A 144179-nucleotide genomic window follows, 5' to 3' on the forward strand; every position below is an offset into this window, starting at 1 on the left:
CCTTCCCTGGTGCAATCCCAGTTACCTTGGATGAGTTTGGTCTCAGTCAAGTTGCTGCCTGGGTCGTTAGGCTGCTGTTCTGGTTTCTGGAGCTGGGCACTGGCTTTTCCTGTGGGGCAAACCAAGCCTGGCAAGTGTGGCCCTGCAGATCAGCACGCCTGCTCCTTGAACTGCTGCTGCTAAAGCTGCCACTGCTGGGTCTGTAGCCGCTGCTGCTGAAGCTGCTGCTACTGGGCCCACCGCTGCTGCTGCCTCTGCTGCTGCTGCTGTAGCTGCCACTGCTGGAGCCACCACTGCTGCTGAAGCTGCTGCTGCTGGGCCCACCACTGCTGCTGCCACTGAAGTTGCTGCTGCGGGATCTGCCGCTGCTGCCTCTCCTGGGTCTGCTGCTGCTGGGCTGCTGTTACCGGTGAACTCTGCTCCTGCTTGGGTCCCGTTGTCAGCCCAAGTTGGCGTGGCCGGGTCCCGGGCCGCTGCTCTGTTCGCTGGAGCTGGGCTCAGGCATTGGGGGAGGGGAGGGACCCGCGGCTGCTCTGGTTGTCTCGCTGCTCCACGTGTTCTTCTACCTCGCGGTCTGCTCCTCCGCTGCTCGCTGCCGCTCTCCCCTCACGTTTCCTGAGTTGCGGAGAGCGCGGTGTGAGGGGAAAATCCCGCACCTGGCTTTTCCTGCGGCTCAAGCTGAGCCTGGCAGCTTTCTGGTGTGCTGCTGCCACTGCGGTTGGTGGAGCTGCCGGAGCCGCTTTTGCCGGCCCGTGTGGGCTCTGGATGCTCTGGATCTCTCCTACTTCTCTGCTGCCACTTCAATTTCCTATACACCTCACTTTTTAGTAAAAGTGTGTATTTTGCTGAGTTTTTTTGGTCTCTTTTCCCCCGTAGGCTGCTTTGGCATGGTACCTACGCCGCCATCTTAACCAGAAGTCCTTAAAGTCATTTAAAAATATTTTTGATATTTTATATATTTATTTGAGTGATAAGAGAACATATATATGTATACACACACACACACACACACACACACACACACACACACACACATATATATTTATAGAGAGAGAGAGAGAAAATAGGCATACCAGGGCCTTTAGCCACTACAAACTCCAGATATATGCACTGCCTTTTGTATCTGGTTTTATGTGGGTACTAGGGAATTGAACCTGGGTCCTTTGGCTTTGCTGGCAAGCACCTTAACCCCTAAGTCATCTCTCCAGCCCTTATAAACATTGTTTACTGAGATTTTTTTTCAAGGCAGGATCTTACTTTAGCCCAGGCTGACCTGAAACTAGCTCTGTAAGTCTAGACTGACCTTGACCTCACCATAGTCCTCCTACCCAGCCTCCCAAGTACTGGAATTAAAGGCATGTGCCACTATGTCTGACCTACTGAGAATTTTAATACATGAACATGCTGTAATTTGATTGTCTTCCCTTCATATTAACCTCTTTTTATCTGCCTCTCCATCCCTCCTCCTCCTCCTTCTTTTTTGTTTTAAATATTAGCTGGGCATGGTGGCACAGGCCTCTTTTTTTGTTTATTTTTATTTATTTATTTGAGAATGACAGACAGACAGAGAAACAGGCAGATAGATAGAGAGAGAATGGGTGCTCCAGGGCCTCCAGTCACTGCAAACAAACTCTAGATACATGTGCCACCCTATACATCTGGCTTACGTGGGTCCTGGGGAATCAAGCCTTGAGCCAGGGTCCTTAGGTTTCACAGGTAAGTGCTTTACCGCTAAGCCATCTCTCCAGCCTCTTTCTTCTGTTTTGATGTCTCATTCCTTTTGTCCTTCTCCATTCTCTCTGTCAAAATGCTGATTGGCTTAGGATTGCTCAGGTCCTGTGGGGGTAATGACAACCACTGTGAAGTCATGTACGCACTACCCATCAGTTCATATTGGGAGGACAGTGCCCCAAAATACTCCTTCCCACCCCATGATTCTTACATTCTTTTTCCCTCTATTTTGCAAGGCATGATAGAAACGTCTTACTTAGTGTTAAGCTCTCAGCAGCCTCTTATTTTCAGCCTTGATGAGTTCTGCGTCTCCTCAATGGCTACTGCCAACTCCATAGAGAAGCTTCCTTGGCTAGCAGTGGGAAAATCACTAATATTTTTTCTGCCACCACCACTGCAATGATATGATAGAGATGTCTCACCCAGTGATAAGCACTGGAGCTTTCTCTTCTTCTTGTCACTTTGATGAGTTTTAGGACCTCCAGTATTTACCACCATCTGTAAAAAATACTTCACAGCTGGGCATGGTGGTGCACGCCTTTAATCCCAGCACTTGGGAGGCAGAGGCAGGAGGATCGCCATATTTCAAGGTCACCCTGAGAATACAGAGTGAATTCCAGGTCAGCCTGGGCTAGAGTGAAACCCTATCTTGAAAAACCAAAACCAAAACCAACAAAAAAACCCTTCACAAACCAAATCAATGGGCAAAATATATTCATTTAGAAGGCAATTTGATGAGCTCAACATATCTAGTTAGCCAAAGGACAGTGGTAGCTTGCCTCTAGGGTCTATGGCTTTCCAAATGATAGGCTCAGTCTTCAGTACCAGGAATGCACTCCCTCCCAATGATGGGGCTCAAATCTCAGCAGAGAGCAGTTGGTTGCACCTATAACTTATGTGCCACTATTGCATAAGTGGGCACATTTTGTATAGCTTGGAGGATCTCTGCTTGAGACTATTCATGATATCATGTCTGGAAGACAGGGTTCCACGGCACTCTGCTCCATCTTCTGGCTCTTACATTCTTTCTGCTCCTTCTTCCACAATGTTCCCTGAGCCTTGGAGAGTGGGACAGAGATGTCTCATTTGGTGCTGAGAACTTGACTGTTACCTTTTCTCTGCACTTTGGTGAGTCTTTAGTCTTCCCCAGTAGTCATTATCAACTGCCAACAGAGAAGTTTCTTTGACCAAATGTGAAAATGTCACTAATCTTTGGACACAAATATACATATTTAGAGGGCAACATATCAATTAGCCAAACAGCAGTAGTAGCTTCCCTCCTAAGAGTCATGACCTGGACCTCAAATTCAATCAGTAAGTGATTTGCTACATCCACAACAGCCATGCTACTACAGCACCAGTGGGCACATATTGCCAGGCTGGTTGGTTGTGTAGATCACAGGGTCCACTGCTGGGCAAAACTGTTGACTTTTCTCCCTTAGCAGCCTGCATAGTGTTTTCTAGCACTGTGGCAGCTAGCTAGTGGGGAAGAAGCCTCCAGCTCAGCTCCAGCTTGATTTCTCAGTGTCCTGAAGCTGAAGCATTGATGTCCTCAGCAGTAGCATCTTACCATCTAATTCTGGTGGCAACCAAATGCCAAATTTTAGAACTTACTGGCATTGTAGCCTGAGTACCACATCCTTCCTTAGGTGTTTAAGTCACCAATTCTGCCAGGCCCTTTGTGAATATGATGTGATCAGAGCTTTCCCATGAGGTCTGCACAGCATCACTGTTACACATGGGGACACCAGAGAGGTTAAGTAATGGGTTCTAATAGCAGAGCTGGTATTCACCCATTTCTTTTTTGGGGGGGGGTGTTATTGAGGTAGGGCCTCACTCTAGCCCAGGCTTACTTGAAACTCACTTTATAGTCCCAGGTAGACCCTGAACATACAACAATCCTTCTTTCTCATTCTTCTGAGTGCTGGGGTTAAAAGCATGTGCCACCATGTGTAGCCTGGTGTTCTTTGATCAAAGCTTGGACAAAGCTGTCTTCTAATACTGCCCTGCCTCCACCCAGGCTGTTCTGATGCATTTACTTACCTTCATCTCTGACGTCTTGAGGCATGAACTGTCTTTCTATGGGAGCCAAATATAGGCTGCTGGGAAGAGTTGGTGGGGGAATCACCCTGTGGCAAAGGATGAGTCATCACAGTGTCCTGACTGAACCTCCTCCTTATCTTCCAGCTCTCTGGTTGCTCCCCGTTGCTTCTCTAGCTCTCCAGCTGGTTCCACCACACCTAATATAAAGGACATGTTGTTCCTTTTTTTGAGCCAACTCCTTTATTCGTCAGACAAACTCTTTCATTCACCAGAAATAGAGATAGAATTTTTCAAACAATAAAAGGATATTTACCACAAAAGTAAGGCAAAACCAAATTACACCCAAAAAAGATAAAAGTGTCAGAAGAGATATTCCAACAGTGAGTGGGACTCATTTAACTGCCTTGGCCCCTGTATGGGCAGGGGGAAGCTAAATTGTCACTCCTCCTTTCTTCCCTGGCCCCCAGCAGGTCTGAGGGCTTGGCCAGCCCATTCCCCTCTGAGGGTAGCCTTCATATTTCTCCAGGATTAAATTAACATGACTGGCCAGGCATGGTGGCACACGCCTTTAATCCCAGTACTCAGAAAGCAGAGGTAGGGGGATCACCATGAGTTTGAGGCTACCCTGAGACTACATAGTGAATTCCAGGTCAGCCTGAGCTACAGTGAGACCTTACTTCAAAAAACAACAGTGACAACAACAAGAACAAAAATATCATGACTTATTTCCATAGCTGGAACTTAGAGTCCCTCCTTCCCATAGAAGAGTTGAAGAAAACAATTTGAGCTCTTAGTGAGATAGAAAAACTTGACAGAGGTCTAATCCTCAAGGCTGTCCCCACAAACAGTATAGAGAAGAGTTAAGCCTGTGTGTTCAAATTCCAGCACTGTACATCACTAGCTGTGTAAATTATTCAGTGTCTCCAAGTCCTGTTTCTCTCCTCTGTAGATCTGGGAAGACAGAAGGTCGGTGTACACAACACTTCATAAGCATTTAAAGTGTTCTCTGTTGTAAATGCTCTCAGAACATCGCAGCAATATTCCCATGTTACCCACTGGGCAGGCTTTGAACCTGTGCCTGCCGAGGTCAAGGTCTATGCTCTTTCCACTGCCCCCCCACCCCCGCTGCAGTCCTTACCTGCGTATTTGCGTCCTACTCTGTCTTTCAGCTTTACCAGGCTATGCTTTTGGGAACATCTTTATACTATTATATAAACAACTGTCTGAGTTGAATGCATGGATGCCTATGTTAGTAAAAGGAAAGGAAATGATTTGAATTTGAGAGACAGCAAAAGTATTATACCAGAGGCTAATAAGATCAATTCATTTAGTCAGTTAGCTAATATTTACTGAGTAGTCTCAAAATACCCAACCCTATTCATACAGGTGCCACCATTTTGGATGCCTAGAGGGAGAGAGAAAGGCAGGAAGGGGCCACCAGAGGAATGAGGAATGAAGTTTAACTTCTTTAAAGTTAGGATTATATATTTTTTTTGAGGCCAACAGACAGGTCTTTTTAATGTGTGTAAGAAAGAGAGGCAGAGAGGGAGGGAGGGAGGGAGAAAGAGAGAGAGAGAGAGAGAGAGAGGATTTGTGCACTAGGGACTCCAGCCACTGCAACTGAACTTCAGACATGTGTCCCCCCTTGTGTGCATGTGTGGTCCTGCAGTGCTTGTGCCTCTGTGCGTCTGTCCTACGTGGGACCTGGAGTGTTGAACATGAGTCCTTAGGCTTTGCAGGTAAGTGCCTTGACCACTGAACCTCTCTCCAGCCCTAGAATTATAATTTTTAATATTTTCCAGTAATTAAAATCCTCAAGCTGAGATAAAAGTATTAATATTGTTAGAAGAGTAAAATTGATCATGTCATATGATTTTTAAAAATATTTTTATTTATGTATTTGAGAGAGAGAGAGCCAGATAGAGAGATAGACAGAGAGAGGGAGCGAGAATGGGCATGCCAGGAACTCTAGCCCCTGCAAATGAACTCCAGATGCATGTGCCACCTGGTGCATCTGGCTTACATGGGTCCTGGGGAATTGAACTTGGGTCCTTTGGCTTTGCAGGTAAGAGCCATAACTGCTAAGCTATCTCCCTAGCCAATGTCACATGAGTTTTTAAATAATCTTTATGTTATATGAAAAAGTTCTATCCTCTTTTCTCTCTAAATCCTGGTTATAAAATATTTTCACAATCTCTCAAAGCTAATAACTTTGAATTCTAAGTTAGTGAAAAGACCAAATGAAGATTTATATTGGAGTTTTTCTATGGGAAGAAAGTAGGTCAAAAGAAGACACTGTGCCTAGGACTGGAGGGCAAGATTCCAGAGAGAGGGACTTCAGATCTTGAAGACGGTCTCTGTGTGTGGCCTCAGTCATTTATTTGAATTTAGACATGACAAGAAGCACAGGCAGAAATCCCAACTGTCAGGCATATGCCATCGGCTGGAGGTGACACCACACTGCTGGGAAGGTCTGATGCACTGAGGGCTGGAAGTAGATCAGTGGAAGAGGGTGGGAAGAAAGGGAGGATCCCAGGGAAAGGATTCCTCAGTGTTTGCAGGTCTTGACAAGCAAGAGAACAGACAGTTTAAAGCAGGCGAGATCACAGATGACATGGTGAGAGGGTTCATGGAGCAGCTCCTGAAACGCATCCTCAAAGCGTGTGGTACAGCAGAAGTGAGGTGCATCTGAGGACCTCACTTCTTAAAAATTATTATTTGAGATAGAGATAGATAGATAGATAGATAGAGAGAGAGAGAGAGAGAGAGAGAGAGAGAGAGAAAGAGATGGAGAGAGAGAACGAGTCCTCCAGAGCCTCCTGCTATTGCAAACGAACTCCAGATGCACATGTCATTTTGTGCATCTGGCTTTATGTGAGTACTGGAGAATTGAACCTTGGCTGTCATGCTTTGCAAGCAAGCACCTTTAACAGCAAAGCCATCTTCTCTAGCCCAGGATCTTGCTCTTCACAAACATCCTTGTCATTAAGTGGATTCTAGTTGATGTTAAGAAGAGCCCTATGAAGGAAGCCTAGTAAGGTGCTTTAAAGCATATTTGAATCCTAGTCTGTCACAAGCTGAGCGATCTTGGTGAAGTAAGATGCTTGACTGCCTCTATCTCATCTGTAAAGTGCAGATGACAATGGCGCCTGCCTGCCTCACTGGGGTGTTATGAGGATTCAGTAACTTGGTGGCACATGCTACACATCCAGCCACGAGAAGGTGCTCAACAGCACATGGAGAATCTAGAGCCGCCATGTTTGGCATGCGAGCTCAAGGCTGGTTTCTGTGGCTTTGTCTCTAAGTACTCACTAAGTGACTTGGTCTATCATCATTCACTGCTGTTAATAAGATAATGTTTTGCTATGTTGAAATAGGACTTCTGCTTCCAAGAGTGACTAATACTTGATGCCAAGCAACCTCTTTGAGGATCTGGAATCAACTTTTCAAGGCTTTTTCCACCAGTGAAAGATAGCTCAGCCATTAAGCTATCAGATGAGTCGACCCTGTGCTAACTACATGAGGATACTCATTTATGAACCTTAAATCCCAATAAAGGAAACAGCAAGGAAAACAAAGGGGAAAGGGTTATAAAAGGCGAAGTAGAGAACTGTTGACTGAGAGGGTTTGTGAGAGGTTCTCCAGGCATCCACTCCACAGGAACAGTCATACCAGTAAGAGCAAGGTCAAGGGACATGAAGGGAAGGAAAGGAGGAGAGAGGGATGCAACCCTCCAAGAAAGGGTGGGTGCCATGGTCCTAAGGTGGCTCAACAACAGCTTTGCTTCTGATGACAATGCTGTGAGCTGTTCTTTAATTTGGATGGTTGAGCCTCCTGGGGAATAGGAAATCTCTTCACTCGATACTGAGGTCTCTGGCTAAGGCTGTTTTGGCAAAGAGGCAGCTGTGATCTCCTGTGAGTATTCTTATGAGATAACTAGTTTAGTAATAATAACAACACATGTAAATATAATAATTATAATAGTTTCCCCCTCATCTTTTTTGTATATTTCATAGTACTCCATGTGTGTTACTACCTTTCTTTCTTGCAATCCCCTCCCTTTGTTTAATGTTAAGTCTGTCTACAACTCTCCTGCAGTTGGAATCTAGACTCTCTTTAGGCCATTTACTTATTTTCTTTTCCATTCCTCTCTAACATCCCTTCTGCCCTTTTCCCTTCTGTTCTTTTTATTTATTTATTTATTTATTTATTTATTTATTTATTTATTTATGAGTGATAGACAGAGAAAGAGGCAGATAAAGATAGATAGAGAATGGGTGCACCAGGGCCTCCAGCCACTGCAAATGAACTCCAGACATGTGCCCCCTTGTGCATCTGGCTAATGTGGGTCCTGGGGAGTTGAGCCGCGAACCAGGGTTCTTAGGCTTCACAGGCAAGTGCTTAACTAGTAAGATATCTCTCCATCCCCCTTCTGTTCTTTTTGCTTTTTGGAATGTGTATGTATGCATGTATGTGTGTCTGTGTGTTTTCAGGTATGTGTATGGTGTGTGTGTGTGTTTAGGTGGGTGTGTGGTGTGTATATATTTATGTGTGTTTGTGTGTGGTGTGTGTGTGAATTTTCTGGTGTGTGTACATGTATGTATTTGTGGTGTGTGTGTGCATTTCAGGTGTATGTGGTGTGTGTATATGTGTGTGTTCGTGTGTGGTGTGTTTGTATTCAGGTGTGTGTATATGTATGTGTTTGTGTGTGGGGTGTGTACATTTTCAGGTGTGTGTATATGTATGTGTTTGTGTGGGTTGTGTGTGCATTTTCAGGTGTGTGTATATGTGTGTGTTTGTGCGGTGTGTGTGCATTTTCAGGTGTGTGTATATATGTGTGTGTGTGGGTTGTGTGTGCATTTTCAGGTGTGTGTATATGTATGTGTTTGTGGGATGTGTGTGTGCATTTTCAGGTGTGTGTATATGTGTGTGTTTGTGTGGGGTGTGTGTTTTCAGGTGTGCATATATGTGTGCGTTTGTGTGGGGTGTGTGCGTTTTCAGGTGTGTGTATATGTGTGTGTTTGTTTGGGGTGTGCACATTTTCAGGTATATGTGGATGCCCGGAGTTGAAGCTGGATGCTTCTTCACTTGTTGCTCTCCACCTTACTCCCTGAGGCAAGGTTTCTTGCTTGAGTGCACAGCTTGCTGCTGTTTAGTTCAGTTTAAGTAGCCAGGTTGCTCCAGTGATGCCCTGTCCCCATCTCCTGAGTGCTGAAATCACAGGTGGGCCACCATACCTGCCCAGCATCTACATAGGTACTGGGGATCTGGATTTAGGTAGTAACTCTTGTATGGTAAGTGTTTTATTTATTTTTTTAATTTATTTATTTGAGAGTGACAGACACAGAGAGAAAGACAGATAGAGGGAGAGAGAGAGAATGGGTGCGCCAGGGCTTCCAGCCTCTGCAAACGAACTCCAGACGCGTGCGCCCCCTTGTGCATCTGGCTAACGTGGGACCTGGGGAACCGAGCCTCGAACCAGGGTCCTTAGGCTTCACAGACAAGCGCTGAACCGCTAAGCCATCACTCCAGCCCGGTAAGTGTTTTATTGATGGAGCCATCTTCCCATTTTTAATTTATTGATTTGCAAGGGGAGAGAGAGACAGAGAGAGAATGGGTGTGCCAGGGCCTCTAGCTGCTGCAAACAAACTCCAGACTCATGCATCACTTTGTGCAGCTAGCTTCACATGGGTCCTGGGAAATTGAACCTAGGTTATTAGGCTTTGCAGGTAAGTTCCTTAACTGCCGAGCCATCTTTCCAGCCCCTGTTTGCTTGCTTTTGAGGCAAGATCTCACTATGTGGGCCAGACTGGTCTCAAACTGCTTGACATCAAGCAATTCTGCTTTAGACTCCCGAAAAGCTGAGGACACAGGCATGTACCCCAATGCCTGGCTCCCAGGCTCTTAAACCTTTGTAATGCAGCAGAGCAAATGTTTCTGCAAGTTGGGGCCAGACTTCTTGATTGGTAATAAGATAATCATTCGAACGTCTCTGCCATTGACTGTCTTGTCTAATGGACTGACAAGCATGGCTTGGTTGATGTGTTCAGGTTTTGCTTCTTGTGTGGTCTGTGGTGAGTTATGTAAGCGCCAGAAGTAAGGGGACCCAGGGACAATGAGGGATACATATTGCTTCTTAGCATACCTGTAGGTGGAACAGAACACCTCTCCAGCACACAGAAGAGCTGCCAAATGCTATTGACTTCTATAGAAATCCATTGATTCTGCTTATGAGATAGTTCTTGAGTGTCATATGGAAACTGCCCAGTTCTGACTTTAAACATTTCTTCTCAAGAACCTTCATGTTCTACTTATGTTTGTAACTAGGTCTGGCAGCTCAAGAGGAGAAAAAAAGTCCCTCAAAACATGTGACAGTTGCAGCTTTTTAAAAAGGCTTTTTGTGAATCAGTGCATGGACTACATAGACTATTTGAAAAATCATATTTGCTTCTATCAGTGACAGATTTATAAACAGCATGGACATAGGCAAATGAGTCAAATTTATTTAAAACTAAGGCTAACCAAATAGCAAAAGTATTTTGTTGTATATAATATTATTCATAAGTTGTTTATTGCATTTGAGCTCTTTTAAATTTTACAGAGAAATCATTATAGTTATATTTGTTGGGAAAAATACCAAGTGAGATTGATTGGTTTTTAATTTAGCTTTGGACAAAAGTTGCTTGAACTTTTCTCCATGTTAGTAGCTAGAAAGATGGGATTGTATAGGTTTTAGGATCATTCACATATACACAGAAGGTCAATCTTCATTCTATCACTTATAATTATGGGAACTTGTTTATGCCACTTAACTCTCTGAGTCTCAGCTTCCTTACATATGATAGCACTTATGTCACAAGTCACGGTGGGCTTCTAATAAGATTTTGCACATGGAGTAGGTTTGTGTAGGGCAGGTATCTAGACAGTGCATGTTAGTTTCTGTGTGTGTGTGTGTGTGTGTGCGTGTGCATGTGCGTGTGTGTGTGATGGACAGGAGGGATTAAGTATGAACTAGAAGACTGCTCCAGACAAAAAACGTCTTTGTAGACAATCATACTAAGAACCAAAGGCAAAACAGAAAGGAGGTGGGTGTGATGGCCTCAGCTATAGTCCTAGTACTCAGGAGGCTGAAGGAGGAGGGGTCATGACTTAGAAGCTAGGCTGGGCTACAGAATAAGATCCTGCCTGACATCCACCCTTATCAAAGAAAAACCCACAAGAAATTCTAGCAACGAACAGAGGTTTAAAAAAAAAAACAAAACTGCTACCACCAAAATAAGCTTATTAAGTTTTTTTTTTTTTTTTTTATGGATTGGGGTTCTCTGCCAGGTCACCAGTGTGCAGGACTCAAAGATTGTCCTCAAGGAGCTTATAGGATACCCGAGGAAATAATACCTATTCATTTGTAAATCAGGTAATTAAAATGTACAGGCATTGGTGCTCTTGTAGCTGGGAGAAGAGAGCAATCTGTATTTGTATCTTTGGAGAACAGAAATGGTAGGTAGGAGGAAAGGGCAGCTGAGAATATCTTGAAATGGAAAAGTCCAGCCATCTGAGTTTGATGACAAACTCTTGTGGATGTCTATACAAATTGACTTTGTTAAAATGGCAGTGGTGAAAAATTATATTAACATTCTCAGAAAATCCCCAAACAGCTCTAAATGCAATCGCCTTGCTGTGCCCTATGTGTATGCTTAGAGGGAGGCGTGGTGAACGAGGGTGGGGGATGGGGTGGAAGCTGCTGGTTTCCTCTGTTAGGCTGGAGAGACACCCGCACCCTTTGTGGAATTAACAGATCCTCCTTAAAGCCCATTTCTTTCTTTCCCCAGCAGATCTCTAGAGAGATGACCTTTTACCCTTCCATCTCTGCTGAATGTCTCTTGGATCCCAGCAGCAGTGTCCACAGGACTGCTGGATTTACTCAGGATTGACTATAGGAAGGCCTGATGGGATTGGAAGAAAGAATTTTCATCAAATCTTCCAGGCTGAAAGAGAGGACAGTTATTCCCAGAGGTATTTCCAAGACAAAGCGCAGAGACCATCCTACACAGGGTTAATATTCTTCCCCACTCTGCCCCACAACTTGCTGCCAGAGATCAGCTAATCTGATAATTACGGCAACAAACAGAGTTTAGACAAACAAGACCTGACCCTGAGGGTTTGGAATGAAAACATTTACTCTCTCCCTCTCCAGAGGGACAGCGCCTGGAGCATACACACGGAGAGCCACTGGGAAAATACCCTTGTGCGGGAGCAACAGGGTGAAAACATCTGTGTTCTGTGCTGAGAAGGAAGACAACGGGCTGGGGGTGTCTGGAGGAGACGGGAAGGGTATAATCCAAGGGTGTGCGTATGTTTAGAGCAGATGGAAATTGTGCCCAGTGCTGGAGATATAAGTGGATTGTAATTGATTTGGCAACAGAGATGATACCAAAGAGATTGATGCAGGATTCTAATGAGAACCCTGGGCAGTGGATAACAGAGAAGAACCGACGTAAAACACCAACGTAGGACTTATTCCTGAGAACTGAGAATTCTCAGAGAATTTAATATCTGATTGCTTAACAAGGACCTAAGCTTTAGCAGTCTAAGTTTTCTGCTCATCTTTTCCTACTCTCAGCTTTGCTTATAAACCAAAACTATGCCTTTTCTCTTCCCTGTCTGCCTCAACATTTTTCAAAGTATTTTCCCCACCTTTACTTCTCAAATGTGGCTTTCCTGATAAACCTTTCTTGGTGTTTATATAGGAGTTTCTGACTTTGGCCTCCCTCAACCTATAATTCTAGCAGTCCTTTTATTCCCAACTAGACCTTTAAGTTTTTTTTAAATATTTTATTTATTTGTTTGACAGAGAAAGAGAGTCCTGGGGAATACGAACCTGGGTCCTTTGGCTCTGCAGGCAAATGCCTTAACTGCTAAGCCATCCCTCCTGCCCTAGACCTTTAAATTTTGCCCTACGTATCTAAGTCTTAATTTCAAACAGTCTTTCCCTTTTACACATAGCTGGTGGTGTATCAGCTGGTAGATACTTCTTCTCTATTAGAACTCACCAAGTTTCCTTAGGGAACCAGATCCTTGGGGGATTTGGAGATCCTCAATCTGCAGAGACGTCCGGCCTGAGTGAAGAGGTGTCAATACTGTGATGGATGATAGGTTCAGGGTTCTAAATGAACTGCATAAACTGAAAGGTGATCTCAAATCAATGAAGGTTGAACCAGAATTAAGGCAAAGCATTAATAACCAATAACCAACCACACAAATATAGGATGGAAAGCCAACAAAATAAGTTTATGTGAAAACAGAACAATTTGGGGTTGACCATTGATTCAACAAGACAGCAATGGATGTATCTGTTTAAGTAGTGAATCCAATCATAGTAAGCAATAAAAGTGACATGATAATGCTAATGCTCCATTTTCTTAACAAGGGAAGGGCAGAACAAATATCTCTCTCTCTCTCCTTCTATCTCTTTCTCCTGTTCACCAACAAGGCATATAGTTCAGAAGTCTATGCAAGTTTTATTTGTTTGGGTTTTAGCTTAATTTCAGCTTAAAGTTCTTGATTGTAATTCTCTTTTGTCTTTTTGAGCAATTCTTTTTTGTTTTGTTTTGTTTTGTTTTTCCAGATAGGTCTCACTCCAGCCCAGGCTGACCTGGAATTCACTATGTAGTCTCAGGCTAGCCTTGAACTCATGGCAGTCCTCCTACCTCTGCCTCCCAGGTGCTAGGATTAAAGGCGTGTGCTACCTCACCCAGCTTTGATTGCATTTCTTTTTTTTTAAAATATTTTTTTGTTCATTTATTTATTTATTTATTTATTTGAGAGCGACAGACACAGAGAGAAAGACAGATAGAGGGAGAGTGAGAGAATGGGCGCGCCAGGGCTTCCAGCCTCTGCAAACGAACTCCAGACGCGTGCGCCCCCTTGTGCATCTGGCTAACGTGGGACCTGGGGAACCGAGCCTCGAACCGGGGTCCTTAGGCTTCCCTGGCAAGCGCTTAACCACTAAGCCATCTCTCCAGCCCTGATTGCAATTCTTAAAGGACCAGCCTTGCAGTAGTTCAGCTGGCCTCCTGTGCTTTGACTCGCCTCTGGACTGCACCGCCATTTGCCTGGTGGAGAGTAAGCCAGAAGCAAAAGAGAGACACAGGCTCGTCTCCACACCGCTCTTCACACCAGCATGACCATTTATCTACTCATCCATCTGCCCCCCTTCAATCCACCATGTACAAGGCATTGTTGAACTGGGCATCCAGCAGTGAACAATGAGTAAGGTAAGAATCTATGCCCTCAAGTTTACCTTCCCATAGATGTAACCAGAAGCTTAAAATATGTCAGATAATAAGCAGGCATGAGAATCTCACCCTAGTTACCAGTACTTGGAAAGCGCCCCCCCCCTTCAGTCTCAGAATAGTGGCTCTCGCTCAAGTTCCACTTTCGTCTTGGAGGCAGAGCACCCCTGAGCCCTGAGCCCTGTCTTCCTCTCACTATTGCCCAGGGACTTGAAGCTCATAATTGAGTGCTCATCTGCTCTCTAATTGCTTCCCCAATGCTAATTTTGTCTCCCTAGCAGATTTTGGGAGACTGCCAGCACTTTGAGGGTATAAGCTATGCCTTTGGTTGAAATACGTTCAGTCAGTATATAGCTAAAACGTACTTTCAAAGGAAATGAAAAGAACAATTCAAATTTGACTAGAAGTTTTTAGGCTGATTCTTAGATAACAAGAGACCTTCTGCCAGTGCCTCCTAAATCCTCTAGAATGACTGTAAAGTTAGAACAATCATTTGGTTATTTGTTGAACTTACATCCTTAGAGTCCTAGTTTCTGTAAGGAGAGTTTTTATTTTATTTTATTTTATTTATTTATTTGAGAGCGACAGACAAAGAGGCAGAGAGAGAGAGAGAGAGAGAGAGAGGGAGAGAATGGGCGTGCCAGGGCCTCCAGCCACTGCAAACGAACTCCAGGCACGTGTGTCCTCTTGTGTATCTGGCTAACGTGGGTCCTGGGGAGTCGAGCCTTGAACCGGGATCCTTAGGCTTCACAGGCGAGCGCTTAACCGCTAAGCCCTCTCTCCAGCCCTGTAAGGAGAGTTTTAAAACAACAAACATACCTTATGCTGAGTAGCAGCAAGTGTAGAGGGGCAGCCGAGGGGACAGCGACAAAGCTCACAAGAAGGTAGGGACAAATGGCAAAGTCACACTCCAAAATTCAGCACCAACAACATTCTTCTGGGCTCCTTATCCACAAACAGGCCCAAGTATCTCAGAAACAATACAAAGGGACACAACAGAGGATTGGTTAAAGCAGTGAGGGGTTCTCCAGACTGTGGACAGAGTGTGTTCGGTAAAGTTATGTAGCCTGACATGAGAAGCTTGGCCACCCCACAGATTAAGAAAAATGTCTCAGGCTAGGAGCGTGACTCGGTGGCAGAGTGTTTGGAAGGTGCAAGGTTCTGGGTTCAGACCCCAGCACCCACCAAGGCAAAATTAAGAATAAAATATAAGGACACATATGTATGAAAAGGTCATCAAGAAACCCATTACTTTGTATGCTAACTGAAAAAAAAATAATTAAACTAGCTTATCGGCTAAGAAAATCTCAAAATATAGAAAATATGATTCTTTTTACTTAGAAATGCATTTAGATATTTATATGTGTGTAGAAAAGTGCACTTAAGGTTGTATACCAAGTTGCTGACAATGGGTAGTGCTGGAAATGTTAATAAGGTTATAGGTAATGAGTAGGGTGTGGAGACAGGTAGAAGGGAAATTTAATAACTTAATTTTTATATCGTACTTCTGAGATGCTTTACATCTTGCATATAGTTATACATACTTAGAGTGGTAATTTCTTTTCAAATATAAACAATAAACAACAGATGCTGCAGTGTTCCTTAATCTGTCTTGTGAAAAAGACAGACATGTTAATATGATACGGAGCAAAATCATGACTAACGTTTAGTCTGCTCCTTAGGAAATTGTGGTTACCCTGGATTGGCTTAGATCCCCTTGTGCCATACAAGAGGACTTCTGGTTCATTTTTATTTATTTATTTGAGAGTGACAGAGAGAGAGAGAGAGAGAGAATGGGCACACCAGGGCCTCCAGTCACTGCAAATGAACTCCAGATGCATGTGCCCCCTTGTGCATCTGGCTAACATGGGTCCTGGGGAATTGAGCCTCGAACCCGGGTCCTTAGGCTTCACAGGCAAACCCTTAACCACTAAGCCATTTCTCCAGCCCACAAGAGGACTTTTGAAGGGAAGTGTCAAGCACTTGTTAATGGACAATATTCCCTAGGGGACACTCTCAGCCAAACAAAAGACATGGCAGGGCACACAGAAGACAGATAAGGAGACAGCCAGAAGCGTTTCACTTTGCTCTGTCAGTGCAACTAAAGGATGCATTAAACAAATTCCTTAACAGATTTCTGTTACAGATATAGAAATGAACTCCTGGAGAAATAGGTATTTTCCTATCAGCTAGAATTTTAGCTACTAAGGGAAAACTATATCCAAGAGATATTGAGGTCGAGTGTGGCTTTCAAATAGCAGAGAGTTCAAACTCTGCGGTTGTCACTTACTAGTTATGTAATCTCGGGATGTTCGTTATCTCATCATCGCTTTACTCGGTCTTCTTCTGGTCTCCTTTGGGAGCTCCTCCTTCGCTTTCCATCTTCAAAATGCTGCTGTTCCCCAGATTGCTGTCTCAGGATCTCTCCTCTCTTCCCATGGCCCAGTCACCATGGAATGACCATGACATACGGGTCTGTGGATCAGGCCAAATCTCTCTCCCACCTACTGGCTTTGCCCTCCACCTTCATGACTTCCTGTTGTCCTCAGGGTAAAACCCTTACATGCTAAGGCCCTTCAAGCCTTGTCCTAGAGTGTCTTTCTAGTTTCACTGCTCACACCTTCTCTCTTTCCTCTGCTTCTGGAAGTGAATGCCAGATACTTGTAACACGTGTGTCTGTGTGTGTGTGTGTCCATGTGTGCACGCGTGCGTGAGAGCCTGGCTTACATAGATGGCTGGGGAACTGAACCCAAACCTGCAGGCTTTACAAGTGTCTTTAACTGCTGAGCCATCTTCCCAGTGCCCCTCTCTTTTGCCTTTTCTCCTGTTCTTTTAGCTAACTCAAACACATCTTTAGATCTCACCTTAGACCTGAGTTTCCCTGAGAGTCCTCCCCCCCCCCCCCGTGGTCCTCCTTGCCTCGGATGGTGTGTTAGCACCTGCAACTTCATGTCCTCATGTTGCAGCTAATTGCCTGTTTACATGACTGGAAGATTGTACACTACATTACGGGACACATAAAGGCACGGAGAGTGCTATCTTGTTTCTGTCCATTTAGAGCACAATCCCTAATACAGATAGGCCCAACATCTCATAATGGACATCTGTTAGTATTAATATGAGCAACGTAACAATGGCTTAGAGTTGGGTTTTGGGTTCAGGTCTTAACTCCACTATTTAACAGTTATGTAAAGCTTGGTGAGTTAATTTCTCTGTGCTTCAGTTTTCTCCTCTGTGAGCCCATTGAAAGTGATGATAATAGGGCTGGAGAGGTGGCTTAGCGGTTAAGCGCTTGCCTGTGAAGCCTAAGGACCCCTGTTCGAGGCTCTATTCACCAGGACCCACGTTACCAGATGCACAAGGGGGCGCACGCGTCTGGAGTTCGTTTGCAGTGGCTGGAAGCCCTGGCGCGCCCATTCTCTCTCTTTCTCTCTATCTGCCTCTTTGTCTCTCTGTCACTTTCAAATAAATGAAAATAAACAAACAAAAAAAAAAAGAAAGTGATGATAATAGCATCTAGCACCCAGTAAAAGCCTAATAAGTATTCATTATTGTTACCATTCTAATCTTTAAAATGGTAAAAAGGAAACTAATTAGTTTTAAAAGCTTCGATTTTTGTCAGTCATGGTGGCTTAAACCTGTAATTCTAGCACTGAGGGCGAAATAGGGGAATTGTGTTGAGTTTGAGGCCAGGTGGGCTATGATTTGACACCCTATTTCTAAACAATGGCAACAGTTTAGAATTTTGAGTGCAGAATTTTACTTGGAAAGTCAGATATTCTTGTAGCTTTCCCCTCTAGAACCTATTTGAATGCTTGGGCAAAATTATTGGGTATATTAAGAGAATAAGCAATCATATTTTCATATTTTATATTAATAAAGTTTAAGGGTTCAGTTTTTGCAATATAAGATTTTAAAGATAATATTATTGCTCTGATTTTGGGGGTTTTTAAGGTGGAGTTCTTAAACTTTGGCTTGCAAGAGCAGTCTCTGGTAGCTTAGTGAACTGCTTCTGTCCCAGAGGTGGTCTGGGATGGGGCCAGAGTCTATGGAATTTTACCACACCACTGATAATTCCGATGCAAACTAAGGTCTGGGAGCTAATAAAATATGTGGTTAAAGGAGCCAGGAGGGTGGCCGAGCAGGTAAGAGTGCTTGCTGTGCATGCATGACGTTCTAACTTCCATCTCTAACACCCACATGAAATGCTAGGCATGGCTGCACATGTCTGGAATTCCAGCACCGAGGGAAGCAGAAACAGGAGGATCTCGGGGTCTCACTGATCAGCCAGTCTAACAGCAAACAAAACAGCTGAGCTCCAGGTTCAGTGAGAGATGCTGTCTCAAGGAAATTAAGATGAGAGCATGATAGAGAATGATCCCTGCTGTCCTCCTCTGGCCTCTGTACCTGTGTGCACAGGGTATGTAACATCTGCACATGCACATGCACATGCATACACTGCACGCGTGCGCGCGCGCGCACACACACACACACACACACACACACACTACTAAAAAATTGGTTAAGGTCGTTAATCATCTGACACTAAATAGAGACTCCATCATAGACTCTCTAGATCATGTTAAGCCCAACAGTTCTTAAAGTGTATGAGAGACACAGACTGGTCTGAGTGATGAGGTATAGGAAGGCCTGGCTTGGTGTTGCTGGCCAGGAAGATGGAGAAAGGATCCATGAGCCCAAGAATTCAGGGGCCTCCCCAACCTAGATAAAGGAGGGAAGAACTCGCCCTAGAAGCTCCAGGAAGAATAGCAACCACGCTGCCATGGACTCTATTTACTGGTAACCCACACCCCACTGCAGAAACATAAGAAAACACACCTCTGCCATTTATGCCTAAATTCCAAGCCTTTTGGACTTGGATAGTTTCAGCAACAACTTTCACAAGCTCTGAAGGTGCTACTGGACTCACAAAGTTTGAAAGTCTGTGCTTCAGGCCCTAGCATTTGCCAAGAGTGCGTTGTCCAAACCACACTAGTAGGGTGCTGGGTCTCAGAATATGGAAGAAATTAGGCAAAAATTTGGTTAAAATCAGCAAACACCATGACAAAACTATATGGCAGCAGGGACTTCATTGGGAATTGCCTTCTAGAGAGAACTCTAGGAAACTTGCACCAGAAGTCTCTGGGAGATACCTCTGCTGCTGGGAGGGGTCTCTGGAGACTGTTGTTACCTTCAGGGGAAGGACCTTGCTACAGGTGCTACCTTTGGGTACCAGCAGGCAAAGGTGGTACATCTAACAGGGTTCAGGATCACCTGCATCCAAAATCAGTTGGAGAGTTTGTTAGATTTCTGATTCCTTGGCCCCGTCACCTTTTTTTTTAAATTTTTTTGTTCATTTTTATTTATTTATTTGGTGTGACAGAGAGAGAAAGAGACAGAGAGAGAGAGTGAGAGAGAATGGGCGCGCCAGGGCTTCCAGCCACTGCTAACGAACTCCAGACGCGTGCGCCCCCTTGTGCATCTGGCTAACGTGGGTCCTGGGGAATCGAGCCTCGAACCGGGGTCCTTAGGCTTCACAGGCAAGCACTTAACCGCTAAGCCATCTCTCCAGCCCCCTCCCCCCCCCCCCCCGTCACCTTCTTAATCAGGATCTGCATTTTAAACAGGCTTCTCCAATCTTTCCAGGGCTTGTTAAAATTGAAGAACAAGGAGGGAAGGCTGAGTTGGGAAGACATGAAGATACCCGTGCCCCAGCTGCGCTGTCTGGCATGGGACAGGGGTTTGCGTTTTCTTATATTCCACTACTGGTCAAGTGGCAAAGTTAAAGGCCCAGATTTGCATGACTGACTTCTTAGAACTTAAATGGCCACCAGCCCTCAAAGGCCAGCTGAAAAGTATGATTTACAGAGAATTCTGGAAGTCAAGCCTCCCTTTGATTGAGTTATTTGGCATTTTTGAGGACAACTAAAATGGACACTTGGTTTTCAGGGGCCGTCTTTTGCAAGAAATCTCAACTGTGGCAGATTTCTGGTTTGGTTTCTTCCCATTGGATCCTTTGAGGGTGACAGGGCTGTCCTGGCATACTTGGCTCAGGTGAGTGATGTGTTTTGTAGGTGACATCTACTCTCCTTAACTGTCCAACAAAGATAAACGAGCAGGACTCCGCTGCCCTGGGGGATGTCACCACCTTAGTTTTCCTGTCAAGCTCCGTCAAGCACTGAAACTTGAAGAAATAAAAGGGAAGCTGGAGAGGGAGAGGGACAGTTTCTAATGAGCTGCTGGTGGGGCCCCTGCAGGGGCGGGAAGCCTCCCTCCCTTCAGGTCTGCCTCAGTTCTGACTTTGTTCCAATGCTATTAGGGTGAAATACTTTTTTTTTTTTTCTCAGAGAAAAATAAGTGGATTGGGGCTGAGAGGTGCAGACTCCTAAATAACTTTTCTCTTCTGCACTGCCAGTGCTTACTCATGCCTCCACAGGGGAAGAGCTATCAGCCAGTGCAGCCAACGAGTGGAATCTTGCTCTAGACAGGATACAGATCCTTCCCATGGCAGCTTAATCCACCTACTTTCCTCATCTTCCTAAATGGGGGAGAACCACTCAGCCAGGCTGGGTTGTAGGTGGCCTTATGTTCCTGGAAAGATTTGAAAGTACAGTTGTAGAGATCCTTCTAGAAGCTGAGTCAGCTCAAATGAGTGAGTGGTAGGAGGGAGCAGGGAAACGGTCAAAGTCAGTGCAGGCATAATGTTGACCATGACGGCATCTAGAGAGGCCAGAGAATTGCAATAACCCATGGTCCAGAGCAATAAGGTTGATGATAAAACTTAGGGATGCTTTGGCAGCTTTCGTTTTCTTTTAAATTTATTTTTATTTGAGACAGATGGCAGGTGGGGGGGGGGACAGAATGGGCACACCAGGGCTTCCGTCCACTGACACAAATTCTAGATGCATGTACCACCTTGTACATCTGGCTTAGGTAGGGACCTGGAGAGTTGAGGCTGGGTCCTTAGGCTTCACAGGCAAGCGCCTTAACTGCTAAACCATCTCTCCAGTTCCTTTTATTTTAAATAGATACATATTTGTCCTTTTCTTTTTGAAACAGGGCCTCATGTAGCCCAAGTTGACCTGGAACTCATTCTATTGCCCAGGCTGGCCCTCAAACTCACTGTGATTCTTCTACCTCAACCTTCTGCTGGGATTAAAGGTATGAGCCACCACACCTGGCTTGATTTGCCTTATTTTTGTAAGCTGACCATATATTTGCTGCATTTGGTATTATATTAAACTAAAAATTACTTTAAATAGTCTTTTATTCATGATTACAGATGGTATGGCAGCAAACAACTCTGGAGTGTGTTTTCAATTGTTATACTAGTACATGGACATCTTCTTGTAAAATACTGAGAAGTCTGTACGGCAGAATGAGCCTTTCCCTCCCATTCCAATTCCCAGGGATAACCATTGTCAACAGTTTGCTGCATATCCTTCAGTGATCTTTCTAAACATTTACATACTCATGCATGTATATATATACACACTTCTGTTTTCCAAAAATGAAAGAGATCATATATCACATTTGTTAAATAATTGTGTTTTGTTTGTTTAATCATATGTATGTTGGAGATATTTCCATGCATTTCACATGAGCACAATGTTGCATTATATGAAGGAGCCCTTCTGGTAGGCCCACTCATTAATTGGTAGACAGTAAAATTGACTCCAATATGTTTTCCATTGCAAACAGTGTTGTAATGAGCCTCTAGCACATTTATGTTGTATACATATTTTGGCAGGATAGATTTCTAGAGGTAGAATTACATGGTCTGTGGCAAGGCTCAACTTCATTATCATTACTACAGTTGTTTACATGGTGTCTCCTCTGCTTATCTTTTTGTTCTGCTCTTGACTGTCCTCAATCCTGGAAGTATGTTAGATTCACTTTAAAGAACATTAAAAAATTACATATGCTTAATCTGCACCTTGACCCACTGAATCAGAACATTTGGGAGTAGGTTGGATTGTCTGAAAAATTCCAAGAAGGAATCATGTGGAAAACAGCCTGACACAAGAGTGTGGGGGATACTGGAACCGGATTGTCTGGGTTCATATCCCTGTTATTTTGACTAGCTGGTCAATGTGGATGAATTTCTTAATTGCTTTTTGCCTTAACTTAAGCCTCATCCGTTAAATGAGATACTAAGACCTCTGACTTCAGTTGTTACACAGTTCCAACGAGCTAGTGTTTGTAAAGCCCTTAGCTGCACCTGGAGGGGAGTAAGCACCACATAAATGTTCCCAACTAAATAAAGCCCTGTAATGTCTGCAGCAGTCACCAAGAACTAACAGGCTCCAGGGAAGAAGTGATTGGCCGTGTGGCTGGGTGGTAAGCACTAATCACTGGGCAGATTTGCATCAGTTCATGAGGAATTTTGATGGTACTCTCATCCTTATTTATGCTCTCAGCCCACATTTCTTAATGATGGCAGGAGCTATTCTAGGTCCTGAGATAAAGCACCTTGCGATTTATGTTTTTAAATATCTCTTTCTTAGAAAGCAATTTTAATAGCTGCCTCATTTTCAGATCAGCTCTAAATTATACCATGCAACATTAACTTTGTTAAAAAATAGTTTCTGAGATTTTTATTACTCTATGTATAGTGCTTGGGAGAACTATTATATTAAGTTCTCTGCTCTACCTAATTATCATGGTCAGAAAACTATTTTAATTTTGTATTCTTAGGAAGTCTTTTTCAAGCCTGTTAGTTTTCAATGAAAACTTGATCTGATCATGTCTTTAACTTACTTGTCACTACAGCGAAGCTCTGAGTGTGGAGCGTGACTGAGTAGCTTGGGGCACGTACCCTTTCACACCACTGCCTTTTTATTATGATGTCTGTCGCCACCATTGTTTATTGTATTAATGGTTTCTAAGATTAAGTGGTGACTAGGAAAGTGTACTACACTTTAATTGTGTTTCAAAAACTGTTAGGCTCCGTATTTTGGAAGGCAGCTGTACTCACCACTGTACCACTATTCTCCATATTTTCTTTGTGGTGTAAGATATTCAAATTTGGGGCTGGAGAGATTGCTTAGTGGTTAAGATGCTTGCCTGCTAAGCCAAAGGACCCAGGTTTGATTCCCTAGGACCCACATAAACCAGATGCACTAGGTGGCACATATGTTTGGAGTTCATTTTCAGTGGCTGAAGGCCCTGTCACACCCATTCTTTCTCTCAACTAAATAAAATTTAAAAATTAAGATATTCAAATCTTTAAAAATTGTATTTACTTATGTGTGTGTGCATGCATGTATATGTATGGGTGCACATGTGAAGGTCAGGGGAGTTATCTGTGAGCTACCCTCTTTTGAGACATAGTCTCTTGCCACTGAAAATGAATCTGGCCTGCAAATGGCTCATGTCAGTGCTGGAGAATTGAACTTGGGCTGTACCAGGGCCAGCAAGCTTTGTAAGCAAGTATCGTTAGCCTCTGAGCCATCTCTCCATACTTAAAATATTTAAATCTTGTATCAATCTTGGTATTATGTGTGTGCTTACAGAAAGAAGAAACCATTATTTTAGAATCCCAAATGAAATTGATATGATCATTGGTAGTCACACTATTAGGTGAAGCTCTGTGCTTGCAGAGGAGCCTTGTTTCTCAAAGCATGCTCTGAGAGTTAAATGCAGTTATGCAATTCTGAGACAGCTCCAGGAGCATGTCTGTCTATGGCTCTTTTCTAGAATAATTTTCTTATTTGATCCAGTCCTCAAAATACTAGCTAAATAAAACGAAATAAAGACACAATGATATATAAAAATAAAACCATTACTGCGACAGCAATAATGTACACACACACACACACACATACATATTATATACATATGTGTGTGTGTATGTATGTGTGTGTGTGTATGTATGTATGTATGTGTATATATATATATATATATATATATACATATATATATATATATATAAAATTTCCATGTTTTCAATAAATAAAAAAATTTAGGTATACTGAAAAATCAAATAATTACCAAGTGAATTTATGTTTTCAACCTGATGGTTCTCTTCACATAACTGTTCCCTTATATGCTAGACGTACATGATTCATGAAAGCACTTTCCAGAAGTACCTCATTATCTGGCACTTCTTCCAGGTTTATAAAAAATGGCTGATCTACAGGCCAGATGGAGCACAGGACAGACTCTCTAGTAGGGAAGGCTAGATTTAAAGCAGAGGGGAAGTCTTCTGTTGACCTGCTTCCACACCTCCATCACCACACAGTGAAACCCCTATGTGTTCTTCTTATTTTGCTCAATTTCTAAAGATTCTCCTTGGGGACCAGGTACTGATGATGTGAAAGAGTTATTAAAAGTTAATTCTGGATGAATAGATTCTAGAGAACTATCCATAACAATGTGCACATGACTGATACAACTGAGAGAATACTTAAAATGATTAAGATGGAAAATATTGTATTACGTTGTTAACCACAGCAAGGTAATTTTGCATTGTAGATTGTTTTTAATCAATCAAAAATACTTGTGTTTCAATTATGTATAAATATTTTGCTGTTGTGGAAGAGTTTAGAACAGGTAGGAATCTATTTAGGCTATAGAACAGAACTATTAGAAATATTTGTTGGTTCTTAAATAGATTTCAAAGCTGTTTAATATTTATTTCTAAATTTGTCCTCTTAGTAAGTCCAGGAGGTCATTCTACTTAACAAATGAGCAAAGACTCTGAGGTTACAATTCACCCAAATTTACAAGGCAGAGTTAGGAACCAGACTCAGTTCTTTCCAGATTTTATTTCTTGAGGCTGGCATTGAAGAACCACTGTCAGAAATGCCTTCAGGGTTAAATAGAACCCAAATGTGCTAGGAATATTTTGGTTATGTTTGCTAAAATTAGGATTATTCTCTTCTCTGTCCTCCTGTCAAAGAATATTAAGTAACTTTTATTCAAACTCACAGATTTTCTTTCTTGCTACTTAATGGTTAGGGAAATTCAAATCATAGTGTGATAGAATGAATAGACTAGCAACAAGGCTTCAATTTCACTGCTCTTTCCATACAGCCATTTAGTCAACCACAGCTCCAGAGAAGACGTTCTGTACCAGCTCTAACATCATCCCTTGAGGTCATAGTAAATGTGCTGCACTTGGGATTGCTCTGATCTGACCCAGGATTGACGGAAAGGAACTAAGGATGGCAGAACAAAGGCTGTGAATGAGAATACAGAGGTCATCAGAGCTACAACTGTGTGACTTACGTTTAAAAAACCACATGAGACTACTTCATAGGCAGACTTCCGTGCAGCACGGCCGATCACCTTAGGGTCAAGCTAATGATTACCTTTGCCACACAGAACCAGTGTCCTGAAAGGAGCACCTAAAACTTTTGTGTTTTTCACCAATTATTGGGTCTACTACTAATACAAGGTGATATAACACTCTGACATTCTTCCTATAAAATCACATAAACAATAAGAAAAATAAATTTTAAAGGAACAAATATGCTAAAGATCAATGCGGTGCAGGTCAGGAGTTTCACAGTTACCTTCCTTCTTGAACACTTAACATTTTTAAAAACTTTATTGAAAACTTCCACAAGTACAGACAGTATGTCATGATCATAACTCCACTCAATATTTTGCAAAAGGTCAGTGCTGCCCTCTACTGTTGGATGTTGGAATGTCAGAAATAAATCCCCTCTAGCTCTGAGCAGCAGGGCAGGGCAACCTATTTCATTGCAGTAAACTATTCCTTTAGGAGTTACTTAAAAGACACTGTGTCCTTGGCAAACTCATTGACTTTGCTCTGTTATTTATCTTTTTATTTGCATTCACCTTGAATCAAAGTGTAGAATTTGGGGGTGGGGGAGCTGGGGAAATGGCTTAGTGGTTAAGGCACTTGCCTGCAAAGCCAAAGAACCTAGGTTCGATTCCCCAGGACCCATGTAAGCCAGATGCACAAGGAGGCATATGTGTCTGGAGTTTGTTTGCAGCAGCTGGAGGCCCTAGTGTGCCCATTCTCTCTATATATCTCTGCTTCTCTCTCTCTCAAATAAATAAAAATAACATCTCTATCTATCTATCTATCTATCTATCTATCTATCTATCTATCTATCTATCTATCTATCTATCTATCTATCTATGTGTCTGTCTGTCCGTCCATCCATCCATCCATCCATCCATCCATCCATCCATCCATCAATCAATCATCTTAAGGGCAGAGCATGGTGCCACATGCCTTTAATCTCAGCACTTGGATGATTGAGGTAGGAGGATAGTTGTGAGTGAAGGTCAATCTGAGACTAAATTTTGAATTCCAGGTCAGCCTGGGCTAGGGTGAGAGTCTACCTCATGCGGGGGGGGGGGAGGACTTACATGGAAAGAAGGGATTCAGTGGAGGAGGATCTAGGGGAGGAGGGAAAATGGAGGGCAGTGGGAAGGGATTATGGTATCTATGAAAGTTTGTATGGTGGTTTGATTCAGGTGTCCCCCATACACTTAGGTGTTCTGAATTCTAGGTCCTCAGCTGATTTGGGAATTAAAGCCTCCTGGAGGCAGCCTATTGCTGGGGATGGGCTCGTGGGTGTTATAGCCAGCTTCCTCTTGCCAATGTTTGGCACACTCTCTTGTTGCTGTGGTCCATCTGATGTTGGCCAAAAGGTGATGTCCACCCTCTGCTCATGCCATCATTTTCTCCTGCCATCATAGAGCTTCCCTGTGAGTTTATAAGCCAAAATAAACCCCTTTTCCCACAAGCTGCTCTTGGTTCAGTGTTTTCTGCCAGCAATGTGAACCTGACTGCAACAGTTGGCAGTGGAAATTATTTTAAAAGGGCATCACGGCTGGGTGTGGTGGTGCATGCCTTTAATCCCAGCACTCGGGAGGCAGAGGTAGGAGGACTGCTGTGAGTTCAAGGCCAACCTGAGACTACATAGTGAATTCCAGGTCAGCCTGGGCCAAAGTGAGACCCTACCTTAAAAAACCAAAAACAACAACAACAACAACAAAAAACACATAAAAGGACATCACAACTTGGGTAGAGGTGTGGGGTGAAACTTAAAACATTACTTCAGCAATAAGATATTATCTATAATGTATTTAGGAAGAAACAGGGCAAAGTGACAAACATTTCTTCTAAGATCTGTAGTCTTCTCATTCTTCAGTTATTTGGAGTACTTTTTTGAAACTCTTTTTTTTTTTTTTTTTTTTTTTTTTTTGAGGCAAGCCCAACAGACTGGCCTTTTTATGAGAGAGGGGCAGAGGGGGTGGGGTGGAGAATTGACACACTAGGGTCTCCAGTCACTGCAATCAAAATCCAGACACGTGCACCCCCTTGTGTGCATGTACGACATTGCATGCTTGCATCACTGTGTGTCTGACTTACCTGGGACCTGGAGAGTTGAACATGAGTCCTTAGGCTTCACAGGCAAGTGCCTTAACTCCTAAGCCATCTCTCCAGCCCTTTATGCTTTTTTGAGAGAAGATGACAGTTGCTCCCAAATGTTGAGAGAATAGTGGAAAGGCATTTCTAAAACACTCTCTATCCTGCAGAGCACAATAATGTAAAAATCAAAAGGCAGTCTGGGATGTAGTTCAGTTGGTAAAAGGCTAACCTAGCATGCATGAATCTATGGGTTTGATCCCCAGTACCACATAAAACCAGGTATGGTGGTACACAGCATTAATCCCAGCATTCAAGAGGTATAGGAAAGAGGATCAGAAGTTCAGGGTCATCTGAGGCCAACTTAGGTTGAGACCCTGTCTAAAAAAATGAAAGAGAAAAAGAAAAGAAAAAAACACAAAAGAAATAGACTAATTTTGGAATATTTGCATTTCAGTTGTTTAATATGTTGTTTTGTTTCCTTTAAATTTCTTTGATATTTACAGATCTCTAGAAAGGCTTTTGGACTCATTTGTATAGCTCAGGCTGACCTCAAACTCTGCTCTAGCCTCCTGAGAACTGGGATTATAGACATGCACCATCACACCTGGTCTCTTTTCCACTTAAAAAATATCTCAGAGTGCATGTCTGCAAGAGGCCAGATCAAACAGACTTCAAAGAGATCCCAACCATTACCTTACAGCTGCCTAGGGACTAAAGTGTAATCTGTATGACAATAATAATAACTTCTACGGCTGTGTTAAATGCGTGCATCGCTATCTATTACAATTCAAAGATAAGAGCAGTAAAAACTCAGGCATATTAAGTAACTTGCTCAAGCTTCAGAACTAGTGAGGGCCAAAGGCAGAATTAGATTCTTATATTATTCTACTTTGCTGATCATTATTCAGTGAAAAAGCTAATGAATCTCAAAGCAAAGTGTTTGCAAACAATGTCTGCGATGTTGATGAACCTCATTAACACTGACTGGTGGAGTACTTCCTGAGAGATACAACTCAAGAAGTTTTTACATGAAATCATTTAATTACACTAAGTAATCTAATCTTCACAGCAACCCCACGAGGCAGAACTATTATTATCTTCATATTACAGGCAAGGAAAGTGAGACATACAGAGGAAATCCAGTTCCAGAGGTCAGGCTTTTAACTGTTATACTATATTGCTTCTTAAGTACAAAAATTATATAGCACAACAGTTTCTAAATGGTGCTGTGGAACTTAATTATAGTCAACAAGTAGATGATACCATTCACAGCACTAGTACTCAGTCTTGTTGATGTCTTTGGTATACAAAAGTTTTAGGAGCTTAAAATAATATCAGCACATGTGGGTGCCCAATTCAAAGAGCTAACCTTAGACCTTGTCTGCTCCAGGACTCACTGGGAATGCGCTTCTATGAGATAAGAAACAGCAAGACACCCTTGTTTGGTGGAAACTCTGAGGTAGTGGAGGGTAAGAGTGTGCTGGGGGAGGAGTTACATATAAAGGAGAGAGACAGAGAGGATTTAGGGGAAATAAAACAAAAAGCTAGGATTCCACCAAGGCAAACTCGAACATAAGCTAGTTAATTTGAGGGAGGAGAACTTGTAAAATGGTCACACTCCTAACAAAATAACCCATTACAGTTGGAGAACAGCACCCCTTTAGGGGGCTTGGTGCTTATCTAACCCACCATTCTGCTCGCAGTGCTCCTTGAACACATCTCCTCTTACAGTTTTGGCTTATGGAGAAATATTTGTTCATCACACAACTCAGCGTGTAAATAATATCTTACCTTTAGTGACAGCATATATCCAGATATAACCATGCCAAGCATTTTGTGTTTGAGTGCAAAGGGTGATAAACTCCTAAGTTTAGATCTCTTGGGTCCTCAAAGGCAAGAATGAGTAAAATAAGCAGGTGTGGCTTTGTTTAGAGGACCAGGCAGTTGTGCTCTGCCAGATACTGAACGTTTCAGGTTTCCAAGAGAGAACCTTCTAAACAATCCATTCCAGATATGACTGTTGCTTCAGCTTACCAGTTTCTCCCCTCCAGTTCTTTTGAAGAAAAGAGAAAAAGTCAGAAGGGGGTGGTAGGAAGAATCTTTGAACAGAGTCAAGCCGGGAGGCAGGGAGAATACCAGTGCCTTTCTCTGGACACTCACTTTGCTGGCTGCTACCTGCCTGCAGTGTTCAGTTCCCAACTAAGCTTTGTGCGAAGGATCTCTTCAGCAAGGGGGCAGGGTTGAGTCAATTCTAAGTCAAAGTGTTAAAATTAGCAATGACCTGTAAGGTATTTTGTTTATTCCAAGATTAGCTTTTACTTAGGAGACAGCCTGCAGGGTTCAAGACAGAACAGTACTGAACTTAACCTCCCAGAACCTCATATTCCTGAAGAAAAAACAAATTGGAGACATGGATCCCATGTAACATATAAGTCTTCCTCCCCATACTTTTCAGTCCTCTAAAATTTTTTTTTGGCAACATGTGAAAAACTGTAGGACACTTTCTTCTTTGTCCCTATCAACATTGGCCTTATCATGGATCTGTTTAGGCTGTCAATAAATATTTATTTGGTCTTTGTCAAGTTGACAGTGTTTAGGTAACCTAGAGCTGTTTTTCTCCCGGGAATGACGCAGGGAATGACCATGATATTGTGGACCAATGATGTGAAGCTCATACTTCTAAATCGAATTATTGGAAGGCTAGGTTGCAGAGCACCCCTCTCCACAGTTACCCTCAGGCTCTGACTTCTGAAGAACTGCAAGTTCATTGTCATTTGACCTTTGGTGTTAACTTGCCATTATTGGAGGAACATGCTAGTGGAACATCTTAGATGGTTACCTTGAAAACCAGAGGCAATGTTTCTGAAAAGAAGTAGACACTCGGGCTGGAGAGATGGCTCCGCTGTTTAGGCAAGTGCCTGCAAAGTCTAACTACTCAGGTTTGATTCCCCTCTGCTCATGTAAAACTGAATGCACAAAGTAGCACATGCATCTGGAGTTCATTGCAAGTAAATAAGTAAATTAAAAATTATTTTTATTTTTATTTATTTGAGAGAGAGAATGGGGGCGTCAGGGCCTCCAGCCACTGCAGTCAAACTCCAGACACATGTGCCACCTTGTGCATCTGGCTTATGTGGGTCCTGGAGAATGGAACCTGGGTCCTTTGGCTTTGTAGGTAAGCACCTTAACTGCTAAGCCATCTCTCCAGCCCAAAAATATTTTTTTTAAAAAGAAATTTAAAAAGTAAGTAGATGATATAAAAGGTCAACAGGTGTTACCCAAAGTTCTTTGGTTTGTGTTTATTACTTGGAATGGAAAATTCATTTTAAGATTTATCGTATTATCAATGGAGGCTACGGCACTGTTTTCTCATGAAACACTAAATGAACTTACTCCAACATTTGTGGAATACTTAGTAAGAGCAAGACACAGAGGACGATTTATAAAAGGTCAGATCCCCAGCCAAAAGAACCCTATCATCTACGAAGGGTGTGGCAGATGTGCAGTGATAACAAAGCTAACATTTACGGAGCACTTACCACAAGCAACTAAACACTTTAAGTGTATTAACACATATAATCCCCACAACAACCCCGAGGAAAATACTATTCTCTCCACTTTGCAGAGCAGGAATAGACGTGCCCAAGTTAGTAAGCGGCAGTCAGAATCTAAACCTAGGTTGTCTGGCTCCAGAGCTAGGTTCCTAATTACCAGAACATTTTCTAAAACTGTAACGTGGACAACAAAGTACGTACGCACTGGAAAGAGATTTTCAGGGAAGCTTTTCCAAAGGTTTGATATTTGCTTTGGGTCCTCAAGGACAACAGGTGGAGCAGGGGGTCTTGGGTAAAAGAGTTTCTTAGGGAAGCTGACAAAATTAAGAGGCAATTTGGACACCAGCCAGCTGATGACAGCAAGATCTTGCATGCTTGCGGGGGAGGGAAGCTGCAGAGAGGCGTCTTGCCAGATCCCGAAGGTCCCTGAGGATTGTCTAGGAAGCAAGACTCTCAAACTAGAGATTCAGCAGAAAGCAGTCTGTGGTTATTCCGTACTTTCGGCAGCATCTCCCAGCAAACGACCAAGGCAAGGCTTCTTTCTGGGAACACACCCAGGGGCCATGGTCAAGGTCGTCCGCGCGGTCTCCGGTGCACGTCCTGGCGGAGCACTCGCGTCCTGCGCACACGCCGGGGATCTGGCTGCCAGCCCGGCCTGGCGGCGACAGTCACCTGCTCAGCGGGTACAAGAAGACCTGTCCTGAAAGCCCGCCGGTAACCTCCCAAGGTTGGTCTCCAGGCCCTGGAAGGTCAAGGAGGAAGGCGCCAGCGGACTCCTGCCGCAAAGAATAAAAGTCTTGGTTATTGGAACACGCCCTGCCAATCATCCCGGCCCCGCCCACGCCTCCGCCGGTGTGAATCGCATTGGTTGCATCATCACCAGCCTCCGATCAGATTCTCTTCCTGGATTGGCCACTAGCGCCTCTTCCCACCCATCTCTTCTTCGTCAGCAGCTCGTGATTGGTTGACCGCGTTGCCAAGCTCTGGACGCGGCTCGGCCATTGGAAGCCGCGGGCCTGCCCCCGCCCGGTAGCTGAAGGTGAGAGTCTCCTCCAGCCCTAGTGCCCCGACCGGACCGAGCAGCTCCCCACACCCGCAGAGTGGCTTTGGCGGATTCCTGCTCTGTCGCGATGGCGCCTCCGTCTTTCTTTGCCGAGGTTCCGCAGGCCCAGCCGGTTCTGGTCTTTAAGCTCACTGCCGACTTCCGGGAGGACCCAGATCCCCGCAAGGTCAACCTGGGAGTGGGAGGTAAGGATGCTGAGCCGTGAAATGTGAGCCGCGTGGGATGGACCCAGCCCTGGTGGTGGTGGTGGGACCTGCGGAGGGGGGGGGTGGGTGGGCTGAAGCTTAGCTCGGCTGTGCCTGGAGATGGAGACCCTGGAGACGAGGCAGGATCTACGAGGGCTTCGACCTACGTGCCCATTTTACGGATGGGCATATGGAGTCTCTGAAAAGGTAGGATGTGTTCAAGGTCACGAAGAACACGTGTAGCATCCAGGACACAAACGCAGTCTTTTTGATTTCCTCATCTTGTGTTCTGTGTACTGCATGCTCTAAAATAATGGGGTCGGCCAGGCTAGGAGAGGGAGGAAGGTAGGGAAGCCTGATAAGATTGGGGTTCAAGTAGCAGGGAAGTGGGAATAAGAGAAGTGTTAGCCTTAGGGAACTGTGGTCTGGGTTGGTAAATATTTGAGTGACCACCAGGTACCAATTAGGAATCTTGTTAAACCGCGTAAGGAAGATTGAGGCTTGGTTTTTGTCCTCAAGGGTTTGAAAATCAGCAAGCGTTACTCCAGTCGAGATCTGACGCTTTGAGATGAGCCAAAGCTGCCTGCAGGGATCAGGGGAGATGGTTCTGGCCCTCAGAGATAGATAGGTAATGTGGAAATGAGTGCGGACCATGCGCCACTCACTTGGGTTTTCATTTTTGATTGTTTTTCTTGGGCCTTGGAAGCTCAGAGCATGATCCCCAATTTACTCATCTGCTGAGGACATCTGTATTGAGGAGTCTCTGAAATTCCTTTTAACTCTAGCCTCTGGTGACTTAGTTATGTCTGTAACTGTCACTAGGGTGTTTGAAGTCCCACAGACACTTTTGTGATTTGTGTGTTGCCACACACAAAGCCAGCAGGCTGATGTGCTGTGCTAGGGAACAGGCCTAGAAAGGACTAGACATTTGGAAAGAAGAAGTGGAATTATTTTGTAGCAAGGAGTGACATGAAAGGGATTCAGAGTCAGGATTTTCACAGAGAATGTATTTGTGCATAGTGCTTGTTAACACACACACACACACACACACACACACACACACACACACAGTTTCATCAAGGGACATGGGGAACAAGGGAAAAAATCATTGAAAAGTGATGACTTATTGAATTTGGGTATCAGATGCATGGGCAAGAATGATATTCTCTCAACTTTTGTATATGTTTGAAATTTTTCATAGTGAAGTATTAAAAAGATAAATCAGTGCTGGGTTGTCTTACAATGGAGGGAATGTGATATTTTTAGCAGGAGCAGAATGGGAGAAATACTGAAAGATTATCTCAAATTTAATTGGAATGGGCATCTTTTAAGCTCTTAATCCATTCCAAAAATCTCTAAGTCTTTTATTTCTGGACAGATTTTTCATTACCTTTGATTTTATTGGGTCAGTACCTTTGAGTTATCATGCAGGGTTTTTGTGAAGATTACATGCATTTACAGTACTTTGAACAATGTCTGGAATGTAAGTAGCATTTATATAAGTGTTAGCCATTGGTTCTCCTTGAGTGGGTCTCATAGTAACTGAAAAGTGAAATACTTTATGACATTGGATCAAGAATTAACATGCTCAGTTTATGCCAGAGTCCAGATGGCCCTGAATCATGGTCTTCATCTTAGATTCCTATCTCAACTGGGAAGTGCCTTTGTTGTGCTTTCCAGGAACCTAAGAACATGAGCCATTGAGTTACTTGTGCATTCTCACCTCATGCCTACAGCAACTCCGGGTGGTGGTTCCATCTTTTTTTTTTGTCTAGCAGTAGGGAACAAGAAGGAAGATGCAGTTTGCCCCGTGTCATATGACCACTTGGTTCCAGCCAGGTCTCAGGTCCCAAGGTCTCTGCTCACTCTGTTTTGGATGTGTTCAGATTATCTAGGAGCAACCAGTGGCCTGCAAAGGGAAGAGGCAGGAGACCCGGAAGCAGGCCAAACACTGCAGTCTAGTGAGGTATCCTTGGGGTGTTTATTTGACATCTTTGAGACTCTGTAAAGTGAGGTATCAGGACTGAATTATTTCTCTCTGATTTCATTCTACTGGAAGTCTACCCCCAGATTCCCTAGTACATTCCATGACTAGTGTAGGGCAATTTTATTGGCCATCAGTTGACTGGGGATAAAACAACTGTGTATGAAATATGATATGTGAGTGCCATCTCCCCCGCTCCATGACACGCAACTAAAAGCTGCTGTCGCCTATCTTGTGGATGGCAGGTGCTCAGATGACGGTGTGATCAAATGTAATAAAAGATGACCTTTTGCTTTTAAATACTCTTATTTATTTATTTACTATGAGAGAGAGAGAAACAAAGAGAATGGGTGTGTGCTTGGCTTTACGTGGGTCCTGGGGAATCTAATCCAGTCCTCTCTAACCACTGAGTCATCTCTCTGTCCCCCTCGTGGTGCTTTCATATGTTTCATCTTTATTTCCACACATTCCCGAGTTTATTCTCTGTGAAGGAAATCCAGATTAAGGTCAAACTCAGCGGCAGTTCTCCCTCAGGTTCTACTGACAGCGGACAGTTTTAGAACGAAGGGCAACTATGATCTCATTAGCTAGTTCCTGCGTGCACATGGTTTCCTCAGAGATTTTCTTCTTGCTGTGCCTGTTTCAATAGTTTCCTTGTGGCTAAGCAGAGTAGGGATCACATTTTCCCTTGCTTGGCACCACGCTTGCTCAGTCAGTGCTCTCGGTGCTTCTCAAAGCCTCACACTGATGTGTCTGTGAGGGCAGGGAGATACAGGTGCAACAGACTATTTCATCAGACTCCAGTCCATTTTTTCCCCAAATGTGTAAATTTAATGTTCTTTTGGCCTACATAACTGTGCTTGCTATTGTTATTTTCAATATAGTTTCTTGAATCTTCAAATAAAAACAATGGAAAAATATGCTGCATCTAGTGTTTTTGAGTCCTGTTGGTTTTCTCCCAATATCCTAGGTGGAGAAGAAACTTGGGTGTATTTGCATGGACTCTTGGAAGGGGATGGTGCAGGCAGTGCAGATCTGAGGAGAAGGAGGAGGAGGATCAAGGTGATGGAGCATTTCATTGCCTTTGTTCTTCCTTTCCTTTTGGTCTACCTGTAACCCATGTGACTGACCCAGGTAGAAAGGCAGTGATGCGTGGAGCTGGATATGCTGATAAAAAGGCCCCTGATGCAGTCTGGCCACTTGCTTCATGTTTTTTTAGACATTTCTTGTTTTTGTTTTTTTTTTTTAAAAGAGTTATTTTACATTTACTTTACTTTTTGTTTTGTTTTGTTTTTGTTTTTCGAGGTAGGGTCTCACTGTAGCTCAAGCTGACCTGGAATTCGCTCTGTAGTCTCAGGGTGGTCTCAAACTCACGACGATCCTCCTACCACTGCCTCCCAAGTGCTGGGATTAAAGTTGTGTGCCACCACGCTTGGCTTACTTTACTTTTAATTTTAATAAAAGTTAAAAAGCTGCTGTGGATTATTGAACTCAGTAGTATCATAGCCTAACTTTTGTCATCTTAGGCACATTACTTAGCTTTCCTGGACTCAGTTTCCAGGTCTCTAAAACATACGTTTTTTTCTTTTGTGGTTTGTTACAGGGCTTGAATGAGAATGAAGTAATAGGAAAGATTTAGCACAGTGCCTTATGTGTACATTTAGTAAATCCCTGTGGCTTCATTTACCATCAGGATCTACACTTACGAGATATTTCCATCTTGGAATCTTCTCTAAGTGCCCTCCATCTTTTTTATTTTCCTTTGCTCTGTATCTTGAGCTACTCTACCTACCCCAGCTTCTTATTCATTATCTGGATTGGAGGGGCATTGAGGTTATCAGCAACATTTTCCCTTGGGCAACATATATTTATCTTGTGCTTATGGTCATTGGATTCTCTTCACTAGTTCAGAAGTCTGTTTGGCTATCCCTCTTATCTTTCATCCTCCACTGCCACTTCCTTACAAGTCTTCATTATTTTCCTTCTGCACTGTTTCAGTAGCCTTCTTCCTTAGCCACCTCCCTCAGCCCTGCCCAGTTTATTTGCCATAGGGTCACTCAAGGGATTCTGTTAAAATGTACAGCTGTCCACGTCACTGTCTTGCTTGAATGCATTTGCTCATTCTTCAATAAGATAGAAGATCTTTAGAAGACACTTCAAGATTCTGTACTACTCTTTGTGGATCTTCCGTGAAAATGCAGATCCTCAAAAACCTTATGCTGTTGTTACCTTGGGAACCTTGCACATGTGTCTCTCTGATTGGAACACCTCTCTTTTCTTGTCTTCCTTTTAAACCTTTATTCATCTTTCACACTTGATGCCCTGTAAAGTTTTCCTAACCCTCAAAGAAGATTAATGGCTCAACATGTTTTGTTTTCTGAAAGACAGGTGATATCTATCCGCTGCCTGGCTTATGGTAGATTCAGCAAACTAAACACTAAAACAAATAGCCTAATTAAAACAACAACAACAAAACAGTCTAATGATCTAAACAGAGAGTTCTCAAAACAAGAAATACAAATGGCCAAAAATATTTTAAAAGTGTTCAACATCCTTAGCCATTAGGGAACTGCAAATTAAGACTACTTTGAGATTCAGTAAGTCCTTGTTAAATGAATAAGTGAATGAGAAGTAGGATTAAAACAGAACAGGAACAGTTTCTGGCAGGGAAGGAAATGTGCTGCTGAGAATTCTGGGCCTCCCTGCTCCATGAGTAACCTGCAGAGTTGTCTCGGAAGGGCAATTAGGCGAGGCATTCTGAGCGTTTACAATTGAACCTGTGGAAAATTAGGTAATGAAGAAGGAAGGAGTCATCTGAATTGGGCAATTATTTTTTTTCTGACACACTACAGACACATTGCCTCAACTCCCTCTCTACTTTCAAGTGGTGTTACACATTCTTTTAGGGTTTCAGAGTGTACAGTAGCAGTAAGAATAGCAGCATTGTGGCCTTTTTTTCTCTCTTTCATATTTTATAATATAGGAAATGGCATGTTATAAATTTAGCTATACAGCGTAATTGTACATTATATATGGTACCCAGTCACAGACCTGAAGTACAATAGGACTGATCTTTCTGTGAATACTCACACTTTTGTACATCTAAGTAGCATCCTTTCTACATAGTATGGACATGACCCCTGTTGAATAATCCTACTCTGATCGATGATTGGCTTGGGCACAAGGCCAAAGCAGCTACCCTCTAGCTGATTTCAGGAAACCCTCTTTTGGAATGACCTCCAAAGAAGTAGGACATAAGAGACCATCTTTTTATAATTGTTCTCCATGAATATGCTCCAGTATATTCGCCCATCCTTTTCACTGGAACTGATGCATTTCCAAAATTGATTTTCAAAGGATGAAGATTTGGTACCATTGAAGATATTTACAATCATGAGATACTGCTTCTAAAAATGATTCTCCTAAGAGTACTTTCTCTTTTTTAAAAAAAATTTTTTTTTGGTTTATTTTCACTTATTTATTTGAGAGCGACAGACAGAGAACAAGGCAGAGAGAGAGAGAGAGAGAGAGAGAGAGAGAATGGGCGCGCCAGGGCTTCCAGTCACTGCAGACGAATTCTAGATGCGTGCGCCCCCTTGTGCATCTGGCTAACGTGGGTCCTGGGGAATCGAGCCTTGACTGGGGTTCTCAGCCTTCACAGGCAAGCGTTTAACCGCTAAGCCATCTCTCCAGCCCAAGCCATCTCTCCAGCCCTCTTTTTTTTTTAAATATATAGTCTAGGTGGCCTCAAACTCACCATATAGCTGAGGGTGACCTTGAGCTTCCAGTCCTCCTGCCTCCATTTCCCAAGCTCTGGGATTACAGGCATGTGCTCCCATGCCTGCTTTTATGTGGTGTTGGGGATCCAACCTAGGACTTTGTAGGTACTCTACCAACTGCCTTATATCCCTAGCCCCCAAGAGTTTTTTTTTTTTTTTTTTTTTTTTAATCTTCATTAGGGCTGGAGAGATGGCTTAATGGTTAAGGTGTTTGCCTGCAAAGCCTAAACATTCAGGTTCGATTCTCCAGTACCCATGTAAGCCAGATGCACAAGATGGTGCATGCATCTGGAGTTTATTTGCAGTGACTAGAGGCCCTGGTGAGTCCATTCTCTCTTTCTCTTTCTATCTGCCCCTCTCTCTAATTAAATAAATAAAATATTTTTTAAAATCTTCATTAATATACATAATTTTGGTTTGCCCTCCCCCCCCCCCCGTGTGTTCCTTCTCCCTGTCCCCCTCCCTGCCACCACCCTCCCACCTCCAGCATCCCCCTTTGACTGTCATGTCACTTAGGATCTGCTACTTCCCTGCCCTTCTCCCTTGAAGCTCAGCTTTCTTCCTCCTCCTCATGGGCTTCTTTCTAGTTCCTTGGCATCTATACTGCCATTCTCACAATAACCCACACTTGTAAAGGCTCTGAGCTGGGATCCTCATGTGAGGGAGCGTGCAGGGTTTGCCTTTCTGTTCCTCACAATATAAAATTTTCCGGTCTTACTCTGTTTTCCAACAAAATTTCATAGTTTCATTTTCTTTATGGCTGAAGAGAATTTCATGGTATGTATATACCATATCTTCATTATTCATCCTTTAGTTGATGGTCATCTATGCTGGTTCCACATCCTTGCTTGATGTTGTGGAATGCAGCAGTAAACATAGGTTAATGAGTATCTCTGTAATAGACTGTAGAGTCATTGGGAATATGTCCAGGAGTGGTATAAGTGGGTCATATGGTAGATCTTCAGCTTTTTTAGACTCCTTCACACTGTTTTCTACAGTGGCTATAATAGTTTACACTCCCACCAACAGTGAATAAGGGTTCCTCTTTCCCTACACCCTTGCCAGCATTTATTTATTATCTTGATGGTAGCCATTCTGACAGGAAAGAGATGGAATCTCAAAGTTGTTTTAATTTGCATTTACCTGATGGCTAAGGATGTTGAACACTTTTTATTTATGAGAGAAAGAGAATTGCTGTGACAGGGCCTCTAGCCATTGCAACCAAACTCCAGGTGTGCACCATCTTGTGTGCATGCGTGTCCTTGTGCATCTGGTTTACATGGTTTCTGGGGAGTTCGCAGGCAAATACCTTAACCACTAAGCCACTCTCTACCCCCCCCCCCCCTTTTTTCCTTATTTATGAGAGACAGAGTGAGAGTGCACAGATGCAAGAGGAGAGAGAGAGAGAGAGGGAGAAAGAAAGAGAGAGAAAGAGATGGGACACTTTAAGAATATTTTTGGCCATTTGTATTTCTTTTTTTTGAGAACTCTGTTTAATTCATTAGCCTGTTTTTTTTTCTCGGGTGGGGGCGCTATTTGTTTTGGTGATGTTTACTTTTCTGAATTCTTTGTGTGTGTTAGATATTTGTTCTCTGTCTGATGTGTAGCTGGCAGATTTTTCTACCATTCTGTAGGCTGTATCTTCACTTGGTTAACTGTGTGTGGGGGGCACACATAGAGGCCAGAGGTTGACATTAGAATGTCTTTCTCGGTTGCTCTTCACCTCAGTTTTTGAGATAGGGTATCTCACTGAACTTGGAGCTCACTGATTCTGCTAGCCAAGCTAGCTAGTAAGCCCTAGAACTCTTTCTTTTTTTTTTTTTTTTTTTTTTTAACATTTTTTGTTTTATTTTTATTTATTAGTGACAGGTAGAGAGAGAAAGAAGGAGAGAGAGAGGCATCAGGGCCTCCAGCCACTGCAAATGAACTCCAGATGCATGCACCACCTTGTGCATATGGCTTATGTGGGTACTGGGGAATCAAGCCTTGAACCGGGGTTCTTAGGCTTCTAAACCACTAAGCCATCTTGCCAGCCCCCCTAGAACTCTTTCTGTCTGGCCTCTCCTGCACTGAGGTGATAGATATACACCACCACAACCCACATTTTCTATAGGTGCTGGGATCTGAACTCACATCCTCATCTCATGCTTGTGTGGCAAGCTCTTACCCACTGAACTATCTCCTTAGTCCCCCAAGAGCACTTTTAACAGTGGTGGCATTGTGATCAGATAGGGTGATATGCCTCAATGACAGCTCTTCCTTGGATGCAAAAACAAAACAACAAAATCCAGATCGGATTCCACCTCTTAAAGCAGGCCTTTTAAATTTGTTGAGAGGGAGTTAGCTTGGCGGGTCAGTGAGTAGGTGAGCGAAGTGAGAGGATTGTGAGTTAGAGTCACTAACTCAGACTGCTGGTAGCAGTATCAGTCTGGAGTTTGGCACAAATTTTATTATTTATTTGTCTGATATGTTTCTGAGGTTTGTAGAGGTTACCTACCTCGAGGGTAGAGTAGAAGATAGACACAAAAATTCAAAATAGTCTTATAAAGTATTTTATTTATTGTATACTTTTCTTATTTGGGGAGAGGCAGGGTTTCAAGGTTGGGTCTCTAGCACAGGCTGACCTGGCACCCACGCTGTAGTCCCAGGCTGGCCTTGAACTCATATTGGTTCTCCTACCTCTGCCGCCTGAGCGCTGGGATTAAAGGCGTACACCACTACGCTCAGCCCTCTTCTTTTTTTTTTTTTTTTCTTTTTTTTATTTGCAAGCAGAGAGCAAGACAGACAGAAGAGAGACAGAAAATAGAGAATGAGAATGAGTGCACCAGGGTCCATAGCCACTGCAAGGGAACTCTAGACACATGCGCCATTTTGTGCATCCTGGCTTACATGAGTACTGGGGAATCAAACTCAGGTCACTAGGCTTTGCAGGCAAGTGCCTTAATTACTGAGCCATCTCTCCAGCCCTCTATTTTCTTTTTGAGGCAGCGTCTTACTTGGAATGTATCCCAGGCTGGCCTCCAACTCATATCCTCCCACCTCAGCCTCCTAAGTGCCAGGATTAAAGGCATGAGGCTCCATGCCCAGCTTGTTGTATACCTTTTGACCTTGTAGTTTTTCATTTAGAAATATTTCCACTAAAACACTCACATATAGAGATATAAGAACCTGTGACATACTGTTCATAGTGACAAATATTTGAAAGCAAAAGACTTAATAAATTATGCATAGGAAGGAACCTTATCTCATTTTTATAGTGATATTGTAAATGGCTCTTACATATGAAAAATGCTGACTTGCATTCAAATAAGACAAATGCAAATTAAAACTGCCTCAAGGCACCATGTACAGTTTGACATGGTAAAAATTTATTCAGTGGGTGAGGTTGTGGGTAAGCTGATATTGTTTACAGTGCTGGTGGGAATGTACTTTGATAGAGTCCCGGAGGAGACCAATTTGGAAATGTCTGTCCAAACTACAAATACACATTTTTCTGTGCCAGCACTTCCGTTTTCAACCCTGCATCTTACAGATGTATTTGTGGATATGTGAGATGACATGTGTACTAGGTGGTTTGCTGAAGTATTGTTTTTAACATCTAGAGATTGTAAACAACTCAGATATCTTACATGAAAACTGGCAAAATAAAATACATTTCATTCATCAGTTGTCACCTGAAAACAGAACAAAGATACTTTCTATGCACAAATATAAAAAGATTTAGCCAGGAGTGGTGGAATACAACATTAGTCCCAGCACTCAGAGGTTCTGGTAGGAAAATCACTGTGAGTTTGGGACCAGCCTGGGATGATGAGACTCTATCTTGAAACGCCCCCCCCCACCCCCCCACATATTTACAAGTGGAAAAGAAGGAACAAAACAGTATAGCATGTAAGTAGACTAGCAAATGTGAAAAGCTATATTTACTTGCTTATCATAGAAAACATTCTGGAAGGATGGTAAGAATCTAACAATAAAGTGTTTGAGGAGAGAAGAATTTGGGAAGTAGAAGAAAAGGATAGGATGGGGACATACAGATATATCACCTGTCAGAAAACTAATAAGATATTCATGTAAGTGGGAAGAAAGCATGTTGAAAATCTTATAGTATGATCCAGTTTTCATAGAAGGGTGTACCCATGGAAAACAAAGCTGAGAATGTTGTGCTCGGATTACATGTTAATTGTAATGCTTATTATTTTCTTTCTGGGTTTTTCTAAACTTTCTACAATTAATGTGTGTTTAGTAAGTAATAACTACCACCCTAAAGTATGTTTTCTTTTAAAGATGGGCTAATGTTAGACAGAAATCAACAAGATAAAATTGAGTCAGCATTACCCAAAAATTTTGTTCCAGAATCATCTGCATAGGATTATTAGAGGCCTACACATTAGAGCAGAGAGGCAAATGACCCCTATCAGGAATCTTATTCAGAGAGATTATTGGCTTGGGTGCAAGGTCAAAGCAGCTAGTCTGTAAGGCTATAATCCTAGCATAAGCATAGGGTACTGCAGGGGAAAAATCAGTGACTGGCTAACTCAAATTGGCTTAAAATGTATTCAGTATAGAAGAAATGCTAAGAAATTACCAAAAAGCAAGATTAAGTATTGCGAAGTAGATAAACTAAGATCAATATGAAGCAGACATAGTGGGTGAACTGGGAAAATAGTCAACACTGGCTAGTGTCAAAACATAGAGGGCGGACAAGGATGTTTTAAGTGGGTCCTTGGTGATTGTGTAACCAGTTACTGGACTCTAGGCACAGGGTGTTTGCTCCCTGTTTGGCCTGTGCATTTTCAGGACAAGTGGAGGAAGTCTGTGTGTTTTTCCCCTTTCTTTCTTCATGTTTGTGTTGGAAAGTATGGATTTTTTGTGAAGTAACACCTAGCTTTTTTGGGGGATGCTCTTGGAGACAGGCAGATGCAAGAAGACTGGTAGACCACTGGCTTTAGTGCACCAGCAGTGCATCATGTTCGGAACAGGGTTTAGAGGCGCCAGAGCACCGCAGTGTCTGCATCATGTTCAGAACAGGGTTTGGAGGCGTCGGTGCACCAGCAGTGTCTGCATCATGTTCAGAACAGGGTTTAGAGGCGTCGGTGCACCAGCAGTGTCTGCATCATGTTCAGAACAGGGTTTAGAGGCGTCGGTGCACCAGCAGTGTCTGGATCATGTTCAGAACAGGGTTTAGAGGCGTCGGTGCACCAGCAGTGTCTGGATCATGTTCAGAACAGGGTTTTCTGTTTGCAAAGTGCTTCTCCTTCCTCTCTCTCACTTGATCAGGCTCTGTGATGTCCCAGGTATAGTTTAGCATCTAGTTCTGGAGCTCACATAGTGAAGAGCTGTCTGGTCCACAGGGAAACAAACCACATTGTCCCTCTGTGCAGTGCCCAGTAAGTGAATGCCTTTGCTTATTCTGTTTTAGCCAGAAGGTGGTGGAATTCTCTCTGCTCAGAGTTCCAAAGTGAGACTTCTGTCTGTTCCTCTTTTCCATGCTCAGCGTACCGCACGGATGATTGCCAGCCCTGGGTTTTGCCAGTGGTGAGGAAGGTGGAGCAGAAGATTGCCAATGACAATAGCCTCAACCACGAGTACCTGCCCATCCTGGGCCTGGCCGAGTTCCGGACCCGAGCTTCTCGCCTTGCTCTTGGGGATGACAGCCCAGCTGTCAAGGAGAATCGGGTGAGTTTGGGGTGAGGATATATTTTCTGTTTAGAAACCGTGAAAGTAAGAAACAAACTCAAAAGGTTGGAAATTCAGTTTGTTTTAGAGTTTTACCCATCGTGAGAACTGTGAATAAATAAGTTTTTAATTACTGTGATTTCAGGAACCTGGTAGTGCAAGTAGCATTGCTGTATACAAAGCCCAGCTTCTTCACTTGCTGAGTTTTGTCCAGTAGATCATCATGTTTTAGCTGTTAGGTGAGAAGCAGTCACTGGAGATGGCAAGCAAAGGGATTTTATTTTTCCCCCAAGGTAGGGTTTCGCTCTAGCCCACGCTGACCTGGAATTCACTATGTAGCCTCAGACTGGCCTTAAACTCATAGCGATCCTCCTACCTCTGTCTCCCGAGTGCTGGGATTAAAGGTGTGTGCCACCACGCCCAGCTTCTGTGCACTCTTGACACATTTTCATTGCTGATGTGAAGTTGTGAGACCCGGCTGTCTGCCCCTGCCATGCTTTCCCTGCCACCAGAAAACTCAAAACTGTAAGCTGGAAATAAACCCTTTCTGGTCAGTTGTTTTGACCCAGCAAGGTAACTGCCAAAGACAGATTCCAGGTGTTGTAGTAATTTAAAGGAAAGGAAACCCTTAAGGACCACAGTTGAGCTGAACTTTGAACCTTGAAGAGTGTGTGAACCCAGCCCAGCCAGGACCCTGGCTTCTACATTAGTATCATGGGGGCTTTGTCAACTGGACCCCTGAATCCTATGCCAAGACAGTTAAATCAGAATTTTAATCAGTATCACCCCCTCTTCCCCTCTCCTTTTCCTGCCCCCCTCCCAGGATATATGACTAAAAGGCTCCTCAGGTGATTGCAAAGTATACCCAGGTTTGAGAACTGCAAAGTACAGAAGAGGGGAAAACACAGGGGTTACTCCTCTTAAGTGGAGGTGTCCAGGCACAGAGAGAACATGGAGTAAGTCCAGGTTGTAAAGACATTTGTCTGAATAGAGCTGGGTACTCTAGGTAGATGAAGCAAGCTGATTTTGGCAGCCAGGGCTGGAGAAGCTGCCTGAAGGTTTGTACAGAAAGTTAACTATGAAAGTGTTGTTTGAGGAAGATAAACCTGACTGGAGGTGGGAAGCAGGGAGAGCAACGTTCCAGTTCAGTATTGTGCAACTAAACCATCTGTCCTCCTTCTCCCTGAGCCACGTTGTAGTACAGGCCACGGTTCATAGTTCATTGATGGAACATATCTTGGATTCATCTGAGGTGTCACCTGCTGTTTGCAGTACGTTTTTTTCTCTTGTGTATCATGTTAACTAGATGCCCTGATGAGCAGAACAGCAAGATAAAGGTTGGGCACCTGCATATTTATGCATGTGTTCCAAAGCAGGCGGGCGCTGGGGAAGGTCCTAGAACTGAGGTTATTGATTAGGCAAGCAGTTAACTAATTAATCAGGTGTTTGGACTGGATTGCTATGTGAGGCTGTGGCTTGCCTCAGGGAACTGAAGGGATGGGCTAGAAATTGGTAGAGTAGGGATCAGATGGGAAAGTTGCTTTGTAAAGTGATTATTCCCTCAGACAGAAACAGGAAGTCTTAACAGAACTTTGAAAGTAGAGGACTTTAGCATTGGGGGAGGAAGATATGTGTCTCTGCATAAACACTATATTAAATTAGTTGGAACTGTATTGCTGACACATGAAACCAGAGATTCTGTGCTGGGGAGTTGCTTCCTCTGAGAAGCCTGCATTTCCTAAAGTTACTTTGTTGGCAGATGCTTGTTTCTCTGCCCCTGGATCCCTGTTTTGACCTCTCAATACTGTTAAGACCCAGGCTACAGCTGGTGGCCTTGACCTGGGGCCATAGCTCTCTCCCTCTTAGTCTAGTTCATCCTGGGTTGTATTTTTGGTTGTAAAACAAGATTAAATACCAGTCTTGATGGCAGCAAGTACCCTGTTTGGGGCTAGTTTCAGATACTCTTCTGGCATCTGCATTACTGCAGGTTGTAGCTAGCCTGAGCTCAGAGCTTTTCTTGTCTCCTTGGAAGTCCTCCCCACCCCTGGGTCTCTGTTAGTTCAGCCCTGCAGCAGCTCCTATAGATTTTCTCTAACAGCCTTATTGGCCTTCTTGCCTCTAGTCTCCTCTTTATTCTAGTTCTAATGTAACCTTTTGTTTTGTTTTGTTTTCGAGGTAGGGTCTCACTCTAGCTCATGGTAGTGCATGCCTTTAATTTCAGCATTTGGGAGGCAGAGGTAGGAGGATCCATGAATTCGAGGCCACCCTGAGACTAATATATTCTTTATACTACTGCTAAAAAGTAATGGAGTGGAGCTTTGGGTGAGTGTGTGGTGGCACATGCATTTAATCCCAGCACTCAGGGGGATTTGAGGCCCATCTGTGACCACGGGTCAGCCTAGGCTAGAGTGAGATTCTGCTTTGAAACAAAACAAAACAAAATTTAACCCCTCTCCAAAACAAAAACCCAATTAGTATATACAAAAATGAAAAAGAAAATCCAAGTCATAGGAAACAGAAACATCTTTCTTAGGAGAAAAAGGTAATCATGTCACCTTTCCTCCCTACCCCCACCATGGTAGCTCTCCTGTTACCTACAAAGTAAAGCCCAGCCTCTTAGCTTGATACCTGTCTCCTCCCTGGTCTCTAGAGATCCTGCTATTCTAAGAAACTTGCTGTTTTTCAGCCCTGTTGGCCCTGTCATGACTCAGAACCCTTGCTGGGCTTTTTGCTCTGCATGAAATATTCTGTCTCATTTATCCACTCCTCCAGTTCTGACCTCTGAGACCGCCAAGCCGTCCCCACCCGACCAAGGGTCATGTCTATGCATCTCAAGCAAGGCTGAGTTATCATTGCTGCTTGCAGCCAGGGAATCACAGTGCTCACTGTGTTTTTACTATAATGTCTAGTGTTGTAAGGCTCTATCTGCCTCAAGTTCATAGTTTACCCCAAGTAAGATCCTAGTGTTGTTATTTACCTTGTAATTAATTGTTCAGCATTTAGCTCTTAACCTACATGGAATCCCCTGAGATTCCAGGATGTTTGAATTTGTCGTTCATTAACCCAACAGATGCTGTTACAGATAGATACAGGTACCCAGCAGTGACTAAACGCTAGAAGGTCTGCTAAAGTTCAGTTTTATGATGATAAATTACAAGCATAGTAATAACATGATATCATAGTAAAGGTGATAAATGTTACCACACAGAGTAGGAGGAGACATGCTGGCAGTATGGAGAGTAAGAGTGAGGGTGGATTCAGTTTTACTAGAGTGGTTAAGTCAGGAATACAAATGGTATTTGAGCCAAAACTTGGGGATGAAGCATGAGTGAGTGAACCAGAAAGCAAACAGTAATTATATCTTCTCCATCTCATGTGTGGCCCAGAGCAGCCAGAAGACTGGACACCCCACCTTAGAGCAGTCTAATCAAGAGTTAACATTGTCAGGTCCCTCACCTATTTTAAGGAGCTCTGTTTCCTAGGATCCTATTGTTCTTACTACTTCCCCATCTTCAGACCATAGGATCCAGACAAAATGTCTCCTTTCCATCTCCTGTACAGTAATGCTTCAGGTTCTGAAGTGACTGAACCATGCAGATAGCCGTGGGGCTTGTGGGCCATGATGGTACCTGAGTCTCTCATTTTGACCATAGCCTGTAGGAGGCATGGCTTTGGCTGTGACTCAGGTCTTTTCCATCCCCCATGCAGCCAGTTCAGCACGTTTGTGCAGCACAGTGTGTTACATTCTCTGAGAGTTGCTGTGACCCTGGAGAATGCAGTGTGTCTGCAGACAACTCCTGGTCAGCTCTCCTATCCTCACAGGAAAGCAACATGAGCAAGGTGTGATGTCAGATAAGTTTCTAGGGTTCAGAAATTTTATGCTAACATAGGAGATGCAGAGCCTGTCTTGTCCATTTTTTTATTAAGTATTTTTATTGAGCAAATTAGGTGGAATAAAATGTATCAATGTTAACTCTGTGTGTCTGTTATAATTCCTTTCTATTTTATTAATTTAAATGTGTCTTGTTCAGTTTTAACCAGTCCTGACTGGCTCTCCCTTACTGTGTTTAGCCACCTGGATCTAGTTACCTGGCTCTTTAAGAAGTCTGAACTTATTTCCTTGGATATTGATGACTTCCCTTTTTACCATGTATAGGAATATTTTTGCCGAATATAATTTCTCAGAATTTAATTGTTACATTATTCACTATACAAAACAACTTTCTTTCTTTCCTTCTTCTTTTTTTTTTAAATTTTATTTATTTATTTATTTGAGAGCGACAGACACAGAGAGAAAGACAGATAGAGGGAGAGAGAGAGAATGGGCGCGACAGGGCTTCCAGCCTCTGCAAACGAGCTCCAGATGCGTGCGCCCCCTTGTGCATCTGGCTAACGTGGGACCTGGGGAACCGAGCCTCGAACCAGGGTCCTTAGGCTTCACAGGCAAGCACTTAACCGCTAAGCCATCTCTCCAGCCCCCCCCCTTTTTTTTTTGTAGTTTTTTGAGGCAGGGTCTCACTCTAGTCCAGGCTTACCTGGAATTCACTCTGTAGTCTCAGGGTGGCCACGAACTCATGGTGATCCTCCTACCTCTGCCTTCCAAGTGCTGGGATTAAAGGCGTGCACCACCATGCCTGGCTACTAGACTCATTTCTACTCATTGCTGATATTTAGAGCTGGTGCTTTCCAGTGTTTTATGTGATTTTAGGGCATGAGAGTTTCTCAAGAACCTGATATTTGTTATGTGTTGTTTATGATATGAATGACAAGGTGTAGTTCAGGATAGTGAAGTGAATTTATCTCTTTCAAGTACATTTTTGGTCTTGCCTGTTGATTTTCTAACAGTGAATTTGCTTTCTGGAATGAGAGAGAAGGTGGCTTAAAAATTAGGGGCTGGAGGGCTGGAGAGATGGTTTAGTAGTTAAGGCACTTGCCTGCGAAGCCTAAGGACTCATGTTCAACTCCCCAGTAAGCCAGATGCACAAGGTGATACAAGTGCACGGTCACACATGTGCACCAGGTGGTGCATGCGTCTGGAGTTCAGTTGCAATATCTGAAGGCCCTGACATGCCACTTCTTTCTCGCTCTCTCTCTCATAAAGCAATTTTCTCATAAAGAAAATTAAGGGCTGGAGAGAGAATTCAGCCACTTAGGCACTTACCTGCCTTCAGTGCATAATCCCTTTGGTGTCAAAAGCTAACAAAGGAAAAACAGACAAAAAGGAAGACAAAGCTTCTAATTTTTAAAAATATTTTACTTTTTTATTTGCAAGGAGAGAGGGAATAGGTGCACCAGGGCTTCTAGCCACTGCAAACAAACTTCAGATGCATACCCCACTTTGTGTATCTGGCTTTATGTGGGCACTGGGGACTTGAAGCTTTGTCCTTAGGCTTTTCAGGCAAGTGCCTTGACCACTAAGCCATCTCTCTAGCCCTCTCTCTTTTTTAAACATCCTATTGAGGTTTGAATCCAGATCCTTCTACATGCTGAGCAAATGCGTTTCCACTAAGTCACATGCCAAGCCCCCTTCTTTTATTTAGACAGATGTTTTCATGAGATCTTTTCTTTCTCTATCCATATAGACATATTATGCAGAATGAAATTTATGATATTTCTCTCTCAGAAGAGTTCTTCTGACACCTCACTAGAATTTTGAAGGGGCACAATCCGAGATAGGTGACAGACCAGCATACAGAGGACGTGGTGACCAGATCCAGAGTGGGAAGACGTGATTCATACCAGCCCTGCTGTATGTCCTCTTGTGACCTCGTTACTTCTCTGGATCAGTTCCACCGTGTGCCAGTTAGGGATGTAAAACTTGTTTTACAGGGTGTGTGAGGATCAAGTGAGAGTGGATATGAAAGCAATTTGTAAATGGCATAACAGGACTTTTATATTGTCCATATTAGGTCACTTTAAGATGAGAGGAGGGTGCTAGCAAGAGGGAAGAAGCACTGTGCATCATGTTCCTTTTGTTCGAACACCTTCCTAAGGCTCACAAGCCTGAGTTCTGGACACACAGTTCATGCAAGGAATGGCTAGAAATATTGGTCTAGGCTTCTGCTGGAAGTCATGGCCTTGGGATGGATGCCAAAGAGATGGAGATGGAGTTGGGTTTGCCTTCCAAGGCCCAAACCAATATGGCCCACATCCATCTTCTGTGTTCAGAAGGGAAGCTGCCCATCGGCATGAGGCTTGTGGGGTTGAAGACAAGGCTCTCCTGTTCAGTGGCTGGACACTTGAATAAAGGTATCCCATCTCTCAGTTTTCTCATTTGAAACTCAGGCAAGTAAGTAGGACCTTCTTCGTGTAGTTGGACATTTTTTGATGAGATGCTATACCTCAGGGGCTCAGAACAGAGCAGGCACAGACTAAGCACTTGTCATTATTCCTCTGGCTGATACCATCTGACCTCACCATTGTCTGCCCATGATTCTGCTTCCTCTCTTTCAGGTAGGAGGTGTGCAGTGTTTGGGGGGAACAGGTGCGCTTCGAATCGGAGCCGACTTCTTAGCACGATGGTACAATGGCACAAACAACAAGGACACACCTGTCTACGTATCCTCCCCGACCTGGGGTAAGCTGCAGAACAGGATGATACTCACTGGTCATGCAGGAACTGGAATCCAGCCATGGCACAGGCCTTTGGGAGTCCCTGAGCAGTGGGTTATGGCAGTACATGAGAAACCTGCTGCTCAGATTCCAGTTGAGCACACCTTTTCCCAATGTTCTTGGCATCTTTATTTCAGTCTATGTTGAACCTCCCCAGAGGAGATAAAAGGAGGATGCAGGAAGCCGCACTGTGGTAGCATATTAGCTTAACATGCGTGTAACTGGCTGAACTTGTTCTTGGTGCAATCATTTATCTCTGTCTCAACCCTTAGCTTCCATGACATCCAGTGGACATGGAGCTGAGGGCCTTGAAAGTGTATCCCTTGTAATTATGCTTTCTCTCTCATGCTTGCAAAAGCACTTAACATCTTCCTTCATTGCTTTGCAGAGAATCATAATGCTGTATTTTCTGCTGCTGGTTTTAAAGACATTCGGTCCTATCACTACTGGGATGCACAGAAGAGAGGACTTGACCTCCAGGGGTTCCTGAATGATCTGGAGGTGGGTCATTTAAAAGAAAGAGAATTTTGTGGTGTCAGGAACAGTAAGGTAGACTTTTGAATCAGTTGAAAAGTGAGAATCAGAGATGTTTCTCCAAAAGCACATAGTGAATTCTATAAAAGGTACGAGAGAGAGACATGGAAGAACCTTGCAAACACGGTTGCCCTTTGTCTTTCGTTGCTAACCTCTTTGCTACTGTCTGTCTCCTGATGTCCCTGCTGTGTCAAAGCTGACGTAGCCTCCTTCTCCTCAGAATGCTCCCGAGTTCTCCATCTTTGTCCTCCATGCCTGTGCACACAACCCGACTGGGACCGACCCAACTCCCGAGCAGTGGAAGCAGATTGCTTCTGTCATGAAGGTAACTGCTCTCCCAGAGCACCTCCAGCAAGTGTCATTTAGCATGCTCAGAAGCACAGGTGGCTTACTGAGCAACTCAGGAATCAGAGAACAGTCTGAAGAAGAAAACTGAAATCCTGTCACCCAGGCAGAAACTGCTGCCGTGTTGTGGTGGATTGTTAGGCTCTGTGTGTATGCATGTGTGTGCATAGTTTATGTTTTGCAAAGTTGGAATCATTTTGCTTTGTAACATACTTTGCTTTTTCCCATTACTTCCTTTTTTAAAATTTTTTATTTATTTGTTGGAGGGAGGGAGGCAGATAGAAAGAATGGGCACGCCAAGGCCTCTAGCCACTGCAAATGAACTCCAGACACATGCGCCACCTTGTGCATCTGGCTTATTTGGGTACTGGGGAATTGAACCTGAGTCCTTAGGATTCACAGGCAAGTGCCTTAACTGGTAAGCCATCTCTCCAGCCCCCCTCCCCATTACTTCTTTATATGCATGCCATTTAACATTTTACAGCATTGTTTTTCATAGCTATATTATATTCTTTTCATGGATGTGTCATCTTATGGATTGAGTACATCAGTTGAAGGACATTTAGGTTTATTTCAGACTTTGAACAATTATATAATAATAATCTTTGTTTCTTTGGGACAACTTTCTAGATTAGAATTTCTTGCTCACTGTGTGTACATTCTATATGGATGTGATTATAGGGTACTTGGGTGTCATGGAGATCTGGTAGTGAACAAAGCAGACATAGCCCTTCAAAGAGCACCCAGCCCATTTGTGGAGACAAGTTGAGTACTAGGGCACCTGTGGTACCGTGAGACACTATGTGAATGGGTCTGTGGGGTACACAGCCTGAACCCCAGGCAGTACATAGACAGTGGTGCTGGTGGTGGCTGAAGCCTTCCTGAAAAAAGTGGTTTCCAAGCTATTGTAGGAAGGGGAGGAGTTGAGCCAACATTGGCAGGAGCTGGTAGAGGCATAGGGCAGAGATAATGGCTCACTTAAGGAAGTGCTGACCATTCTTGTTGCAGCCTGGACTTCTGAGAGAGTGGAGGGAGTGTGAATGATACGGCTTGAGTAAATGGGCTCTGGTCCTTGCATCCATTGTCTTAAGGATCAACCTGGTTACTCCCCATGGAATATATGAGAGGAGGAGGCAAGATTAGATAGGCGGGGAGAGCGGCTAGAAGGTGTCCTTGTTCAGATACAAGTTGATGACAACCTGAATGAAGTATGTGGCAGTGGGGAAAATGAGACCAAGTGTGATTGGACATAGGGATGAGCGGAAGAGGCACGCCCCGGAACTGGTGACCACTCACGGATTGCCCAGCAGGGGCCAGAAGTTCAGTTTGTGGAGCTCCTTGAGGAGATGAGAGATTAGAACAGAGGGTTTGCCTGGTTCATCTTGAGTACCTGGTAGGGTGACCCTCAGGTTGAGGAGGCCCTGGATGCCAAGTCTCACTTTACTAACAGTACAGAAGATGTTCATGCAGACACTTAACACAGGGCAGTACTTCTAAGCCTCAGAAATGAGCCCTATTGGCAAAACTGTATCTCAGTGCTCTGGTACAGCATGCTATTAAAAAACAAGGTTTGCTGAAATAGTTAGGTTTGTTGGTTTATATTTAGCTAAACAGAAAATGAGATATAAAGTGGAAGGGGATGAATACACACAGATGAGAAATACAAGAAAAGTTCAGTTATAGAGGTTCCTTCCAGGTGCCATCTGGGGAAGGAAGGACCCATGTCTGAGGTTGGTTCCGGAAGGATTTCCTGCCCTGACTTGCTTTCCTTCCTCGCAGCGCCGCTTTCTGTTCCCCTTCTTTGACTCAGCCTATCAGGGCTTTGCATCTGGAGACCTAGAGAAAGATGCCTGGGCTATTCGCTATTTTGTGTCTGAAGGCTTCGAGCTCTTCTGTGCCCAGTCCTTCTCCAAGAACTTCGGGCTCTACAGTGAGTGCTTTCCAGAGTCACAGCCCTGCCTTCCCATCCCCACTGCCTATCAGCAGCTAAGCCTAGTTCTCATCTTCTCTCCAGATGAGCGAGTGGGGAATCTGACCGTGGTTGGAAAAGAATCTGAGAGCATCCTGCGGGTCCTTTCCCAGATGGAGAAGATTGTGCGAGTTACTTGGTCTAATCCTCCTGCCCAAGGGGCACGAATTGTGGCCTTTACCCTCTCAGACCCTGAGCTCTTTAAAGAATGGTAAGCCTGATGGGTGAAGGATGCGAATGCAGTACTGTAATTGTCCCATGGCATCTAACTAGGTCTCTTCCTTTTACCTCGGCATGGGCAGGGCACAGTCACTTTATACTCTGAACCTCAGATGTTCTGTAACGGGGCTGATAGTTACCTCGTGTGTAGCACTGCATCTGAGACAGGAGGAGGCACCCTGGGAACAGTGGCTCCCTCCTCCATGCCCACTTCTGTGCTATGGAAGGATTCCTCATAGAATAAAAACCTCAGGGCAGTCTGACAGTGTTTGGCTCTTCCCTTCTTATCTCTAATTTTCATGAATAGTAGTTCTCCTTTGTTCACAGAAAATACGTTCCAAGAATCTCTGGGGATTCCTGAAACTGCCCATAGCATAGAACTCTGCCTGTGTTGTTTTTTCCTCTACATATGTACCTATGACTAAACTTAACAACTTATAAATAAGGCATGGTCAAAGATTAATAATAACAAAGAAATAGAAAAATTATCACAAGATACCGTAATAAAAGTTATTTAAATGTTACAAAATCGTCTAGCATTTTCCATTTGATATTTTAGACTATAGTTAGCCATGGGTAACTGAATCCACAGGAAGTGAAGCTATAGATAAGGCAGAAGACTTCTGTATTTTATCTTGTTTTAAACCAGAGTGGCTTTCAAGTAATAGCTAAATGTACAATACAATTATTAGGACTGACACAGTATATTAGCCTGTCTCTGTCAGCATCTCAGCGAAGCCTGGATAGAAACACAGTGGTATTACAGCCAGTGTACCTGAGCCTAGCACTCGACTAAAGTCTGTGGCTCTGGCTTTTGTTCAGCTGTCCAGGTATCCATGTACTGTGAGAAGCAGGTTGTGAGCCCATTTTTAGTTTGGCTTAAGTTACAGGTTTAATAAGCCTGTGTGTTTTTGTGCCCCATCTCTCCTGTGTGGATGGGTATTTATGTCACTGTCCTTGCTTCAGGACAGGGAATGTGAAGACAATGGCTGACCGGATTCTAACCATGAGATCTGAGCTCAGGGCACGATTAGAAGCCCTCAAGACTCCTGGGACATGGTCTCACATCACTGAGCAGATTGGCATGTTCAGCTTCACTGGGTTGAACCGTAAGTGGCCCCTACTCCTTTGAGCACATGTATCCACATAGACACAACTTCCCCTTGCGTGCTGGTTGTGAGCTCACATCTGCCAGCTGTTGCCTAGTTGGTCAGGCATTACGTTGATCTGGGGACAAGTTAAGTTTTCTCAGTCTCACTATCTCCTGAACTCCTTGAGTCTCAAGAGCATTATTGTGGTCTGTCCTACTGACCTGTGACTTAGCTCTTTACATTTTTGTGGGTTAGGAAGAGAAGCAAAAGGATTTGTAGTTTGGAACCTTTTCTTATGAACAGCATGTCATCAAGTGTCCTTATACTTTATATCTTTTGGCTTTACCTTCAACCTAAGTGTAAGAATTACATGGAATTTTCCAGGGAACTGAAATTCTTAATAGGTCTTTCCTATTGTCCAGGTATTGTCCTCAAAAAGATGTTACAAAGTTACCTCTCCATTTCATAAATGAAAACTCACATAATTGGAATTAAAAGCTGAAAAGAAATCTGGTGGGAAGCCATGCATGATTTTGGTCAGCCGTCAGCAGAGCGCATCAGTGTTAGGGTCCTTTATGATGCTCGAGAAGCCATTTATTTACACAGTAATTCCTGAGCTCATATTGGCCACCCACTGTCAGCCTGTTGCAGACTGGCTATTCACCTGCATACTCAGTGGCTCTAGGGGAAGTGTATTGATGGTAGCATGGTGGAGGATCCAGGAATTATTATGATGGGCCATCAGAGTGCTAGTTTGAAATGGACTTAGGAAAAAAAATAACAGAAAGAAATGTCAATAAATAAGTAATAGAGTTTGTCTTAAAGACCTCTCAAAATACTTTGGGGAAAAATGAAGCTACTCAAGAAAGTGAAAGAATAGCCCACTTAGCTATACATGTTTATAGGATTGTGGACTGGAGAATACACTCACTTAAAAGAAATGACATTGCGCCAGGCATGGTAGCACACATCTTTAATCCCAGCACTTGGGAGGCATAGATAGGAGGATCTCCATGAGTTTGAGGCCACCCTGAGACTACACAGTGAATTCCAGGTCAGATCAGCCTGAGCTAGAGTGAGACCCTACCTCAAAAAACTAAGGAAAAAAAAAAAAGGAATGAAAGCAATGGCATCCCAATGCAATCGTAACATAATGGGAATGAGCCTCAGTTGTCATCTTGCTTCCCACAGAATAGTCCTATTCTCCTGTTACCCAGAGTAGAAAATCAGTTTTATTCAGAATTGAAAAGCAATGAGAATGGACCTCTGCACATAACACTATATCATTTATCATATATACTTATCATTTTTTTCACTTGTCTCCTTAAAGAACAGGGTTTGTTTTATTTTTCCTTTCTATCATTTTATTAAGAAAACATACAGAAGCGTTAAGGAATCACATAGTGAATATCCATATGCCTACCACTTTCTTTCTACAGTACTAATTTTATTCCTTTTAACTGTCAGAACAGGAGCTTTTAGCCTGGAGTCTATGATGTACTTCAGGATATCTGTGAGGCCCCCAGAATTACAGTACAAAATTACAAAATTTACATATGTTGACATGGCCTTTTTCTGAGGGAGAGTTCAGAACCTTTACTGGCATCTCAAACTCCTCCCTAAAAATAAAACTCTCATTTTTAATAAAAAACAAAAATAGCACCAGTCCCAACCAGGGTAGGGACAGTGAGTATCTGTGGAGCAGAGGCTATCTAAGTGCTCAGGACACTCCCTGCATGGTGTATTGTGCCTTTAATTAGCATGATGTTATTATTCCATTCCATCAGATGAACGCTGTCTTCAAGGTGCTAGTTGGTACAAAAGTCTGCTAGAATTCTATCGTGGATTTACAGTAAAGCAAAACCACCCTAAGGATTGTAGCATTATGTGCAGGCAGCCCCTTCCTGTTTCATGAGAGGTATGTTTCTGTAAACATGGAACCTGTGTCCAAAGAGAGGCTGAGAGGTGAACAAGATCTGAGGGTGCCAGGGCACAGGGTGTTGTAGTTTTTCAGCCTATTGGTTTATTCACACAGCGTTTGTCAAGTACACAATGCACAGGGCCTTGCCCAGTGTCTTATGAAAATGAAATGTCAAAGGGAGGATGTTACCAGGTGCTCAGGAATGAGCAGGCAGTCCAAGAAGACAAAAAGGAAACACTGGGCAGCCAGTTTTCTGTGTCCGTGGGAGTCCTGTAGTGTCATGGCTGGTATCAGGTGATAGGGGTGTCCTGAGTGTAATGTGAAAGGTTTGTTTGGGAGATCCCCGGATTAAAAATAACCCTTCAGAAGTAGTCATACTGAGTCTCCTTAGAATTAGACATTAGTAACTTAAGAGGTACCCCAAGATCCAGTGAATGTAGTTTCCTACTTGTTGGCTGGACCAAGCAGCTCCTTTTGTTTGCTTCTGCATACAAGGAGAAAGAAGGCAGATTCTAACTGTCCCACACCCACTGGATGCCCACTGCTTCACGGGTCCAATTGCTCTCACTCTGTCTTCTTTCCAACAGCCAAGCAAGTTGAGTATCTGGTCAATGAAAAGCACATCTATTTGCTGCCCAGTGGTCGGATCAACATGTGCGGCTTGACCACCAAAAATCTTGATTACGTGGCCACCTCCATCCACGAAGCAGTCACCAAAATCCAGTGAAGAAACGCCATCCTGTCCACACCACCAAAGCGGCTGCCTGACGTGTTCCCTGCCTGCACAAACCTAGTTGTACATATCCTAGATTAGAGATGACCAGAGGCCTGGAAGCTTCCCTGTGGTGAGGTGGCCACTGTTTATGGTGGCCCCACATAAAGAAGACGTCCTTTAGAAAGAGTCGGGGGTCTGTGACTAGAGCCTTCTGGAGGCCAGTACAAATTCAGGTTTTAATTTAAGAATTAAAAGTACTTTGATACAAGATGGATCTACCTTGCCTTCCTCGACAGAGACCCACAGGATTGCTGCCATAGCGTCTGTGCGTCTGTGTGCTGCTTGACTCGGAGCAAAGTCCAGTCCCAAAGATGAAGTTGTCTGAGGAGCTGGGTGTCACTGTGGGTGTTGGCTGGGGCATTAAAACTCATCACTTCCACCCAGAGTCCCCTCTCCCTGCTCTTCTGCATGATTGTGTCCCTTGTCTGAGACTTTAGTTCTTTAGCGCAACTGTGGCAAGAACTATTTGTGTCCCAACACATACACGGATACATACTAAATAAGTGAAATGTTTCACAAAACAGTATTTGCCCTTAAAATGTATAGTACATTCTGGTATTTTCTAGTTGATTATGTTGTGTTCTGTTTCATCTAAAAAATAAAAATGCCGATCAAAGCCCATGGAATTGATTTTGTGATTTTTTTTTTTTTTGATTCTGTGATCTTTTAATGGGTTATAACCCACAGTTTAGCATGAAAGCTGGAGAGGGATTCATTAACGGGCAAATTAAAAACTAAAATACATCCTTGAAATACAACCCTTTAGTGTAAGTTTTATGGGCTTGCCATTCAGAGGCCAGCCATCTTAATTTTCTTAGGAACTGGATTTCAGGGAGAGCTGATGTCACTCAGGGTGATTCTAGAATACTCTTCTAGAGTAGCCCCTCCCTCTGTAGGACTGCTTAGTCTATTGGAATACTAACACACTTAAACATAGATTTCAATTTGCAGTGTCCGTGGGACTCTGCAAATGGTGAGTTTGTCTAGTTGGGGTTGAATCTTATTTTAAGCATGAGGGTTAATACTTGGAAGTTTCATAATATTTCAAATCCCACAGTTTCGAAGGACAATTAGTCTAGCCTCCTCCACCCCAGTGAAATAGCCACTTGCATATTGTTCCTGACATACCATTTTCAACTGGGGAGGGATGCTTTTGATGCTTGGCGAGCTCCCCTTCTGCTGGTGGGACTCTCCTTGTAAAGATCTTTTACCTTGAGCCAAAATTTGATCTACCTGCCTCCCTCACCTTCCTTTCCTCCATAGGTGGTAAATCTGTAATGGATGGCAGTGGCGGTGATTCCTGGTTTATGCCGTCCCACGGGAACCCTTCTCCCCTTTTCCAGGCTTACGCGCGGGCCCTTCCCATTGCTGGTACTTGCTGCAGGTGTGTAGCTGCGCTGGCTGTAGTAGTGCTGACTAGATGCCAGCCTGCCCTCGTTTCTTATCTCCCAGTCTTCCCTTGTGTCAGCACTTGTTCTTAAAAGGTGATTGTCAGTCAGCAGCTAGCTCAGAACCCGGGCGAGTCTATTTCCTGGTAGACTTCTCTAATTCTCACTATGTGTGACATGAGCCGCCGTTCTCCTGGGACGTCAGTAACTACCAAGGTGAAACTTGACACTTGGGAGCAAGAAAGTCATGATCCAATCATCTGTGGCCTCCGAAATGTAATGTTACTGGACAAAGTTCTTTTTAGTATTCCTCTTATTAGGAAGCATGTCATTCTTCCCTAAGGGAAGCGCTAAAACCGTTAAAAAGTCATTGGGAAACTGCTTTAGATTTCATTGTCAGTACCAAAGTGCTAAGATGGATTCAGGGGAAATCAAGTGCCAGCTTTAGTTAGAATTTGGCTTTGTTTGTGTTTTCCCATATCTTTTGGTCAGTGTGTCCCCACTATGATGAGGGGCTCTGTGGGAGCTCAGGGAAAGCTACGTCACTTCCGTGGCGTAGATGCAGGGTGGATTGCAGAGGTAGGTCTGTCACATTTTGCCTGTTTATGAGCAAGACACTCGGACATCACAGTTTGCAGAAGCCAGCCAACGTGACCAGTACAGAGGTTCACGCAGGTCTCGGTCTGGCTCTCGCGGTCTTGAACTTGGAAGGCGCCCGGTACAGGGCCTTACTGGTCACATGGGTTCAACATGCCTGCCCTTCGCATTGTCTTAGCACAACAGCACATCTTCCTGGCCTCTAGTCACACTCTGGCTCCTTGACTGGGTTTTGCTTCCCACTTTTGGTGTTTGTTCATAGAATTGGATCCACCTAGAATCACAAAGTAGAGATCCAGAACATTCCTGTAACCTTATGTTAGCCTCATCTCTACCTTCGAGGCGTTCCCTTCTGGACAAGTAGGCCACAGGTAACATGGTTACAAATACTGTGCCATCAAGCTTCCATCTCAAATGAAACTGCTTTAGAATTCCAAACTTCCAGGGACAAGGAAAACAAGCATTTCAGGAAAGGTCTTTTCATTTTATTTAAAAATTATTTACAATTTGTTGAGCCTTCATAAGTGCTTTATTTTAAAATCTTTTCCTTTTAAACTTTTAACCTGAAGAAAATGTTGGGGCTGTTGGGGATGGATAAAGGAGTGGCAACCAGCTCCTTAGAGGTTCTGCAGACACATGGAAACAACACCGCAGCAGCGACCTGAGCCTGGCAGCCTAAGGGGTAAGTAAGGAAAGGAGCCTCACCAGGCAGGCTCCCTTGGACCACTGGCCAGCTGGGCAAGAAGACTGGAGGATGGCAGTTCTTGCTCAAAACACCGTTGACTAGACTGGGTCTGAGGTGCCCGGCATTGAGGGCTGACACTGTCTATTCCTACCAGGCAAGAGCAGGTGGGGAGGGGTGGCTGTGGAGTTAGCTGGGAAAACACATGCATGCCTGAGCCTCAGGCCAAGCAAGGGGCATGAGAAGTCAGTGACATGTTGCTGGAAGAGGCGCCTCTAGTTCTAAGTCGTCCCTCTGATGGGCTGTGGCCTTCCTGTTGGCAACACCTGCTCTGGTTTGGTGGGTAGTGGGCATAAGTTATATGGGGTCTAGGTTGTACAATACTGTATGGTGTGAGGACTCCTGATTCTTCGTGGGTGCCAGCCTTCCCCACTGACTAAGGGACACTTGACCATTCAGAATTAAATATTTTCTCAAAGTGCCCAGTATTCACTTCACTCTGCCTTGCAGAAACACTGGGTTCAAAGTTCCACTATTTAAAATAGTATTTGCTTTCTTTAACCCTTTTGTAGGTCTGAGGACTTAGAGAATCTTCGGAAACCTTCAACTCTGGAAAACATACACAAGAACACATACACCAAATTCTGACAGGTTTGAGGGTTTTATAGACCCTCAGATGTCCAACTATGGACCCTCTGGGGTGATGGACCCCAGGTTAACAACCCCTGAGTTAAACAGAGTTCCTGCGGGTAAGTGTTATCCTTTGAGACACAAATAGCTCTGAGGAATTATCAGTTTCTGCCTGCTATGTGACTAGATGGTTGTGAGGAGAGTGATGGTCTGGAAGGAAGAGAAGGAAAGCTGGACAGTGCACCGCAGGGAAAAGCATGGAAGTGGATTGGAGATTCAGCAGGCAGTGCTGGGTTTCTGGGTGCTGACTGGGGGCAACTAAGGGTGGGAGATTATCCAGAAACTTCACTTGTAAATTTTCCTTTGCGCTGGCTGTGGTTTCCAGTCAGAACTGTTTTGTTCTTGGGAGTAAATATGTATAGATACCCTGCTATCTTGTGGTCATGCTTGGAATTACACCTACTCCAACACCCAGGAGAAAAACTAGAGATCTAGCAGACTCTTGGAATAAAGGACTGGGCTAACCTGCTAAGGGTATAAGGCGTGGGGTGGGGTGGAATAAAAACAAAAAAGTGATTTGTCAACATTCCTTTGTAATGCACACTGAAGTTCCGTGAGAGCACGGGCATCCTTCTTGGCTGACCTGGGCACTCTTTGGTTTATCATGGCTAAACTCACTTTTACAGCTTGGAGAGATATATATATATAAATTTTTTTTCCTGCCTCCATTTGCACTTAAAACCTGAAGTTCCATGTTTGGCTCCCAACTGGTTTCTGCTCCCTTGCTCCTCCTTTTCTGGAGCATATTCATTGATAAATGAATGACTAGTGATTGGAAGCCAAAACTTATTCATCCCTGGGAAAAAAAAGCAATGACTAGCTCCATCTCACATTCTTTCTTTTGAGTTGTCCTTCCCCAAGCTGCTGGAGTCTTTATCTGGCAAGAAACAGTCACTTGACAGTTTGTGTGCTGTGACATCAGTCACAGGTAGGCACAGCTGAGTCTCACACTTTGAAGTTCTGCAGGAATTCTTGGTCTGTTCAGGAACTGACCTTCATACCTGCTATTCCAGCCTCCCACATGCCTGTCTGCTAGCACCACCTTCTGACTTAAGTTAGGCATGAAATATGGTCGAAAGGATCGTTTTGTTTTGAAGGAAAAAAATGGTAAGGTCCAGAACATGAGCTGCTTAGGGCCCTGGGGCACCAAAAGAACCAGAGTGGCATTGTCCACTTTGTCCTCTTCTTCAGTCCTGGACTGTGCTATGGGCAAGACCATCTCTAGCATGTTCCATTAGAGGTATTTCCTGTGTCAAACTGGAGGCAACTGGCAAAACCTGCCAAATGGACAGCGAAGGGTGAAGAGGTGGAAAGGAAGGCAGAATGTTCTTTCACTGGTGGGAGCTGTGGGGAGGGGATGATGGGAGGGCAGAACCTCCCCTGAAAGCCCTGGAATCTCACACTCAGACAAAGAAGTCTCCCCTTCATCATGTGATCAGTGGTGTTAAGTTGGAGTTTTCTTCAGAGGTTCTCTCTCCATCTGCTGACCTCTTCCTTTTTCGACCACCTGAAAAACAGTTAGCCTGCATCAAGTCTGTAGGGGAGGCATTCATACACTCTATTGTCTGGGCAGGGAGGGGGGGAGATCTTCAGAACAAGTAGAAATGGTGACAAATCCCTTTGTGTTTGGTTGGAACTCAGCTACAGTGTATCCTAGTGGACAACTTGAAGCATTAGGACACACTTTCCCAATTAGATGGCATCTCTGAAAAGCCCCAAACTCAGGCTAGTGCCTATGTGATAAAGATTCCCTGGAAGGGATTGAAGTAAGTCCTATAGTGCTTTCCTTCTTTCTTCAGAGGGCCTCAGCCCAACCTACCGTGTACCCTGAGAGAGGTCTCATCTCCTGGTCTTTGTGTCTCATGAGCCAGGGCTGGCTGGCAGAGATGGGAGTTATTCCTAGGGACTCTAGCTCTGAAACCACCTCCCCCTAGATCACTGGGCAGGTGACAGTAATTACATAAATATCCTCATGGTTGGAAGAACCATTTGTTTCCAGCTCTCCTTTTAGGAAGAAATATTGTTCTTTCTGATACTGACTTCTATCTAAGGAGGATACCCACTTCCCTATCCCAAGTGCTCAACCTTGCCGTTGTGCCCACTGATCACAAATGGATCTATGACCCAACAGGTCTCTAAAAGCAGGTGAAGGAGCAAGGTCAGAATTTGATTCATGGATATGTCTGCAGACTTCTGTCCCAGGAGGCCACCAACTGAATGGGACATTTCCGACACTATCAAGGATAATTATATATTGGCCCAGGTTCTGTGGTGGATGTCCACAATCGTATCTCCTGGGAGAAAGACCCTAACATGCTTTCCCTGCTAACTGGTGAGGGGGTTTGGCCCATCTGAGGAGCTACTCACTCAAGGTTCTCAGCAGCTTCTTGCCCATGGTTTCTTCATGGTCACTACTGCAAGGGCTGCTGGTCTCTGGATCCAGGTCAATATTACAACATTCATTATCTGATGTTGAGAGAAAGGAAAGGAGAGTGAATTAAAGTCTCTTCAACATACACTGGGGTCAAGGCAGGGGGATTCTGAGTATCTCTCAGTGGATAAAAGTTCAAGACAAGTTGGGGGGAAATCCCTTGCAAAGTGCTGACTCTTTACTTAGCAAGAGGTATTTTACCACAAAAGGGACAAAGAGATGGACAACAGACCAGGAATCCAACAGACATTGTCAGGTCTGAAGTACTTCCCTCCCCTCCAACACATTCTGCAAAAGGGGAAGAGAACATTGTGTCCTATAGGTAGTATCTCTGGTAGTCACAAAGCACATCTGAGGACAAAGGAATGCCGCTGTATTTGCACAAACCCTGGAAAACTGCAGGGCTCCTGGCTTCTTCCACAAGCCAGATGTTCTCCAAAGACTATCCCATCTCCTCTATTCTTAGTCCTTTGGTACATTTTCTAGCTACATGCTTTAGGTACTAAATTTGGTATGGGAAGGGTATGGGGAGGGTTTAGAAAAGAATATCAGATCTTAATTCAGGTCTGGCAACTATATGTCCTGGATTTTTCTGGGCTAGCTTCATGTTCAAACATGTCTCATTGACCTTATAAATCTGAGTCTTTCTAGGTCTTTGCTCTAGACTTGAGGGATTTCTTACTATGGATCAAAGTAAGTCTGAAGCATGGGAGAGAGGCACAGTTGGTCTGGTGGGTAGGTGTATGGGGTGCTGAGAGCTTTGGAAGACACACCTTACTGAAGCAAGCACAGGAAGACCGCAGGACTGCTAGACACTGGGAACTCAGAGCAATCCCACTACAGAAGTGCTGCAGGACCTGTTTATGAACTTGGTGCTAAATACTGTGACGTGCCCCAGAACCCATGTAAAGCCAGATGCACAAAGTGGTATATGTATCTGGAGTTGTTTACAGTGGCAAGAGGCCCTGGCATGCCCATTCTCTCTCTTTCCAATTGCAAATTACGAATAAAATGTTTTAAAACATAAGGAAACAGAATCTTATATTAAGTAAACGTGCTTAATGAAAAAGAAGGGTCTGAATCCAGGTAGAAATGTAGCTCCTACAACTGCCCTGCCCAGGTTTCCTAGCAGAATGCGTTAGATTAGACCTGCTGATGAATGGTAGGTGCTCAGTAAATGCTGATGTGTTAGCAGGGGGAAGTCTAATACAAGTGCTGGGGTCACAGGGTCTCCCTAGCCTGCTTGCCCCGAACCATGTTAGTGTCCAGGGGAGGGTGGTGATCCCCCTTGCTCCTCTGGGCCCATCCCTGACCTGCTGTCCCAGAAACAGCTGCAGGAGACAGCGAGTGTTGAATCTTGTGGCCCTCGAACTTGGTCACTTCTTCTGGCGGAAAGGCGATCTCCTCCATCCTCAGGTACACCACCTCGCTGGGGCTTCTCAGCCCATCCGAGCGGCTGCCTGGGGAGGACAGTGACTGCATCAGCTCTGTGCCTGGCAGGAGACCTGGGGATCCGTGAGGCACAAGGTGGCAGCCCTGGCAGGGGTGGGAGGGGGAAGCAGGGCTGTCCTCACCCCACCCCATCCACAGGACTCACACGGCAGGCTTGTCCTATTGCTCAGGAGGGTGAGGGCAGGGTCATCTTTAGGAGTCTGGGGTGTTCCCCGGGCTGTGGGGGCCTTGGTGGAGTCTCCATCAGTGAAAACTTCCATGTCTGGGGACTGGGGGGAGTTGTCCATGTGACAGGCAGTGAGTGCATTCTGGTACTGCTGCCGGGTGACCTGGAAGGAAGTGGGCAGAGGGTCACTCAAACCATATTCCAAATCAGAAAATATGGACTATGTGAAATTATCCTAAATTAGTGATTCTAGCATCATATTCCTGAAGGGTTGGTTAAATCAAGGTGCTGGGCCAGCTCTCCATGATTCTATCTAACTCACTAGGTCTGGAGGAGAGCAGAATGTACATTTCTAGCAAGTTGCAGGTGAGGCTGGTGGAACTGGAGTACCCTGAGGAGGCTGACTTGAGGCCTAGCTCATATGAGACACAGCTCCTTGACCTTTCCCTTTAGGCTTTAAAGGATAAAGCTATGTGTTAGCAAAGGGCTCCATTTTCTAGTCAGAACTGATTTGTGCTTTGAGATGGAACTGTGGGTCTCAACTGAGTGCTTGACCAAAGTCTTCAACAGAGTCAATGTTATTATCTGACTTTTACAGCCCATGTCCCCCACACCCAAATATTGAGAAATGAGAGTGAGGTTTTAAAACAGGACAGGAAACTTTTCTATACTTGAGAGGCCCAATAGAGCAGTTAATGTTACTGTGGTTGTATTCTTTAAAATATTAGTTTAGATTTGTTTTCTTGTTTACCTGAAGAAGGCAAAGAGACCCTTCACCTAGAAACACTGCCTGCTTAGCACCCATGGCTCAAGTCCTGATCTTGCTACTTTTGAGCTGGGTAACCATGCCAAATCACTGACCTCTCTAGATTTGCAAAACAGGCCTAGAGATAATGGGATGAGTGGATGCATTACACAACAGTAAGGAATGATTATTTAATACATGCCACAGAATTTGACTCTAGAATGGGCACACATTCAAAGACAAGGGTCAAGCTTACCATCTCACTCTGTCTTAACTGTCCATCACAATGCCATGAGATGTGGGTGGGGAAGACCCCTTGGGTCCAGCCCTCCCTCCCTCAGTCCGCAGTGGTACTGTGAAGGCAAGGCTAACACTTGGAAAAATAAAGGCTTAACTGAGAAAATACAGCCAAAAAGGGACAGGAGAGATGGCTTAGTAGTTAAAGCACTTGCTTACAAAGCCAAAAGAACCAAGGTTCAATTCCCCAGGACTCATGTAAGCCAGATGTGTGTATCTGGAGTTTGTTTGCAGTGGCTGAAGGCCCTGGAACACCCATTCTTTCTATCTCAAATAAAATAAATAAAATTTAAACAAGAAAGAAAGAGAATACAGCCAAAGACAGTGCAGTAGAAGGAAGCAGATTCCAAGTAGGGACAATGGACAAAGAAAGAGGAAGAGGAAAAGATACAGTGAGTGATGAACATCAGGGAAGAGAGAAGAAAGTGGGTGTGTTTTGTTTTAACTGTGAAGTGGGTCTGCCAGCTTGGGGCTCCCACCTGCTGGTAGTCTGGATGAAGCCTGTAGAAACCAGAAGCCTCTTGGGAGTGATAGCTATTGCAAAATGCTCCTTCTTACCAGAATTCATTTCTTTGTCTGTTTCTGCACGGGTTACACCTGCAGTATTCTCTCTCTCTCTTTTCTTAAGGAAATATGATCCAGGAGCTCAAACCCTCTCTTCAAATGTTGTTATGGAGTAAAGAATGAGTTGGGAATTAAGATAATTTCTTGTAACATTACTGAGTAAGTGGGAAGGCTCCCTTGTAAGATACGAAGTTTCCCATCATTGGAGGCATTTACAGATGTTTACCCACCACTTGTCAGCAGTGTTAAAAGACTCAGGTAGGGCTGGAGAGATGGCTTAGTGGTTAAGGTGCTTACTTGCAAAACCAAAGGACCCAGGTTCAATTCCCCAGGACCTACATAAGGCAGATGCACATGGTGGCGCATGCATCTGGAGTTTGTTTGTGCACCCATTCTCTCTCCCTTTCAAATTTAAAAACTACAACAAAAAACTCAGGTGGCTACAGTCAGGATGTTCAAGGAAAACGCAGGTACTGGGTGTGGGTGGAGGAGTGGTTGTCCCAGGTAATAGTCAAAGGGAAGAAGCTTTGTTGGGGAGGCCTGCACTGTCGGAGGTGGCTGTGGACGAGGAAAGACACAGCATACTGGTTACTTTCTCTGCATGTCTCACAGCTTCACCTTCACACTGTTTTCTTTAAAAAGAAAAATTCTTGTTTTAAACAAACTTTCGCTGTTCCAATGTATCACCTTCGAAGACACTGTTGACAAAGGCTCTGTCTTGGAAAGTGAATTCAGGTTCAAGCATCACTTCTCTTCTGTCCTCTCCCCCAGAATCATCTTGTTTGTTTGTTTTTAGAGTGCCAAATATTGAATCCAGAGCCAGCTGCAGCCTAGGCAAATGCTCTACCACAGAGCTACACTTCCAGCCTTGACAATTTCTTTTGATTTACCACATTACTGTTAAATAGAAAAATAATGCAATTCACATAGCTACTTAAAACCATTTAATATTCACTAGAAAAGACAAGCAGGCCAGCCAGGGCTACACAGTGAGAACTTATCTAAAGAAAAAAAGGGTGAAATGCTTTTATCATGGCCTTGGATGCTCAACTGTTCCCATACCTCACCAGCCCAGGATTGCAGTGTCACACCAGTGGTTTTCTCTTCACAGCTTCTTGACTACATTGTGTACACTTACCCTTCTACATTGCACTGCTTTAATGCCCCTCTGGTTCCTTCTCAGTTTTTAAAGGACCAGATATTCTCCAACCAACATAGTACTTTAAAAATATGACACAGCTCTTTAAACCCCGCATTAATCACTGTTATTTATTTTATTTTGATTTATTTTTTTTGAGGCAGGGTTACTCCATCTAGCCAAGGCTGACCTGGCACTCACTCTGAAGCCCCAGGCTGGCTTCAAACTCATGATGATCCTCCTACCTCAGCCTCCTGGGACTAGTGGCATATATAACAACACACCCAATTGTCACTGTTATTTATGTTTCCTCTCCCTAACTAGGGCGTATCTGCTTATAAGGTAGGGGATATATTCTTATATAAAACAGTTTATATATTTACACCTTATATTCAAATATCTTATATTTAACATATTGCAACAGTACCCCGAACCATTGTTAATGTTTAAAAAATACCTATTGATTGGCTTATGGAGCTAAGCAAACTAATTTTCATAAGAAAGCATGGTTTTATTTTCTCCTCATTTCTGTACATAAAATCATGTACGTAAAATCATTGTCTTCTCATACTTTGGCCAGTTAAGCAAAGGCACCCAGAAGTTAACCTTCAGGCTGGTGGATGTCTCCTGGCATTCTATAATGGGTTTAACTTACAACTTTTATCAGCCTTCTAGACACGATCCTGTAATTTAGGGATTCTGCCACTAGATGGTGGTAGGGATCTTGGTCAAGGTTACACAACCCAAAGGGGATGCATTTGAAAAATAATTTCTAAAGATGCTTTGGTACCTTCATAATATATTAACTCCTACTAACAATGGCTTTGCTTAATATGCCCTTCTCATTTTGAGCTTATCTTTAAATCATGTTACTCTTATACCTAAAGATTTGGGAGTTTTAGCTCAATGGACTTGAAAAAGTCATGAAACGTTTTACAGCCAGGCTCCGGGCTTGTTGGGCCTATGAAAGCACTTCTCTACAGAATCTTCTCTTTGGCTTCCTCAGGGACCAGGGTGTGGTTCAACAGTATAGCACTTGGCCAAGGTGCCCAAGGCCATGGGTTTGATCCCCAGCACTACAAAGTTAATTAAAAAGTACAAAAAACTCTCCCCCTGCTTAAATAGAAAGAAGGTCAGGGTGGGGAGAAGCTGGTGAAGGATATTGCTAAGGAATGGCAGTCATAGTCTATTAAGTTAGGAGGAGGTCATTTGCAACTTTACAGCATAATCTCTCTCTCTCTTTTTTTTTTTTTCAAGGTAGGGTCTTGCTCCAGCCCAGGCTGTCCTAGAATTCATTATGTAGTCTCAGGGTGGCCTGGAACTCACGGTGATCCTCCTACCTCTGCCTCCCAAGTGCTGGGATTAGAGGTGTGCACCACTGCGCCCAGTTTACAGCATAATTTTATATGAAACAGCAGCAGAGAAAAATAAACCCAAACATATATTTGTGCTTGAACTCACCAAGTTCTCCTTGGTGGGACTAAACATATTCAAGAGACTGAAGCCCTGAGTTTAAAGAGGTTTATGAGTAATTTTTAATTTGCTCTAACTGGCCAGCCTTTTCAATTTCAAAAATGTTTAGGTGGACAAGGACAGCAGCACTAACCAGAGCGAGCTCACTGGGCTTGACAGACAGACAGACACCTGCTTCGAGAACTGACCGTGGATATGAGGTTCCCAACACTGCCATCGTCTCATGTCAGGAAAGAGTCTTCCCTTTTATGTTCCTTGTTATTTGTAGAAAGTTCCCTTTCTTTACGCTCTAAGGGTCAAGAGGTGCAGCCATCCTGAAGTTTAGGAAAACCCTTACAAATTTCCTGCGAGGTAGACAATCCTCTAAGGAGCTGCCACGCCTCTCTAGGTTGCCACAGCTGCACATTAATCCTGCTTGTTAAAGAATCTCATGCGGGGCTGGAGAGATGGCTTAGCAGTTAAGGCGCTTGCCTGGGAAACCTAAGTATGCATGTTCGAATCTTCAGGTTCCATGTAGCCAGATGCAGTGATGCAAGTGTGCAATGTTGCACATGCGCACAAGGGGGTGCGCACACCTGGAGTTTGTCCACAGTGGCTGAAAAGTCCTGACATGCCCATTCTTTCTCAAACATAAACAATAAAAAAATTAATAGCTGGGCGTGGTGGCGCATGCCTTTAATCCCAGCACTTGGGAGGCAGAGGTAAGAGGATCTCTGAGAGTTTGAGGCCACCCTGAGACTACATAGTTCTAGGTCAGCCTGGGCTAGAGTGAGACCCTACCTGGAAAAAGAAAATTAAAGAATTCATACACTCTTTTCTCCAAAGCAGTAAACCAACCCCTCATGTCCATCTCCCCAACTTGGGATATAAATGGTGCTGTGATCTCCTTCCCAGAAATCTACATGCTGAATCCTAATTCCCAAAGGGAAGGTCATTAGGTGGTGGGACCTTTGTGAAGTGATGAGGACCCTAAGGTTGGAGCCTTGTGGACATGAGGAGAGCTCTTCTGTGCTGTATCATATGAGAACAGGAGCAGACCAAGTACAAATAAGGAAGGTGTCACTCACTGCATATATTAAACTCTTGACCTCGAACTTTCTAGTCACCTGGACTGTGGGAAATAATGTGGAACTACTCATTCTGTAGTAATTTGTTATACTAGCCTGATCAGACTAAGGCATAGAAAGAAACAAACTCTTTTTTTAAATTCAGTCATGGGTCAATACATCTAACATAGAATCCAAATTCCATTTGCTGGCATAGAACCCCAGGGCTCTTGCTTCTGACACCCCACTCCCATTTCACACCAGCTGCTGCCTTTGCTCTTCACTCTGCCACTGACCCCTGCCTCTGCTGCTTCAGCCTTGAGAATTCTCCTCCACCTCCCCATTCAGGTCTCAGAAAGTGTCCTCTCCTCAGCCTGATGGGGCAACCACTTCAGAAGCAGCCTCCTTGTCTCCTCTACCTAATCACCACCTATCCCAGAACTATGTTTCCGTCACGGTCTTTATTGTCACTCCAATTTACCTAGCTTATGTGGTAACAAGTCTTCCTTCTCCTGCTGTTGGTTTATAGGCTTTAGAGAGAATGAGTTTGCTACCTTCTCCACAGAATCTCACCAATGCCCTCTCTCTATCTTCCTCTTTCTCCAGTAATAAATAAAAATAAAATATTAAAAAAATAGCCGGGCATGGTGGCGCACGCCTGTAATTCCAGCACTCAGGAGGCAGGGGTAGGAGGATCACCGTGAGTTTGAGGCCACCCTGAGACACCATAGTGAATTGCAGGTCAGCCTGGACTAGAGTGAGACTGTACCTTGAGAAAAACAATATATATGCTTATATATATATTTAAATATTTATATATGTTATATATATATGTGTGTGTGTATGTATATATATATGAAATTTAGAGGGCTGGAGAGGTGGCTTAGCAGTTAAGGTGCTTGTCTGAAAAGTCAAAGGTTCAATTTCCCAGGACCCATGTAAACCAGATGCACAATGGGGTGCAGGCATCTGGAGTTTGTTTGCAGTGGCTAGAGGTTCTGGCGTGCCCATTCTCTCTCTCTCTCTCTCTGTCTGCCCCCCTCTCTTTCAAATAATAAATAAATAAAAAATATTTTAAAAAAGAGTTTCGTGAATGCCAAGCACAAAGCAGATATCGAGGAGACATTTGTTGAACAGAATACTCAAATTATGGCTTTTCCCTCCACAGTGCTTCCAGCTCTACAAACAAGGAAGAGCTGGCACATTGGTTTCCCTTACCTCACTTTCTGTCTACCTCCACTTCTGAGGAACTTTGAGCAACGAAAGGGCTTCCAGCCTGGAAGTCACATGCTGTGGACTTCTGAGGTTTAATCTCCTTGTCCCTTTAGACTTCTTAAATGTTCTCCATCAAATACATCAGTGAATGATGCTCTATTAATTCCTAGCTACTTCTTCCTGATTCTGATTTCCTACAACTCTCCTTGAACACCAAGCTTTCAGGGCTTGGACTCTGGAGGCAGACAGAAGCTTCAACCCTGAAGTTTGATTCTACAACTTAGAAGCCATGATCTTATACCTCTCAAGCCTCAACTTCACCTGTGTGATGGAGATGATAGTGCTGTCAATCTCATGAGGAAGGTCCTGAGAGTGAATAGATAACTCAGAGGACTCAGTAAAGTCCCTTGCACAGAGTCCCCCCACCCCACATCCGGTAGTCACTATCTCACACCATCCTCCAGGTTCTGCCCCTCCTGCTGGCAACTTTCCATGGCTACTTTGTCTTGGGCTAAAGTCAGTTTTCATTTACAGTCTGCAGCTACCTGGAACAGAGAAAGTCACCCAGCCCACCCTGCTCTAAGAAGTCAGGGCATGTGTTTTGGGCAGAAGGAAATGACTTCCTACGACTTGTGTGAACTCAGTGCCCTTCTCATCAATCTGTCTTGCAACTGGAATAGCTACCAAGTGTACTCACTGGATATTTCACTGGACTGGGGTAAGTGAGGCTTCAGCCAAGATCTGAGGGCAAAGTTGGTAACAGTTTACTAAATGCTAGAAAACAAAACAAATAACATGAAACCCAGTAGAAAAAGAAAAGAAAGGGGTGGGGGGGGGGACTTTTAAAAGACTGTGATGCTAACCCTAAGGAAAGACATGAAGAGATAGCTCCCTCCTCCTGAACTGCGGGGCAATGAGTGTGGCTGCCTTTTTGTGTGCTGAGCTTGCAGAGTGGTTCTCTGAACAGATAGGAGGGTGAAGGAACTGTTACTAGTTCCTACAAAGGACTTTCAGTTAACCCATAGGAACATTTGTGTTTTAGACTTTAAAGATTATAATGCAAAAATGCTGTTATATATCCATATATATCAATGCACTATCATAAAATATTATAGCATGTTTTTTATACACTTGCTTAATTTATCTCCTATAAAATGACCTCAAAAAGAAATGAACAAAATGAATCTGATACCAGTGATGTGGGTCCAAGGGAACATTCTGGGTCTGCCAGAAACTTGTCCTGGGAAAGCTAATATATCCTAACTTTGTGTCTCAGTTTCTTCAGGTAAAACAGAAAACTAGGAGATCTTACCTGTGGCAAAAAAATGAAATGAATAATGAGGTTTTTTTTCTGCATATGTGTAATAACGTGGAGGCCAGAGGACAACCTTGGATACACTGTCTGCCTTGTTTTGAGACAATGTCTCCCACTAGTCTGAATCTTGCTGGTTAGGCTGGTCTGATTGGCCCCCAAGCTCCGGGGATCTGCTCTTCTCTGCCTCCCCAGTGCAGAGATTACAGGCAGAGGCCGCTGTGCAAACACTGATGGTGCTAGAGATGGAACTCCTCCAGCTGAGCTACCTCCCCTCTAATAGCAGGGTTTTCAGTTAGCTAGACAACACGGGCCGCCAGCAAGCTACGGGGCAGAAGGGATGGGATGCATATTATGCTCAGGGAGAAGGGTCTCCTTGTCCCCGCACCCCTCCGCCACCCTTCTGAACGGCCCTCCTAGGAGGTTACCTTCACAAACTGCACATCACTGAGGATGTGGACCGAGTAGTCAGGTGTGTAGAGGTTGTTGCTGCCACTGTACAGCTGGGTGTTGCTCCCGCCGAAGTCGCTACGCTCTCGGTTTGGAGACTCGGAGCGATTCAACCCGCTGCAGCGAGAAGGGGACCGGTTTACTGCAGATGGTGAGGAAGAGGGAGAGAAAACACAGGGAGCAACAGGTGGGGAGAAAGAAGAGGGAATGGAAGAAGGGAGAGAGAGAGAGAGAGAGAGACGTTGGTTACCAAGGTCCCATGGGACTACCAGGCAGTGGTGGCAGAGGGGTCCACACCTTCCTCCCTGGAGCCCCCCCAGAGGTGAGGTGGTTTATTGGTTGATTGGTGTTGTGAGGAGCAAATACTACTCCATGGGACATAACCTTGCCCAGTAAGGAGTGGGGGTGCTTTTTTCCCCCAGGTGGTGTGCAGAGGTGGTCTGCTACCTTTCTTGGTACTTGTCTTTAAGTATGGGAGGACCCCCAAACACACAAGGCTAGCGCTGTGCATGTGGTAAGCCATCCCAGCCCATGGGACCCTCTCTCCTGTGGTCAGGTATTGTACATAATACCATGACATAGCTCCTTTTAGAAAGGACAAGGCCTTAGGTTCTTTCTTAAAACTACCTTTCACCTCACAATGGCTATACATCTTAGTGGGGTTAACTCAGGCTTGCTTCAGCATTAGTAGAGCCTGAAACAAGAATTCAAAGGCCCACAAGCCATATAGATATTTGTAAGTTGTAAATCACATTAATATGCAGTTAGAATGTTTTATGCTTGTCCTTGAGAACTGTTCATAAAACCTTGGAAGGCCAGATTCATATACAAGATCCTGGAGCTTCCTACACAAACAGCCCTAGGAGAAATTGAGCCTGGAAGCTCCTATTTTCCTCAAGTGTTAATTACATGCTTGCAATTATTTGTTAGATCTACTTGACTCTAAATTCTGTGAGGGCAGACTTTCCTGGTCATCATCAATGTGTATCCAGTATCTAGCATAGTACTTGACCTGGAGGTAGGTAGATACTCAATCAAATAGTATAGACTGAGGCTGGAGAGATGGCTTAGTGGTTAAGGTACTTGCCTGCGAAGCCTTAGGACCCATGTTCTACTCTCCAGATCCCACCTTAGCCAGATGCAAAGGTGAGGCAAGTACAAGGTCGCACATGCTCACTAGGTGGCGAAAGTATCTGGAGTTCGATTTCAGCGGCTGAGGCCCTGACCTGCCAATTCTCCTTTCTCTCTCTCCCTCCCTCTGTCTCTCTCTCTCTCTCCCTCCCTCTCTTTATCTCTCCCTCTCTCTCTCTTTGCATTTTTTAATATAAAAAATGTGTAGAGTGAACAAATATATATCAATGGCCCTTGAAAGGGTTTTAACTTACAATCTAAATTTTATTTAAAGAATGGTTTCAGAATTCTCAAATTATCCTAGGGTCAGAAAGCTTTCCTCTGCAAGCTATGCTATTCTAGGGGATTTGATTTCTGTAAAACGTAGGGCTGGCAGCAGGACAGCAGAAGTTCAGCTGGACAGAGTAGAATCCAAAAAGCCTCAGGTCTTGGCCCAGTAACTTAGGAGAGAGGCCAGGAAGGATCTGTTTGTTTAAAACATGAAATCAGAGGTCTTGGAGTCCAACTTCTAAGACCTGCTTAGTCACAGGTGATGGAGTACCAGATCCTTCTCCAGTGACTAAGGATGGACAAGACAGGGACAGAGAATATAGAGAAGCACCAAGGTGACTGTAAATTATAGCAGTATTGGGAAGGAAAAGGAATATTTCAGTTCTGATCCTGGTCCCTTGAAAGCAAAATGATGAGTTCTACTTTGTAGAAATACAAGGTGGTATCTGGCTAAGAAAGTCGCTCCGCTCTTCTCAGGAAAGTTGTTGTGGGAGAGGTAGGCAGTCTGGTAAAAGGACAGCTTCTCTGTTGTGTGCGTGAGCTCTGGATCCAGGGGAAAGGATGTGAGCAGGGTTTGTAGCTTCAGTTACCTTGACAAAATGCCACTGTACCTTGACCATCCTCCACTTTGCCTGGCTAGACATGGTCTTCACTCCCCGACCTACTTTTCCACACCCTTATTTCTTGAGTCACACTTCAATATGTGTTTGGAGAGGATGGCTGAGAAATAGAACCTGATCTTTTCTACAAAGCATTCCCCACCTCTAGCACTTTTCTGCCCGAATAACTTTTGCTCCTTGCTGGAAACAGAGGCAGCAGCTACATCCCAGTGCCCCACAAAGCTCTCGTCGCGTTGCCCTCTGAGTACCCAGGGTAGCGCCGCCACTCTGGGACTCACAGGTCAAGTGCCAGCTGCATCACTATTGTGTTGGAAGGAGAAGCATGCTTTTCATTTTTTTTTAAAAGTAAATACATTATTTAAGGATTATTTATAACACCAAATATACAACTGCTTTTCAAAGGCTGGGATTATAAAAGCACTTTTAGAAGAGAAAAGAACTATCGTTTTGTGACAAAGAAAGTCCCAGCTCATCCGAATGTTGTGCAAGATAAATGTTTTCCTGTCCCAGAGCCTGACATTCCTCAATAGGTAGGATGCTGATGACTCGGCATTTTAGTAATTGTGCACATGCACTCAGAGGTTTCCAAGCAAGGGAAATGGAAATGGAAATGCTTTTAATAAAAAGAAGAAGAAGAAGAAGAAATCAGTAACAGACGAATGTCCCAGCAGCATGGCAAACTAGTTCAAGTTGCATAATTCCCCTTGGCATTTCCTAAGAGCACAGAGGCGCAGCTTGGGGGGTGAAATAACGAGGAAAATCCTTAGTGCGACACAAGGATGGCTGAAAGGAGACGCAGCGAACAGCAGGGAATCAAACTGACCACGGGACCATCAACAGGAGGCAGGCCAAGCTGCCAACATGTCTTCCTTCCAGTGGGCTGAGTGGTAGGGAGCAAGATTTCCTACTCAGACCCCCAAACGCTATAGAGTAGTATGGCAGACCTCATTCTTGCAGCCATTGTGTGGTGAGCCTGCCACAGCTATTTATCAAGGCTGGGAGCTTGGAGTGACTGAGGTTGGAGAGAGATGGGACCAAACTGGAGAAGGCTATGGGAAGAAATTTCACCATGCAATTAATGCTCGATGGAGTGTCCCTATCAGTCTGCACTAACATGATAGGCCCTGAAGACTGTCATGCAGCTTGGGACTCTTGCTTCATGTGTGCCACCTTTAACCAGGGAGCAGGACTCAAGACATAAAAGTATAATGCTTGATCCCCTTTGGGGTACAGGAATTTGAGAAAAAGAAGGCTCCATGGTTGTCTGCTACATGTTTTGGATCATCAGATAATGATCAGGGACGAAGGGGAACCGCTTCCTTTGGTCATGGTTACTACTACGGGCCATCTGTGTTCTCCAAATTTGATGGGGGGAGGTTAATTACATAGGCTTATAAAACTACAAGCTGGTATTAAAATTCATCATTCCTTGGTACTATTCAACATCAGACGACCAAATGCCAGGGGCCAGCCCACTGTCAAAGCTCCATGTGAACTTTGCAAGTCAGCCCCAGTTACGATCCCAGATGAACTTGCTCACGTTACAAGGAGTTTTAATGGTTCCCAAATGTTTACTACGCAAGAGCCAACCCCAAGGAATATTTCCATTTGCCACATTGTGCAAAGTAGAAAGATTATTTTTAGGGACTCCCTGTATATTCTTGGAGAAAATGGCATTGTCTTTGATTTCAAAGCACACTACAGATTACAATTAAATCCTTGGTTCTGAGACCTCTCTTGTCTCCGTGTTTCAGTGGATTCAGAAGGATTGTCATAGGGGACTCAACACTACTTCTAACAGGAGAAGAATGAAGGAGTAAATCTGGTGAGAGGGGATGATAACTGCTGTGGGGGTAATTAGAAATTTCACATCTTCAGTGAAAGTATCTGCAAAGTTGGCCAATCACACCACACTCTGGTGTTTGAAGCTCTCCTTCAAACTGAGGTTCAAGTAGAAAGATTTAAATACCCTATGGATAATGATTTGCAGTCACATGCTCAATACTTTTGCAAATTGGTGCAAGGACTCTTGGCTTCAATCCAGTGTGAGCATCACCGGCATGGCTACTGCAAATAAATCCCAGCCCTCTAGGGGTGCAGAATATGCCTACATGTAGCAATACAGCCAGGTCTCAAGCTTAGGAGAGTGGGTTCTAAGTGCCTCTACCTACTCACTAGACACACAACACTGACTAAACGGTGTCATTCTCAAGGTCACTTTCCATAGTGCTTCCCAATAGAAACTCCTGCCAATCTCCTGAGCTGGCTGTGGGGAGTCTGATTTATTTCTAAACTTATTAATTTCTAGGTCTTTTTTCCCTGGATAAGATAGGCTAACACTTTATGGTCAGTTTTTATTTCTGGGTCAGAAATCAAGTATGGGGCTATAGTGCCCAGGACTTTTCATCCCTAAATCTGGAGTTCCTTTGGAGAATGGGACAGAAACAAGAGTAATGGACGTAAACCATAGCAGGGTCCCCAGGGTGTCGCCTAGGAACTCTGAAGACCAGCCAAGGAAGAAAGCAAGCTGCTTCCTACTCCGTGCTTTCTCTTGCAGTGCCCATCGCTGCTCTATCTTGAAGAGCTGGTCCAAGACCAGGGAAGGGTGGCTTTGCTTTTACTTCTTCACTGGTGGGTTTCCTGCTGGGTTGAATACCCACAGCCATGGGGGACGGGATGAAGACTGAGAGCTCTCAGGGGCCCTTGGTATGGCCAGGGTTGGAGCAGGAGTCTAAACCTCTAGTGGGGGAAGGGCTGCACAGCCAACCAAATCACTTTGACCTCTGCCTGACACTGGGTTTCATGATTTTTTTTTTTTTTCATAATAAACATTGGTGAAAGAGAGTTAACCTTTAGACTGGGAATTACAATTAACTGGGGTGTCTGGTTAAGTAAAGGTTAATTACAAAAGAAAATAGATGCCTCCTTTGATCCTTTTGAAAAGTGCTTTAAAAACATGCGTCTTTCCTTTCTGCAGCACACTCTTGGCATTCCTCAAGATTCACCACATATGAAGGATCTTGAAGTCCCATGATGTGGTCACTTTTGATTTTTCTGGCATGCAGGGTTAGACTGCTTAGCTGGTAAGGGCACCACATTGGCATCTCGCATTGACTGTAGTCATCTGTCACCATGAGGAAGGCATGAAGTCCCAGAAAGCAAACAGTTTTATTTATTTATTTTTTTAGTGGAAGATTACCATCAAATGAAAGAGAAAACTTAAGTGAAATTTGAGAAGGCATAACTTGTCTTGAACAGATAAACATGGGAACCAGATGGTTTTTAATGGAAAAGTGAATTTTGGGAGAAAAGTCAATAAATATAAATGGCTCTGAAATTATGAATATGGGGTTTGAGGTCTCAGTACATGGCCTTTCCCAATGTTGATGGTTTAATGTCTAGAGGACATAGATATTGAGGCCATAGGAGACCGTACTGTGTTCTAACTGCATGGCAATTTGACAAATTCCTCATTTGGTCATTACTCAGGCTATGGGTCTAAAAGATCAGACTCTAGAGATGAAAACAATATAAACAGCTATTTCATTATCCAGATTTATCACCTTGACTTAGTCATTGAGTTGTTGTGTTTTAACCAAAGCTCTATGAGGCTTTGGTTAAGAAGAGAAAACAATTTTTATTGCATTAGCATGAGAGGTTGATGCTAATGAAAAGTTGTTTGGAAAATTTTATGCCCAGCACCCATTGTATGAGCAGAACCACAGGGAATGTGATCCTTCCGAGTACATTACTAGGAAGAGGGGGATGGGTTAGCAGTTAGCTAACGGCTGAGATCACATAGAAGGAAAGGTGGAAGAAGACAAGATAGACATGTAGGACAGTGTTTCATCATTTCTTTCTACTTTTCTCCTGCTGTACTCCTCCTTATCCCTCTACTTTGTAGTTAAATGATGAGGGAAAAATTTGCACTATTCTTCAAAACCATTATTTCATGTATATACACCAATACATCCTGTGAGGGAAACTCAAACGATGCTTTTGAACCAGCCAGAACGCAAATTCCTGTGTGCGAATGAATATTATTTACAACATACAGTGCCTGCTGGGAAAGACCCGTTCTCATGCAGGACAGTGACAGAGACCACAGGCCTCCTACAAACCCCACCGGCTCTAGGGAGGTCCCAGACACTCATGCATGTTTACCTGGGGAGCCTGCCAGAGAGTCCCCTCTGCTGAAGGCGAAGGTACGAGACACAGAGGCAGGCACTAAAGAGCCAGGGGCCAAGAATATGTGAGTCGTGAAAGGGAAGGTAAACAGAAAAGGAGAGAGACAAAGAATAAAGTGGGTGAGACAGTCTGCTCCTGGTTCTTCACAACATCACATTTGTCAGCACACAGGAACTGTGCCTCTGAAAACTGAGGATTGCATCTGTTCACAAAGTCATTCTCCCGAGGGACAAGAAAATAAAATGAACTTTGCTCCTGGAGGTCTTCTTAAAAGACACGCAATAATCTCAGAAGGATTCAGAGCTAATGGCTAGCCTGGGCAAGCTCCTGGGTGCGGGGGTGGGTGGGAGCCACATGAACAGCAGTTTCTGTGAGGGGCCCACTTTAAGCTGTCACATCTGCTGGAACTGCATCCTACCACTCAGCCTCAAATGTCCTGCAGGAGGGTGCCTGTGCAGGCATTCAGAGGCCTAGACGCCAAGGGCATGCTCTTGTGAGGGCCATCCTCAAGGAGTCTGGATCTGTCTGGGGTTCCTAGCTGCTCCTTGTCTGGTCATAGTGCTGGCGAGGAACTGGGCATTGCTTGAGGGTGGGGACAAAGGCAGAGCAGTATTCTAGTAGGTCTTATGGAGCCAACCTGATGAATCCAAACCCAGTCACTTTTCAGGAAGCACACATGCTCAGGAGCACAGCGCCTCTGTTCCTCTTCCTCCTTCTCTTTTCCCACAGAATTGGAAATGGCCATCACTTGGGCTTGCATGGGGCAGAATGTGTCTTCATGGTAGCTTCTGTAGTTTTATTCTCTCTATATACCACAGGATTTGATCTGAAACTACTTATCCAAGCAGAAGAGTGGGAGGAGAACTTACACCTACCTGATAATCATTAGTTCTGACACAGAGTGTTACTGGATATTTGAGTTGGCCTTGGTCGGGAAACACACTGGAGCAAGAAACTCCAGTTTCAATAAGAATCATGGTTCTTGAATTAAATGTACACACTGCCAAATCAAGACTTGTTCTCTCCCTGCTGCACACCCCTGTGCACCTGAGCTGGGTACCCTGTGCTCAGGTAAGATTCCTCCAGAGAACCAGAGCCAACATAAATAACACCCCACTCAGGAAAGGGCAGAGATGGCTTATCCTCCTTAGAATTGTGGTGAGTATCCCAGCCTGTCACACGGGAGACTGGGGTTTGATTCCCCAATGGGGAAGCCTTGTGCCTACCTGGTGGGAAAGACGGCTTAGTGGTTCAGGCACTTGCCTGTGAAGCCTAAGGACCCATGTTTGACTCTCCAGATCCCACATAAGCCAGACACACAAGGTGACACAAGTGCAAGGCCACGCATGTGCACAGGGTGGTACCTGCCTCTGGAGTTTGATCTCAGTAGCTGGAGGCCCTGGCATGCCAATTCTCTCTCTCTTATAAAAAAAAGGCAAAAGTAAAAACGTGCAGAGACTTCCTTGTAACCTTAAGTTCAACTTTGAGGCACAAGTAACCAACTCATCATTTCACTATTTAACCTCAAAGGCTGAGTAAGTTGCAGTCTAGCCAGACCAAGACCCTACAAGAGTTTATTGCCCTGGGGTTTAGGCTTCAGCTCCCTCCAACCTACATGTTGAGATTCTTGGCCAGTGAAAGGTGTGTCTGGGTGTCTGGGCCCTGGACTGAGCACCCACCTGAGGTCCAACTCTGGGGTATGGGTGCTCTTTGAAGTCATTCCAGACTTCACTGAGGAGGGAGGGCTTGGTGCAGAGGATGGAGACACTTCTTTACCTTTACTGGCTAATGAAATTAACAAAGCCTCAGAAGTATGGGGAGGGAAAGAGAGTTAAATGCTTTCTTTTAATTAACTAATATACAAAATATAAGGACCCATGTGCTTAGGATAAAACCCATCACTTTTTTTTTTTTTTTTTTTTTTTTTGGTGTTTCGAGGTAGGGTCTCACTCTGGCTCAGGCTGCCCTGGAATTCACTGTGTAGTCTCAGGATGGCCTTGAACTCATGGCGATACTCCTACCTTTGCTTTCCAAGAGTGCTGGGATTTAAAGGAGTTTGCCACCATACCCAACTACTTTTTTTGTTTGTTTGTTTTGCTTGGGTTTTTTTGAGGCAAGCCCAACAGACTGGCCTTTTTTTTTTTTTTTTAATGCAGGGCGCGGGGAGGAGAGGGAGGGAGGGGAGAGAGTGAAAGAGAATTGGCATGCCAGGTCCTCCAGCCATTGTAATTGAACTCCAGATGCATGCGCCACCTAGAGTGCATGTGCAGCCTTGCACGCTTGCATCACCTTGTGAGTCTGGCTTATGTGGGGCCTGGAGAGTAGAACATGAGTCCTTAGGCTTGGCAGACAAACGTCTTAACTGTGAAACCATCTCTCCAGCCCGAAACCTATCACTTTTTAAAGTTAAAAGTTTCTTTAGACATCTTAAACTAATTAATTAATTAATTAATTAATCTATGTGGTGTGTGTGTGCATGCACATGTGCCAATTTCCAGTTTTTTTTCTTATGTGGAGCCTGGGGATCGAAACTCAGGTACTCAGAGTTATGTGATAGGTGCTTTACCCACTGAGCCACCTTCCCGGCCCTGAAGCCCATTGCTTTGTATGCTGACCTAAAAATTAATGTAAAGAGGGCAAAACAGAGAGATCAGCATTATAAATTTACTCTTTTCTCACTGATGAAAATCGAAAGATTTTGATAGAACTAGAATCAGAGGAAGGAGGAAGTTAGAGATCATCTTTGTGGTTATTATTTTAAGAAAGGTCATCTAAAATTGGTGGGGAGGGCTGAGGAGGTGGCTCAGTGGGTAAGAGTGCTTGCTTGTTCCATGGGTGGGGATCCTTGCGAAGCTCTGACCTCTCATCCTCTCACAGTTCTTACCTCTTTGCTTTTTGCAGGAGCCATACATAATAGGGCCAGAATTTCTAGCTAACATATTAGTTCTAGGAGTAGTCCTAATGGGATTCAGTGGAAACTTCTGTTTGAGAATGAAGGTATACCTGGGACCCATCCATCACCAGCTTCCTAACAATACCAACACTCCTTTCATCAGCTTTGCTTGAGAGTTGTTGGCTGATATAAGTGACATAAAGTACCATAGATTAAAAACCTTTTTCTTTTCTTTTTTTAACAGATCTCCTTAATCTCAAGTTCCATAGCCTTATAGGTGTGGCAGATACTTTGACTTAGTTTCAGCTGCTTGCTGGGCTAAGAAGTGAAATAGTTCAGCCATTTCCATATTGCAATTGCAACTCATAACATGATGGATCTAATAGTCTGTATTTATTGTAATGTGTGAACTATTCAGGACACTAAGGATGCGTGTAAACATGTCATCAACTTGCGGGGTGATTTGGAGCAAATACTTTATCTTTTCTCATGTTACTTATTTATATTTGCAGTTGAGAACTGAACTCCTGGGGCTTGCCCATGCTAGACAACTGTTCTACCACTGAGCGATACCCCCAACCCTGCTGTCCTTTTAAAATCATTCTGATCAGCTACCTTGCTCTGTTCCAAGGACTGTGAAATCAAGCTTTGAAACCTTCTGATAAGTCCCAATATAAAACACTGTAAAATCTTCTTTATGATGAGAGGAAATCTGACATTAAAGAGGCCACCACAAACACTGACAGTTCAAAGCAATGCAAAATGCAGACGCAAAAGGAAATCCAGAGAAAGAATTCTTTCTGGATCATTCTCCGATCACAATAGCTGCCGTGCCCTCTACACACAAGCACACGGATTCCACACAGAAAAGAGCAAGAAGGCACAGCACTACAGGGCAGGCGAGCCAGCCGCCACCAGTGCCAGCCTCCACCAGTAGCATGCATGGCCAGCTGGCAGCCGCCTCATCACCAGCTGAGAGGTGGTAAGCAAGGAAAGAGAAGCAGATAAGCAACAGATTGTACCAGCCTGAGATTTACAACCCCAAGTGTCACAGTCAAAAAAAAAAAAAATTTTTTTTTTTTTTTTTTTTTTTTTTTCTGGAGGGCAAACACCACAGACAAAGTAACAGCAAGTGTGAGTTCTCGGGTCAAGCCAGGGGTCAGTTACCATGGCAGAGATGGACGGGCTGAACTGCCACCAGAGCGTACAAATCGGCCGCCTGCATTCCCTGGCAGGGGACAATTCCAAGTGCTCCCACTCACACCACACACCTACCACACTATCGCAACCATCACTTGCATGTTGAGCAGAGAAGCCACAGCACACATTGCAGACCCGTGAACTGAAGCCAGTGTGGTGTGTGGGTACCTGGCAGGAGGCAGAATTCCTGGCAGAGAATTACAAAGGGGCTGCTAGCATTTGTGTTAGCCTCGCCCCGGCTCAAAGTGCTTGGTCCAGGTCCCCAAAGTGGGCTGACCATGATGGGGAGGACGAAGAAGGGGTTTGAGAAATACATACGAAAGACAGAGGATCCAGCCAGACTTCCAACCTTCCGCACGTCATTATCTAAGGACAGAAGGATGCAGTGGGTTTCAGAAGCAATGCAGGAAACACCTTCCTTGTGGGAATATCACTTACACTCTACCCCTAGCATCAATTAACCCTGTAAGAAACAAGTCAGTCAAGTTGGGAGGGTTGGGAACAATGGTAAAAAGGTGAAATAAATCTGTTTTTTTTATATTGAAAAAATGTATTCTGTAACCCCAATACTTGCTGATGTGATTGTTTTATCCTAATTGATTTTTCTTCCTTTTAGTTTCAAAAGCTAAAGAAACTCTGAGTAAACAGCGATTCTTATACCCATCTTTTCAGAGGAGGAAGCTAAGCTACCCATGTCTGTAACAGGATTCAAAAGAAGAGTCACAGCTTGAGCCCAGACACTTTTTCTTCAAGACCCCCTTCCTTCCCAGACATCCTGTGGTGAGGAACTGGAATACCTGAGCAGGCAGTGGTCATGATGGCTGGAACACCATAGTAGGTAAAGGCTCCATTCTCAAAGCGAAGGCCTTCCTTACCAACCTCCACTTCCACTTTACCCTGGAGAGAAAAGGAGTGTGCTGAGGGTGTGACAAGCACTTCCAGGTCCAGTAGTCACTAGGACCCTGAGTACTTTCATGTGGGTAAGTGTGGGCTCATGTCTATACCTCAAGGCAGTGTGGTTTACTTTTCAGAAATAGCACTTCCAACTCCGGAAGCTCTTGGTGGTGAATTCACTGCTTCACTGTTCCTAACGTAGCACCCAGTCATGAATAACCAAGCTCTCCCCGCCTGTAGCAATGGCCTTCCAGCTACGCCACGGCCCCAGAAACTGCCTCACTGGCTTAGTCTAGATTAGACTATTTCTAGGCCTGACGAAGATCAAATCTGATCTTGCGTGAAGCTTGTTGGGCTCATCATCACTGATAATGGTAGCTAATATGAGCAGATAGAGTAGGACTATGCTCCTAATTTGGTGTTATGTCTGTTACATGGATTCTCATTCTGTCAGCCCCACAGCACCCATGGGAAATAGACCGTTTTTATCCCCAGTTTATTGAACACCAATTTTAAGGTTCAAAATGGATAGATAACTTGGTCAAGGTTAGTTAGGAAATGGCAATACTAGAATTAAAAAATATTTATTTACTTAATACTTATTATTTATATGTGTGTATTGTGTGCGTGCATGTGTGGATGTCAGTGCTCCACACTTTGTGACAGGGTCTCTTTCTGCTGCAAATGAGTCTGGCCCACAAGTGGTTTTATGTGGATCCTCTGGAACTGAACCCAGGCAGACAGGCTTTGCAAGCAAGCATATAGGCTTTGCAAGCAAGTATCTGTAATAGCTAAGCCATGTTCATAGCCATTCCCTTCAGGTTTTATTTGAAAACAAAGATTTTATTAAATACAAGGTGAAGGATCATATGTCTCCTTATATTATATAAATAATGTAAAAGGATCCACCTCTATTCTAACAGTGAAAAATGTGACACCATTTTTTGAAGAACAGTTATTTTTTTATTCTAAAAATATTTTATTTATTTATTTGAGATATAGAGATAGAATGGGAATGCCAGGGTCTCCAGCCACTGCAAACGAATTCCAGACACATGTGCCATCTGGTGCATCTGGCTTACATGGGTATTGGGGAATTGAACCTGGGTCCTTTAGCTTTGCAGGCAGGCCCCTTTACTGCTAAGCCATCTCTCCAGCCCAAGAACAGTTATTTTAATGAGGTTGTTTGGAAGGATATATATGAGACAAACTACAGTGTTCAAAAGGGCAGACTGAAGTGGACTATAACAGAGGTTATTTCTAAGTAATTGTGAACTATACCAAGATCTTAAAACCATCACTGTATTTAGTCACCATAAAATTCCATTGGGAAGAGACCAGGAATCATTGATGTGTCTGATGGTGGGGGTATGGGGAACTGGGTACCAGCATGTTCCAGTGGAAACACACTGACACTTTACTTTCTTGGCTTTTTTTTTTTTTCCACTTTACAAAATTTTTATTTACCAGAGAAAGAGAGTGAAAGTAAGAGAGTAGAAATGACAGTGGGCATGCCAGGGCCTAGTGCCACTGCCAATGAACTCCAGACACATGTGCCACCTTGTGCATCTGGCTGTACATGGGTACTGAGGAATCAAACCCAGGCCATCATGCCTTACAAACAAGAACCTTTAACCGCTGAGCCATCTCTTTAGTCCATTTATTTTTTTCCCTCTCTCCTTTCCTTCTTTCCTCCCTCCCTTCCTCCCTCCCTCCCTCCCTCTCTCCCTTCCTTCCTTGACAGGGTCTGCTCTGGAACTCACTAAGGTTGTCTTTGAACTCAGAGCAATCCTCCTGTCTGTACTTCCTGAGAGCTGGGATAGTGCTTGGCTCTGACACTTATTTGAGACAGGTCTGTCCAGGAACTCAGGGCAGGTGGTCATCTTTGTATAGTCTTTGAAAGGTGCTGCACTTTTTTCTCCCCAGTCATCAGTCACTACCTTCCTTCCTTGTCCTCTTCAGGGGGAGAAATTCTAGGGGCTGCAAATAATGAGTGTAGCACAGAGGATGAGCATGTTCCCTGTATTCCAGCAAGGACCAATGTGGCGTCAGAGATGGCGAGAATTCAGTTTAACCGAGAGGAAAGGGTTTCACAAGAATCACCTAACGATTAAGAGGCAGTGGGGGATACTCAAGCAGAGACTTTAGGTATCAGGGATCACAGGGCAGTGGTTTTGGAAGTTCAGAAGCTGAAATCCTCTACTGGGGAGGCACACCTTTCACCACAGCCCAAATATGCCTACATGGCCAGATACAAGGCCATCAGTGATGCACAGCTCCCAGGATGCCAGTCTTCTATGCCTAGATCCCCCTCCCGCCCCGAGGGTCATATGGACACGTCCACCCCACTGTTCCTTAGGTGCCTGGAAATGGGGGAGGATAGCCATTCCCTTTCATGCTGAGTGTGCCTTCTTCTGGCCCTTGAAGTTCCCCGATCTTGTCACTCACCTGTAAAAGCAGCACAAAGTAGTCGACAGGGCGGTTGCGCTGGTAGAGGTAGTGTTCCGGGTCCTTCTTGTTCCGCTCATCAAACTTTAGCTCCTGGATCACGTTGGGATGTTTTAGGAGTCGGAGCAGGATCTTCTCCGAAAGGTATGGAGATTTAAAAGGCTCCACTTCTAGGGGACAGTGGCAGGAAGTGGCAGTCAGCACCTCTCATGGCCAGCCCATCCCAGCAGCAACGGGTGAGAGGAACCCGCGTGCATGCCACTGCGGCTGCATCTAGAACATACCCCGGGCCACTGAGCTGGGGTCTTTGTGACTCTTTGAGGTGAGGAATCCTAACCCAAGTGTGTATCCCAGGGCCTTCCCTGTGCCCTCTGGAAACGAGTGTCTCTGCGCTGGCACCACAGCACCGACAAGCCACCGTTGAAAGAGCAACTTTGTTATTAATTTTCTCTTTAATTTGATTTAAAGTTGGATATAGATAATTACATCATGTAGACAAGAAAGAATTTAATTTTACCACGGAATGACATAGAGAGAATTTAATCTGGTTTGTTTGGATAACAATATGTTGGATGAAATGAAATCCCAGTAGAGACAGGTAATCACTTAAATGGTAAGTTGCCAATAACCTGACGTATAATTGCATAATATTTAACCAGTAATAGATATTGCATATTGATACTTGAATTGTTATACTAAACAGATCCAGCTGCTTGGTTTTTGGGAAATTAGCCAGTGGTTAAAAAAAAATCTGTATTGTTACATGATATAAACTTCCTTACCATTTCCTGCTTTTTAGAACCTGGACAGAGATATCTAGCATTCATCATATACTCAACAAATACATGGTAAGTGCGGAACTTAGTGTTGGATGTGGCCATTCTAGGCCAGAACATTAATTACCCTTGCATGAGGCCAGAGTGCAGACATACTTTACCTTCTTCACAAAAACGTTTAGATTCTTTCACCTTTTCTTCTAAAGACCCCAAGATTCACAGTCCACTTTTATGCTTTAGGAACTTGCAGTTCTTAAAGCAGGGTTCATATAGGTACGTGGACCTTGTATTAAACCACAGGGTCAATCGGTAGGACAATGCCTTTCTCTCTGGGATAAATGCTTTAGGGCAACCGAGGCCTTGGGCTCCAGCTAGCAGTGAGCAGAGAGACAGAACAGTGCAGCTCTAGAGCGGAAGAGAGACCTGGATACTCATTTCCTCCCCTCCCCACAAGCCTGGGGCTTATCACGTCATCCCGTGGAAGCAGCCCTGTGAAGACAGCCTTCTTCCTGGACGAGTGGTTCTCTGTCAGCCACACGGAGGAAAGGGTTGGAAGGTGTTAAACTGGGTGATGCTTGGTTCTACCCTAGATTCTGTTAGAAGTGCTTGAGCAAGCCGGGGTTGGTGGGGGGATGGTTGGGGCAGGTCCTACCTGTGGCCATGAAGCGATGTGTGGCAAGCAGAAGCTGTGGTGATATCTTCACTCTGATCTCTGAGTCGGAAAGCTTAAACAGGGAGAAGTCATGTCGCCTCCTCTCCCGGTGAGGGACCCTCTGCTTTTTCCGATTGTCAGCTGCAGGATCACAGGGAACAGATGACGGCTACCTCAGCATCAGTCAGTTTCTGCAGTGCCAGCTACAGAGGGTGTGACCACTTTCCCACGGAGTAGGAGGTGAGGGATAGCGGGGAGCAGATGGCTTAGCGTTGCTGTCTACTCTTAGGTAGCAGACATCCAAAAAGGGGAACCAGCCCTAGCACCCAGGTTGCTGCGCAACCTCTCTAAGCATCAGAGTTTTGTCTAATCTTCATAAGGGGACTACAGTGTTCAATAACAGCTCTTCTACTTACCTCACGTAGTTATGATGAGACTCAAGCAAGAAACTACAGCTGACAGTGCTTATAAATAAAAAGTCATATAAATAGGAGTAGTTGGGATTCTTCCTCTCTTCTGCTCCTCTCCCTCCCCAGAGCTGGGTTCACCCGGTCTCTTACTGATGACTTATGTGAGTGGTACTTGAAGCATGCCGTCTTCTCACCAGTCTGGCTTAAACCCCACCCCGTAGAACCCTTCCTCCACAGAGAGAGGATCAGGGAAAACAGAAGGAAAAAGAAAGAAGAAGAAGAATGCACTTGTATGATGTAAAAGCAGGTTCTTTAGGTGGAGGAGTCTGGCAGCACCTGAACCTCCAAGAGCCTGAACACTAGATATGATTATTGGCTAAGAAAATTTGTTTGTTCCAGTTTAAACTTTCCTTGCATTTAACAAATTTATATGTATGTAAATATGTATACATATGTATATATGTAATTTTAAAAAATACAGCGAGTATTTTCTTTAGTCATTTTCCCCTTTGCTCTCCTTGTTCTTTGAAAAAAAAAAATTGAAACTGCTATTTTATCTCACTATGTGAATGGGGATAAGGAAAGGGATAAATCTGGTTCTCTTCAAACCTGGCCTGGAAAACAACAGGGCTTCAGGGCGCTTCTCGTGCAAGAGGACTGGATGCAGTGAAATAAAAGGGGACGAACCCGCAGGGAAGGAAAACTGGAACCCTGAAATCTGGCTCCCTTGCTCCTTCCCACTTCTATCCGAGCTTGCTTCTTTCAGTTCCTTTCCTTCCACCCACGCAGCTCTCCTGTGGGCCTGCCCTTGACTTTGGCTCTTTGAACTCCTCTGGCTGGTTTTTAACACTCCTTTATTTAGTTTGAGACAGTAGGGAGTTTCTGACTCAGATGATATAAGAAGCCAGGGTCATGTAGAAGAAACTGTATTCTAGGCTCCTTAGCCTTTTCATAACTGTAAAATCTGAATCATGCCACACTTCTTTATAAGGATGGAATCTCCCTGACCCTCTCCTGTAGCAAGAGTATCGCCCAGTCAATAAGTAGTAAATACAAGTTCAGGAACCATTTTTTTGGCTTTTATTAGGGAACCTTCTGATTTATTTTATTTTTCCCAAGGTAGGGTCTCACTCTAGCCCAGGCTAACCTGAAACTCACTCTAGTGCCAGGCTGGCCTTGAACTCATAGCGATTCTCCTACTTCCACCTTCCAAATGCTGGGATTAAAGTCATATGTCACCATGCCCAGCAAGCCTTCTGATTTCTACGGCATGTTTGCGTACGTGTTCCTTACCCCATCAGAATGCTACGAAAACTTTTCTCAGTAGAAAAGCATGCCTCTGATTTTCCACTTTCCTTATTTAATTTTCATAGTGGACATCTGAGATATTAAGGTTATTCAAACAAATGTCCCAAGAGAAGCCTACTCATTTAGCCTGATACCATCCATCAACACATTGGTGAATGTCTTCACCAATTTTCTCTCTGTGTTCTAGAATTCTAGAGATCCTTTTTGAGCTCAATCCTGTTTAAAGAGACACCCGGGCCAGTGCAGTGCAGCAGCAGCAGGTAGGCCTCTGAGGGAGGTGCTGTGGTCATTTAGCTATTTTTTGTCAAGGCTTGGTCTACATTTTAAGCTTGATTTTTTTTTCCTTGGACCAAAGGACACCACTCACTTGGCCTTATGATCTTAAGGTGTTTTGCTATGAGGAGCCAATTTCTGAAAGGCTGCTTCTGGCAAACCAAGGATGTAGTTCCCAAATGAGATATCTGAGGGGAGAGAAGGGCATGGATGTTTCAGTGGGCAAAACTCTTAGCAGGAAACACTTCCACTCCCATGGATTCAGATAGCATTCCCATCCCAGAGACAAAGCATGCCCTTGTACGGCTGCAAGCAAAGCCGTGATAAAGCTCAGTTGCCCAGAGTAGTCACTGTCTGCAGACAGAAGTCCAAATTGTTCCTCAGAAACCTGGACAGGGGAGGAGCCCAGAGAGAGGAGCAGGGCCAGGAGCCAGGGGCAGAAGAATGAGAAAACCCAGGGGGCTTCTGCAAGTCAAAAGGCAGTAGAGCATTGTCCAATGGGGATATTTAAATTTTGGCTTCAGACAGGGGGGTAATGTCACAACAGTCATCTCTGCTCACTGATGGTTGGGTGTGAGGGGAACTCCTAGGGGAGCTGGGCTCTGTATCTGCGCAGAGACAACACAGGGAGGGGAGAGGGGCAGAAACAAAGGCAGACAGGTCCTGTTCCTGGTTGAGGCACATTGTGTGTCCTTCAATCCCTTTTCCATCTGATGACTGGGAGATCTTTACCTAGTCATGGCTGTGTTCCAGAAGGTTCTCTCCTGATAACACTTAGCCAGCATGTTCCTAGTGACTTAAGAGAGATTTGAGCCAAGGAATCCTACTTACATGCCAGCAGCAGGCAGAGGTGGCTGACACGCACCAGGGCACAGGGCTTGCCCGGACAGCCTTTTACACTGTATGTCAAACGACTCTATCCTTGAGAGTCCTGAGGAAAATAAGATGACCGCAGAGTTCAGCTGTGGATGTGCACTTACTGTAGAGGTCTGTTTCATCCAGGATTTCTGACTTGATGATCTCTTCTATGATGTCTTCCAGTGTGACAATGCCCATCACCTCATAGAAAGGGTCCCCTTCTCCCTCATTATTCACTCGCTGGACAATGGCTAGGTGAGATTTTCCTGGAGAACAAATAAAATTTCAGTTAAGTATTAAGGACATTTTCATGGATTTTTCTTTATGAAAAAAATAATACCAAGTTGCTGTCTGGCCAATAGTAGGACCACCTGAAAAATAGTGAATCTGTAAGTTCTTACAAACACAATCTTTTATTTATTAAAAAAGAAAACAACCCACAATTAAATGCTCCCTAATGATTTGAACACATTCTGAGTCCTGCATCATTAGGTGGTTTTGTTGTATGGACATGAAAGAATGCACTTATACAAACTAAGATGATTATGACATCACTAGATGATACAATCTTATGGGATAGCTACTTTACTTTTTCTTTTTCTTTTTTGTTTTTTTGTGGCAGAGTCTCACTCTAGCCAAGGCTGACCAGGACTCACTTTGTATTCAAGGCTGGCCTTTAACTCATGGTGATCCTCCTACCTTAGGCTTCCAAGTGCTGGGATTAAAGGTGTGCACCACTGTTGCAGTTACTTTTGTGTTGATGGGATAAAACACTCAACCAAAGATGGGAGGAAAGGGTTTACTTTAGCTAACAGTCTCAAGAGGAAGCTTCATAAAATCAGGAAAAAACATGACATAAGCAGAGGCTTGGTATCACTTCTGCCACAGCAGGTAGGAAATAGCAGCATGAGAGTGAGCTAAGCTCTGGCAAGTGGGAACTGGCTATAACCCCCCTAAGCCCACCGTCAGAAACACACCTCCTCTGGCAAGGCTCCACTTTCCTATGCACCCAAAACATATGAGTTTATGGGAGACATCTGATTCAAACCACCACAACCACCACCCCTGCCCATATTTTATTGTTGGCTTTAATATCACTATGTACCATGTAGCGATGTTTTATAATTTTAATTGGTACAAGAGTTGTACACATTTTGGGGGTATAGTGTGATATGTCAGTATATTTACCCAATATGCAATGGTCAGATCAGGGTAACTGGCATGTACATCACCTCAACATTTACCACTTCTTTGTGTCCAATTCTTTTCTACTAGTGGCTTCAAAATATACAGCAAAGTGTTGTCTACCACTGTAGTCTACCATGCTATGGAATATGCTATTAGAAGTGACTTCCAGGCTGGAGTGGGACACCCAATATTCAATTCAAACCACTGCAGGTGGTTTACCCCATGGCAGGCTACTATATAGGATGCCTCAAGGACACATACATGTGCACTCCCCACACAGGAGAGAGAGGGGTAGGGGAAGAGAGAGATGGCTGTCCTATCTAACTGCACCTCAGTATCTGCTAAGCACCCTCTCTCCATCCTTCTCCAACCTCCCACCCTTTCCATATTCTGCAATTTTTTAAAAAATGTTTTATTTATTTATTTGCAAGTAAAGAGAGACAGAGAAGAGAGAGACAGAATGTACACACCAGGGCCTTTAGCTGCTGCAAATGAGCTCTAGATGCATGCACCACTTTGTATATCTGGCTTTATGCAGATACTGGGAATCGAACCCAAGTCATCAGGCTTTGCAGGCAAGGGCTTTAACTGCTGAGCCATCTCTCCATCCTATGTTCTGCAAATCTTATATTTTATATTTCTATTTTTAAAGGGAAGTTATCTAACATACCTAAAACTTGTGAGATTTTTCTCTGAACTTTCACATATTAGCAAGTATAGGTTAGCTGAAGGAAATTGAATAGTCTAATTGGAAGAGAAAAAATTTAAAGAATTAGGTTAGAAGTCATTCTCCCCATCTGTTCTGGTCATATCAGTTACTATCCTTGGGCAAATTATTTATCTTCCACTGGGTTGCCATCTGTTATCCAGAATCAGGGGACCCATTGGGTTGCCATCTGTTATCCAGAAACAGGGGACATTACAGTGTGGTGATTTAAAAGCAAGGCTCCCAAATTCTTGGAACCGCTTTCCATGGAGAAGTATGGTTTATATCCCCTGACCCTGGGAGGGCTTGTGGCTGCTTGAACTGACAGCACTTGGAAGGCAGCTGCTCTGGCATTTCTGAGGCTAGGTGGTAAAAGGTAGCAACTTCTGCTGCAGAAACACCATGAGAAGTCTTGACAATTGCCCTGGAGCCATCATGGTGCAGAAACCTAGTGTAAGTGTTTAGGTAATGATCTAGCTTCAGTTTTCCAGCCATCCCATCACAGTGATACACAGGAATCCTTGGAAGTGGCTCTGCCAGTCTCAGCTGATCTAGCCCCAGTCTTTCAAGTCATCTCCAGTGGTGTCCTGGACATTGAAAAGCAGAGAGAAGCCATTCCTGCTGTCTTTTCATAATTCCTGACTTGCATAAGCTACCAGCATAATAATATGAGGGTTGTTTCCTACCTTTAAGTTTGGGTTGTCAGCAACAATTTAACTAGAGCAACCAGTGCCTATAAAGTGGCTACGTGGGCTCAAATTACCTAGGGGTCATTTGAAAAATGAAAAAGCTTTGTAAATGTAGTATGAGGCAGATATGATAGATGGTTAGTCTTTTTTAAATTACATTTTATTTATGAGAAAGAAAGGATGTGAATATGCAAGCCAGGGCTTCATGCCACTGAAAATGAACTCCAGATGCATGTGCCACTTTGTGCATCTAGCTTTATGTGGGTATTGGGGAATCAAACCTGGGCCACCAGGCTTTGCAAGCAAGTACCTTTAACTGCTAAGCCATTTCTTCAGCCCCCAGCCTTCTTAATTTCTTACTGTCAACTTGATTGGTTTGAGAGACAGCTAGGAGATGAGTAAGAAGCATGCTGCAGGGTGTGACTGTGGGGGCATTTCCAGAAAGGATTTACGGAGGGACGAAGACACTGCCCAACCCCCGAATGTGGGTGGCATTCATTCCAAACGATGCCGTTCCACACGGAGTGAGAATGCCTGCTATTACAGGCATGCTCTGTCTGCTTTCTGGCTGAAACGATATAAGCTGCTCTGCCTCCTCCGTGTTGCCACATCTCCCTGCCACGATGGACTGAAACCTCTGAAACCCCTGCCCCATCTCTGCTGGACCTTCAGGTTCAAGTTTGCATGATAGGTCTTTAAGTAGTTCTCAGATTGGCTCCTTTCATAATCAGAACTGTCTCTTATCTTGTGCTCCTAAGCCCTTGATAAACCATAAGGACATTATTACAATTTGCTTCTTTAAAAAAATTTTTGTGTGTGTGTGTGAGCATGTCTCATATGTGTGTGAGAATATTGCTTGTACAACCTATGGTGTGTATATGGTCAGAGAAAAACCTCCAGTGTTGGTTCTCTCCTTCCACCTTGCCCAAGGCAAGGTCTCTTGTGCCCTGCTATGTATCCCGGGCTAGCTGGCCCCAGAACTTCCCACAATTTCCTGTCTCTGCCTCCCATCTGGATGTAGGCACACTGAAATTTCAGATGCTTATGATACTGTGTCCAGCTTTATGTGGGTTCTGGGGATCCAAAGGCAGGTCATCATTTTTATTTGGTAAATGCTTAATCCATTCAGCTGTCTCCCCAGCCTTTTGTTTGTTTGTATTTTGAGGCAGGGTCTTGCTTTAGCCTAGGCTGACCTGGAATTCACTGTGTAGTCTTAGGGTGGACTTGAACTCACGGTGATCCTCCTACCTCTGCTTCCCAAGTGCTAGGATTAAAGGTGTGTGCCACCATGCCTGGCTTCCAGCAGTTTTCTTTCTTTCTTTTTTTATTTTTTCAAGGTAGGGTCTCACTCTGGTCCAGGCAGACCTGGAATTAACTATGTAGTCTTGGGGTGGCCTTGGAACTCATGGCGATCCTCCTACCTCTGCCTCCCAAATGCGGGGATTAAAGGCGTGCGCCACCACGCCCAGCTCAGCTAGCCTTTTTTTAAGAATGCATGTGTGTGCAGGCCAGAGGTCAACATTGGGGGTTGTTCCTCTGGAACATTGTCGATCTTTTCTGAGACAGGGTCTCTCATTGGCTTGTGTGTGCTGCGGGGTGTGACTGCAGGATATTAGACTGGTTAGCTGGCAAGTCCCAGGAATCTGCCTGTTTCTGACTCCTCAGCGCTGGTGTTACAATGCGCATCAGCACACCTGGCTATTTTTATGTGGGCTCTGGGGTTGACGTCCTGTTTGTAAGACCTCTTGGATCTAGTGCTGTATGTGTCCTACACTGACAGGGTGGTTTTCTGAGCTCACGAACACCTTTAGGACAACAGATCAAATCCTCAAACAGGTTCTCCCATTTACCAGTTGGCCAATAAGTATCTGATGAACTGAATTAAGCTGAAGCCTGAATACATATACATAGTTGATAGGATAGATTGTATTTATATCTTTATTTTATTATAGGATACAAGAGGTTTAAATTAAAATTTAAACTTTGCATCAGTGAGTCTAAAATTATCCTTCTTTGAAACAGTTGCCTGTTCCTGGACCAAATGGACTGAAGTATTTTGTAGCTTAAATTAGATTATATTGTTATAATGTATGTAACTTAAAGTTTTAATCCTCAACACACTTTTTCTTAAATTTATGGCACCTGTTTTCACTTTTCTGCTAAAATGTGCTAGCAGATGACAAAACAAATGAGCAACATCATGGAAAAACTTAGAAAAGTGATATTTTAAAAAATTGTCTTCTATAATTGGATGCCCTTGTAATGTGGAGTCCAGAACACATGTAATATAGTCACACTTTGCACAACTAGTATGATACGTTCATTGGAAGGAAATGAATCCGTGAAAAAGTTTTGCTATTTTACAAATTAGCTTCTACATTAAAAAGCCATCAATACTTGCTGGGCGTGGTGGCGCACACCTTTTTTCCCAATACTTGGGAGGCAGAGGTAGGAGGATTGTTGTGAGTTCCAGGCCACCCTGAGACTACATAATTCCAGATCAGCCTGGGCTAGAGAGAGACCCTACCTCGAAGAATCAATAAAATAAAATAAAATAAAATAATCCATCATTACTTTATAGGTCAATTTGAGAATCACCAAAGAGTAAAGATGTTAAGTCCTTCTTATATGATAGTCAAGACCAGACACAGTATTTCTGCATTATGAGCATTTTATCATCATAGAGGGGGTCTCTAAGTTGCCCTCCTAGAGTTTTGAATATGATCAAGGTATGTAATATGTAAATATGAAAATGTTACAATAAAACTTATTGTTTTGTGCAATTAATATATACAAATAAAAAGGATAAATATGGGCTGGGGAGATGGCTCAGCAGTTAAAGGCACTTGCTTGCAAAGCCTGCCAGCCTGGGTTTTATTTCCCAGAACCCACATAAAGCCAGATGAACAAATTGGTGCATGTGTTTGGAATTCGTTTGCAGTGTAAGAGGCCCTGACACATCCATACGCTGTCTTTCTCTCTTTAGGTCTTAAATAAATAAAGATATTTTTTAAAACAGGAGAAATAAAAATATTCTATCTAGAGTCTGTAGAGATCTAAAAACAAATGAAGGAAGCAGCCTTTTAAAGGGACAGACTAGGTAGGATAGGTGACAAGTGATAGGGGTCAGCAATCACATAGTGATGTTCTCGGCTGAACCTCACAACAGTAAGAAAACCAGCTGTTGCTGTGATACAAGCACATAAGGTCTTTTCTCTCAGAAGGGTTGGCCTTTCAGAGCCCTACCCCTGCATTCCTCTTTTTCCTGGGCTCCAGCCGTGTGGTGGATGGTCTCAAATGAAGCCAATCTGCAGACATTTAAGAGTAATCAGTCCTTCCTGCCACAGCACTTTAAAATTTTTATTTATTTGCAAGTAGAGGGAAGAGAGAAAGAGAGAGAGAGACACAGAGAGAGAAAGAGAGAGAGAGAGAGAGAGAAGAGGGAAAATGAATGGACACACTAGGGCCTCTTGCTACTTCAAACAAACTCCAGATACATGTGATACTTTGTGCATCTGGCTTTACATGGGTACTGGGGAATCAAACCTAGGTCAATAGGTATTTTAAGCACGCACCTTTAACTGCACAGAACTTTTGCTTTTTTTCTTTTAACTGAATGTCATAACAATAATAATGGCCTTTGATTATTATTGTTATTATAATAGAAGCCATTATTTATCAATACTCTAAAGGCCAGGCACAGTGCCCGGTATCACTTAACCATGCTACTGTTTCTTACTTCCATGTGATTCCTCTACTGAGAAGACAAGATCCCTGAGGAGCAACAGCTATGCTCACTTATCTATTTCTGGTTTGTCAGAATCTACACTTGTTGGGCACTGCCAGGCACAGGCTGGAGACTTGAGAGGGTCCTGAACTTCCAGGCATGGCTAAGGACTCCCAGGCTACAGGAGGCCACTCCCTCTCCAAGCCCAGCACACCTGGACTTAGGCTCTGCCCATAGCCCTGTTACCTTCTGTCAGTTGCCTAGGAAACTCCCTATCAGCCTTCACACAGCCCCTCCCCCTGAGACCCTAGATCACCTGTCCCCCCTGCCATTTGCCTACGTGCTAGCATGCATGTCCCCATATGCTAACTAGACATCAGAAATGAGGTTGGTACGTGCAATCCCCTTTGGGTTGGGTCCTCCCCCCACCCTCAGATGTTTATAAACCCATTTTCCCTGACAATAAACCAAGAAAGCTGTTCAACTATCTCCTGGGAGTATTTCTCTCATCTTGCACTCACCCATCCCTGGTTGCCCGGGCGTCTTTGGGGAACTATGGCCACCCGGAGAATACAGGAACCCACATACACTAGCACTTGCCACACTGTTACTAAAAGTGGGCCAAGGGCTAGGCACAATGGCTCATGCCTGCAGTCTCTTCTACCCAAGTGGCTTGGCAGGAGACTGACATCCACCCAGGCAACATAGTAAGGCCTGTCCCTCACAAAAACCACACCCCAAAACTACAAGTGAGTAAAAACTGGGATAGATATTTTTCTAAGGAAAATATATAACTGTCCAATATACATAAAAAGATGCTTAACATCAAGAACTCAATAATCAGCAGCTGCTAACTAGGTAGCCACATGTAAAAGATTGAAGATGGATACTGGTCTCACATCATACACAAGAATGTACTCAAAATGGATCAAACACCTAAATGTAAGCATGAAAATGATAGATTTCACAGAAGAAGACAAAGGAGTAAAAAACTTTGTGATCTTAGACTAGGCAAAATGGTTTCTTAGCTAGGACATCAAAAGTATAATCAAAGAAAAAGATAAACTGGGCTTCCCCAACATTACAAACATCTATACACCAAACAACAACATCAATAAAAAAAAAAAAAACCAACAAAAGGAAAAAAATTAGTTGCAAACTGTCAGATATAAATAAATAAATATTATAACTCATGCAAAGACAATTCAATTAATTATAAAGTTAACATAGAATCTAAATAGATATTTCTCTAAGAAAGAGATGTAATTGGTCAATAAGCATGTGAAAAGATGTTGAACATTATAATCATTCGGGAAACTCAAATCAATGGGAATAATCAATCATTTCATATGCAGTAGAATGGCTATACTAAAGAATAATAAAATTTGGGACGGATTTGGACAAAGCTGAAACTCTTGGTGGTTTTCTATTGGTTGTTAAAAATGTTAAACACAAATTATTATTCCACTCCTACAGAAATGAAAATATATGGCCAGCATTATTCATAGTGGCAAGTGGACACAATCCAAATACTCCTGAACAAACAAAGGAATGTTATCTGGCCATAGAAAGGAGTGAAGTACGTGTTACAACCCGGTGAACTTTGGAAACATTATGGTAAGTGAAAGGAACCATACACAAAAGGTCACAAGTTGTATGATTATACTGATGTGTAATTCCCAGAATAGGGATATCTACATAGGAAGACAGTAGATTAGTGACTGCCAGGACCTGGGGAAAGAAGGAAGCGGGGAGTAACTGCTGTTAAGGCATTCAGGGTTTTTTTTTTTGGGGGGGATGATGTAACTGTTCTGGAGTTGGTAGTGAGGATTACATAACTCTGTGAGCAAATGCAAAACATGCATTTTAAAGAGGTGAGTTCTTTGATGTGAATTATAGCTCTACTAATTTTCTTAAAAAGAAAGCCAACTGGAAGAAAATAACCAGCAATTCATGACTGAATGAATAGAAGTTGGTAAGGCTCAAAGTTACAACCCACATGCAGGTGAGCAGAGGCAGTGACTGCTTCATAAGGCGAATAGGTCGAAATGGAGGAGCAATACGGGTTTGGACATTGGAAATTGCGCTGGTGTTAATTGAGAGCACACAATGCTGTTTTGTGTGCTTGGAGGTGGGCATCAAAGTCGACATGGGTGAGGTCATTGCAAGACCAGAAGTAAGAAAGGTCACCATTTGTGCTTTTCTGTGAAGGAGTAAATGGTGAATAGGGCCATGGCTTGGCCACAGATGGAAGAGGGAGGCCCTAATTTCCCAAGTGTTTCCATCCTTTTCTTGGCAAATGGTTTCCAATCTGCATCAATTCCCCTTCCATGGGTGAGGGATGTGTTTACCTTTTATTTAAAAATATTTTTACTTATTTATTTATAAGGGGGGGAGAGAAGGAAAGAAAAAGAGGCAGCGGAATGGCATGCCAGGGCCTCCTACCACTGCAAACAAATGCCAGATGCATGTGCTGCTTTGTGCATCTGGCTTTATGTGGGTACTGGGGAATTAAACCCAGGTTGGCAGGCTTTGTGAGAAACCTCTTTTAAGCTCTCAGCTATCTGTCCAATCCCCTGTGCTTACGTCTTCTTCTTCCTCCTCCTCCCCCACTTCCTCCTCCTTCTCCTCCTTTTCTTCTTCTTCTTCTCCTTCTTCTTCTTTTTCTTTTTGGTTTTGTGAGGTAGGGTCTCAGTCTGGCCCAGGCTGACTTGGAATTCACTATGTAGTTTCAGGGTGAGTTCAAACTCACAATGAGACTCCTACCTCTGCCTCCCGAGTGCTGTGATTAAAGGTGTGCTCCATCATGCCGGGCTTTTGTGCTTACTTCTTAATGGCATTAGTGGTTTACACATGGCTCCTTCCCTCACCTGCCTCAATGTGAGAGTCTGAAAACGGGGACTGCTATTACTTCTGTTGCACCATCCCTCTATAGACTGGCAGAAGACTTCAAATTCCTCCCCACAACGATGAGTTCATTCATTTCAGTTTTCCTCCAACCTTCCAGAAAAGTAAAATTCCTGAGAAATAATTTAGGCAAATGTTCATTGCTATCATTACTATTTACACGGAACCTCCCAATTTATCAAAAATCCTTATAAGGAGTATAGAAAAACCTTGGAATGGGTGAGATGTTCTTGAGAATTTCCTGAGTTCCTCACTGTATGAATAAGAAATAATTCAATAGAGCCCCAACTTCTAGAATCTACTGAGGCGCATATGTCTTATGCACATTCTTAAACAAGTTCACTTTCCTTTCAACTTTCATTAAATAGTCCTTTCTCACATGGTGGCCATGTTGCTGGGGGTGGGCACTGTTCCTTTAGGACCATCACTGAAAACACGACATGGGCAGAAAAGGAAAGCCACACTGAGCTGCGCTGGTACAGGAGTAAACTAAGCTACATGATCTGCTTTGCACATCCTTGGCCATGTCCAAAGCAATAATGATCTGGCAGAATTACCCTTTCAGTTTCCAATTAGTCATTGTGACAAACTATAAGCCTGTGGAATCCATGGGCACATTGTATGTCACTAACATATAGCAGAGATAAGATGTGATTCTTTAGACAGAAAACTGAATACTACTACTTCATAAGGCCATTTTACATGTTCCTTGAACATACTACTGTGGCACAGAATGGGAATTTCTGGGCTGAGTGTGTTTTACTACAATGTGCTGCCTAAAAACAAAGTCTAATCTGTCTTTGAATTGTAAAAAGGATATTTTAGTTTGGGTTCAGAGGTGCCCTAAACTGATAAGCACTTATTTGAGCCCCTAACATGTTCCTGGTGTCCACCTCTACAAAAACCCAGCCATCTGGATAGCCTGGCTTGTTGACATTTCTTTTTTTGATTCTAGAAACTTTTAAGCGCTTAACTCCCCTTGAGGTTCATCTCAAGCCTTCTCCCACTCAAGCCCTTTCTTACTCATTTTCAATCTCTGGCTCCAGCACTGTCCATACCCTAATGAGACACAAAGTAAAGAATATGTATCTATAGCTTGATCTTTGTTTGGATCATAGCACTAGGATAGTTTTGTTTGAGCTGAAGAAGTCATCCTCATGAAGCTCCAACAGTCTGACTCACACCTCACTAGGATTAAGTGATATTTATAGTGGTCTATTTTTTCTCTTTTAAATAGCACCACAAGGAAGACCCCTCCTCTTCCAATGCCTTGGAATGCAATTCACCAGTACAACGGGCTCCCAACACTGGCTCTATATTTGAGTTGCTTGAGAAGTTTCAAATATATTTCAGACTGCATCCTACACCCAGAAATTTTAGCTCAAATGCTATTCATATTCAGAGACTGGTGTGGGGTAGGGTCATGATTTAAATGGTTTAAAATATTTCTCAGAAACATCTAAAACTGTTCACCTGAGGTTGAGGGCTATTATCTTGGTCTATAGCAATGACTCTCAAACTGTGGTCTCTGAACCAGAAACATCACTGAGGGACTTGCTGGAAGTGCAAATTCTCAGGCACCGTTCCATGCTCAGTGAATCTCTGGGGGCTGCACCACAGTGATCTATAGTTTAATAGGCTTTACAGGTAGTTTTGACATAGGTTAGTTTGAACAATCTCAGATGAAGGGTAAGCTTTGTGTCACTCTAGTTATTTAATGACCTATGAGAAGGGGACACAAGTACTGAGATGTTTAGTAATTCTAATTCATTCAATGCATCTGGTTTAAGATGTTAAGTATTCAAAAAAATGAAAAAAAAACCTGAAACAAAGGGTAGTTGTAGTCAAATAGCTATCTCATTTCACATGAGACAAAGCTAAATAATGCTTTCTCTCATGTGACATGAGACAACTATGGCATTTTTGTTGACACAAAACAGAAAGCAGTTGGTGACTTGGGAAGGAGTTTCTTGTGGCCTTATACCAGTCACTCCAGAGACATGCTCTTGACATATCTGAGGTCAAGTTTCCCACTACTGAAAGTCAAACTAGTTTTTCTTAATGAGAACTATTAACATAGGCGTATATAGTAATTTGACTGTTCTTCCTTCATGTTGTCCTCTTTAGTCCCCTCTTCCCACCCCATTCCACTGAGACTGCCTCTATCTAGCTAGTCCTTCTTCTATTTTGTCATCTCATTCCCTTTGTTTTCCTCTGTCATCCATGTCAAAATGTTGGTGGGCTCAGAACAGTGCAGGCATTATGGTCTTATGGGGGTACTGGCAACCTCTATGGAATGATGAACTTATCAGTCATGACTTGTCAGGAGACGAGCTAATTTTTTTTTGTATGTCTCAAGAATCCAAAGGGTTTCTGGTACTGGTTACAGGTGATTTTTTGTGTAAGGGTCTGCCACCATCTGGTAGAACGTATTCAAAGTGCAAGTTGGACTTATTAGAAAGGCAACATTTTTAGATGTTACTTTTAACAACAGATTTTCAACTGAGGGTGAACTTGCCCCCCCCCTCCCCCAGGAAACATTTGGCAATGTCTGGACACAATTTTGGCTGTGAGAACTCAGGGTTGGCAGTTAGTAGGTAAAAAACAGGAATAAATATAGAGTAAACATCTTACAATGTACACGATAGCCTCCCTTACCTCCAATAAACATTTACTCAGCCCTCCATTTCAGTACTGCTCAGGTAGGATCCCTATTTTAAAAAGAATGAGTATTTTGTAGCAAAAGAAAGATTTTTTTTTTTGGTATCTGTAGAAGGGAAAATATCCTACAAGGGTCATAAACAAACAGAATCATGGTTTAGAAATGGCCCACAAAGAGCTTTCAAGGACCCTATGCCTTGAAAAAATAGCAAATAATTGATCTGATTCCTCGCTGTTTTAAAAATAGCTACAGCACTTTGGTAAGGCAATTATTCCCCAGATTAAAAAAAAATAATAAGCTCAGAGGAGGAGGACATATTGATTGGAAATAGACAATGATGGCAAGCAGAAATAGTTTCATGGTTTCTGCCACTTATGACCTTCACCTTGTGAAATACAGTGGCTTTTGCTCTGATCTTTCTTCTACTCTTTTAGGATCTTTCATTTATTTGATAGACAGTTCTGAGTGCCTCTTCTTCATTACCTTAGACTTTGTGACAAAGTGTGTTCTTTGGAGCAGCAGCATGAACAGCATCTGAACACTTGTTCTAGGACCCTATAGAATCAAGATCTTGGGGGCAAGGTGGGGCCCAGAAAAATTAAGAGTTATCTCTCTAGAGGACTTTTATGTCCACAAACATTTGAGACTCACTATTCTTGGCACTACTCAAAGTACAGTCCCTGGATCAGATGACTGGCATCACAAGAAAACTTGTTGAGATGCAGAATTTCAGACCCCAGCCCAGATCCAAGTTAAAATCTGTACTTCACCAAGTTTTCTAAGTAGTTCTTATGCATATTCTAGTATGAGAAAATTGGCCAGCACTAACCTAATTTTCTCCCCATCCTTATGACTGGTATTTTGTGTTTCCAGTGTGGCCTCTTTTCTTTTATGCTTACAGATAAATATATTTTAGGCTCCATCTCAGAAGTTCTCAATCATAGCTGCACATTGGAAACATCTGAGAAGCTTTAGAACCTACTGAGATTAAGTCTCTCCCACAGAAATTCTGATCTCAGTGTTCTAGATATGGTCAGAGTATTTGGAGGAGCCATTTAAGCCCTCAGTGAGAGCTGGAGAGATGCCTCAGCAGTTGCAGGCACTTGCTTACAAAGCCTGACAGCTCAGGTTTAATTCCCCAGTATCCACATAAGGTGTATGCATCTGGAGTTCATTTGCAGTGGCAAGAGGTCCTGGTGCACCCATTCTCACTTCCTGCTTGCAAATACATGTTTTTTTAAAACTTCAGTTGATTCTAATAAGTTGTAGCAGTGAGAACTTCTGCTCCATTTATCAACCCTCTGCTCATCTCTCAACTAAAGGTCCCAGCAGAGCTCATCACTTTCAATAGTACCATCACCTCTTTCCTGAGAACTAGATTTCTATCTCAGAATCAATGCCCATTTCGAATTTTCATTATTTTATATATTTGCCTGAGCTGTCCCCTTGTCTTTTCCAAATCTTCAATCCAACTATGACCTCCAAGATCCACTATTCCTGCTCTTCTGCTTCTTCCTTACAGTAACTGGGACCATCCACCTTCTTCTAAGAGTCTTCTTGTACTTTCTTTTCCCTTGCTTCTATTGAGCAGAAGTCCCCACATTCTTTCAATTCTTCTTTCATGCTTCCAGTATTTATTGAAAACCTAATATGTGCCAAGTATCTTCTAGGCATTAAAAATACAGCCTTGTACACAAAGGTAGAGGCTGTTTTCCTCCTGCAACATATGCTCTTTTAAGTGGGATAAAAGATGTCAGACTATACTAATATGTACAATGGACAGCATAAGAGAGAGAGAGAGTCTGGGAGAAATTGAGCAAGTGTTAAAATTTAGGTTGGGTGGCCAGGGATGAACCCCTTGAAAAGGTGATATTTGAATAATGATCTCAAGGCACTGAGGTAGGGAGCCCCATGCATACCTAGGGGATATCTTTTTGGAACAAGCTGCAAAGGTCTTGTTGGAGTGTAGTTGTATCTGAGTAATGGCAAAGTGGTGCATGCATCTGGAGAGTTCATTTGCAGCAGCTGGAGGCCCTGGCTTGCCCATCCTCTCTGTTTCTTTTCTCTCTATCTGTGCTTGCAAATAAATAAAAAATATTTTTTAAAAAATCCATTGTAAGACTGGGTGTGGGGGTGCACACTTTTAATCCCAGCACTCAGGAGGCAGAGGTAAGAGGATCACCAAGAGTTCAAGGCCACCCCAAGACCACATAGTTAATTCCATGCTAGCCTGGGCTAGAGTGAGACCCTACCTCAAAAAAAAAAAAAATCCAGGCATTATGAATTATTTGTCTGCAAAACTGTGACATGACTTATGTTTTAAAAAAAATTTCTGTGTTAAGAATAAACACAAAGTGAGTAGAGATGGAAGCAAGGAGACCAAATAGAGAGCCATTTTGACTTCCAAGTGGAGATACAAAGTAGTAGTTGCAAAGATACAGATGGAGTTCATAAATAGGGTATTTTTGTGAGAATGAATGAAAGAGCCAAGGGAGTGAGAAGAGACACAGAAGATATCCCTTACTGAGTCCTGGCACACACCAACATTTAGAGATCAGAGAAGTGCAATGTACATACACCAAGCATTTGAATACCTGATGTGGTCAGGCATTTTTCTACATGCTGAGCATACAACCTTGGATCTGGTGTTTGAGGGATCAGTAAAGGAGGCTGAGAAGGCATCTCCAGAGGTAAGGAAGCCTCTGACTTTTCCTCCTTGCAATGGTAAGCATATGCACTTTTTTTCTTGCTCTCATCCCATTCCAGATGACTGAGCTAATAATGCTGGCCGGTCTTCAACCTGGTTTTTCTAATCCACTGTATACACTAAATCCAGGTAAGCTGTCTCCCAAACATGCATTTTTAAAGATGTTTTTCAATTACATGTACCATGTGATTTCTGAGCTCTTCATCTTGGTAGTAAGGCATACAGTTTTTGTTTTTTGTTTTTTTTTTTGGCATATACTTTGCATTCTTTCCAGGAACAATAAATTATGGTATTATGATTATTTCCAGTTTAGGAAATAACTCAGCTGAAAATGGTGAAGCCAACAACTGAATTCTGGGAGCTGAATAGGATTCACTCTGGCTAGGGTTTGAGGAAGTCTTCAAGACTCAACTACATAAGACTGAATATCTAAACCCAGACATCTTAGACACAGAACAGGTCTTACATTCCATGTTGTAGTTTTTGCCATAGTAAGGAATGTGGATACCAGCATTATCTCTGATATTCACAACCTCTCTGCAAAATGCAGATTGATAGCACTAATGTATAGTTGAAGAAACAGACTCAGAAAAAGTCCTTGTCCAAGACCAAACATTAGACTGTGATGGAGCCATGTAGAGACAACCTAGGTCTGTTTGCTTCCACAGTCTGGGCTCTAACTCAGTCTGGATCCCGCATTTCAGGCCAAATCTTAGGTCTTAGATGTATAGAGAGCAGTGAGTTTATACTTTATAAATTCTCAGGGCCTACAGGTATGCATACAGGGCTCCCTAGAACCTCACAATAGGCAGGTAAAAGACTTGGATCTTAGAGAGTTAGAGCCACAGTCTACCCCGCCCCACCACCTATTGTCTCTTGGTGCACCTCTTCACATGTTTATGCTGATATTTTATTCTGATGGTCTGCTTGGGGGTTTGGCTATGATATTTGTTATATGGTATTTTTTTTCTCTTTTAATTTACCAGAGATATCTGAGGAAGGACAAAGATATGGGAGAGAAAACCTAATTTTAACCAATAGTGGGATAAAAGAAATATAAGGACACTATCACAGTTGGGTTTGGTCTCTTGAGCCCTAACTAATAATGATCTACAACTTTCACTTTTGTTTCCTTCTTGGCTTACATATAGTATTTTTCTTTTTTATATTACAGCTTTTATTTATGTACATAATGTATTTTGTTCATAATCTCCCATCATTCTCTTTCCCCTTTCTTCCATATTCCTTCCTTTCAGTCTCTCCACTATTTTGATGTTTCACTCTTTCTGTCTCATTTTTTACTTCCTTCAACATCAATGGCATGTTGATGGGACCAATATTGTGCAGGTAATGACAGCCACTGTGAGGTCATGAATACAACTGCCACCTCACATCTGGAAGAATACAACTAACTGGACAGCCAGTCAAGATGAGCCCATTGGTGCAATAGTGACATGACTATTATGGGAGTAAGTGACTGCTCTCTGACTAGAGCACTGTCTTCCTTCACCACAGAGGATTCATGAAGCCTATGGCATCAAGGTCATAGGCCCTATGAGGAAAGCAACTACTGTGTGGATAAATGGACAAGTTGTGCCCATCAAAATGCTCTCTACATACTTATTTTTATACTCAATACTTCAATTTTGTCAACTTTAAAATTAAGGGTTGGGCCAGACATAGTGATGCATGCCTGTCATCTCAGTACCAAGGAACTGCTGAGGCAGGAGGATTTCAAGTTAAATGCTAAACTGGCCAACATAGAAAAGCTTGTCTCAAAAATATCAAAATAAGTCAGGTGTGGTGGCATGTACCTATAATCATGGCACCTAAGAGGCAAGGGCAGGAGGGTTAAGAGTTTAAGGTCATCCTCAGTTTCATACCAGCTTGAGCTAACAAGACTGTCTCAGAAAACAACAAAAATGAAAACAAAGCCGGGCGTGGTGGCACACGCCTTTAATCCCAGCACTCAGGAGGCAGAGGTAGGAGGATCCCCTTGAGTTCGAGGCCACCCTGAGACCACATAGTAAAGTCCAGGTCAGCCTGAGCTAGAGTGAAACCCTACCTTGAGAAACCAATAAATAAATAAAATGCTAAAATAGATAAAAAAAATTATAAGTTAGGACAAAAGTTCCTTTTCTGTTCTAAAATTCTCTATTGTTTTTCTTTTTTTCTTTTTTTTTTATAAATCAAAGTAATCCCAGGCCACAAAACAGTTTAACTTTACAGGGTACCTTTTTGTGATGATATATGATATAGCAGAATTGTAACTGTGTCAACATTTACATCTTCTTGTGTTAGAACTCCAAATGTTTATATCTTAATATTGAAGAGCCTCATTGGCATGAAATAAGAAAGAATTTTCTAACACACGCTAGGCGTTTTTTATTTATATGTTCATCCATTTTTTCACCAATCAGGATGAGAACACAAAACTGTTCCACTACTAATCCTGTATTAACCAACTTGACCTGGAGCAATAAAACCATCTCTTTTTCTCTGATTAAAAATAAAAGGGAGACCACCTTTCTCCCTCTTTTATCTTTTTCTCTCTCTGATACATGTACCCCCTTTCTCTCTCCTCCTCCTCCCTTCTCCGAAAACAACAACAATAATAATAACAGCAATAAAATGGAGCTACAGCTGCACTTTGTTGTCATGGTTATGTTTTACTTTATCAGCAATAGGAATAATCAACACCTTTATTACCAAAAAATTTGTTTCACTACTAAAAGGCAAATATAAAAACACCAACTGTGTCATCCAGAGCACCATGGTAACCAACATCACTAAGGCATGAAAAAATAGATGTTAGTCATTAGAATCAGAGCCAGTTGGCACCTTGGCTTGGTAAGCAACATTACAAAAATAGCCTAGTAACAGCCTGTCAGCTAGAGGTCTGATTGTGCAGCTTTAAACCTAGCTAACGAAGGAGCTGTCCCAGGTCCCTCCATGAAGCCCATGCCTGAGGCTCCCAGTCAAAGCTCAGTCACTTACTCAAACAAGATTTATCAAAGCTCACTGTTTACCAAGCACATGGTATACCAGGCATACAGGTTTTCAATATGCAGGTTTACTTGGTTTCTCAGCTAAACAGAAGCTGTAAGTGAGATGGATGCAGCAACTGTGGCTTTGCGGGGGTGGGGGGTGGGGGAGGGATGACTACAGGATTTGCCTGAAACAGACGCAAAGAGAACTAATAGCTGACAGGCAGAGAAAAATGTGAACAGTAGAGAGAGCACTGATTATAACACAGCATAAAATAACTACCCCCCAAATGACCAAGATCAAGAAGGGATTAAGTTATATTTCAAATTCGTTGTTAAAGCAAAATTAGGTCTAAACCTTTTTGTAAATATCACCATCAAAAATGGTTTTAAAATGTGTTTAGCATTCAAGGGCAAGAAAAGTAACGTTTGACAAGTAGCTTGTTATGCCAAGTTTGCCACCTTGCCGGAAGAAGAGCGGCTTAACTAGAGCAGCGTTCAGATGTAGCACTGGCTTCCATTCTGCCTTTCTTCTCCCAGCTCAGACTCGCACCTCAGCTAGAATGCCCTTTCTCTTTATAATTACCCATCACAAGCCTTCTCCTTCAAGGTCAAGCCAAAGTTGTACTTCCTCAGATCACCCACAGTTATGCCTCCTTTTCTTTTCACCTACAGGTGCTCTTGCCTGTACCAGAGGCTGCCTCTTCTTTTGCATCAGGGCACTTCCTCCCTTCATCTGTCTGTCTGCCAGAGCTTCAGTGAATGGTGCTGAACCAAGCTGTCTACAGATCCACAGTCACAAGGAGGCAGAGGAATGGTTAACTGGCACTTTTCCTAATGGATGTGTCACAACCCAAGAACCCTGCAAGCTGCTGGTTCTCCTCCTTCAGAACCTTTGCAAGCCTTCTCCCAGAGAGCTCTTATTTGGAACTTCTCACTACCTTTTAGGGTTCATCTCAAATATCACTTAGGGCAAAGGAATCTATCTTTACCCATAATATCAGGTTAGGCCCCTTGTTATATAATTTTTCATCAACAGTTTGTAATTATGTTTGTGTTGGTTAGTGTTTCTTTTCTACAGCCTCAGGAGGCTGGCATGATGTCTGCCTGATTGCTGTATTCCTAGTGCCTAGCATGGGCCTGATTCTAATGCCCCATCAGTACATGGAAGGGAAGAAATGGAAAAGAATTTCAATTTGGAAAGGAACAGAGATCAGAAAATAAATGAGGCTTGAGAATTGTTATTGAAGATTCAGAGGCCCCTAAAAGCAGGCCTGGAGACAAAGCAGTGGAGGAGAGTTCCAGGAAAGTCCACAGACCCCCCCCTCTGAGAAACCCAGATGCTTCCAAGGAGCCAGAAGCATACACACATGTACCTGGGGTTAAAACATGGAACTGAAGTGGGCTACAACATTGTTAAAATAAGAGAACTTGGGAAAGATGATAAAAAGAGGAAATTGAATTTAACTGCAGTCTGTGGGATTTAGATTAGATAAAGAAGATAGTTCGCCAGCCATGGCTGGCATGGCCTGGAAAGGGAAGCTAAATCTAAAAAAAGAAAAAGGCAAAAATTAGATTCTCTCACAGGTTTTCTTACACTCCTTCTGGCTCAGATTCCATTGTTATCTGTTTCTTTTGTCAAGCTGGATAAAAACACCCCAAATATCACAGAACAATATTATAACAATCATACTGAAGCTGTTAAAGAAAGGGAAATAAACATACAGGTTTTCTATCTTAAGTCATTAATTTCTTGTTTCCTTTTGTGTTCACCCTGTACATATTGGATTGTGCTTTGTTTACTATCTGCTGTACTGATTAGAAAGTACAAATCTCTTTCTAAATCTTACTAATTACTTAGCAATGCTTAACATATCTTAAGGCATATTGTATCTCATTTTACTGGTGAACTACAATGTTGTAACTTCAACTTATTAACAAAAGCACTGTGCTTCCATGGTCATCCATAGAAATAAAGTAAAACTCTGATTTTTTTTCAACAAAATTATTCATCAGGGAAAATGTTACAAACTATAATTGGGCCAGGAGCACTTTCTTGCTGGTTAGACATACTTTAGATAACAGACCCCTTACAGGAAGAACCCACATGGAAGAGGGTAACATTTCAGTCCCATAATAGCTGGCCAATGTCTACCTTATTGTATACCTAGAGCCTTGCAAAGTGGAATTAAAAATATTTGGATGGGGAGGTAATATGATGGAGAATTGAATTTCAAAGGGGAAAGTGTCAGGGGGGAGGGAGGGAATTACCATGGGATTTTTTTTTTTATAATCATGGAAAATGTTAATAAAAAATTAAAAATTAAAAAAAATATTTGGATGAATCAGTAAATGAGAAAAAACTGAGTATGGAAATGGCAATATGACATTTTGTAGCCATGCTAGTCTACAGGCAGAGTAGCAAAGGTGGGTTGAAATGTCACTGGTTTGGAAAGAGGCAGCTATTAACTCAGCACAGCTATGTTGTTTAACTGAGTTGAACACTACTACTAACTTGCCAGAGGCTTCTGACTTCAGAACAGAACTTCATTCCTTCCCCCTAGTATCTTCAAAGGGCTGATCTTCTCCTAAAACAATCTAGTAGAGGAATTATGTTAAGTATGAGAAACTCAAAGGTCCTATTTTATACATTAGGCTTCCCAAGTTTCAGAGCTCAACTCTGAGGAAACTGTAGTGAAAATATCAAATAAGATAAGCACTATAGGGATTATAATGGGACATTGGATAATGGAAGGATCATGGGTTTTTCTCTTTATTTTTGTTTCAAGAATTTAAGATTGCTATTATACAATTAATAGCATATATATGTATGTATATATATGTGTATATATGTATGTATTTAAGTTAGGGTCTCTCTCTCTAGCCAGGGTGACCTGGAATTTACTATATAGTCTTAGGCTGCCCTCAAACTTGGTGATATTCCTACCTTAGCCTCCTAAGTTCTGGGATTAAAGGCATGTGCCACCACACCATGCTGGGCTACAAAATATATGCAATACAATGAAATATTAAGATTTAATGACAATGTAATTATCTTCAGATGGTTCTCATACTTTCTTTTCTACTATTATACATTTATTTTATATGAAATATAGGAACCTATGAACTCTAGTAAAAACTTTATAAAAGAAAAATGTGCCATATAATCAGTTACTCTGTCCTCCTCCCATATGTTCACATTTTATATTTTTATATCTCTATTATAGTACTTTTGTTTTAATGGTTTAGGTACAGGTCTGCCTTACCCATGTATTTTTATATTAATACATGACTTATGAATTATACTGTCTTTATAAGTTGTGGGGAAAGGTCTAGCTTGCCTTCCACCTTTGCGAGGAGGGTAATACTCAGCACTCGAGTCTAGGCTCTAGGGAGCAGGTTTTCTAATTCATGTACTGACTCTTTCTATGTGCCTCAGGATTGCCTGCAACTTGAGACTTTCCTGCCTCTGCCTCCCAAGTGCTGGGATTGCAGGTGTACACTGCCATTCCCAGTCTTAACATAGCACTTTGACCATGAAAAGGAACTTTTGCGATGAGCAGATATGCCTAAGGAAGCAGAGAGACAATCCAAGCAGCACTTTCACTTGACCACTTAGAAGTTTGCTATGTCCTGCTGCATGACCCATAATTACTGGACTCATCTGTTATAGTATGGCTTTGTGCTCAGTCATCCACTTAGTCTTCCAAGAAATATTTATTGAAAACTTACTAAACTGGACATGGTGGTGCATACCTGTAATCCAAACACCAAGGAAGCTGATGAAGGAAGATTTTTGAGCTCATCCTGTTAGTATAGTAACATATAGGTACATGGTATAATGAAGTTTGTACCAAATGGGGTTTACAGAGATGATTCCAGAAAAGTGGCCCCTGAGCTATATGTTAAAGGAGTTACTGGTGCTGGATTACTTAGGTCATGCACACTGATGAAAAGTCCAATAAGAATCAAACATATACACAAGAGGCAGTGTTGGGCAGCTATGGAGTTCAAGATGGTGGGGACCTATAGCTGTGGCAGGGAGTGGGGAACATGGAGGCTGGAGTGTCAAGCAGATGACAGGTCAGGGGGGTCCAGCCAACCCTGTTCCTTGCTTAGACTATATCCTATGAATAGCGGAGGCTACAGAAGCATTTGAATCAGAGGCTACTGTTACTGGAGATTATTTTAGTGGTACTGGAGCAGACAGATTTTAGTAGAACCATAACTTCTTAGGTGATATTTTCACAAATGAGTAATAGCCATTGCTAACACTTAGCACTTACATCAGGTTCTAAAGAGCATTATAATGCAATAGCCTTAATATTCTGAACAACCTTATGAATAAACACTATTATTGCCTTCATTTTACATCTCAGGAGATACAGTTATGTAACCCAAGCTTGTGCTCTTAGTCACAATCCATCCCATTTGTTTAATGTCCAAGTCTTCTATTAAAATGAAGCTTCTGTACAGACAAGGGGCTGCACTGGTGGTAGTGTTTTGTGAAAGAAGTAACTGTTTGTTGAATAAAGTCAACGAATAACCTAAATGGAAGAAATAGTGGAATAAATTATGCATAGGTTCAAGGAATAGTCTGGATGCAGTACTGAAGATTATTGTGATCTGAATAACTGGACTCTGGTGACTGTTAGGGAGTGAACAGTTGAATTCCTACTAAATTCACATATTAAAACCCTAGCCTCCAGGGGAGGCTTTCAGGAAGGAGTTAAGAGTAAAGGAGGTAATAAGAGCAACCAATAAGATTGGTGTCTTTCTAAGGAGAGACAAGAGCTCTCTTGCTCTCTCTGCATATACCCTAGGGAGAGGCCATTTAGGGGCACAGAGAGAAGGCAGCCATCTGCAAGCTGGGAAGAGAGTTTTGCACCAGTACCTTGATCCAGGACTTCTAACCTCTAGGACTAGGAGAAGATGAACTCCTGCTATTTAGACCACCCAAGTCTATGGCGTTTTGTAACTCAAGGAGCATGATAGAACAATGACACAGGATGATGGGTGACAAAGAAGAGGATTCTGGCTTGGGGCATTGGAAGGATAGTGCTGTCTGATTGGAGGCAAAACCTTGGAAGAAAAAGAAGAGATATTTGTTATTGTCAGTGGAATAACACAAACTATCTGTATTAAGGGTTCACTCACTGAAGCACAGAAACATAGGAGTTACCAATTAAAAACCACTCACTCAATACATATCTATTTATAATTACATGCCTAACCATGGCGACCTCTGTGCTTGTCCTGAGAATAAAAATAAGATTCATTGTCTACCCTCAGGGAACCCAGTTGAGTGGGAAGAGATACTATTCTGTGAACTAAAGTTCCCAGAAAAGTGCTACACTTATTCCTGGAAGGGCTGAATGAACTGATCACAGAGAGAGGGATGGAATGTTGCAAGACCAAAGCCTAATTACCTTTAGTCCCTCAATAGCCGTTATTACCCACCTTTGTGTCTGACTATCAGTTGATCAGGTGCAACCCTTTTTGGAATTTACTGACAGACCACCAGCTTCCACCAACCCAAGGGCTAAGAATGTCATCAGTTAACATCTAAAACCTATGGTGGAGATTTGCTCCCCCCCTTTTATTATCCACCTATCTGATGGTCAGCCAAGAAAAGTGCCTTGATTTATGACTTTCTTTGTTCTGTAACTATAAAACCTTCATAAAACTCATAAAACTGTTATCGCATTGGAAAATGGAATTTGGGGTAACCTAAATCTGTGTTCTCAGGCCATGGTTACTCACATTTGGCTCCAGAATAAACTATCTCTTATCCCATTTGAGGTGAGAACTGTGTGTCTTGCAATAACAATTCCTTTTTGTGAAGCTGGTAGATAAACTGGAAAGGTAATTTTCCTTTTCCCCAGTCTGAAAGAGCTGGTCAGTATATAGATAGAATCTTACACAAAGAGCATTGAGTCATGTGATCTGAATTTGAAACTGGGTTTTGGAATGTACTGGCTGAGTGGTGATCTTATAAAGACCAGTGATCTTTCTGAGTATTAGGGTCATTCACTGTAACTATAGAAGGATCAGATAAGAAAAGGTGGATAGAAACATCTTGTAATGTACAAATACATTACACTAGTTATTATAATTATGAAAGCTACATTTCTGTGGGTTCGAGATGTAGCTCAGTCGGTAGAGTGCTTGCCTAGCTTACCTAGCATCGACGGAGTCCTGAGCTCTGTCCCTAGCACCACATAAAACCAGCTGATGCCATCCCAGCACTTGGAAGGTGGATGCAGGAGATTCACAAGTACAATGTCACCCCTCAGCTACATTGCAAGTTCAACATCAGCCTGAGATACCTGAGACCCTGTTTCTAAAAGTAAAAAAAAAAAAAAAAATCCAAACTAAGTAAGCAAAATCCCAGCTATATTTCTAACCCAAAGAAACTAACAGTAAGTTGTCCACAGGCAGCAAATCAGAACTGAAAAGGCAAATTTTGATCACAGAATGGCAGAAATTTCAGGCTGGAGGGATAAGGCTGGAGTAGCAGGAGTGGGGAAAGTGGATAAATAGGCTTTGTGGTTCTACAGACCAAGTTTAATCACAATTTAGTCCATTATCAGTTATGGGAAGTTGAACAAGTCCTATCATTGATCTTAGCTTTAATTTTTTTCATCTGTACAATGGAGTTAATAACATCTACCCAGGAGGGTTGTTTTGAGCATATAGAGGTTTTGGCATAGTGCCTGGCAGAACTGTCACTCATTAATGGTAACTGTTGCTCCTATTAATATAATCATTTTTCTCTTTCACTTCCTGTGGGATTTGTTTAGGAGGTTAAGTTACTTGAAATGCTGAGGAAATTGAAGAGGTATTAAAAACTCACTTTAAAGTTATTTTTAAAGATAAACAGTTCAACTTGGCTTTCTTTTCCTAACCTCTGGTGAAAACTAAGTCTTGTCGAAATTGACTATTATGTGGCAAGGAGCTTTGCACAACTTCCTTGTTAATGATTTCTTATCTTTTATCCCAAGTCGATGGACCAAGCCCTGTTAGTCAGAGTTCTCTGAAGCTAATGCCTCTCCAACTTTCATATGCAAATGAGCCACTTGAGGACTTGTTAAAATGCAGATTTTCATTCAAGGGACTTAAGGTGGGGCATGAAATTCTACATTTCTAATAAACTCCCAAGTGAGCCTCATGCTGCTGGTTCAGGGACCACTCTGTGAGGAAATGGTAAGACTCTGAAAGGACGGAGAAGTATCTTTCTTGGCATGATGCTCATTGTGATGGCCTACTTCTTTTTAATAATCTGCCTAATGATAGACTATTAATAGAGCATTAACAAGCCAGATTTCAGGCCAGATTTAGAAAAGCTACATAGGGACTCATTTCAGACCAATATCATTTCTATTTGAACAACCTAGTGGGATAAAAAGTTTCATAAGACAATCCTCTTATTTCTCTTATTAACCTGATATACCCCACAGACTGTTAACCTCTCCAAGGCAGTTCCCATTGTTGCTCAAAATGTATAGACACTAAGGGGGTGAATTAAGGAATTCACTAGAGTCTCATTAAAAATATCTTCTATGGGCTGGAGAGATGGCTTAGTGGTTTACGTGCTTGCCTGTGAAGCCTAAGGACCCTGGTTCAAGGCTCCATTCCCCAGTACCCATGTAAACCAGATGCACAAAGTAGCACATGTATCTGGAGTTCATTGCAGTGCCTGGAGGCTCTGGTGTGCCCCTTCTCTCTTTCTCTGCCTCTTTTTCTCTCTGTCTGTCACTCTCAAATAAATAAATAAAAATAAACAAAATTTTTTTTAAAAAAAATGTCTTTTGTGTGGCTGGAAAGATGGCTCAGCGATTAATGAACTTGCCTGCAAAGCCCAAGGACCCAGGTTTGATTCCCCAGCACCCACATAATGCCAGATGCCCAAGGTGGCACATGTGTCTGGCATTTGTTTGCAATGGCTGGAGGCCCTGGCAAACCTATCCTCTCCTTTTCTCTCTCTCTCTCTCATAAATAATAAATAAGATATTTAAAAAATGTCTTTTGGAACTACATGACAGAGACAAGTTTTAAAAACTGCTCTTTCTTAATTCTCCTATGTAAGAGGTGATTATGTCAAAATGAAGCCATCAGATTGGCCCCAATCCAATCCAAGTAGTGTCCTAGTTAGAAGAAGTTTCAATACATAGACAAGAAGGATGCTGTGAACAGAGGAATGGCCATCACCAAGCCAAGTAGAAATGCCTTGGAAGAAATCAAATGTCTGACACCATGATCTTGTATTTGTAGTATTACCAGAACTGTAAGAATAAATATTCATTGTTTAAGCTGTCATTCTGTGAGGTCCTGACAGCTGGTGTCACAGCACACTAATACACATTTATTTAAAAACAGCTTTCATGCCCAGTTCCAAAATCATGCTCTGTAGGGCACACAAAATGTAAGCATAATGCTAAGAATTGATGGGTGAACCTCAGAGAGTAGTAGACAGAAGAGGACGAGACAGTCAGTCAGGCGAGGCTAAAACAGCTGACAGCTGACATGTTCACGTCCCCTTCTTATGACACCAATAAAGTCTAGTGCTGTTCCTTCCCTAGACCTGAGACTGAAAGTAGCATTTAGGCATTGTTTTCCATTTTAAAGTTACATTTTGATGTGTAAGTTGATTCCAAAATAGTGTGTTAGGAAGAGGCTCCTAGATTTTTTTCTGTATTCCATGCCTCATAGAGTACCTGTGATGATAAGGTAATGAGATTAATTTTTAACACACAAAAATACATTAAAAATGCTCAAATTAGAGGCCTGTTCACCCCAGGAAAGCTTACATTTGAGGCCTGATTCTAAAGCCAGGGCACTGAATTCTGTATGTTTTAAAGAAACACTTGAACTCACAGATAAGTGCCTCCTTCAAAGTGTTCATTCTGGAAAGTTCTATATTTATTCTAACCACATCACTGTTCTCAAACTATGTTTGGATTTGCTTTCAGGGGCTGCAATACAGTCTTCTGAATGTTCTCAATGTTGACTCCTGGAAGTAAGTTTGCTTTTCACAAACAACTAATGGCAGTTCTGGGACAGATTTGGTAACCTAGGGGAGCAAACAATTGCTGAGCCAGCTGACTCAAGTAAGTACCCAGGCTGATGTTCCTTGAGTGAATTTGTACTCAGCAACAATAGGCAGTTTCCAAAGAGAAGCCCCAGGTATAAATTCAACACACTCATTATGTTTGAGGTTTGAGGTTAAGGGCAGGTGGGGGAGCAGTGACTGTGTTGAAGGACACTCTCCTCATTTGGGTAGGCACTTTTTTGGGGGGGGATATCCTCTCTGCAGAAATGTTTCCTCATTTTGAGGGCCCAGACTTCTCCATCGTGTAAGGACTCCAATGTTTTAGCACTGAGAATCCCCTGCTGCTAATTATGGGGCAGAATGCCTTAGGAGCCCGGGCTTACTCTACCTGACTCAAAGGGTGGAGTTGGGAGGTTCAGGAGACTTGCATTTCGGCTCCGTGTAAGGAAGACAATGACAGCAGCTGGAGCTGTCCAGCAGTGGAGTGCATTTGCTTGCGAAGTGCTGAGCTTTCAGCCCTCGGAGGAGGCAAAGCGGCTTGCCAGGGGAACTGTAGAGGTGCCTCTGCCATGGGTGGGGAATTATATAGTGACCTCTAAGGGATATCCTGGGTCCAACACTCACACTACCTGGCACTCGGTAGGCCTCAGAAACAACAGAGAAGAGATGAAGAATGTGATGTAACTAGTGAACCAGGTAGAATGGAAGAGGCAAGAGGCTCAGCCAACGTCAAGGAAGGCGAGAAAATGAGAGGTGAGCATTGTCAGGGAGCCAATGGGGGTGGGGCAGGTGGGGGTGCAGGTGGGAGGGGGCTACCGGAGGCTTTTGGGTCTGTAGATCAGATAACTTTCTTTGAGTACCTGGAACCTTACACGGTTAAGGAAGAGGTCTGTGAAGGGGACAGGTGTTCAGTGCTCACCCTTCTTAAACTCCTCCAACACCGTGTCCAGTCGGGTGTCGTTGAAGACGCAGTGCAGGGGCCGGTTGTAGAAGCGAGTGACTGTAAGGAGCGGGGTACAGTCGTCGGGGTCCACAAAGGCCAAGTCCTTGACGAACAGAATGTCCACAATGTTGTGCCTCTGGTCACCCTCGTACACCGGGATGCGAGTGTAGCCGCTGCGGAGGATCTCGGAGACCGTGGCGAAGTCAAGCACGGCATCGGAGCGCAGCATGAAGCAGTCCCCCAGGGGGGTCAGCACCTCCTCCACCACCTTGGTGCGCAGCTCCAGGGCACCCTGGATGATGTTGAGCTCCTCCTTCACCAGGTCGCTGTACGGGTGGTCGGCGGCCCTCAGCGTCTCCAGCAGCTTCTCGCGCGTGTAGAAGGTGCTGATCTCCTGGCGCAGCGCCCAGTCCAGCAGGCGGCCCAGCGGGTAGCACACGGGGAACGCGGCGGCCATCAGCAGCCGCGTGAGGCACACGCTGTGTGAGGCGATGGCCAGCCCGTGCCGCGAACACACCGAGTAGGGGCAGATCTCGGCTCCCAGGAACACCGCGCCGGTGCACACGAGCGCCGGCAGCCACGGGAAGTGAACCCCAGCCTCGCCGTAGCCTTCCCCGGGGTCCCCGACGCCCGGCGGCAGCGAGGCGTACAGCCAGCCTGCCAGGACGGCGTTGGCCCCGGCTTGGCCCAGGAGCAGGGTGCAGAGCAGATGGGTCCCCTTGCCGCGCACGGCCTGCACGCGGCGCGCCTGCTCCTGCTCGGTGGCCGAGCCGCTGTTCCGCAGCACCCGTAACTCCACCGGGTCCAGCGACAGCAGGCTCAGACGCAGGCCGCTGAACAGGGCGGACAGGGCCAGCAGCAGGAGCGCGCCGAGCGCTCGCAGCCACGCGGGCGGCAGGTCCCCACCAGGCCCGTAGAGCCGCGGGCGGACGCGCAGCAGGAAGCCGCCGGCGGCGCCGTGGTGGTGCCAAGCGCGCCCGTCCCAGGCGCACAGCGAAAAGAGCTTCCCGCCGCCGCCCGCGCCGCCGCGCTCCGCCTCGCCCTTGCGCAGCTCTCGCACCCGCACCTGGACCAGGGCCGAGCCCGCCACGCCCCCGGGCCGCAGCGGCCCCAGCACCTCCACGTCCGACGCCCAGTCGCTCTGCTCGCGGCAGCGCTGCGGTCCTGGGGGGCGCGTGGGCACCGCGCTGGGCGCCGCGCCGCTCGCGCCTGGGGGCTCCTCGATGAACACGAGCCGCGGGGTCCAGTCGCCCGTGCCGTTGTCCGCCGGGGCGACGCCGGGTGCCTCCGGCACGGGCTGGGCGGGCGCCGCGGGCCCAGGCTGGAAGTAGACGCGCAGCAGGAAGCTGGTGCCTTCGGCCGCGCGCAGGGTGCCCCCCTCCAGGGAGACGCGGCCTCCGGCAGTGTCTTCAGGCCGCAGACCCAGCAGCCAGGCGGCCGCGGCCGGGGGCCGAGGGGACAGCGAGAAGAAGAGCAGGAGTACGGCGCCCCGGCTGCAGCAGTCCCGGAGCCGGACACCCACCGCTGCCGCCGCCGCCGCCGCCGCCATCCTGCACCCGGCGCGGCTGCACGTGATACTGCAGCAAACCGAGCGCGAGCTGGAGGAGGAGGAGGAGCTGGAGCCGGGGATCCGGCCCCAGGCAGGTCACCACGTGTGCTCCCCTTGCGCGCGTGGGCTGGAGGCTGCCAGGGTTCAGAAGCCGTCCGAGAGGGGGATCCTTGTGGGAAGCTGCAGATGGCTGGGTACCACCGCTCTGTGCATAGCCTGGACAGATCTAAGTGTATCTGCGCTGCTGTCTGGGGAAGACCGGATTTGGAGCATGGCCTGCTACCCTCAGTCGTTCCCTACCGCCCCCCAACCCTCCGCCTCCAGCTACCCACGAACTCCACCCAGCAGAGGTTTCTAACCTGTCCTTCCGCTTCCCATGTGGCCCAGGAAAATTCCCAACGTTTCTCTTCTGTTACCACTTGCTATGTTCCTTCTAGTTAAAAGATATTCTGGAGGACAGTCCTGAATCGGTGAAAACTTTTAAGGTTTGGTCCCCATTCCAGTTGACCTTTCATACTGCAAGAATATCTAAATTATGTAAGCTCAGTTCTTGTTAAGATCCCCAGTGACCACCAATGAATTGAAATACATAATGCTACCGCAATGCAATGGAAGACTATGCAGCAGGAAAACGAATGTGCGAGCCAATGTGTTTGTGACAGGGAAAAGAAGGGGCAAGGCACAGAACAATACGGGTAATGTGCTGCTATTTGTGTCGAAAGTATTTAGGAATCAATTTGTATGCACATGCACATGCATATACATAGAAACACTAGGTTCCAAATGCACAAGATCCATTAACAGCATTTATCTCTAGAGAACAGAATTAAACTCTCAAAGTTTGGTTGAGTGAAAGTTATAGACTAATAGAAGTTGAAAACTTCTACCCTTCCCTCAGTTCCTTCCACCGGTTAGACCTTAACTACATACAGTATCAAAACCAGGAAATTGACGGTGGTGCAATATGTGTAGTTCCTATTTTTTTAAACTTTTTTTTATTGACAACTTCCATAATTACAGACAATAAACCATAATAATTCCCTTCCCTCCTCCACTTCTCCCCTCACAAATCCACTCTCTATTACCCCCCCCCAGTCTCTCTTTTATTTTGATGTCATCATCTTTTCCTCCTATTATGAGGGTCTTGTGAAGGTATTGCTAGGCATTGCAAGGTTATGGATATTGAGACCAATTTGTGTCTGAACGATTGCATTGTAAACTGTCCTACCCTTCCTTTGGCTCTTACATTCTTTCTGCCACCTCTTCCACAATGGATCCTGAACCTTGGAAGGTGTGCTAGAGATATTTCAGTGCTGAGCACTCCTCTGTCACTTCTCAGCACTATGGCACCTTTTGGGTCATCCCAGTGGTCACTGGTATCTGAAAAGAGAAGCTTCTCTAACCAACAGTGAGAGTAGCATTAATATATTGGTGAAAGGAAAGTGCTTACAGGGCAGTTTGGTGAGCATAATATATGCATTTATCCAGATAAGAGCAGGCATTACACTCCTAGGGCTCATGACCTCCCCCCGCCATAGGCTTTTGATTAGGTTTTCAGTATCAGATATGTACTGCCTCCCATGGAGTGGGTCTCCAGTCCAATTAGAGAGAGGTGGATTTCCCCCACAACAGACATCCAACTATTGCACCTGTGCAGTCATTTGACCTGGCTGGCCAAACTTAAGGTGTACAGTGTCCACTGTTTTCACCACTGATGACTTCTGTCTCCCATAGGGCTACACACAGCACAGCTTTTTCCAGCGTTCTGTCAGCTGGTCTACCCGGAGGAGGTTTTCAGCTCAGCTCTAGTTTGATTTTTCAGTGACCTTGTAGCCCAAGCATGTGGAGTATTCAGCAATAGGGTTTTACCATCTATTACTGGTGGATGCCAAGAGCCTTGGCAATGGCCTGTAACATTCTGGGGGCAGTAGGAACCTCCCTGGTCAATAACTCACTGGAAGATATACCAATCCTGGCACTGAAATTTTTTCTAGTTACAGTCTATGGCTTCTAAGTGTGCCATTATCCAAAAAGTAGGCTTTCATATGGCTTATTCACAATATCCTCAATTTTAATTAACCCTCCCCTCACCCTTCTTTTACTCAGTATCTTCCCCTGATCTCACTTAGGCCATTCCACCTCCAATAATCTGTTCATCTACTTACATATATACAATACCATCCCCTTAAGTCCTCCCCTCTCCTTCCTTCCTTATAGCCCTTTTCTAGCTTACTGGCCTCTGCTACCAATTTTCTACTCCAAAATTCATGCAAGTCCAAACGTTTGTAGCTAGGATCCACATATGAAAGAGAACATGTGACATTTGGCTTTCTGGGCCTGGGTTACCCCCACTTAGTATAGTCCTTTCCAGATCCATACATTTCCCTGAAATTTTCATAATTTCATTTTTCTTTACCACTGAATAGAACTCCATTGTATAAATGTACCACATCTTCATTATCCATTCATTATTTGAGGAGCATCTAGGCTGGTTCCATTTCCTAGCTACTGTGAATAGAGCAGCAATAAACATGGTTGAGCAAGTATCTCTAAGGCAGTGAGAAGAGTCCTTAGGATATATGCCTAGGAATGCTGTAGCTGGGTCATATGGTAAATATATTTTTAGCTGTCTCAGGAACCTCCACACTGATTTTCACAGTGGCTATACCAGATTACATTCTCATGTAGTTCATATTTCATCACCAGTAAATTTGTATAACCATCACCACAATCAAATCACAGACCTAAATTCTATTTGTACCCCTCTCCATGGGGCAATATTTACTTTTATTTTATGCATTTATTTTTGAAAGCATATGTAGAAAAACTCACTTTTAAATTTATTGTTAAATAAGTTTTTAGGTTTTTAATAAGTTTTGAGACAGGGTGTCTCATACCCCAGGCTGGTCTTGGACTCACACTGTAGCCCAGGATGATCTTTGGCTCCTGATCCTCCTGCCTCCACTTCCCAAGTGCTGGGATTACAGGTGTGTGCCACTGTGTCCTGCAATCGTTATAAAAATTTTGAAGAATACATGTTTATGCAACTATCACAATAAAGATACTTCCATCAGGGAGACAATGGGAGTAGTTCAGTGGCAAAGCACTTCCATAGCAGGAAGAAGGCCCTGGATTCCCTCCCCAGCACTTAGATGGTAAGGGAGGTCCATCACCCTTCCCTGGGGCGAGCCCCCTGTCCTGCAGGAGAAGAACGACCACCAGACGAAGATCCTTCTTGATCACACTTTATTGGAGATCCTCTTGGTTAACAGGAAAGCTGATGGCGAGGGGTGAGGGGCGCAGGAGTGTAGCTGCTTTTATAGGGCAGAATACTACGGGGTGCCTGCTGATTGGCTGCCATAAGCTTACCCGCCCACAGGAGCCACGGGATAGGCTCGGGACAAGGTGCGTCAAGCGCATGCGCAACCTCAAGAGAGGTTGGCGCCAAGGCGCTGCCTAAATAAGGAATTGTTTACCTCAAGACTGGCAGGAAGCCAGCGCCATCTTGTAATGGCATCTGCATTAGCTCCCTACAGTTCCCCCTTTTTTATTAACTTATGGCATAGCTCAGGAAAAATAGCCACCTTCCCGATCAGGTCCACACCTCATGATGTGTTGACCGATCAAGGGAAGAAGTTCAACCTCCCCTTCCTCAGTGCAATGGGACAGATCCCCTGAGAGTGCAAAGGCGGCGGTCAAACGAAAGCTACCAGATCCCTGCCCATCCTCATGCAATGGGTACTCTGAGACCCTGAGGGTGCAAGGGCCAGGGGAGCTATTTGCCTTTTAAAGCTGACAGCCAAATTTGGGGGGAGGAACCACTTTCCAAGGCAGCGAGCGCTTGAGAAATGACCATCTTGTCTCTCTTGGTCTGGGTTCGCAGGCGGCAAATCAACCAGAGGCAAAGTACACATCCTCCCAGGCAGCACACCAGGAACATTCCCACTCCTACCCATTCCTTAAAATAAGAGAACACTCTTTAGATGGGAATTTAGGGCTGTCTGAGTCTCCAGGGCCATGGTAGTGGAGGAGGCCAAACTATTCAAAGTTTCAGCAGTCTGTACTGAAGTGGCCATGGCCACACCGGCTGCTGTGGCAGCAGCTGTTATTGCGGCCACAGCCGCTATCACCACTGCCATGATACCAAAATCTCTTTTTTGTCTGAATAGCAATAGCGTGCTGGGGGCCTCTACAGGCACGGGGACCCACCGGGGCACCCTAAGGACCATAGCATTCTTGAATACCTTGGCATTCCAGCGTTGAGACAAGTAACAGGAAGCATTGGTACAATTACTGAAAGAGAAGTTACTAAGAATGAACAGAAACAGTGGATGAACACACGCCGGCGCAGGGGCAAAGGAAGTATTCCTCCCACAGCCATGTCCAATGTCATTAATACCCCCAGATGTACTGAGGCGCTTCCAAAATGCCCCTTCATCTTGTGTCTCTTCCTCTTCCACTTGATTCTCCGTATGGAGGGTCCCGGACACATTATTGCAAGCTACAAGTCCTCCTTGTAACAGTACAAAGGGTGTAAAGTCCGTGCAGCTGCCATTTGTCCCACATAAAATCCACTTTGAAAATGGAGTTGTAAAGAAGCGAGGGAAGACCGTGGCAGAATGGAGCACCGGCATAGGTTTGGGAAAGGTTGACAGAATACCCCAACTTGGCTCTCCTTTAATGGATTCCAGGCACAGGAGGAAGATTATCCACAAGACCTTTATCATCTCCGCCCTGATGGACCTTACTGTCTTCTGGACCCTCCTCTGGAGATCACTTGACTGTCCTCACCAGCCGGGCTGGAACCCAATGAGGGGAATCCTGTTCCTGTGGAAAAACACAAACAGCTCCCCTGGATCTTATTATAACAAGATCCGGTCCTTTCCATTTATTCTCTAAGACATCCTTCCACATCACCATCTCACTAGATGACTGGACCCTATGTTGACTGTGCCTATCAGCTGCAGATTTATCATTGTTGTCTAAAATTAAAAAATTAAGGGTAAAAAGGGCTAAGGAAACTCTCTCCTTGGGGGTCGCATTTTCTGTTATCCCCCTTTTTTGTTTAAATAAGAGAGCTTTCAAACTTTTATTTGCTCTTTCTACTATACCTTGACCTTGTGGGTTGTAAGGAAGGCCAGTGGTATGAGCGACCTGCATTTGTGCGCAGAAGGCTCGGAAACCAGTAGATGTGTATGCTGGGCCATTATCAGTTTTTAAATGGCGCAGCTTTCCCCAAGCAGCCCAGGCCTCCAAACAATGAGTCTTGATATGAGAGACCTTTTCACCTGCCAATGGAGAGGTGAAAATAATGCCTGAACAAGTGTCCCCTGAGACATGTAGGTATTTTTAATCTTCCAAACTCTGGAAGATGTGTCACATCCATTTGCCAAAGGTCTCCAGGACGTAGGCCCCGGGGGTTAACGCCCACATGTGGGGAGGGCAAAAAGGTGACACAAGACCGACAAGATTTTACAATGTCTCGTGCTTCATTTCTGGAAATAGAAAATTTCTTTCTCAAGGTGTTTGCAGGAACATGATATAGTCTATGGAATTCAGTAGCTGAAGCTTTTGTATCTTCCAGAGAAATCATGGCGAGCCTAGTGGCCCGGTCCACGAGGTCATTAGCCTGTGATAAGGGGCCAGGCAGTAGTGAATGTGCCCGAATATGAGTTACATAGAAAGGGCAAGTTCGCTGCAAAATTAAAGACTGAAGTTGTAAAAGAATATTAGACACTAGACTAGTAGAGCGAACCGAAGCGGCAATCTCTAGGCCAGCAACCGCATTAGCTACATATAGGGAATCCGTGAACAAGTTAAAAGAAGTAGAGAATGTCTGCAAAACCTCCAAAACAATTAGACATTCAACAATTTTTTGAAAGACAAGCCTTTGCCAACTCTGTCCAATCTGTAGGAGTCAAAGGAGCTGTAATGATCCTGCGCAACAGAGCAATGGAATAATCTGCACCTGGTCCAAAATCCTTGACAGCCTGAACCAAATCCTTTAGTTGTTTATAGGGAACTGGTTCATGTCTCCTTTGTTGAGTTACGGGGTCCTCAAAAACGGGAAAAGCGGAGGCCAGCCGCGACCAGGTTTTTGTTTTAATGAAGCGGCATGTGTCCCCAGGGGAGTTATAGGGTGGGGGTGCGGAAGGCTCTATCGACTGTAAAGGACCACACCCTTGGCCTTTAGGCACCTTTGTTAGCAGAGGGTGCCTAGGCGGGGACCTATATCACTCCCTTTTATAACAGGCGGTGGCCTCCTTTAGTCTTTCCTCTTCCCCTTTAAATAATTATTCTTCTTCCTCCTCTGCAGAATCAGAGCTAGCCTCCTCATCTGTGTCAAGTACATTTAAATGTGCAAGCTCCTCAATGGGAGGATAGAGCCTGTCAAAGGCTCCTTTGCCCCCCTCAAGGGGCGGGCGATCATAAGTTTCACCTATTTCTTTGAGCTCATCTTATAAACTTTTATCTTTGTCTTGTCCTTGTTTTTCCTTTTTTATTTCTCCCTTTCTTCTAGGCCTAGTCTGTGAATCCCCATTTGGATCTGACTCAGACAGGCTATCCTGATGCCTTGCCAAAGCCTCCTGTCCCTTTCTAATAATGTCTATGTGGTTCCCCTTACTCAAGCAGGAGTGAATAAGCCGCCAGAACGGCAGTGTACCCTTACCAATTCTGTCCTCTTGTTTTGCCGCTTCCAGGTCTCTACCTAGCTTCTCCCAAGTAGGGAGAGAGAAGTCCCCCGACACCGCAAACCATGGCGCAATCTCGTCCAAATCTTTAACAATCTTTTTTATTGTTGCGGAGGAGACCTTAATGTCCCTTTGCTTAAGCAGTTCTTTTATTGGCTGGACGAAGTCAACGGGCGCAAAGTCCACACCCTGAGAGTTGCCCATGTTGCACTCACAGCAAACGACAAGGACAATAAACCACACAGGAATGAAAATAACAAGGATCAGGTAGGGGTCTAAGTGGAGAAGCATTATGACTGGGGATGACTTACCGACGTCTTCCTCTCCGTGTGTCAAGTTCTGGATCCTCTTCGGCCTCTCGCCTGGTGACCACAAAGCACCCGGCGTCCCGGGTTTCGGCACCACTTTGGGGTGAGCCCCCTGTCCTGCAGGAGAAGAACGACCACCAGATGAAGATCCTTCTTGATCACACTTTATTGGAGAGCCTCTTGGTTAACAGGAAAGCTGATGGCGAGGGGTGAGGGGCGCAGGAATGTAGCTGCTTTTATAGGGCAGAATACTACGGGGCGCCTGCTGATTGGCTGCCATAGGCTCACCCGCCCACAGGAGCCACGGGATAGGCTCGGGACAAGGTGCGTCAAGCGCATGGGCAACCTCAAGCGAGGTTGGCGCCAAGGCGCTGCCTAAATAAGGAATTGTTTACCTCAAGACTGGCAGGAAGCCAGCGCCATCTTGTAATGGTGTCTGCATTAGCTCCCTACACTTCCCTACACTTACAAGTTCCCTTGCTAGGCCATCATATCAATAGCACAATAAGCATGCAGCTTTTGGGAGCTACCATTGCTTACTCAACATACTTAGAGATTCCTCAGGTTGTGTTTATCAGTAGTTCATCCTTTGTGTGGCTAATATTGATGTTAGGGATGTGTTGCAATCTGCTCACCTAGTTAAGGAATATTTCAGTTATTTTCCACCAATGACAATTATAATAAAGTGGTATAAACATTTGTGTGCAGTTTTTATTCCTCGGGTGAATTTATTTAGGTCTGTATTACATTTAATTAAATATTTATTTATACAGAAGTTACTTTTCTTGAGTTTTTTTTATTTTGGAGGGTGATGAAACCCAGGGCTTCTTGAGTGCTAATTGCTGTATGCTAGCTCTTGTTTTTTTTTTGTTTTTTTGGTTTTTTTTTTTTTTGGTTTTTCGAGATAGGGTCTCACTCTAGTCCAGGCTGACCTGGAATTCACTATGGAGTCTCAGGGTGGCCTTGAACTCATGGCAATCCTCCTACCTCTGCCTCCTGAGTGCTGGGATTAAAAGGCTAGCTCTTGTTTTATTTTTACTTGACAAATAAAAACTGTGTTATATGCATGGGATAAATTGTGATGCTTTGGTACATGTTGCTGTGACAAAACACTTGACAAAAACTATGTTTATTCTTATTTATTTTGGCCCACAGCACAGCCCATCATGACAGTGAAGGCATAGTCACGATGTGTCTGTAGTCAGAAAATGGAGTGAATGCTGGTGCCCAGCTTTCTTTCTCCTTTTCATTCAGCCCTGGACCCCAGCCTATGGTGCTGTCCGCAGTTAGGGTTGGTTTCTCACCTCAGTCAACATAATCTAGAAATTCTTTCATAGACATACCCAGATATTTGTCTCCTAGGTGGTTCCAGATCCTGTCAAATTGACGATATCAACCACCACAACTTTACTACACTGTGGAATGATCTCAATAAGGTAATTAATACCTTCTGCTTCATATAGCATTGTGGAAATGAAAACACTTAACATTCTGTTTCAGCTATTTTGAGGTTTTTGGTGCATTACCAGTAATGAACTTGCTGTGTAAAAGAATGGCAGAACTTATTTCTTCTGTATAACTATAACTTTGTAGCTTTTGGTAACCTTTCCCCCTTTCCAGCTCAACCATCTCCCTAGTCTGATAAACACCATCCTATTCTGTACATGAACTTGCTTTAGATCCCACATATGATATAAGACCATATGGCATAAGTCTCTAGGTTTATCCACATTACCAGAGGTGACAGAATTTTCTCTTGTTTTAAGGCTAAATAGTATTCTATTTGTCTGTGAATATCATAAACAAAGCCCATTTTCCCTGTGGGCTAGATAGATTGCTCAATGGTTGAAGGTGCTTGCTTGCTTGCAAAGCCTGATAATCTTAGTTTGATTCCCCAGTAACCAGGTAAAGCCAGATGCACAAAGTGGCACATGTGTTTGGAATTATTTTGCAGTGGCAGGAAGCTCTGGCACACCCATATTCTCTCTGTGTCCCAAATGAATAAATTTAAAAATATTTAAATAAAAATATCCAGTCATCCATTGACGGACACAGGCTGTTTTCTATTGTGAACAGTGTTGCAGTAAACATGGAAGTGCAGTCATTTATGACATTCAGACTTCAATTACTTCATGTATACTCCCACACAAGAGACGGCTGAATCACACGGTAATTGCATGTTTATTTTTTAAAAATCTATTTTAAATTTATTTTAATTTTTCTTAAAGAGAGAGAGAAAGAGAGAAATAGGCGATGAGGGTGGGAGAGAGAGAGAGAATGGGCGCATCAGGGCCACCAGTCACTGCAAAGAAACTCCAGATGCGTGCGCTGCCTTGTGCATCTGGCTTATGTGGGCCCTGGGGAATTGAACTTGAGTCCTTTGGCTTTGTAGGCAAGTGCCTTAACCACTAAGCCATTTCTCCAGCCCTGCATGTTCAGTTTTTAAGGAATGCCAATACTATTTTCCAAAGTGGTTATATTAACTTACATGTATTACTTTTAAAAATACAAAATTAACAATAATTTTATTTATTTGGCACCTCTGGGTAATGTACAAAGTCATTGTTGTGTGTGAAATCATATTTTTATTTTTATTTTTTTAAATTTCTTTTGTTCACTTTATTTATTTGAGAGTGACAGAGACAGAAAGAGGCAGATAGAGAGAGTGAAAGAGAGAATGGGCGTGCCAGGGCTTCCAGCCACTGCAAACGAACTCCAGACGCATGCGCCCCCTTGTGCATCTGGCTAACGTGGGTCCTGGAGAATCGAGCCTCAAACCAGGGTCTTTAGGCTTCACAGGCAAGCACTTAACCATTAAGCCATCTCTCCAGCCCCATATTTTTATTTTATTTTTAATTTTTTTTTTTTTTTTTGATGTAGGGTCTCACTCTAGCCCAGGATGACCTGGAACTCACTATGTAGTCTCAGGGTAGCCTTGACCTGGAACTCACTATGTAGTCTCAGGGTAGCCTTGAACTCATGGTGATCCATCTACCTCTGCCTCCCAAGTGCTGGGATTAAAGGTGTGCACCACCACACCCAACAATTTTTATTTTTAATTTTTATTTTTATATATGTATGTATGTATATATGTGTATATATATATGAGAAAGAGGGAGAAAGATTGAGAGAGAGAGAGTGTGTGAATGGGCATGCCAGGGCTCCAGCCATTGCAAACGAACTCCAGACATGTGCACCCCCTTGTCCATCTGGCTTATGTGGGTCCTGGGGAATTGAACCTGGGTTCTTTGGCTTTGCAGACAAACGTCTTAACTGATAAGCCATCCCTCCTGCCCGAAATCATATTTTTATGACATTTCTGAGACCCCAAAGATATTGGTCGAGAAAGCCTTGCAAAGGATAAAGCCTAATACATATGATTAAGGCTACACATCAACTCTTTTCATAACTTTTACAACCCATACTGGAATTAGCCTCTTCCTGGTTGGGCTGTGCAGACTGTGGGTCACATTCCTGCTTAAATTATCTTTCATGTATTGGGTCTGTGAAACAAACCTTCCATGGCTTCAAAATAAACTAAAGTCTATGGACCATAAGCTTCTTTTTGCATGGACTGCTTAAGATGTGGAAGAAGGTTGAGTCTGAAGAGGAACATTAAGGCACTTAATAGAAGTTTAGGGGAAAACAGCAGTGGGTTGAATATGTGATTGTTTCTCAAGTGTTGTTGAGAAAGCTTTCATTTGTCTCTTCTACTTGGGTTCTACTACCCGCTGAGCATGTGACTTAATAAAATCATGCCCCAACAAGACAGATCTCAATTTTTTCCCCAACTACTATAAGGACTACAAGGGATAATGTTCTTGACACAGCATAACACTCAATATATATTAACAGACTATATTATTAAAAATGCAAATATGTTTTCAGTTTTTATTTCCTTTCTTTTCTTGGGGGGGGGGCAGGGTCTCACTCTAGACCAGGCTGGCCTTGAACTCAGAGAGATGCTCCTACCTCAGCTGCCCAAGGGCTGGAATTAATGGTGTGCACCATCATCTGACACATCTTCATAGTTTCAAAACTAGTATAAAAAGGAATAGAAGACACAAAATATAACATTTTAACATTTATTCCTAATGTATAAATTTCTATTTCATTATATCTCAGTTTTGGAGTTTCTTTTCCAACCTTTCCTTTCTACATGGTACTCAAGTTATACACCTTCATTAAAGTTCTCATGTCTTTCCTGTCATTTAATTTATTAAACTTTATTTACTTATTTTGAGACAGAGAGAGACAGATAGAGAGAATGCTGCTGCAGGGCCCCTAGCTACTGCAAACTCCAGATGCATGTGCTACCTTGTACATCTGGCTTACATGGGTACTGAAGAATCAAACCTGGGTCCTTAGGCTTCACAGGCAAGCACCCTTAGCTGCTAAGCCATCTCTCCATCCCTTTCTTGACATTTAGAGTTCTCTTCTCTCTCAACCTGAACTTATAGCACAAAGATACACACTGGTTATTCTAAGGGTTCTTGAACCTCTTAGGCCCAGAACTTTATCATCAGATTGTCATCCAACACTTTTATTAAACTCAAGAGTTACAAAGGAATTTATATGCATTATTTTATACAGACAAATGCCCTATGAAGTAGAAATAATCACATCCACTTTTCAGATCAGGAAAAATAAATGGTAAAACATTTTCAGAACTCTAAGTAGATGGCCCTTTCATCTTGTAGAATTGAGCAGTACCAAAATACATTATTTCAAAGGTGCTTTTGTGGAGAAGGAGCACAAAGATTATAAAAGCTATAGGGTGGGAGCAATTTTCCAGAAGCATTCCTCACACTTGCAAAATGACTGGCTGTTGCTCTCACAACTCATAACCTACAACCCCATAGTTAATACCAGCAATCCAACTAAGGAGAGCCCTCAGTGGAATAGGGACAGGGAGGAGGGAAATGATGGTACTCACACATGATGTGTCCATACAAAGTTTCTACTTAAAAAAAAAAAAAGATCAGGAATTTAAAGACCTAAAATTTAAATACAAAATACTATATATTCATAAAAGCAAAATCTTAATAAACAAAGCATAAGAGGGCTGGGAAGGTAGCTCAGTTGGTATAATACTTGCTCAGCAGGCACAAAAGTCCTGAGTTTGATTCCTAGTACCTTAGAAAGTCAGATGTGTTGGAAGACACCTTTAATCCCAGTACATAGAAATAGAGGCAAGAGGGTCTGGGGGGATGTCTTAGCAGTTAAGGCACTCATCTGCAAAGCTAAAGGATCCAGGTTTGATTCTCCAGGACTCACGTAAGTCAGATGCACAAGGTGGCACATGCTTTTGGAGTTTGTTTGCAGTAGCTGAATGCCCTGGAGTGCCCATTCTCTCTTTTTCTCTCAAATAAAAAAAGAAATACACAAAGAAGATCAGAGTTCAAGGTCAGTCTAGCTACATAAAGAGTTTGAGGCCAGATCTCAAAACACTAATAAACATGATGTGAGGGCGATCTGGCTGCAAATCTGTCAGCCCATTGATTGCCAGGGCTGAGTTAGCTGATCGGGCTGGCTAGGCCGGTGTCCCCTTCCTCCCTCACAGCTTCATTTGCATCCCACCTGAAGCTGCAGGGATCTGTTGAAGAGGAAGACCTTCCCTCAATGGAGGAGGGCCAATCTTCAGTAAGGGGTATATGAATACTTGTGCTCCCATGCTAGAACCTTGAAACACCAATAAATATATAAATATGAAATAGATATTAAAATTTACAAAAAGAAAAAGCATGAGTAAAATAAACCATGCAACCAAAAGACATATAAGTATTACATTTAGCAGGTTCTTTTAAAATTCTCTACATAGATACATGGGAAATATACACATGCATTTTTCCCATAGGGATATTTTATAGTTGAATATATTATAGATACAGTTCTAGTCTAGCTCTTCCATTTAGCAAGATATTTTCCTCTAGTGTACTAAAATGTATTCAAAATCGTAATTTTATCTTTCCCTGCATGTTTCTCTCTTTAGTACTAGATCAACATATCAGCATGCAAAGTATGCGTTTTTCTACTGAGCTACAGCCCTAGCCCCTCATAATTGTAATTTTATAATAAGGAGAGAGGAAGAAAGGAGGGAGTGGAAGAAAAGAAGGAAGTGAGGGGCAGAGAAAGAGAGGGAGAGAAAGAGAGAGGGACGGAACTGATTCTATTTACAGTTTCATCAGGTCTATAAACAAGTGTTAGGTTCAGGAAAATCAATTAGTTATTTTCTGGGCCCAGTCTCTCATCTGTGAAATGAAGATTTTTCAGGTTCCCACCCCTTCATGAGTCAGTGAGTAAAGGGCTAATGTATCCACAGGGGAGATAATCTGGAGAGACTGAGTACTTTTCCTCTTACTGAACAGGAGGTGCTGGAAAAGTACTGGGTTTCCAGTGCTCTGCTGTAACTGGTAACAGGTTCATGCGGTGAGATTCTCTTAAGAAAGAGCTGCCAAAAATAGCTCCCCAGAATCCAAATGCTCTCTTTTAGTTCATAAGGCAGGCAATTCTTTACTTTTCAGAGAGAGGGAGGAAATAATAACCACCTCTAATGTAATAAATTGTTGTTTCAGAACGTACCTGTTAGAATGCTTTTGTTTATGTCAGTAATTGTTTATTCATCTAACAAATATTTGTTAATTGATGAAGAGCCAGGCCCTGGGCTCCATATTGATACCATCCTTACCATGCTGAAATTACTGAGGAAAGCCAACATAAACTGAAATTAACGAACCACTCCATTGAAGGAGATGCTCAAAGTGAACGAAGATTTGTAACTTGGGATGCATCTAGAGCAGAGTCTGGAAAAGTATTTCCCAAAAGGAGATGTAGTGAAAATGAATGAGTTTTTATAGTTAGAAGAACATGAAAATTACCCCTTTATGTCTTATTTTCCTGCTTATATTAACTTTAAAAACTATAATATGTGGGTATTAATAATTTTATTTTTAATTTTTACTTGTAACTTTTGTATGTATTTATGTGTGTGGACATGCATGTGTGTGCATGCAGCATTTGGAAGTCATAGGAAGACATAGGGTGTTCTGTGTTGGTTTTGCACCTTATTCTCATAAGACAGAGTCTCTCACTGAACCTGAAGCTTGCATCATCTTTCATTTAGACGGGCTGACCAGCACTCCCCTATCTTCTTCCTTCTTCTCTGGTCACCTCAGCACTGGGGTTACAGGTGTTGTGCAGCCATGCCCAACTTTTTATGTGAGTGCTGGGGATCAAACTCAGGTCCTCTTGCTTGTGCAGCAAGCACTTTTATATTAAGACACCTTCTCAGCCCCAATAATAGTCTTGATAACACAATCTGTTATCATGTATTGAGTCATTACTCTGTGCCAAGTAAATTAACCCTTATAATCCTCAGAATAGTTGAGGTAACTTTTGTTGGGTAACTGTGAAAATCACATGATTAATGGAGTCTGAATTTAGAGCCTTTAATTAATTAATTAAGGAATTTTTTGTTTGGTCAAAGCAGGGTCTCACCCTATCTCAGGCTGACCTGGCACTCACTCTGTAGTCTCAAGCTGGCCTCAAACTCATAGTAATCCTCTTACCTCTGCCTCCCAAGTCCTGGGATTAAAGGTGTTCATCACCATACGAAGCTTGCTTTTTACCTTAAAAATTTTTTTTTGTTGAGACAGGGTCTCTCATTGAACCCAGTGCTCACTGATTGGGCTAGACAAGCCGGCCAGTAAGCCATGTCTTTTTAGCACTGGAATTAGAGGCACATACTGCCACCTGGCATTTTACATGGGTGCTTGAGATCTGAAATTAGGTCCTCATGGTTGCAAGGTAAGCTCTTTATCCATTGAACCATCTCTCCAGCCTTCTATTTTCACTGTTTAAAACAATTAGTATCTGAATAATGATCTTCATTATATTTTCATTCATGTATATCATTATAAATTGCTCAGATTCACCCCTCCTATTATCCCCTTTCTCCTCCTTCTCATACCTTTCTTTCCCCCAAGTAGTATGTACAATATAATATAGTAAACACACATACATATATGTGTGTGTACATACTAAATTTAGATTTCTGCTTATGAGAGAAGACCTATGATAGTTGTTATTTTGAATCTGGATTATTTCACTTCACATGGCTATCTCTAGTTCTATCCATCATACTGCAGATAACATCATTTTTGCTTTTCTTTATAGCTGAATTAAATTCAATTCTTAATATATAACACATTCTATTTCTTTTTTTAAAATATATTTTTATCCTTACTCACTTATTTGACAGAGAAAGAGGGAGAGAGAGAGAATGGGTGTGCCAAGGCTTCCAGCCACTGCAAATGAACTCCAGATGTGTGTGCCCCTTTGTGCATCTGGCTAACGTGGGTCCTGGGGAATCGAACCTAGGTTGTTTGGCTTTTCAGGTAAACGCCTTAACTGCTAAGCCATCCCTCCAGCCCACAATCTGTTTCTTTTTGTAAATTTTATTCGCATGCACATATGTGCATGTGTGTATGTGTGGTGTATGGGCGCCCCAGGATCTCTTGCCTGTGCAAATGAACTCCAGATGCACGAGCCACTTTGAGTCTGACTTTATGTGAGTCCTGGGATATTGAACCCGGGCTGACAGGCTTTGCAAGCAAATACCTTTAACTGCTGAGCCATCTCCCCAGCCCCTACACCACATTTCTTAAAATCCATCTATCTGTTGATGGCCATCAAGTCTTATTCTAAATCTTGTCAGTGCCACAGTAAACATGGGTGTGTAGAAGTACCTGTGTATGATGAATTGGATTACGTCAGATGTACACCCAGACTTTGTATAGCTGTGTCACAGCAGTTCTATTTTTAGTTTTTTGAGGAGTTTCCATAATGTGGCTGCACTATTTTACATTCCTACTAGCCAGCAGTGTTTAAGTTCCCTCTTGATATACACATTTTTTTCTTTTTAAAGACAAAATATTATCTTTTGAAAAAATATTTAATTAATTTATTTATTTGAGAGAGAGAGAGGGAGAATGGGTGTTCCAGGGCCTCCAGCCACTGCAAACGAACTCCAGACTCATGGGCCCCCTTGTGCATCTGGCTAATGTGCATCCTAGGAAATCAAACCTGGGTCCTTTGGCTTTGCAGGCAAGTGCCTTAACCACTAAGCAATCCCTCCAGCCCCCAAATATTATCTTTATTGATATTCTCCTTATTTTGTAATTTTGATACTATTTATTTTTTATTAATTATGAACTTTACTATATGAACAAGTGGTTTGTTCACCCCATTCTTTTTGTGTTATCCTCGTATAACCCCTCTTCCTCATCCATATTCTACTGAGGGCTCTTCTCAGTAGAGTTATTGGTATTCACCATGGAATTATGAATATATCAGTCAGTCTCTGTGTGGGGGCAATGCCTCAGGATACTCCTTTCCAATTCCCACCCTGTGGCTCTTAAATCCTTTTTTAATGTGAGAGAGTGAGTGTGAAATAGAGAAAGAACTGGCATGCCAGGGCCTCAGCCACTGAAATTGAACTTCAGATGCATGTACCCCCTTGTGCACATGTATGACCTAGTGCCTTCATTACTGTGTGTCTGACTTATGTGGGATGGGGAGAGTTGAACATAGTACTTAGGTTTTGCAGGCAAGTGCCTTAACTGCTAAGCCATCTCTCCAGCCCTTCAACATTTTTTTTTTAAATTAAAATTTAAAATTATACACTTATATCCCCTTCCCCTGCCTCCATTCCACTAAGGGTTCCCCTTGGTTGGGTTATTGGTATTCAATGAGGGGTCCTAAAGGCCTCATTCAGTCTTTTCTTGGGCAGGGGGCATGCCTCAAGTTTAACCTACCCACCCTGCAGCTCTTATAATGTTTTCACCCTTTCTTCCAGGATGTTCCCTGAGCCTTAGGGTGTCAGAAATCCAATTTAAGTGTTGAATTCCTTATTGCCTATGAATGTCTGCTTTGATTACTTCTGAGTGACCCTAGTGTCTGTCACCTCTCTTTGGAACTGGTTTTCAGACGAGCAGTGAGATCAGTACTGGTGTTGCCACTGCAATGATTCCTGGGCCCCTCATGGTAGGCAGTCGGCTATCTTTTCTTGTGCTGACGTTTCCTGCATGTCCCCAATATTCTTTACCATCTTAAGATAAAATAATTCTTGAAGCAAAAGAGAGAGCAGCTTGGATTAAAGGGGATAAATATAGTTAAAGAGCAGTGGATTAGAGCAGCAGACATTCTCTCTGAAATCTATGAGTTTCTATACAGGAGGATTCTGACTTGGTTCCCAGTACCAGGCATGAGTTCTCTCCCTCTGAGCAAGTCTCATGTCCACTTTGAGAACAGTTGATTACCTGGGTAGGTTGTGTGCCACTATTGCACAGGTGTGTACTTCTTGCCTGGCCGGTTAATTTCATAGCTTGCAGGATATCCTGCTTATTCATGCTGTTGGTAACCATTATTCCTCAGAAGCTCCCATAGCACTTTCTAGTGCTATGAGGGATAGCCAGGAAGGAACTGGTTTCCTTCTCAATTCTAGTATGGTCTCTTGATGTCCTAAGAGTACAGGCTGTGATATCTTCATCATTATAGTCTTACCTTTTAGCTCAGGCAGATAACCAAGTGCTTTGGCAGCTGTAAAATGACTAGAAGAAAAATAGGGAGAACACTGTAAGATATAGGTATAGGGAAAGACTTTCTGAATAAGATCCCAGTAGTCCAGAGAATTAGATAAACCCTCAACCATTGGGACTTCATGAAACTAAAAATCAGACAAGCAAATCATTAACAGAGTCAATAGACAACCTATTGAATGGGATGAAGTTTTTACTAGCTATTCAACCAACAAAGGTTTAATATCTTGAATGTACAAAGAACTAAAAAACTAAATAATAATAAAAAAAACAAGCAACTCACTAAAAAATGGGGAATGGTATTGAATAGGGAGTTCTCAAAGGAAGAAATACAAATGGCCAATAAACACCTAAAGAGATGCTCAACATCTTTAGTCATCAGTAAAATACAAATTAAAACAACTTTGAGATTCCATCTATCATCAGTCAGAAAAGCAATTGTCATAAAAGTCAAATGACAGCAAATGCTGGCAGGGATGTGGGGAAAGAGGGTTCATCCACTGCTGCAAACTTGTTAAAGCCACTGTGGAAATCAGCATGGAAAATCCTCAAAAAGCTGAAAATAGATCTACCATTAGATACAATTATACCCCTTTTGGGCATACACCCTAAAGAGTCTACTATTTACTACAGAGACACATGCAACCATAGTCATCAATACTGAATACATAATAGCTAGGAACTGGAAGCAGCCCAGATACCCATCAACAGAGGAATGGTTAATGAAGATATGGCATATATACACAGTGGAATTCTACTCAGTGATAAGAAAAAATGAAATAAGGAAATTTACAGGAAAATGGAGGGACTTGGGAAAAAAATCATACTAAGTGAGGTCACACAGGCTCAAAGACAAATGCCACGTGTTCTGTCACATGCAGTTCCTAACGTGGAACAGCTTGAATTGATTGTAAGCAGTAGTAAGCATCAGGAATATTGACGTGGGACTAGAATGAAACTAGGAAAAAGGGAATATAGAGGAAGGGGGGAAAGGCTACTTGGCAAGCACGTTGAGGGAGAGGAAAAAAAGGAAAGAAAGAAAGAAAAAACACACAGGGGTAGAAGGATCTTCAGGGAGGGACAGGGGGAAGGGGAGGCAATTACACAAAACAAGTGACAACATGAATCAGTACCATAGAAACCGTCCTCCTGGATAGCATTCTACATGTTACAACCCTCAGTGGGGTTGGGGGGCGGACAGAGTGCCCAGTAGAAGGTGGAGAAAGCTTAACCCTAAAACCATGGGCTGTGGCTGGTAAATTTCAGGGCTAGAATTGGGTTACTTCCCACAGTGAGCTGTTGGTCAGGGAGACCCATGAGGTCCCCAAAATAAAGCAGCCTACATATATATTATCAGCATTTGTGTTTTGTTTTCTAGATGATAGTCATTCTGACTGGGTCAAGATGGAATCTCAATGCAGTTTTTATTTGCACTTAAGTGATGCAAAGCCTACAATTAAAAAAATAGAAATCTAATAATACTAGGTAATCCTTACTGAAGGTTTACTATGTGTCAAGTGTAAATGAACTCATTTAATTTTTATAAAACCCTTTGGAAGTAGATATTGTTATATCTATTACTATCTGAGGAAATTCAGCTACAGAAAGATTAAATCCTAGGTTTTCAAGATTTATGTACCCAGAGGCAGAGGAGGACCATCATACTCAAAATTATATTACAGCTTTCTATCGTATGAAAGTTCATTTACATACATGGTTGTATATATAATGTTCCTACAATTGTAGTATTTTCTTCCTTTCTTCTTCTTTCCTTTTCCTTCCATTCTCATGTCTTCTCCATCCTTCCACTTCCTCCCCTCCCTTGCCTTCCTTTTCCTTTCTTCCTATCCCATCTCTTCTGTCCCCTCTCTTTTTTTTCTTCCAACATTTCTAGAAGTAGTACCTTATTAATAAATAGATGATAGGTCCCCCAACAATTCTTGTCTAACTACATCCTGTTCACAAAAATGTTAATGAAAATTTCAGATGACTCTAAAAGAAAACATACTGCAAAAATCAGGAAAAGTTAAAAAAAAGAGACATTAGCAATATGAAATAGAGAATGACACTCAGAAAAATTTCAAGTATAGGTACTTGGGGAAAAGTAACTGGAAAGAAACATTTTTATGGCAAGGGCAACACCTGGAAAGTAGTAACGGCTATAGGAGGCCCAGGGGTGATGCTGAACAGCAAATTAAATACAAGACTGCTGTATAATATTGTGAGAAAAATATGACACTGACCTCTTGTCATAAAGCAGGAAGATAATGGCTCTTTCTGTTTGGCCTTAGCGGCAGCACCTGGGATACTGTTTTTTGTTTTGGACACTTCATTAGGAGAAAATTGTTAATTATCATTTGGGAATTTGAAGGCAAGAAGCAATAACAATTAAAAGCATTATTTGATATGACTCACCCTTTCAAAACCAATAGTGCAGAGGGATAAAGCAATAACTTGGCTCTGTACTTAGTAATGTGTTGCTGAAAAATCAAGTCTCTTCATTTCAAATTCAGCATATTGACTAGTGAAGATGGGAGGGACTTTGGACAAAAATTTTAATGACCTTTAAGTTTCTAGGCTAAAAAAATTTTGTTAGTTGAATAAGTTGCTCTTTGGCCGCACATTGAACAAAGATTTAGAAAGGCTCTTAAAACATAGACTTGATAATATTGCTTATTTGCTTAAAAAGTCAATGACTTCCCATGACAGTTAGAATAAATCTAACCCTCTATTGGGGATCTTGGAGATTTTGTTGAATTTGACCTTTGTCTAAATCTTGGTTTTGACTTCAACCACCTTACCTCCCAAGATCACCAACCTTCAATACCAGCCTCCCTACTGTTTCTAGAACACTCCAAGCCCCTTTCAGCCTTATGTACTTGACAGTCATTCCACAAGCTCCTTGCACTATTGATTCCTTCTCATCTGTCTTCCATTAATGAACAACTTGTTTAAAGTCTCTATTCCTTTCCCATAATCCTGTTTAACATACTATGATAGTCTTTAATTTTATTTATTAATTCTTTGTTACAATTTTCTGATTAGGGCATAACATCCAGATAGGTAAAGCCCTTTTATCCCATTCCTGATTCCAGTACTTAGCTATTCAGTGTTTTATATAAATACACTTATTTGATACTCATTGAAAAATTATGCAATTGGACTATTGTGGTGGCCCCCAATATATTCAGTTGTTTATTTGTTTATAGATTGCATCTGTAGTCACCTGGCTGAAGGCAATGTCACTAGGTGGCTCTTAAGGAGTGGTGGTGGGTTTCAGGTTTCAATCTAAAGATAGGCAAAGTGTGCCTAGCTGGAGTTCCTGAAGTGTGCTGTAGCTTTTGACCTTTTGACTTGTACTTCTTTCTCTCTGCTTGGTCCTGCGAAGGCAGGCCAGCTTCTTCTGCCATTTAAGGAACTTCCCCAGGATCTGTAGGCTTCAATAAATATCCCTTCCTCCATAACTGTGCCTGGTCTGGAAGTTCATCTCAGTGAACCTAAAGCTGTCTGCTACAACTTTTATTATCTCTATTTGGTTGGGAACTATGTGGGGGAACTGAAGTGCTAAGAGGATAAGTATAGCAAGCCCATAATATTCAGGGATGTCCAATGTTTTGCCTTCTCTGGGCCTCATTGGACAAAGAAGAATTGTATTGGTCACACATTAAATGCACAAATACTAATGAAAGCTGATGAGCAATTGTGTAATTTTGTGACATTCAGTACCATAGATAAGCAAGAAGGAGTCCTCTTATAATAATCCTAATTATGTGACACCTTCTTAAGTGAGGTTTTTTTTTTTTTTTTTTTTTTTTTTTAGAGGTAGGGTCTCTAGCTCAGGCTGACATAGAATTCACTATGTAGTCTCATGGTGGCCTCAAAGTCAGGGCAATCCTCCTATCTCTGCCTCCTGAGTACTGGGATTAAAGGCAACCATTACCATGCCCAGCTTTAGGGAGTCTTTTAAAATCATTGAGCAGGTCTCAAGTTTGTGATCACTGATAAAAAAAATGAACATATTTAATTAATAGACCCTCATTGATTTTTTTTTGATATAATGAGAGAAAATAATGCAATATAAATTTGGGGGCTATTTGCCATTATATTTGAGAAACTAACTGATCAGTATCTGGTTTGATGAAAATAGCTATAATTCTCAGTAAATTCTCAAGATTCTTATCAGATATTTGAGTTCAAATTGTAGTGTGCTTTATTTTTATTCTTGAAAATATGGGCTCACAAATGTCAATGCTGCCAAAAAAAATGTTGCCATGAATAGGGTGTGTTTGTGAAATGAGAAATATTTGTCTCTGGAAAGATAAGACTGATAAAAGTCTAACTGAAAGCAATGATCAGAAGATGGTGGCATAGTATCCATACCAAAGCAGCCTGAGGCAGGGGGATTAAGCAAAAAAACAGCAAAATACACTTTTCTACCAAAAAGAAAAGTATATAAGGAATTATCAGGCCCAGCAGAGAAGCAGGCAGACCCAGAGCTTATAGAAAGCAGGCAAGGAGCCAGAATTGGCTCCTGCCACAGTGGAGTGGCAAAAGCCAGGTGAAGGCATTTCCATTCACATCAACCTCCTCACAAAGTCAAGAAACCGGAAGGAGAAAACCGCAGGGATCAACTGAGCAGCTTGTGAGGAAAAGAATCTCAGGGACCAGCTATGCAACTCTGGTACAACTTTAGGCTCAGTATTCAGCCTCCATACCCCAACTGCCAGCACTGGCAACCACTGGAGACTTGGGGAAGGAAACTCAGCTGCACAGGATCCATCAGGTGATCATAACAGTGGAGCCACCGACCCAACCAGCCTAGTTGAGCCCACATTGGAGTAATGAGGGACCCAAGTGGGCATGCAGCATAGGTGAGACTGAAGCCATTCCAAAGGTAACAGAGCCTACTTACACCAGGTCAGTACCTGCCCCAAAGCCTATCATGTAGGCCAGCATTGGGAGTGCTATTTGCACCTTCCATGTCACGGCACGTTGTGTGTTACATTTATTTGATGGTGGCTTTACCATGCTTAAATAAGCTGTTATTTTGGGGTTGTCCTTTGTTACTTACTGATTTATAGTGTCTTTGCTTTCCTCTTATGTCATTCTTGAGGGCAGGGTCTCACTTGGCCCCAGGCTGACCTGGAACCCTTTACAGATACGAAATTTCAGCTTCCCAGTTGACAGGATTAAGGGTGTAGGGCAACACACACTCTTAGGAACTTTGACTTTGTTAGATTATCTGTTTGTTTTAATACCCACACTTACATAAATGCTTCGTGCTGGTTTTAATTGAATGGGTATATTGCCCAGTTGAATATTAGAATTTGCCTGTATTTTGCTCTATCATACCTACTAGAATACTGGCATATCAGGCAAACCTAACACCTAGGGTCACTGTTGCAGTCCGGTTTGCATTGCTGTTAGAAATCACCCAACCAAGAGTAGCTTCTAGGAAAAAGAGATTTATTTTGGCTTACAGGCTCGAGGGGAAGCTCCACGATGGCAGGGAAAAACGATGGCATGAGCAGAGGGTGGACATCACCCCCTGGCCAACGTAAGGTGGAACACAGCAACAGGAGGGTGTGCCAAACACTGGCATGGGGAAACTGGCTATAAAGCCCATAAGCCCGCCCCCAACAATACACTCCCTCCAGGAGGCATTAATTCCCAAATATCCATCAGCTGGGAACCTAGCATTCAGAACACCTAAGTTTATGGGGGACACCTGAATCAAACCACCACATTTCGCCCCTGGCCCCCATAAACTGATATCCATACATGATGTAAAATACAATGCTTTCAGTCTGACTTTAAAAGTCCCCATAGTTTTTATCAATCTCAATGATGTTCATTCATCCCCATAGTTCAAGATCTTTTAACTGAGCCATAATACCAAAATATAACCTCAAAAAACCCATAATGGCACAGAATAAATATTCACACTGCAAAAGATGGCATTAGGCATAGCAAAGAAACATTCAACCAATACAAGATTTAAAACAACCAGGGCAAATATCAAACTCTGTAGCTTCAAGTCCAGCAACTCTAGCCAGTGATAAATCTTCAAGTCTGATAATTGTAACCAGCAACAAGTCTCTGGCATTCCAATTTCACCCCTCCAGCTAGGCTACTCACAGTCCTGGGAAACTTCAGCGGGGCCGGCAGCTCCTCGGCAGCCATCTCATGGTCCCGGCATCTCCACTGGGTCTCTACTGCAAGCCACAGTTCATCCTCATGGCCCCATGGGGTCTCTATGCAGGCAACCAGCGTCCTATATATGGTACTGTTTCTCCTATAGCCCGGATTCACAGGTCCAGGAATCAAGGGGTGGAAATGGGAATGGTCCCACTTGCCATCACCCCAAGTGACCCGTTAGCTAGATTTTTGCTTCCTGTTCCTGCAACCTTACGCTGTGCTGGACTACAAGTCTTGGTCCCAGAGGGGGGAGTGCTTTTGCCAGGAGACACAAAGAACATTCTATTGAACTGGAAGCTAAGACTTCCCCCTGGTCACTTTGGGCTCCTAATGCCCTTGAGTGAACAGGCTGAGAAAGGAGTTACAGTGATTGCAGGGGTGATTGATCCAGATTACCAGGGGGAAATTGGGCTGCTCCTCCACAATGGCGGTAAGGAAGAGTATGCCTGGAGTGCAGGAGATCCTTTAGGGCATCTGTTAGTGTTACCATGTCCTGTTGTCAAAGTCAATGGACAACTGCAACAACCCAATAGAAGTAGTGTGATAAATGGTCCACATCCTTCAGG

General features: G+C 43.4%; 2 protein-coding genes and 1 long non-coding RNA gene across 3 annotated transcripts; 1 reads left to right on the forward strand and 2 right to left on the reverse strand.

Moving 5' to 3' along the window:
* Positions 1-12826: 12826 nt before the first annotated feature.
* Positions 12827-30398, reverse strand: LOC123456751. The gene is made up of 3 exons (XR_006634647.1): positions 29215-30398; positions 27424-27584; positions 12827-12955 (listed from the first exon to the last, which is right to left on the reverse strand). It is a non-coding gene; the product is annotated as an uncharacterized LOC123456751 (long non-coding RNA).
* A 1578-nt stretch (positions 30399-31976) lies between these two features.
* On the forward strand, positions 31977-57754 carry Got1 (glutamic-oxaloacetic transaminase 1). The gene is made up of 9 exons (XM_004669881.2): positions 31977-32225; positions 43486-43667; positions 50121-50244; positions 50668-50780; positions 51034-51138; positions 52938-53088; positions 53173-53338; positions 54313-54455; positions 56946-57754. Exons 1-9 carry the CDS (start codon positions 32108-32110, stop codon positions 57083-57085), a joined length of 1242 nt encoding a protein of 413 aa, XP_004669938.1. The 5' UTR covers positions 31977-32107; the 3' UTR covers positions 57086-57754.
* Positions 57755-59581: 1827 nt separating this feature from the next.
* On the reverse strand, positions 59582-119817 carry Cnnm1 (cyclin and CBS domain divalent metal cation transport mediator 1). Its single transcript, XM_045148155.1, has 12 exons — positions 118245-119817; positions 90823-90966; positions 87852-87992; positions 86424-86593; positions 83879-83978; positions 83400-83447; positions 78965-79027; positions 72758-72921; positions 64519-64702; positions 64235-64381; positions 62858-62962; positions 59582-61997 (listed from the first exon to the last, which is right to left on the reverse strand). The coding sequence occupies exons 1-12, from the start codon at positions 119815-119817 to the stop codon at positions 61918-61920; spliced, it is 2919 nt and encodes a 972-aa protein (XP_045004090.1). The 3' UTR covers positions 59582-61917.
* Positions 119818-144179: the final 24362 nt, after the last annotated feature.

This window comes from Jaculus jaculus, chromosome 1 (genome assembly GCF_020740685.1).
Source record: "Jaculus jaculus isolate mJacJac1 chromosome 1, mJacJac1.mat.Y.cur, whole genome shotgun sequence".
Lineage (NCBI taxonomy): Eukaryota > Metazoa > Chordata > Mammalia > Rodentia > Dipodidae > Jaculus > Jaculus jaculus.

Bases quoted from the DNA above. Each gene is read 5' to 3' on its own strand.
- Cnnm1 (XM_045148155.1), bottom strand. From the start codon at position 119,817: ATGGCGGCGGCGGCGGCGGCGGCAGCGGTGGGTGTCCGGCTCCGGGAC. The intron at 90,967-118,244 runs GTGAGCACTGAA...TTTGTTCTCCAG, and splicing joins GTTGGAGGAGTTTAAGAAGG to GAAAATCTCACCTAGCCATT. The intron at 62,963-64,234 runs GTCAGGGATGGG...CCTTTCTCTCAA, and splicing joins AGCTGTTTCTGGGACAGCAG to CATCAGATAATGAATGTTGT.
- Got1 (XM_004669881.2), top strand. From the start codon at position 32,108: ATGGCGCCTCCGTCTTTCTTTGCCGAGGTTCCGCAGGCCCAGCCGGTT. The intron at 53,089-53,172 runs GTGAGTGCTTTC...TCTTCTCTCCAG, and splicing joins CAAGAACTTCGGGCTCTACA to ATGAGCGAGTGGGGAATCTG. The intron at 54,456-56,945 runs GTAAGTGGCCCC...TCTTTCCAACAG, and splicing joins CAGCTTCACTGGGTTGAACC to CCAAGCAAGTTGAGTATCTG.